General features: G+C 41.8%; 1 protein-coding gene across 3 annotated transcripts; it reads left to right on the top strand.

Moving 5' to 3' along the window:
- Positions 1–24,423: 24,423 nt before the first annotated feature.
- ANO1 (anoctamin 1) lies at positions 24,424–133,984 on the top strand. 3 transcript variants are annotated; one of them, XM_056851822.1, is made up of 27 exons: positions 24,424–24,598; positions 35,289–35,615; positions 50,332–50,430; positions 52,312–52,463; positions 54,688–54,742; positions 66,384–66,435; positions 72,784–72,849; positions 73,349–73,404; positions 75,185–75,226; positions 78,830–78,894; positions 82,848–82,982; positions 85,934–86,094; positions 97,332–97,414; positions 101,981–101,992; positions 102,835–102,906; positions 108,681–108,758; positions 111,000–111,074; positions 112,310–112,511; positions 117,481–117,592; positions 119,349–119,406; positions 119,530–119,630; positions 120,257–120,402; positions 121,803–121,955; positions 123,310–123,362; positions 126,722–126,906; positions 131,909–132,014; positions 133,623–133,984. In XM_056851822.1, the coding sequence occupies exons 1-27, from the start codon at positions 24,491–24,493 to the stop codon at positions 133,881–133,883; spliced, it is 3,015 nt and encodes a 1,004-aa protein (XP_056707800.1). In that variant the 5' UTR covers positions 24,424–24,490; the 3' UTR covers positions 133,884–133,984. The 3 variants fall into 3 exon arrangements, with proteins under 3 accessions (XP_056707800.1, XP_056707801.1, XP_056707802.1); XM_056851823.1 differs by lacking the exon at positions 72,784–72,849; XM_056851824.1 differs by lacking the exons at positions 72,784–72,849; positions 101,981–101,992; positions 108,681–108,758.
- The last annotated feature ends 10,195 nt before the right edge of the window (positions 133,985–144,179 follow it).

Below are 144,179 nucleotides of genomic sequence, written 5' to 3'. Positions count from 1 at the left end.
ACAAGGGGGGAGCCCACCATACTAGCAGGGGGATCCCTTCCCCCTGTTATCCTTCTTCTCCCTTCCTGTTGCAGCTCCTGGCCACCCCCACTACCATTTTTGCATCTGGGCCCACTGCAGTGTTCTTACACCCTTCACCATTGCTGCCGCTGCAGAATCTGTCGCAGCTCCCACCCTCCACCCTTGGGCTCACTGTGCCTTCCTTCCCTCCTTCCCATCACCACCGCTGCTGGGCCTGGCATGGCTCCCATCCTCTGCTGCCAGGCCCGCCATGGCTCTCAGCCAATCCACACCATTGCCACTGCAAGCCCAGCCCTGACCTCCACTGCCGGGCCTGCTATGGCTTCCTCCCTCCCCCATCATGCGCAGACAACGCTTTTGTTTTGTGGGTAATTTATACTCCCTCGTGTGATTTTTAATTATTTCAGACTTGTCTGCAAACCCAGGGGAGGGGGTTCCCCCCAAGTTTGCAGAACTATCCAGTTTATATCAGTGTTACCCCGATCTGTAAATTTAAGTATCTGCAGATTAGGTCACAATTGACTATTAGATACATGATTTATATCTGATGTATATATCTCATATAAGCCGTTATGAATGTGCAGATCTATATGTTAAGGATGATTCTAAAACTGGGAGAGTGCCCAGGTAGAGAAATATCGAAATCAGTAAGATTTTCAGGAAATATCCTTTCAAGAGAGCTTATACCGTGGAAATCTTGTTGGTCTCTAAGGTGCTGCTGGACTCGAATCTAAACTGTTCTGCTGCAGACCAGAACAGCTACCGTCTGATGCTAAAATATAGAAATATACATTGTGGGCATCTCTTGAGGCAGTAAGTAGAAATGATACAAGCATACCTTCGGAGATATTGCGGGGTTTTGGTTCCAGACCACCACAATAAAGCGAATATTGCAATAAAGCGAATTTTTTGGTTTCCCGGTGCACATAAAAGTTATGTTTACACTATACTGTCGTCTATTAAATGTGAAATAGCATTATGTCTAAAAAAATTACTGTAATAATAATGAAGGAGTTTGAAATACTGTGATAATTACCAAAATGCGACACAGAGACACGAAGTGAGCACGTGCTGTTGGGGAAATGGTGCCGATAGACTTACTCAAAAGTGCAATATGTGCAAAGTGCAATAAAAAAAGCTATGCCTGTATATTACTGGCTGGACCTGAACCTGTCACCAATGACTCAGTTACCGAATTAGCAAATTGATGCCCCCTTACAGAACAACCATATATCAATTCCTGCTGAATGACTTCATGCCTGAGGTTACGGTGAAGGTAGCAGAGTTTTTGGTGGAAGTGGTTAAGGTTAAGATTCAATCCTGAATATTAATTGATTGTAATTTTTATGAAACACCTGTTATCTCTGATCTCATGACCATAACTATCTATGCCAATAAAGGTTATATGTATGTATGAATATGTAACTCAGTTACCGTGCTGTAGCACTGCCCAGTCTAATCCTGAAATTATTTTCTCCGGGCAGTTTTTCTCCTGTATTTCCTAGTCTTGGCATCAAAATAAGTTTATCCAGACAGTTCTGGATTTGTTTGTAACATACAGACTTCACGTACATATTTACAAATATTAACACATGTATAATGTATATACACTTATATAATATTTGCATTACACATTATATTGGCTTCTAGCCCACCACTTCACTCAGCGTAGTGTGAAGCCTTTATTCAGCCTGTGGAGCTAGAAGAAGACTAGAGTAAGGCTTCAAATTTTGCTGAGAAGACTCACAGGATACAAGCTATTGGCATGGATCCATGGCTGCGAGGATCACAGATCTTTCCAGCATTCCCTTGCTCCCAGCAGTCCTTTCCGACCCTGGGAAAGTTGTGGGTCAGGGGCCTATGGCATGGAGGAGGAATGGGACAAAACTGACCTCTCCTCTTTCTTCCCTCAAAGCAGGAAGGGTGATATGCAGTGCAGACTTAAGCAGGCTAAGAAGGGTGTAACTATGCTTGGGATTGCACTGTCATGTCTCTTTTTCATTGACACTGCAGCCCTATAACCCAGGAATCAACTTTGAGTTGGAAAGGACTGCTGAGGTGGGGGACGGGGGACGGACATCAGCCCCTTCCACTGACATATTACTGGATCCAACCCATTATATTTTTATATGGCTAACAGAGGAGGGGCCGTGGCTCAGTGGTAGAGCATCTGCTTGGCATGCAGAAGGTCCCAGGTTCAATCCCCGGCTTCTCCAGTTAAAGGGACTAGGCAAGCAGGTGATGTGAAAGACCTCTGCCTGAGACCCTGGAGAGCCGCTGCTGGTCCGAGTAGACAATATTGACTTTGATGGACCACGGGTCTGATTCAGTATAAGGCAGCTTCATGTGTCATGTGTCCCAGAGCTTATGTATGTGGAAAGCTGGTGAATGAATCCTTGGCAGTGCTTCAAGCTGGCTGGTGGTAATAAAATTCTAGCCTTGCTATTAATTCCTGAACTTCTCAGAATGTTCCCCTTTTGTGCTGATCTATATGTCCATCCAAATCCAGATTAACACAATTACACAGTCAGATATTTTCCCTTATTTTTTTCTGCTTCTCATAAGAATAATATGTAATAATAATAATCCTGTGGAAGGAGAGAGGGGAGAACTCAGGTTCCCAATCCCCAAATTAGCGCTCTCATCAACAGAGGGAAAGTAGCAGGGAGTTGGTATGTGTGGTCAGAGATTTCCACATAGTTCTAGCAGGGCAAGTGTGGTGTGCTGATCACAGTGCTAGACTAGGAGTGAAGAGACCAAGCAGTGTGCTTTGCTAGGTTGATACCTGCACACATAGTATATGAGAGATATATACTAACCAGTATTACAACTAGAACCTATTATACCAGATGTTTGAGTAATTGGGAATAGATTTTACAACATATACACATTCCTGGTTGGGTTTGAACTGTTTGTATTTATTAATGTATTTCTGTAAATGTGTGCAGGCTTAACAAGGGTTTTAATTAACCACTGATGAAGGCCCCATAGGCCGAAATGTGTTTGGTATGTGGTTACAGTTATCAACCTCAGGAAATGCCATTGTGCTATTTTAATGCTTTTAAATAATTTTAACTTTTACATAGCGCTTCCAATAAATTATACTTTCAGTATTTATACATAGACTTATATATATTTTCTTTTCACTCAACCATGGGTACCCAGCTCAAAGCCCTACCCTGCCATGAAGCTCTCTGGGTCATATTGGGCTGGTCACTTTCACTCCAGTTCACAGGGTTGTTGTGAGGACAAGTGGAGGACAAATGGACTATGTATGCTGTCCTGCTCTCTTGGGAGAAATGGTATGACAAAAATTGAGGATATAGGGGCTTAAAGTCTCACACACATGATCTATCTCCCTTCTGACTGGTAAAGTAATAAGTGATCATCCTATGGAATGTATGTCATGCTTCCCAGGCAGCAGTTCTGAGAGTGCTTTAGGAAATGCACACACACACACACACATTTATATGGCTAGATTAAAGTCTAGTAGCACCTTAGAGACCAACAAAATCTTGTTGGTCTCTAAGGTGATACTGGATTTGGATCTAGCTGCATTTGGTAAGGTCTCTGACTTTGACTCTCGAAAATCTTGTTGGTCTGTAAGGTGCTACTGGACTTAAATCTAGCTGTTCTACTACAAACCAACACGGCTAACCTCTGCAACTATATTTATATGGGTAGCTCTTTTAGAGAAAGGCTGCCCACTCTAAAACACAGCTGAAAAGTTAAGGAGTAGTGCCTCTCCTCCCCCAATGAAGGAGAGTACTTGCTTCCTTCACACAGAAGATTTGCCCTTCCCCAGTGGATATGCCAAATGTAGCCTCCTATCACTCCATCCTGATTTCTTAAGCCAAATGTATCCCTACAAGTCATTATAACCCAGAAAGCAATTATATATGTAAAAAGAAAAAAAATTACTGCATATATAATTACACCAGTGACCCAGCAAGGAAGAAAGATGCCTCACCAGATGGAGGAATGCTAGCATTATTCAACCTCATTCATGTAGCATTTTCAACTTGTTAAAATTAAAACTATTGGTTTTCTGTCGGAACAACCTGGCCATACAGAGTAGTTCATGCTTTCCCCCCACCCCCACTCCTATTTCCACACAACGCCATCATCCACTCATTTCCTCAGAAAATTCGTCTTTATTTTATACCGGAGGGAAATGTTTCCCCCCCCCCCTTGAAATGGCATTTTCAGCATGATCTACTTCTTGTATATGAAAGGAAAGCTACCCTTTGGGCGAAAACGCATGGTTGCTTTAGCCTCCTTTATTCTCTGTTTCAGCCAGGATTCAGACAGGATCGAACGCACATTCGGTGAAACGCATGCGTTCGATCCTGGCTGGATCCTGGTTGAAACAGGGAATAAAAGAGGCTAAAGCGACCGTGCGTTTTTGCCCTTTGTGTTTGGATGAGAGTAAATGCCCCTTCTCCCTTCCTTTGCATATTGAACTGTGCGGTGTCCTTGCTGGCACCTCAATGAAACTGAATTTGTGTGTGTTTGTGTGTTTACGCAATGTTGTAGCACTGTTTCAATAGTGTGACAGAGCAATGCCTACTGTTTGTACCGTTTACAGCACTCTGGGAAGTGGGGTGGGTGCCCAGCCATCAGAGAAACTCCAGGACAAGGAGAAAGCCAGGAGCCACAGGCTTCCTTCAGGCTCCAGCTTCTGCTACTGGGTTGGACGAGGCAGCAACAGTGACAGATAGGATTGCCATGTCCCTCTTTGCCACTGGTGGGAGGTTTTTGGGGCAGAGCTTGAGGAGGGTGGGGTTTGGGGAGGGGAGGGACTTCAATACCATAGAGTCCAATTGCCAAAGCGGCCATTTTCTCCTGGTGAACTCATCTCTATTGGCTGGAGATCAGTTGTAATAGCAGGAGATCTCCAGCCAGTACCTGGAGGCTGGCAACCCTAGTGAAAAGGCAACAACAGCTACTGCTGAGCAACTCGTGCTGCTGCTGCTGAAGACTGTGGGCAGCCCAAGCAGACATTCCCCCTCCCCTCCCAGCCTCAAGAGGAACACTGAGTGGCAGTTCTGCCACATCAACATGCCCTGACAAGGGGAAGGAGCTCCTTGAATTTCACTTCTCTTACTCAACGGCAGTCTCAGGATGAGCAGCCGGTCAGATCAGCTCCTTGTACCACCTCAAGGAGGCTCCGGACAGCTGCCACCTCCTCCTCCTTAGGGGGTCTCACTGACACTCTTCCATTTTCACCTCACTCAAGGAAAGTGCAAAATCACATCTGAGGGAGGACATTTTAAAGGATGGCAGGCTGTTTTTCCACCAGGGGGACAGGAAGTTAGATTTTAGTCCTGCCTTCCCCGGATGGAACAAGGAAAACAACCCACTGCTCAAGACGCCCTTCGCCTCAGGAGAGAAGGAGCCTTCACGGTAAGTAATCCAGGCTCCGTTTTGTGCTATTTCTATACAGCACTATGCATGCGCCCCACTATTTTTAAAAATGGGTGGAAAACCCAGAAGGTGGCTTGTCGACTGCAGTGGAAGGGAGGAGAGAGAGAGAAAATGCAACTCTAGTGTGAAAGGAAAACAGTGGAGAGAAAACAGATTACCCTGTGCAGTCTGGAATCTCTGTTGCAACGGTGATTTGAACCATCACACTTACAACATAAGCAACATGGGGAAAACCTCTTGTGTGGTGCGAAACCCGAAACTGACATTGTAATCCTGAACAGAGTTAACACCCCTCTAAATCCATGGGTTTAGATAGGTATAACTTTGTCTAGGATTGCACTGTTAGCATATGATTAATCCCCCAGATCTAAAATCCATGTAGACTGGATGCACTAAAATCATTCCCTTTTCTTCGGCTGCTTTTAATATTTACTTGTTTTCAAATCTTGTATTTTTGCGTTCAGTTTATAGTATTCTGACTGTAAGCCGCCTTGAGCATTCTTTGTGTAGAAAGACAGGATGAAGTACGAAATAAGAAATGAAAGGTTTGGTCACTGTGTGACATGTTTGATAGTTTTAAGGGAACAAAGGGGACAGGGTTTTTTGTTCTTGGGATTACCTGATTTTCATGGAACAATTGATTTTGTGAGATTTTTCCAGTAAGACACGAAAATGTGTTTTCCCGAAAAAACCTCACAGAACCAACTCTCCAATGAAAGTTGCTTTCACCATACTCCATTTTCTGTCCTTGTCATAGCAGTTAGTAGCAGGGGAGTATTTAAAAAACCAAAAGAGCACTTCTCTATTGGTTCTCATGAATACATGCAGGTATACTGAGCTCTCTACTCACCGCAATTCCATTTATAACTACTTTTTTTTCTTTTTGTTAAATTCAAGGTTCAATTTAGCCTTTGGTACCCTGTTGCAGGAGCTTTGTAGTAGAAGATTGGTGGTCAAACTCAGTCCCATGTGGGATTTCAAAGGGTTTCCCCCCCAAATAACTTCCTCATTTTGTACAACCTCTGTTTTAATTCACAGTGGGTAGCCGTGTTAGTCTGTTTGTAGTAGTCAAAAAGGGCAAGAGTCCAGTAGCACCTTAAAGACTAACAAAAATATTTTCTGGTAGGGTATGAGCTTTCGTGAGTCACAGCTCACTTCTTCAGAACTTCTTCTGTTTTAATTGTAGTACTGAAACTTCCCATGCCTCCAGTTCACCAGACATTCTGTACAGTTAAGAGAGCAGAATAATTCTCCCTGGTTCTCTCCTCAGAATTTTTGAATCCCTCAAAATGACCAATGGGGCACTCAGTGAATTGGATTGGCAATCGTTTCAAAACAGACATGTTACATCCACAATTACAGGGACATGGAACAAGTTGGCTGAAACTAAGCAGTCCTATGTCTGGACAGGACACCACCTGAGAAACCTGTTAATGCTTCTTGAGTTCCAATGAAAGTAAATGAGCTAAAAAGATTTTTAAAAAAGAATATATCTCATGGACTTCATTATCAGAAGTGTTCGTGATGGTTCCTTTGCTTTCAGAAACAGTCTGTAGCTCTGATTGTAAGATGTCTGTGGACAAAAGTGCACCACAGTCTCCATCATACCTAGTGGTTAGAGTCCCTAGAAATAACTAGATACATAGGGGGAATGCTAAACCAGAATGGAGAACTAAAATTGTCTTGTGGTCTGATCCATCAAGGCAGTTCACACATTTTACTGAACAAATATTAAAAGTTATGTGAAATGGAACACATACCATATAACTTCTTAAAAACATCCAGCCTAATTGAAAGATCTGGAGAACTTTAAAGTTTGCACACTGTTTAGTGTTATTTTGGTTGTCTTAGTAAAAGGAGGGAAATTATTTATTATTTTGGATTTTGCTCTAAGAATAGTTTGCGTCATTGGTCCATGAGACCTTAAATGCAAAATCTTGAACAAGATTTAAATTGATCATTTACAAACTTAAGTGTTTGTATTGGATGCCTCTACGAATTCTTAAGCATTTTAGCCTTTTACACTGCTTCCTTAGTCATTATATGTGTGAAATTGGCTGCTGTACAGAGTTACCTGCGTATTTTAAGGGTAACTACTTCAGGCAAATGTCAGAATATAACTTTTGGATGAAACAGTCCTGTTTTTGTTTGCATTTGCCAGCCAATGTTTACTTTGTTCATTATGTAGAAGGAAGAAAAATCTGAAGGGCCTGGTTTTAGTCTAAGACTTTCCTCTTTTATAATCCAGGTAAACAAAAGACAATAATCTGGAGGGACTCAAAATTAGGAGGCGTAAAGAAGTGTTCTTTCTCTCAGCAAATAAATCAACTTCCTGCACGATGCATGGGTTATATACGAATATAAAAGGATGTGTATGCTAGGGATCAGCAGACCTATCAACAGAGGGAAATCACTGAAGGCCATAAGTATGTCCTATGTACAAGTGATGTCTCTTTGCAGACAAGTCTGTCAAATTTGTTCCCTAATAACTTTTGACAAGAGGCAGGCCTTATTGCAGCCTCCTTGGTAGTTTATCTTAAGGGAGATTGTTTAATTTTTTACTTTTTTATGGTTACTTTATCATTTTTTAAACAATGAAAATCTTGTTTTTGGGGGGGTTGTATTTGGATTACTCTGAGGAACATAGCTGGTTGTATCAGGGAAGTTAGCAAAGGACTAAGAGGACAGCTGGATTATGTCCATGTTGTTCAGTTCTCAGACCTTAGTGAGAGTTCCTGAAACTGCCTGGCATATGTGAATGACTCCCACTGGAAGAAATAGGAACACCATGCTCCATAACTGTAGGTTTTGATTCTATATACCGGTAATCAAATACATATTATATTTTTATGATGCATGCTTTGTTTCTTTCTTACTTGGTATGCTTTGGGGGGGTGACTCTTCTTTTGATTTGGCTGCATGGCTAGAAAAAGGGGAAACCACCTCAGAGGTCTTGAGGCCTCACTGCTATGCCACTGATTAAATTGGAGCAAAATTTAATTAACATCTGGATTAATTGTACTGATTATTTGATTAAAACTTTTGAAAAGGGTAGATGGGACATTTATTTTGAAGTTTATATTGAACTCATTCCTCCTCCATTGGACATATTTGTTTTGCCTAGGTCTGGTGAAGGTTGAATCCAGGAATAGGGCTCCACATGAGTAAGAACCAGCTTATGATGTTGTCAAACCAGCAAAGATTCCGGGATTCGAATAGATAGGAGAAAGAAGACCTCCTTTTCCCATGCATTCTACAAGGTCTGCTCCCACAAGAAGTTGCTTGGCTTCTTATCCTGCAAGTAACTAAGGGTGTGCAAGCAGTAGACTTGGTCAATGACGTGAGCATGGGCACTGACCAGGAAGTCTTCCTACACAGTATGATTTCATTGTGAACTTGCCATCTCCAGTGATCTGGGCAGTTAGGAAGCAAGTCTGGAGGCCTTTTGGTATGAAGTCTGGATTTGCATCAATAATGAATGATATCAAAGGCTCTGAAATGTCCTTTGAAGAGCCCAATGGGGTGGCACTCAGAGGTTCCTTTGCCAGGGGCTGTGGATCTAGAGGATCTCCATATAGATATTTGGGACTCAGGTACTGGGTAAGTCCTGGGAGATAATGGGGTCTCCTGAATCCCCCCCTCGCTCTTCTTCAGAGGAAGAGTCTGCTTTGGGATCCCCAAAGAATCAATTGTATATGAGAATGGAAATGGAATGGAAGAAATGAATGGAAACTTGAGTAATAGTTCATTATAATACTACCACATTCTTCCTAGGCTCTCAGCCTTTTTCTGGACTCTGTGTTTCATTTAGTTGGGGTTGTATTTAGAGGTGGGTTTTTTGCCAGAGGCTGTGGATCTAGGAGGTCCCTCTATAGATATTTGGGGGAGATTATGGGGTCCCTGATTCTCCCTTTCTGTTCTTTGGAGGATGAGTGTGTTCCAGGATCCTCTTCCCCTCTGGGATTCAGCACTGTGTGGGTGGCTGGGTCCTGCAATATTACTTAAAGCCAGAAATCTCTTCCAACTCCTTCCAAGATGCTTCACTCACATGGTGATCTTGCAGTTACATCCCACAGACTCAGTTTAGTGATAATGGAAAATTATAATGATTGGCACAGTTAATCCAGGGATGCTTTAGTTGCTAATGAAAGATGCCCCAATAAATGTGGCAAAACATTTAGGGTTTAGGAGCCTTGAAGGTTGCCTCTTTACAAGTTAGTTAGCCAAATCACAAGAAGAGTTGAGAAATTATTAAAACCACCAGGTATAAGCATACAAAGTAAGTAAATAAGAAAAGTATTAACCAGAATTTGTAATTGAATGAATCCATCAGGATGATAAGTATACCACGATAAAAATTACTAGGATAGAAAACATTAATAGTAAGAATTGTAAAGCCCTGGCCTGGATGGCTCAGGCTAGCCCAATCTTGTCAGATCTCAAAAGCTAAGCAGAGTTGGCCCTGCTTAGTACTTGGATGAGAGACCATTGAAAAAGTCCGGGGTCAGTATATAGAGGCAGACAATGGCAAACCACCTTTGTTCATCTCTTGTCTTAAAAATCCCTTGAGGGATCACCGGAAGTCAGCTACGACTCAAGGGCACTTTATACGCAAACACAAATTGTAAAAGAAAAAAGAGTGAAAATAACATGACAGATTGAAAAATGACATGATAAAAAACCCAGATTTTATTATCATAACCAGGATGAGGTGAAGGTAAAAACGAAATGCCACCAAGAATTCTCTTAAAGAATATAATCATGTTCCCATTAAAGTAAGAATTTTTGAAAGAAAAAGATCAGGATTAATATCAAGTTCATTCGTCACAATGACAATTAAAAAGATCAACTAGACATTGAATAGGACAGGCAATTAAAATTAAATAGATATGTAAATTAATAGACATCAGATATTTAAAAAATCAGCCCATCAAGAAAACTAATAGCAAAGGAAAGGAAAGCCGAAAAAAGTGACACCCCAAAGGAGTGGGCAAAGGGTTATGACAAAGGCCCTTTGACACAGCCCTTGACAGATTATGGAAATAGTCTCCACAAAAAGAAAGGCTTAATAACTGGAGTTGGGTATCTCTTCTCACTTGGTTTATCCAGATATTTAAGTTCAAGGAAAATTAATAATGTATATAGTTTGATTTAGTATTTATTATTTACTTAAAACATTTTTATCTCCCCTTTCTACATGATTAGAGCCCTCAAGGCAGCAAATAGTTAAAAACATTAAAAATATCTTTTAAAATGCATACATACTTACACATATACATAAAATATAAACATTAAAATTGTAAAGCAGAAGGAGAGTCAATAGCGGAATGCCAGAAAAATAAAAGGTAATGATTGATGGGGACAGATGAATATCCCTGGGGAGAGAATGGTTTTGGTGCGATTACAGAGAAGATCCTTTCTTGGATTGCTACATATCTAGCCTTAGTTGATGGAGGCACATTAAGCAAGGCCTCCAAAGATGACTGTAGTGGTCAGGTAGAATCATATGGGAGTAGGTAGTCCTTAAGGTGTGGTGGCCAAAGCTGTATAGGCTTTAAGGTCAATACCAGGTCCTTGAATAAGGCACTTTAGCAAATTGGAAGTCAGTGCAGACGGGAAAAAGACTGGGGTGATGTGATCCCTACAACCCACTCCAGTCAACATTCTGGCCACAGCAGTTCGTACAAATTTTAGCTTCTCAGTACTGTTCAAGGGCAGCCCCACATAGACCACATTGCAGAAATCTAATCTAGATGTTACCAGGGCATGTACTACAGTGCAAAGATCTTTCTTACCTAGGAAAGGCTACAACTGGCTCACCAGCTAAAGCTTGTGCAAGGTTAGGGTTGGCAGGTCCCCCCTGGCTGGGGATGGGGGGTCGGAGTTTCTGGCTACCGCTGCCAGATGTTTATAGGTGGTTCAGGTCCAGCAGCACCCCTAAACTGGGAACCTGTTCCTTTAGGGTTAGTGCAATCCCATTCAGAATCCTTGGCACCTGAATACCCAGGTATATCCTTTTACCCACAAGTAGCACCTCCATCTTGTCAGGATTAAGCTTCAGTTTACTAGCCCTCATCCATGCAAAAACTGCCTCCAGGCACCAGTTCAAGGTTTCCACAGTCTTCCTGGGATCTGTGAGATAGAGAAGTACATAATCTCCGGGTGACCTCACCCAGCGGTTTCATGTAGATGTTAAAAAGCAAAGGGGACAAGGTGGAACCTTTCAGGACTTCGTGGGTCATGGAGCCAAGCAGCACTCCCATAGCACCACCTTTTGAAATCTACCTTCCAGGTAGGACCAGAACCACTGCAAAATGGCTCCCTGCCCTGAAAGGTGGTTCAGAAGGATACCATGACTGATATTATTGAAAGCTGCCATGAGGTCCAAGAGAATCAACAGAATTCCATCTCCATACACAGGTCATCTATCAGGGTGACCAAGGCTGTTTTTGTCCCATAACCAGGAATCCTTGAAGCTGTCCAGTCACCACTCATTCAGTCATCTCTCTCAGGAATGATACATTAGAACTTTATTTTACAGAGACAGAGGAGATTTCATCTGCTTTGGTTTCTCAGGCTTAAGGAGTACACACTGTCTGCTGTTGAGAAGGGCTTTGTTCTTAAGAAGATGGAGTAGCTTCACTTGGTTTTTCCAAGTGTTTACACAAGGAGCAGTCATAATCTCTGGAGCTACCTGATAGAGAATTGGCATGGTTTTAATGTGATGAGGTAGGTACTAGGGGAAGAAACACAGGGAAAGTAAGCTGCAACTGATATTTGTTAATGAAATAGAACATAGATACTCATGGAACATGCTTAACTAGCTTCTGGGATGTCCTCTTAACATCTCCATATTATTCGAGATACTGTAGCAGTATCTCTGGTCCTTGTCACAACTCCCATTATGAGGCTTGCTTGCTCATTTTTCTATACATTTTCTTACACCAAAGATATTTAAAATATACAATAGTAGAATCTCTTGAGACAATAGTAGTAAGAGGATGGCCCCTGTTTAATGATGATTGAGAGAAGGATTGTACCAGACTGCTAAAAGGCCAGCAAAGCTTGGTTCTCCTTAGCTGCTACATGTCAGTTGCTACTGTAAACCCTCATCTCTCAGGCTGCACTGTAAAAAGCTGATCCCTAATTTGTTCAGACTCAGGCTGGTCATGATTCTTGGACTAGTGACTTGAGGGATATCAGACAGAAACACCACTCGGGAGGGAACTGTGTTGGCTTTGATGTAAGGATCTGCACTGTTTAGTAGAACATGAGAACCACAGATTTATTTTCATATGACCTTGCGAACTAAAGGCCAAACTACACATTGCATGAAGTTCCCTGATTCTTTTTTCCCCAGCTGATTTTTCTCCCCAAGGAAAACCACTGCAGGAGACTTGAATCTTGAGCAGAGGACCAAAAATAAAATTGTACACACATTTCCTGATGTTTTCTAAGCCTGTATGCAAGGAGAAAAGTGGTTTGACAGTACAAAAGGGCAAGCAAAAGCTTGGCAGGAAAGAGTTAAAATACCTTCCGTTCTCTCTCTCTCCACCTCCACTTCCACTGTCAGTCCTCCAAGAATCATGGATCTACACAGAACTTGTGATTTGGCCCAAAGGTACCCAAGAACCATTCAATGGATAATAAATGAAAACTGTATTGTTGACTTAAGCATATGCCATTGAATATTTATGGTGCTTTCCTTCCCTCTGCTTGTTACAATAATAGCATTTGGCTACTTAGACAATTCACCAGATCATTTATTGAGCCAGCACATGATATGCCATCCCATTTGTCTGGGATAATATAATAAATCAGCTATGTGCAATGTGCACAGGGAAAGGGGCCAAGCTGGTCATTAACATAGTCAGAAAGCTCACATTGTTTAAGAGACATTCTTTTGGTTGGGATAAACAATATGGCTGCATTGAAGAACACAACAAGCTGAGTTTTAATACAATGGCTCCCATTATTATTATTATTATTAACCTTTAAAGTCCTATATGGTTGTGGACCAACATATCCAAAGGACCACCTGCTCCTTGGTCCACTTGTCCAACCCAGTCATCTTAGGAGGCCCTGCTTTAGGTGTCCTTGCCATTTGAGGGTGACAACCTGAGAAAGAGCCTCCTCAGTCACACGACCAAAACTTTGCAACTCTTTCTCCAGGGACATTTGTCTGTCTCCTTCTATTGTTGTCTTCCTCAATAATGTTTTTTTGCTCTTTTCTCTAGTTTTTGGTGTTATGTGTGCTTTTATGTTTTTATTGAATTTGTATATATACTTTATTTTGCATGTTGTTTAAGAGATATGTTTTTAAATATATGTTTTGATGCTTTCTGCCTTGGGAGCACTATTTGCGTGGAAAGGCAGCATAGGAATGTTTTAAATAAATAAGCAATATGTAACTGATTAATTTAAAAAAAATAAAAATGTTTAATAATGGCATTGGTAAAATATCAAGATATTTATAAAACGACTGACTATTAACACATTTAGAATGGTTCTGTTTTGGAACCAGAGATGATAACTATTGTGTGTCGTGGTTAGAGCATGGTTCCCCAACCTTTCTAAGCTGTGCTGTGGTGGCAGCTGCTGCCAAAGCAGTGTTTTTAAAAACCTGTACAGTCAATCAAATATCCAGTGGCCAATCAGAAGCCATGCTGAGAACCTCCCCCCCACCTAGCCCCATGACTGGTGGGTGCCAAGGAAGATCTTGATGGGTACCCATGGTCGCCACATTGGAAACCCCAAGTTAGTTGTCATGAAACTCACTAGATGACCAGTCAGTCACAGACAGCAGTCAGATGTCTTGCTAAACTTGAATTAAACTCCAATTAGCTGCATGAACCTCTTGTTTATCGTGTCTGTGTCCTTCCCTCTCTCCTCCCTTCTCAAACTCCAATTAAAAATAAACTCCAGTTGCCTGTAATGTCCAAATATAGGTGCTACTGTGAACTATAGTTTGTCCCCAGCGAGGGATTCTAAATTAGAGACTCAGATATGCATCCCGAGCTACTTGATGGGAGGCTGGGATAGAAATGTAAATAGAATCCAGATTAACATAGCATTTTGAAGTACATCCTGTTTTTTTTTTTTTACAGTATGACAGTTCTGCAACATAAGGAAAGGAAGTGTGAAGTGAAATATAAATGCTAAAATGATAGATTCTGACAAAATGTATTCAGGAAATTTTGGTTCAACTCTTGGCTCTGTCACTGATTTCCTGTGTGGTTCTGGAAAGTCATTTAATCTCACTATTCTTCAGTTTACAGTTTGTGAACAAAAGCTTTATAACAAATACTTCCTTGCTTCCATTCTTTGTATGAATTGTCTGTTTAAGAATATAATCTCTAAAGACTGAGGTCTGCTGTATATTTTAAGAGTATATAGCTTTATAGGCATTACTGTAATCCATACAGCAATAACAATGATTTAGTTCATTATTAGACAAAACAAGCTACTTTATTCTTAATACAGTAGCAGCATTAATTGCAATATGTGGAAATCTCAGCAGCAGTAAATAATCTGACTGAGGAAACATATTTATGTGGTATACAAACTGGAGAGACTATTTTAGGCACTGGAAAAAATGTATTTACTCATTAATCTAACATTCTAATCTATCCTATTTCAGATGCTTATGAGTGGCTAAAAATACACAGCATCAAATAAAAGCTAATCTCCAATTAGTTTAACTGCAACTTCTGAAAATGAGCCCAAATGAAAAGATTTCAAAATACTTCCAAAAGGTGCTGTGACCGGGCCTTGGTCTGTCTTTAATGGAAGGGCATTCTACGTACTGGAGCAGCAACTGGAAAAGCTCTGTCACTGCCCTTGATCTGGCTTTGACATACAGATGGCACTGTTAAAAGGATGCTCTTGGACAACCGTGAAATCAAGTGCATAAGTATATCAAGCACATTAAAAAAATGTGCTGTCAAGTCACCACCAACTTATGGCTGCCCCATGAAGTTCCACCTCATGGGGTTTTCATGGCAAGAGATGAGCAGAGGTGGCTTGCCATTGCCTTCCTCTGTATAGCAACCCCAGTCTTCCTTGGTGGTCTTCAATCCAAGTACTAACTGTGGCCGACTCTGTTTAGCTTCTGAGCTCTGATGAAATCAGGCTAGGCTGGACTATTAGGGCTGCTATCAAGTATATACACTAGGTTTTACTGGAAGCGAGTCCCATTGATTTCAGCCAAACTTCACATGTGAAGCAGCCACCATACAATACTTAACAGAGTGGGGGGTTTTGCCATCAAGTCACAGCCGACTTATGGCAACCCCGTAGGGTTTTCAAGGCAGGAGATGAACAAAGGTGGTTTGCCATTGCCTGCTTCTGTGTAGTGACCCTGGACTTCCTTGGTGGTATCCCATCCAAATACTGACCAGGACCAACCCTGTTTAGCTTCTGAGATCTGATGAGATTGGACTATCCTGGGCTATTCAGGTCAGAGCAAGCCACCGGGCTTAGAATGGTGTAACTCTGTTTACGATTGTACTGACAGCTACTTAGGAAAATCTCCACTAATGTTCCTACCTATTTTCTGGATTGCACCACACTGCATCCTGTTACAATTCCTCTTTTTTCTTAAAATAAAAGGCAAGAATTGTACAAAGTCGCCTTTAACACATACACTCTTATGCACATAGCCCTCTCATCACATATTACTTATATACAAAGCTTTGAGTATGTTTAGCATGTCTTCCTGCATATGTAAACAAGATTGACAGTTGGGGGAGCACATGGACCAGCCCTTAACCTAAGGCACTTGAGGGATCTATTAAAATGATCCAATCTTGAAGCCAGATGTTTCTGGATTACTTTCTGAATGGCTCTAGAGGAATCTCCCATTGATGTGGCTGGTGCTTCTGTCGATGCTCTGGTCGACCTCCGGAATGAGGAAATGACCTGGGTGATTGACATGATCGCCTCCAGACGCCACCTCTCAAGTGTTAGAGCTCAGGTAGCCCCTTGGTTTAATGTGGGGCTGCAGGCAATAAAAAAAAGGGAAATGGCTAGAATGACAGTGCAGGAAGACTCAAGACAAATCTGATGAGATACGGGTGAAAGCTTGATTTAAAGTACACTCCATGGTGTTGATGGTGGCAAAGATACCACCATTGCTTCTGCACCATTTCTGCCACCATTGCTTCTGCACAGGGTAGGCCAGTGGAGCTGTTTTGGGTGGTCATAGGCCTGTTGGGATTGGACTGCTCAGTAGTCTGCTGTTATCATTTTGCTCAGCACTTTTCAGATAAAACCTTTAGCATCTATTGAGGCTTGGACCCTACATTAACAGTGACAGGGTCAGATGGTGCCAGTATGCTGTCTCTTCCCGTTGTTCGGGATACTATTCAGTTTGGACAGGATTTGAGTTGTAAAGCTATGAACCTGTGCCTAGAGGCATTTTTGGAGTGGACATAGGCTAATAAACTGAAGCTTAATCCCTACAAGAGGAAAGTGCCACTGGTGAGCAGAAGGTGGGACCCAGGATTTAAGGTGTCACCCATTCTGGATGGGGTGCACACCTCTTGGAGGACCAGGTTTGTAGTCTGGGTTTGTTTTTGTACCCAGGGCTACTGTTGGATAAGCAGGTGGCAGCCTTGGCCAGAAGTGCCTTTTACCAACTTTTACTGGTTAGCTAGCTGTGGCCTTTCCTGGGCAGAAAAGATCTGGCTAATGTGACGCATGCTGTAGTTACATCTCGATTAGATTACTGCAATGCATTCTGTGTGGGGCTGCCCTTGAAAAATGATCGGAAGCTTCAGTTGATGCAGAATGCTGCAGCCAGGATGTTGACTAGAGTGAGTTGTAGGGACCATATCACTCCAGTCTTGGCCCATCCCATTTGCCTTCTCATTAACACCAGAGTAAAAAATGATTGAGCACTGTAACTTTCCAAAATAGCTTCTGTGGCTTTTTGCATGTGCACAAATATTTAGGCACTTTTGACTGAAGTTGGAAAAAATGATGTTAGAACTGCCCATCTCTTTGTGGAGGATGAAAAGAAGGTATAAATTTCTTTGATAATGCCAAAACAGTTCACTGCATCAAGGCATCAGTCAACATTCGAACGGCCCACCAAATTTAAAGAATAACCAACGCAGGAAATAAATCTTGCAATTTTTTTTTTTTTTGCTGCATACAAATGCTAGTGTCCAGTTATTGGCTTAAAACAGTATTATTCTGAAATGGCAGTCAGAGGATTAAGGGCTGCTGGGTTGCTCTTCTTCCATCCCAGCAATAACACCAGAAAGGGAAGATCAGCATGGCCCAAACTAGATGCAGATGCCTTTTGCTGATGCACTGTTTCACTCTGGCATTGTCAAAGAGATCTCTCTCCTTTGCCTTTGCCTTCTCCTCCCACTCCCCTTCCTTGCTCGTCTTGTCTTTTAGTTTGTGAGCCTGAGACCAAGATCTCAGTGTATCTTATTTCTGTTGTGTATGACCACCACTAGAGATATTGTGCATGGAATTCTAATTGGAGTGAGCTTCTTTGGGAGATAGTGCCTGTCTGAAAAGCAGAATAAAAATATAATTATAATAAAGATCATCAAAGTGGAAAAGACACAGTCTGTCACAAGTGTGTCTGGGCGTGTTGCCATTGACCCATCTACATATATTTCAACCAGGATACTTTTAAAACAGCTGCTGCCACTGACACTGCTTACGTTTTCATTGGAGGGGGGGGGGAGATTTAGACCTCCCAGGTTCACTGTGTACTCAGTAACGGTGCCAATGTCACATTAGCTAAAAGTAGGAAATGAGTATGTAGATGAAAAATAACGTCTCCAAATCATTATTCATTTCCACCGGCAAATGGAATGGTGAGTTTTCTGCTGTTGGTTCCATAGCAACTTGACTTCAAAATGTATATAATTGAATCCATGCTCTGTTCAGATTACAGTAAAGTTGTCAGAAGAATTATAGGGCAGCGACTGCCAGATATGCAGACCTGTCACAGGCCAGTCTCTGGATAGTACAGATGTAAGTTGAGACCTACCTGCTGTCCATCTGCCTCCTACTCCAGAACATATACTTTGCTAATAGCCGAATGATTTTCAGACTACATTTTCAAAGCTATCCAAGCAATCAACAGGTAAAAACCCCTGGAGATTTAGACATCATATGGGTTGGAGCCAATGGACCACATCACTCTCAAATACAGCACAGATGGAAGTGGAATATTGTCCAGGAAGTCTAGCGTTTTCAAAAGTTAAAAAAAAAGAGAACATTGGTTAAAGTAAGGAAAGGGCAAGTGTACAGTTAGGATGGTCAAGCCCCTTCAGGGAGATAGTAAGCATCTAATAAAATGTGATTGTGATCATAAGCAAAGATTTAAGCTCATTTATGGAAGAAGTTGAATGATTCCCTCCCCCAGGGACATACAGTCATTTTTTTCCTCTTATATTAGCATGCATAATTTTATATTATATTTTATAATTTTATATTATTTATATTAGCATGCAGAAGCAAAGATTAAAGCTCATTTATGGAAGAACTTGAATGATTCCCTCCCCCAGGAACATACAGTCATTTTTTTTCTCTTACAGTATATTAGCATGCAGAATTTTAAATCCCTACGAATTCTGACATTTATAACGTATGTTTCTGTGCCCTAGACATAGTCATGTTGCTTTTTATTTAAATATTGTGCAAGTATTAGTAAGCTTTCCAGGTGAAACTCAGAGTGTTAGGAATAACTGAGTTTTCAGACATATCTCTTATTTTTATAATACTTTATGTAATATTTTAAATAGAATTCTTAAATTGAAAACAAATGCTGGAAAACAAATGGTGATTAGATAGAAGAAGCCCACTCCAGCTGTGGTCACAGTGTGAGAAAAAATTCACTCAATGATCTGCTCTAATTTGTTTACGTACATTAGACTGACATCATATGATTCATTTTATCTGTATGGAATACAAATGTCTGTGTGCTCAATCTGTTTACTTCCTTTCCTTTGAATTTAGTGTAAATGCCATGTGTGTGGATTAAAATGAAAACTGAGATCTGTTGCACTATGTTCTAAAGCATGTTTTGTATAAAGTCTCAAGTTTAATCCCTGACATGTGCAGCTATGACAGGTCGCAAACCTGAGAAAGAGCTGGAGATTTGCTGCCAGTCAGACAGTGCTAGGTAAGGTTAACCAGTGGTCTGAGTCAGCAGTTGCTGATATAATATATCAGTACAAGCCATGGTTTGAGAGGTACCTCACCCTTCCATCTCTGTCATCTGCAAGGCTAGGCTGTATGAAGTGAAGAAGGACATATTTGGATAAAAAAGATCACAGCAGCCTGGTTATGGGAACCCCCAGGCAAGGGAGGTATCTCAGGAACACATTGGAGACCGGGAGGGAAGAAGTAGCAGACTAGATGGAGACAAGAATAGGAAAAGAAAAAGATATTAAGCAGCCTGAAGGAACAAAAGAGAAGAAGAACAGTCAGTGATCACTATTGGGGAGACAGAAGAAGTTGAGAGTGCTAGGAAAAGAACGGTGACATCAATTATGGTTCTCAGTCATACGTAGGGTTGCCAAGTGCCAGGTGGTGGCGGGCAAACCCCCGCCAATCCACCTGGCTGCCCACCGACCAGCTGAGGGTCGGTGGGCAACGCATGCACACGCACCTGCCCTTAGCAACACGTCACTCCCGGTTCACACCCGGAAGCGCCGCATCGCAAGGGGCTGGTTACCGCTCAAACTCCCAGTGTAAACTACCGCTCAAACTTCTGGGTGTAAATACATTGCAATGTAAAGGCTCCTTGCAATGCAGCACTTCCAAATGTAAACTGGAAGTGCCGCGATCGCGGCCGCGCCACCCCCCCACCTCCACTCAAAAAACCTCCCGCCAAAGGAGACCTGGTACCTGGTATGCCTAGTCATATGGGAATGTGTGTATGGAAGCAAGTGTAGTACACTTGCTATAATGATGCACCCAAGCCTTCATCAAGTAACAACCTGTTTCAAATAGGTTCAAGGTTTTGAGTGAGAATACAATGCAGTCTTACTTTAGAGGCTGCTTTCCAGCATCTGCCACAAACCTTCCTCCGTTCATGACAGGGCCAAACTTCGCTTCTTGTGCTCAGAGGGTCTTCTCCATCCACCCCCGTCCTCTCCCCTTTACATGCAGAGTACATGCAAATGCATGTACATGCAAATGTAGAGTACATGCAAATGCATGGGCAAATTAGGGTTTGTTTCCTCCCCTCCGACCAGAAGTATATACCATGGTTTAGTCCTTGTTTATAATCTTGGTTTTCAAGAAGATACAAGCACAATTTAACCCCCCTGACTGGTTTGGGGCTTTGCTGTGATTATGCATAACTTTTTCGAATGTCAGAGGTTGCCTCGCTTTCTCCGCATGCTTCCGCATGTTTTGCCCATGATTTCTGGATGCTGGCTGAAACATAAAAGGTTTTGCGTAACAGACCTGTCTCATTTTAGCTCAATTTTTTAGAAACCATACTGTAGTGGGAACTGTGCACCAACTTTGAACTACCAGTTCTAATTCTTATACTACAGAGAGGATTACTGTTAGTTTATAAGTTAATTTAAAATATTTCTATCCTACATTCTTTACTAGTAAAGTACACTGAGATGGTGTAAGAATAATTTTTCAGAACAATGTATAAAATGTCACTAAAATTTCTCTAAACCCCCTCCCGTTTAAGTAACTAACTGATATTCCACAAAATGGCCCAAAACAGCCCATTCCTAAGATTTTGGATGGCATGGCCAAGGTACTGCCGCGACGCCTCCAAAACCATTTCCCAGCCGCCGAAATGTCGAAAGAACCTTTTAGAGGCTTTTTTTAAAATGGGGCTTTTTGCCCCATTGAAAACAGTGAGGCTGTGCCTGCTAAAAAGCTTGCTGTTCGTCCCGGTGGTGTACTTGGGGCGAAAGGGGACAGGAGGCTGCCTACAGGCAGCTTCGCCCCAGGACACTGGCACGCCCTCGGGAACGCTGGCCTGGCGATTTGCACCAGTGGGATGCCGGCGGAAGGCCTAGCTGGCATCCCTCAGCTGCAGCGCTGGGAGACCGAAGTCTGGGCCTCCCCGCCAGCATTGGGGCCACTCACGGCAGTGTGAGTAGCCCAGGTGCCAGTACTGGGGGGTTCCAACACCGGCGCAGCCCCTTCCTGGCCTCCTGAGGACTTTTGTCCTCAGAAGTGAGGAATGGGCTGTAAGAATATTAAAATGGCAGTCAAAACAAGAGAGAATAATGAAGAACATTAAAAGGGAGAACATAAAAGGCTTTTGACACTACCCCTGGCTGCATCAAAAAGCATAACAGAATTTATATAGGTGGATGCAGCAGTTGCATCAGGATGTTGATGAAAAGGAAAAGGTGTATATGTGAATATGCGCAATCCATGAAAAATAGATAGAAGGTTACCATTATGATATACCATTCCAGCCAGGCCAAATTTGTGTTAGTTTTTTCCTTCAATGGGTAAAATTCAAAAGATGGGACCAGTCATGAAGGCATACAGTTATTGTAGATTTTGATTATTTTTCTCTTTCTGCTTATCTCTGTTCTCACTGCTGTGCTGGCATGAAAGACAGCTTTTTGGAAAGCAAAACTATTTATTCACTGGAACTGGAATCCTTAATGGTGGTGCTTGCTAAAGAAACAAGAACCAGGAAATGCCCCTTCTTCTTTAATCATAGTGATACTAAGTTGTTAATAATTGGATTTGCCTGGCAGTCATCCATAACTTGTGTTTCATGGGAAAAAAGCATTTGAAAAACAAGCTATGCATGTCTAATCTGGACTGGATCTTCTCAAACACCACCCTTGTTAGAACTGTTGCTCAAGATTACTATAGCCATCTTATTCTTCATGCAGTGTCCAGGGTGAATTATTTTGGGCACTGTGTATTATTTTGGGCACTGAATGCTCAGCAGGGTTTAAAAGATAAACTTTCAATCTCAGTACCTAGTAAAAAGAACATTTAAGGAATACTGAAGGGAAGAAGAAACTTGACAACAGCAGTTTACAGTCTGTGTTACCTAATAATAACCTGGTGGAGCCTAGAAAAATATAAAAGTCAATGAGCCAGTGACAGTGCTCTGTGCTAATAACTCTGAGTGCATTATAGAGTAGGTCATGAAATATTATCAGTTATAAACCATTGAGCATGTATTTTTTAGATGTCCCCTCTAGAAGTCAGCCCGCTTCAATATTATTGACCTTTTGATTAGGAAAATGGGCTCTGGTGATGAAGGTGAATGGACCAAAAGGTTTCTGCTGGGAGATAGCTCACCAATCGTCACCCAGGTAGCAAAATACTGTGCAGTAGCAATGAAGCTATGTCGCCTTAATGTACTTCCTTAATCTGTGGAAATGTAAAATTGAGTGATTCCTACTTTTGTTGGCCTTGGTTGTAAACATCTACTCTGTATGGGCAGTTTCTGTTTTACCTGTTTTATCTGGCATATTAGCGGCAAATAAAATTTATTTATTTATCAATTATGATTCAGCACTGCAAATACATTAACATGGTAGCTAAATAGGTATACTATTTTTTCTCAGCTATAGATGTAATTCCCAAAGTGGTTCATGTTTAGTATATTTATAATGAAATGACAGTGAAAACTACCTATTTGATGCAAAGTACTGTTTGAATTTATAGTAGGTATTTCACTTAGGGTTGCCAGCCTCCAGGTACTAGCTGGAGATCTCCTGCTATTACAATTTATCTCCAGCCGATAGAGATCAGTTCACCTGGAGAAAATGGCTGTTTTGGCCATTGGACTCTATGGCATTGAAGTCCCTCCCCTCCCCAAACCCCACCTTCCTCAGGCTGTGCCCCAAAAACCTCCCGCTGGTGGTGAAAAGAGACCTGGCAACCCTAGTCTCACCAAAAACACGTAAATATTAAAATACTGATAAAACTCAGTTTAATAATTACTGCAGTCAAAAATTCAGCGGAAAAAGTATGCAGTGTGGAATAAGAATACTTCACAAGAATAAAACAGAATTACTTTCCATAATTTTCATGAGTATTTCAGTCTTCAGTATCTGATCAGCAACTATATAATCTATTAATTGCACAAATTTTAGAATTTTAATTACGTTAGCCTAGTGTTCATTGGAGTTATCCAAATATTAGAGTCATTGGAAATCAGACTGTTACTTTATACAGTATGAGTAGGTATTAGCATTTACTGCCTTTTCTTTGTTTCAGAACAAGTGTGTTTATTTTAAGGTTCCCTGCCTATTATACCGATACTGACACTATGGGCTCAGGTGTACACACTGGCAGATGGGGGATTGTTTGAAATTATACAATAGAACAAAGCTTTCTGAACAGAGTTTTAACCTGCTTGCTTTCATTTGAGCTGTATAAATGCAAATTAGAATTTTGGATGAGTGGGGATTTGAACTCAGGTCTCCTCTGTCCAAATCTGATTCCAGTCACTACACCATAGTGGCTTGGAAGGACATAGACGTTTCTGTTACATAATGAGTGTGAATTATTTTAAAGACTGTAATGCTTTCCTGGTGTTTATTCTGTGTGTCAGTTTCCCCCCATTCAGAGTTTGTTTTGATGTTTATGTTGTTACTATTTATTAGTGATAGTGAGCACAACAAATTTCCAGTGCTGTTTTGTTAAATCAGGTTAATTAAAATTAATTTCATTATTAATGGCAAATTCCTGCTTCAGTTACGTGTGTAGTTTGGCAGTGTCCCTCAGTATCTATATCCTGAGACACAAAGTGCTGGTAGCTAGTTAGTATCAATAAGGAACCTGGCATAAGCTCACACAAGTGCTCTGGGTAGAGCCCAGGGAAAATAAGGCAAAGCTACCAGGGGAGGTTCTTACAAAGGGGTGGAGAGAGAGACAAAAGATAGGGGCAGATGCAGACTGAATCGGGACATGTTCCAGCTGGAGGGTACTGAGAGAAACTGGAGATAAAAGGTTTTTAACCAACCTGTTTCTCTTTCCTTTAGACATTGACGGTGGATTTAATGGGGTGGAATTTCTGCCTGAAGATTTCAGAGAGGCTTCCAATGAAACAACAATGAGGATGAATGAAAAATACTCCTCTCTTCCTGCTGAGGAGAAGGGGATCCACATTATTAACATCAGAGCCATTGAAGATATAGGATATGTCCGCACAGAAAGCACGGTGAGTGGAGTGGAGGAATTGCTTTTTTGTTACGTTTTTCAGTATATCAAGCATTTAAAGTGTCCTTTTATCTGTGTTCTCAATTCTTTTGGCCTTGTAGCCCTAGATGGCTACAAGGCTGTAATTAATTGCACACTATTCATCAGACTGTTTCTCACAGCAGATGTTAGACAAATTTCTGTCTTTTCACTACTTTGTTAGGGACAGTATGAAAGGGTTCCATAACCAGTTTGATCAAAGGCAGTTTTCCCTATCGGTCTAGACAGAAAACCATGACAGCCTTTTATAACTATATGGGAAATGATCTAGAGATATTTTAAACATTTTGCATCTCAGAAAGAATTTTAGTTTGGAAAGCCTTTTTTGCCTTCGTTAAATATTTGTTCTATAAACATGCATGCACAAAGTGTTGCCACCTGGTTACGCGTTGCCACTTTTTTTAGGGGGGGGGGAGAATCTGTACCTTCAGCATCATCAGAGGGATTAGTTTTCTTTGACATAGGAATGTTGTGATGAGAAAATCTTCACATATTGATTTCTGCCCGCTATGCATACTCTGTCCATAAAAAGCAAAAGCCCCTATCTAATTGGGTGGCAAAGTCAGGGGTGCAGGTAGAAAATGCAAAAATGAAATTGTCTCTTGTTAGGAAATGTGCTGACAACAAAACATTATTTCTGTGTTGAAGGCAATTTTAAATAGAAGTTATCTTCCAATTTAGAAGATAGTTAATTGTTTTCCAGGTGTGGGTTTTAAAATTGAATGGGAAAAATCCAATCAAAATCTACTACTATATTTCTTAACAAGAATTATTATAATTATCTTTTTTCAGGCTTATTCAAATATTTTGAACTATGGGCAAAACTTCTTTTAAAAATGAATTGCTTATAAACCTTAACTCAGCAGATTATCTTGGTGGATCTGGCATTGAAATGACATAATAGCCATGGGATAGGCATGGAAAAATTACCTCATGTTGCAGTTTGAGGTTTTTTTACTCAGTACTCTCACATATCACTTCCCACGGTGGAAAACTGTGAAGTGGAAGGAATTCATTCATGTGTGTACTTGTGAACCAGACAGGGATGTCCCAGGAAACAGGGAGTGGCTCAGTATGCCGATGTCTGGTGAGAAGGCACACGTAAATGGCTTCCTAAGTAGAAACAAAAGTCTTTAAGGTGCCACAGAATTCTTGTATGTTTTTTTGCTATATAGCTACCCTTCTGGAATTATTACATTTCTACATATGTTCTTAACTTTATAAATTACTTGTGGGGCCACCCCAGTGAAAGAACATTATAATACAGAAAACACCTTAAAGAAAAGAGTGGCAGTCAGCAGGCACTGGTATATCAAGGAATGGAGCAACAATAGAAAATTTTCCTTCATTGTTGCATGAAATCAATGGCAATTCTTTGGGAACCCTTGCCATTGTTTTCAAAATGACACACTAATCACTTACCCTGGGGGGGAAAGCAACCACAACAATAAAAGTGCACCATTTTGAAGTGAATCTATATGTGGAGTCAAATCAGTTGTCAGATCTTTTGTGTGTTTATGGGCTGTGTAGATGCTGAATATATAAATATATGAAACTGGGGTCTGACATACTGTGATGACCTATTATCATCAATATTGTCTGCTCTGACTGGTGGTGTCTCTCTAGGGTTACGGGCAAAGTATATATGATACCAGTGAGCTTTGGAGGGACTCTCTCTTCCTAGGCAGAGGTGGAAGCAGGCTTCGTAGGAGAATCACATTGCATTTGCCTGTTTTCCTCATAAACCAGTGTTAGGGCGGGGATAGGGAGAAATACACCATTATGACATCAAAACCTCTGACTTTATGAAAGGAAGCCAAGAGAGGGGGTGAGGGCTGCCCTTTGCCTTTCATCTCGTAGTTTAGCCTTTGTGTAGTTCTCATGCTTCTATAATAGCTTGGCAGTGTCCGTAATAACTAAACTAATTACATCTCTCCAAACTATGAAAGTCCCTTCAACCAAGGTTGTGCATTATAATTTATTAAGAGCTCTTGAAGGAAACACTTCGCAGATCACGAGGTTGTGACTTCTTTGAGAAATGGCACGAAAAGAAGCATTAGATGGGTTTTTCTCCCCTCAAAAGGAAGCATCTGTTTTTATACTACGGTAAGATTTATATAAAAGTAGTCTCTGGAGAGAGACCACACATGCAAACTTGGAAGCCTTACAGACTTTTTTTTTTATTACTGCCTAACAAATAATAGTACTGTGTTCTTTGTTTAATTAAGAAAAAGTGAGTTTATTCTGAAAGATCCTGATCTGGAACATCAGTAACGATCTGAGCTATCCAGATTGGGCTTTTTGTATTCTGGTTTCTTGGCACTACTGTAAAGTGTCAGGTAATCCGATCTGCTCCATTGGAGAACTCCATTTGAAATACAGTTAGTACGTTCAGCTTGCACACCACTAACAGTGTTACACCCTTGTAACCCATTCACTTAAATGCAATTAGTATCTACGTACAGTGCAATCCTAAGAATATTTTCCTGGGAGTAAGCCCCATTAGACCTCATTAGGATTCTGAATAGATCTTCTTAGGACTACTCTCTTCGTGCCTTACAATTCAATCTTAAACAGAGTTATGCCCTTCTAAACGGTCTTTGAAGTGTGTAACTTTGCATAAGACTGCTCTGCTGGTGATGTGCAGGGTGTGTTCCTCTCAAAAGAAAGATGTGTGACCTGTTTTCTTATGGTTGTTTGAAGAGCTTAAACAATACTCATATATACTACAGGCTGCTGAGAAAGCATCCTAACTGCATTTACTTTAATATTTTACTCCTGGATTTGCCTCCAGATGTTCCACTCCTGCCATACGATTTACACTTGACCAGCACTGCTACAGTGCTGAACTACTATGAGATAGTGCAGATGGTTGGGGATTAGAATGCAGCTACTTCTGTACTCTTTGGCAGATATAAGGTGCCACTTAGTGATGCCAGAAATCCAAGGGAGAAATCTATGCTATGCTCCATTCAGAATGAGCAAATGAGCACTGCACGGAAGATATATTTCTCTTTCAAACTATTTGCTTATGCACACATGCGCACCAACACGTGGCACCAAATAGCTTGATTTTTTAAAAAAATATTACACAGTGCTCACTGGCAGCAGTCTGAATTGGGGGGGGGGGGACACACTGAAGAGGAACAGTGGGAATGCACTCACTCTTACCCCTCCCCTGCCATTCTGAGTGAAGAAATGAGCTCTGCATAGGAGAGTTCATTTTTTTCTAGATTATTTGCCTGTGTGCTTATCCGCATGAATGCTTAAAGCAAACAGTTTGAAAGAAAAATGACAGTCCTGTCTAGCACAGTGCTTATTTGCAGTCTGTCTGAATGTGGACAAAAAGGATACATTGCAGCTTCAAGAGTGGGGAGGGAATTCAGCTCAGATTATGTGCACCTGGCTGTGGATTTTCCCCTAGGATCCTTTAAATTATGAAGAGATGGTATACAGGGAATGACCCCCCCAAAGCTCAGATACTCCCCTGACCTAAAATATCCTTTAGCTGCCTCTTAATGGTTTAAAGAACCACAGCTAAACTGGGTGAACATCTAGATACACCCCCAAATGCAGCTTTGAACCAACATGTTTATCACATCACAGCTAAAGTCATTGCTCAGTAGCTGATTTCTTGTTGTTTTGACACAGTGGTGATGATTGGGGGGGGGGGGCTAGGGTACTGTATTCCTTTGGCAGTGGTAATGAAGAAGAAGAGTTGGTTTTTATACCTTGCTTTTCTCTACCTTAAGGAGTCTCAAAGCACTTTGTGAGGTAGGTGGGGCTGAAAGAGTTCCGAGAGAACTGTGACTGGCACAAGGTCACCCAGCAGGCTTCATGTGGAGGAGTGGGGAAACAAGTTTGGTTCGCCAGATTAGAGTCCGCCGCTCTTATCCACTACACCACACTGGCTCTCAGATGCTCTTTCACTGTACAGCATTGTTTGGATCCAGATCCAGATGTGCATCCTAGTATGCATTCTGTTGACAGGAATGTAGTCGGAATACACTGCATCTACTTTATAACCAACACAAACTTTGGAGAAGCTGTACTGCAGAATTTCCGCCTGGACTATAGTTTGAAGATACCAGGTGTTTGGGAAAATAGTACCTGATGAATTTCTACCACTTCACATCCCTTGAACCTAGTATCAGGCAGAAACACCCAGGCAAAATGTGGCTGCATGGAACCTAATTTGTAAGTGAGAATAGTATGTGAGACTGGACAATGTGTTTGTTTACTGCTTACGTGGCACCAAAGTTAAGACATGGCTTAATTTAGAATTTCTGTGTTTTGGGGGACATGGGTTTGTTTGCAAAGGGATTAACTGTTTTCCTAAATGGAAAGTCAGATGGTTAAATGGCCTGTTCTGCCAGAACACAGTAATTCTCATGTCAGTTTCTACAGAGCCATCAGCAAGCACACAGTTTAAACCACCTGTTGGTTTGGTTTGCTTGGTTTGCTTCTTTTAAACCACAATTAGGATTAAAAAGGAAATGAGATGCTAGGCTTGGTGGAAACTGTATTCCCACTCTAAATGGGTCAGCTGATGGTTCATAGAACTAAGAATGGATTATTTTTATTTTGTCCATACTCTGCCACCACAAACATTTAGACGTTGGCACATTGCAAATGTCTGACTAGGGAAAAGTGAGCACTTGCAGTTTTTGCATTATTGAGATAAATATTAAAATTCTGTTTTTAATCTAGTCTCCCATTCATCGATACTGTGCCCAAACAATAAGAAAATAAGCTAACGTGTGAATGTTTGAGCTGTGATGTGATAAATGTGTTGGTGCAATGCTGACTCAATTCCATTTTTGAAAACCATTAAATATCTTTCACAATTTGTAATATATAAGCATATTAAGTGTTTCCGTTAAGTTATTGCTGTGATAATATATGGACACTATTTGACAACGTCAATCTTTCTCCTATTTGAATTCCTTATCATCTCTCATCTGGTAGCAGTGAGAATGTAATTTGCATATGTATTGACATTTATAACATATACAACTCTAGGATCAGATGAGCGTACCTATTATATTAGGTGCTTTGGAACACAGGCAGGATAGTGCTGCTGCAGTTGTTTTGTTTGTGGGCTTCCTAGAGGCACCTGGTTGGCCACTGTGTGAACAGACTGCTGGACTTGATGGGTCTTGGTCTGACCCAGCATGGCCTTTCTTATGTTCTTTCGTTCTTGTAGTCCAATTGTACCTAATTGCCTGTGTGTGGGCCCAGTTTTGTCATTTACCAAAATTCAGACTGCTACCACTTCAGGAAACAGGTTGCTTGTTTAACCCCCCCCCCCATCTAAAAATATTCCATGAATATACAGAATTAGTATGACCAGGTGAATGGTTTAGACCAGCTTTCTTCTTGGCCTGCTGTTTTAACAATCAACACACTCTCTGACACCCTGAAATGTACAGGCTTTACCACTTCAATCCACTGAACATATATAGGGCTACATTGTTCTATGGTTTTCTGTAAAACTGCAGCGGGGGGCGGGACGGGACACTCAGCCAAGTACAACTGTGTAACTTGAATTTAAGAAGGGAAGAGTTTTTCTTCAGAAATTAGATGGGCTTTTATTGTGTGTATTATGAAAACAAATTTGTTGAAATAAAGAGAAAGCACACTTGAGACATCAAAGGAAGGGAGGTGTGACTAAGCCTTTCTAGAAGAAAGAGTTGTTTCTTTGAGTAGCAAAATGATACACTAGTTCAAATGAAAAAAAATGCCAGGTTTCAAATCCCATGTCAGTTCACTAGATTTGTCTGAGATTGTTGCTCCCGCTCAGTTTTCAGTTCCCCGTATATTAAATAGAAATAATTATGACATATCTCTGAGGATTATAATGCAAATGATAAAAGCATTATGCACCTTTAAATTTTAATGGGCCATAAAATATATTAATATACATATACATTTTATCCCACTTTTCTTCCAAGAAGCTCAAGGCAGCATTCACAGTTCTCCCGTTTTGGTCCTCACAACAACCCTGCAATGCAGGGTTAGACTGATGAGAGACTAACTGTCCCGAGATTATCCAGTGAGCTTCAGGGCACTTTGGGGATTTTTAGTCAAGTCTGGTTGAAGAAGAAGAAGAAGAGTTGGTTTTTATATGCCGACTTTCTCTACCACTAAAGGAAGAATCAAACCAGTTTACAATCACCTTCCCTTCCCCTCCCCACAACAGACACCCTGTGAGGTAGGTGGGGCTGAGAGAGCTCAAAGAGAGCTGTGACTAGCCCAAGGTCACCCAGCTGACTTCATGTGGAGGAGTGGGGAAACCAACCCGGTCCACCAGATTAGAGTCCGCTGCTCATGTGGAGGAGTGGGGAATCAAACCCGGTTCTCCAGATTAGAATCCACCACTCCTAACCACCACTCTTAACCACTATACCACGCTGGTCTGATACAGTAGCTACTACCCCATACAGGCTCATACCTAGAGGGAGTGGCACATTATTTCTTAAAATAATATATTCATTGCTGCACACTCATGCAACTAAAGAGGAAGGATATTTTAGAAGTGTACATTTCAGGTGACAAGTTTTTTTGGGGGGGGGGTTGCGTTATTTTTCTTTTCACGATTAAATTCTTTGCAATTTAATAGTATAATTGCAATTCCCACTTTTTGCCACCATCAAGTTGTTGGGGCAGGGGAAAAGATGTGTTTTGGTTTTTCATTTTCCATGAGAAAAAGTCATGAACGAAACAAAAACTGAACCTTGTTCCCTCCCTGGCTGTGGTCCACCGGCCTTTTTGGCTGAGCTATGTGACCAGCTGGCTCCTTTCAGTCTATGCTAAAACTGATCTCTTTCTCAGATGATGCTGGGAAGAGAGAAATGTTTGAACATAGCATGAACCTGTTAGTAGTGAAGCAGACTCCTTTGGTGGAGAAAGGCAAGGGATATTATTTTAATCACAAAGAGCAAGAGAACTCACACACTGGTAAAACAAAGATCTGATGGCAGAATTCTGGATAGATTTTTGATGTGGCAAAGTCCCAATGACTTTCAAACCTTAGATCTTACTGTGTGTGTGTGTGGGGGGGGGGGTGATCTTACAAGACGAGTTCACCTTTCGAAAACTGAGGAGCCAAGTCATTTTGTATTGACCTGTTATCACAAGAACGATTATGTGCATTGCCTCTGAGCCAAGATATCTATATGTATTTTGACCATTGGATCCTCAGAGGAACCTAGGATTAACTGGCACTGGATGCGCCACATGGAGGCTTTATTCCGGTTTGGCATCCAAACTTGAGTGAGTTTCTGGGAGTGTCCATATGATATCATCCCTTAACTGGCCACTTTCCAGGTTTTACCCTGTTTTTCAGCGATCTTTCCTAAACCTGGTTTGATATGATCTCTTGGGAAAGATTGCAGTCAAACCACTGTTACATGCTGGGTGTACTTTTTTATTATTCTGTCCACATAGGTGCCATTTTCCTTGCCTCATCCCCATGTGGCAGCCATTCCCCCACCCCACCCCCATCAATAGATGGTTTTTTCAAAGTATTTTTTTTAATTGGCAATTGCTGGGTCACTATAGCATAATAAAATTGTAACCACCTCTTGCCATGATTTACCAAATCCTCTCAAATCTCAGCTTTCATTTTTTAAAAGTAATACATTTCTTACCCTTTTTGTTGTGAGGATGTAATAGAAAAGTATATCTCCCCTTTTAAATAAAAGCTGGGAATTCACAGGGGCTAGTTGGTTTTATATGTTTATTTGGCTTATTTATAGCTTGCCTTTCTCATTGAGACTCAAGGAGGATAACAAAGTACAGATAGAGGAAATATATAACCATACAGTATAGGATGTTGAATGAATAATGTAATAGGACTGTGTGTGTGTGTGTGTGTTTTGCATTTTCATAGGGATTACGCAGGGTTTTCAAGGCAAGAGACATTCAGAGGTGGTTTGCCATTGCCTGCCTCCGTGTGACGCCCCTGGTATTTTGGGGAGGTCTTACATCCAAATATTTGCCAGGGTCAGGGCTGAGAGTGTGTGACTGGCCCAAGGTCACCCAGCAAGTTTCCATGGCAGAGTGGGAATCTGAACCTGGGTTTCCCAGATATGACATTTTAACCACTACACCATGCTGTCTCTCTGTAATAGGACTAGTAGTACAAAATTGAACAATGTGACCAACAATGTGATCATACAGTATAGGACAGTACAGTAAACAATGAACAGTACAATGAAAATGAACAATGGGCTAGGATTAGGAATACAAAAGTCAATGACAATGTGAACAGCAAACTGCTCAGGCAGGGCATAGTGTGGGGGATGCAGAACGTGGGATGGCCATCTGTCAGCAATGCTGATTCTATGAACTTAGGCAGTTCATGAGAGGGAGGGCATCTTGGCCATCTTCTGGGCACTGGGGGTTTGTGGGGGAGGTTGTTGTGAATTTCCTGCACTGTGCAGGGGGTTGGACTAGATGACCCTGGTGGTCCCTTCCAACTCCATGATTCTATGATTTCAGAGATACAGGGAATGCTGTTCTGTCCCACTGTAGATAAATTCCATTACAAGAACGCCCCACTGAACAGTTCTGTTTTATTTCTTTAGAATATTTCTATGCCACCTATTCAGAGTTTTGTAAATATTGTACTGATAGTACTGTGGGAACCTTCCCAGCTGCCTCAGCAGGCTGTTCCACAAAGTGGGAACCACCACAGAGAATGTTTATGAGCCAGTGGTTGCAGATCTTATCAGTTTTCATGGAAGAGCTTTAAAAGCTACCCCTTCTCTTTCTTTCTGCTCTCTACCCCAGTTCTCTTTCTCTCTCTTTCTGCCAACCTACCCGACTCTCTCTTTCTGTCTCCTTCTACCTTCCCACCCCAGCTCTCTCTTTCTGCCAACCTATCCCAGCTCTCTCTTTCTGCCCCCCTGCTCCAGCACTCCCTTTCTCCTTCTGCCCCCACCCAAGCATTCCCTTTCTGCCGCCCACCCCAGTACTCACTTTCTGCCCCCGTGCCCCAGCTCTCTCTTTCTCTGGCCATTTTTGCATGGTAATTAGCAGCGCGTTCCAGGCTGAATTGCCCCACAGATTTTTTTGAATTTTGCACGCTGAACCGTCATTCCGAAAGTGACTGCGAAGCTGGTGCATACCTGCTTCGCATTACAAAAAAGCCCACTTAACATGACCTTTTGTGTTTTCTCCTCCCCTGCTGCGAAGAATAACCAGAGGGAACCATGCAAAACAACAGCTGCACGTTAGCTATGCACATGCTAACGGATATGCAAATGAACGAAGGAGCAGCCGAGTGGGGGGTGGGTGGAATTTCTCCTTTTGCGTCGGGACCGTGAATAGGCATTTTTAAAGTCCCATTTTAAAAAAGAGCTTTGAGTGAGCATCAAAATTGACCATGCATAAATGACCTCTTTCTGCCCCTACCCCAGCTCTCTTTCTGTCTTCCCTCCTCCACAGCCCCTCTTTTGCCAGCTCTCCTGGAGCTGCTCTGGTCACGCTCACTGAGGCTTTATCCTCATACAGAGCCCTGCTCTTGCCAGCTGACTCAGAGACACTCCTGATGGGTGCAGTATGCCCCTCCCAGCCCCACTCTTGCTGGCTTGCTCGGAGCCACTCTGGGTGGGCACAGCGAGGTCTCCCCCCCCACACACACACACACACAGCCCCATTCTCACCGGCTCACTCGAAGCCGATCCTGGCAGGTGCAGCGAGGCCTCCCCCCCCCCCCAGCCCCGCTCTGTCACCACTGTGGCTGCTGCTGCTGCAGAGCCCATCATGCCTCCGGGCTGTGCCACCTAAGGTAAGTACATTCTCTGTGTTTGTGCAGAGAATGATTTTTCTTTGGGAGAGAATTCAAATTCCCCAATGTTTTTTACGACAGATTTTTTTGCAGACGTAGGTCTTCCAAGTCTGAAGAAACATCTGTTTGGGATAAGTGTGGCCCTGATCTGCGGATTTTGGTATCTGCACATGGGGGCCACACTTAGGAATTAGATATATAGATGCTTCTGTACTGCAGCACAATTTTAAAAAAACAATCTGAAAAAGCCTTCTGGTGAGGGGAAATGGCAGCCATATAGGGCCAAGACAAGAACATTGCAGGGAAAACTATCAGGTGGGTTCTCCATTACCCCTGCAAATACATTCAAGAGCTATATGAAGAATCATCACTGTGTGAAAGTTGCCAGTATTGTGTGGGTCTGTGATTATTTTAAAAGGTTGCCCCTCTCCCAATGCTACAGGAGTGTTTTTTCAAGGGAAAGAATGATGTGTCTGGGAAGAGCCATATAACCCTCTTCTGCCTCTAGTTTCCTGTTGAAAACTGCGACTCTCGAGTCACTTCTGTCATTGGTGATAGAGTACTTTCTGGGTGTTATATTTCAGTAGAAAAATCAACAGTGTGCAAAGGGTTAAACACTCCCTCTCTCCTTACATTGTTCTTCCCTGCAAAAAGCAGCTCCAATGGCTGCATTTGGAAAATAAATTTTTAAAAGATGATTATACATAACATGGTGTACTAGCCTAAGTTTGTGTACTGGGAACATTGGCCACAGTATACTTCTGCTGTCTCTGAAACAAATATTTAGTACCTAGTATTTAGTCTCTAAGTTAAAGAGACCATTAAAGACTCTTTTTTCTTTTCTTTTTGGCTGCAGATATTAAATTCATTTTCGCAAGATCCAGATGCCAATTGCAAGTATGGACTTTATTTTAGAGATGGAAAAAAGAAAGTGGATTACATCCTGGTTTACCACTACAAGAAGTCGTCTTTCAGCAGAACGCTCACCAGACGGATCCATTTTAATGACTTGGGGCCTCGCAGTGTCAAACAAGATCAGCCTCTTCCTGGAAAAGGAGGGGAGATGAACATGGATGAAAAGGAACCACACATGGACTACCATGAAGATGACAAGAGATTCCGCAGAGAAGAATATGAAACCAATCTTATGCAGGCGGGTCTTGAGTTGGAAAGAGATGAAGATGTAATTATTCACTTTATTTCTTTTATTACATGTGCTAAGTCTAACGGATGAGATTCTAAAAGGTTTATGAGCTATTGAAAACTTCAGGCGTTTCGGTATGAATCAAACATATTTTGCAGTCATTCCTCAGACAGTTCCTCACATCTCTATTGGTGGAAAGTGTCATCAAGTTGCAGCCAACTTATGGTGACCCTGTAGGGTTTTCAAGACAAGAGACAAACAGAGGTGGTATGCCATTGCCTGCCTCTGTGTAGCAACGGTGGATTTCCTTGGTGGCCTTTCCTCTAGGTACTAAACAGGACCAACCCTGCTTAGTTTTGAGAAGATTGAGTTAACCTGGCCATCCAGGTCAGGTAAGATCTCTAGCAGCCCCCTCAGAAGACCCTCAGGGTCTCAGAACATATTCTCATGAGGTCTGAGTGGGTTAAGCTATAGATTCTGTTTCAATTATTTTAGGCAGTTTTAATCCCACAATGTCTTCCTTCCTTTCTGCTTAGTTTTGAGAAGATTGAGTTAACCTGGCCATCCAGGTCAGGTAAGATCTCTAGCAGCCCCCTCAGAAGACCCTCAGGGTCTCAGAACATATTCTGAGGTCTGAGTGGGTTAAGCTATAGATTCTGTTTCAATTATTTTAGGGAGTTTTAATCCCACAATGCCTTCCTTCCTTCCTTCCTTCCTTCCTTCCTTCCTTCCTTCCTTCCTTCCTTCCTTCCTTCCTTCCTTCCTTCCTTCCTTCCTTCCTTCCTTCCTTCTGATTTTATGGCAAACATGAGGCTCCCTCAGGTTTATGGAAAACTCTCCCTGTCTGTCGCTTGTTCAGTTCAGTGGATTTTTGATCTACACTGTATGGCCTGGTTCAGAATTAACTCTATATTACTGTTCTCCAATATATGTCACGCAGCTAGAAATGTATGTTCCAGGAAAGTCGCATAGAGCCCCAGGCTTCATGTTACGTTATCACCACATATTTCTTGTGGTCAGTAGTACTGGTGTGGGGACTCTGCTTGTGATAAGCATTATTAACATATGGAATTGCTTGAAAATATTTTGCCCCTCCCTAGTGGAAGCGTTTCCAGCAATCTGGAATAAAGCAACTGCAGTGGAACAATCAAGTTAGAGCAATCCCAGGTTAATGGTAGTATACATCTCACCAACTCATAACCATACCAACTCAAGAGAAGCAATATTCATTGCTCACTGTACCAACTTTTTACTAGCCTTTCTGAGCTTGTAACAACATGACATGAAGAAATTCGTCATGGAGACAAGGCTTCAGCTATGCATGTCTGGCTGCGAGGCATAGGAGCAAAGCCAGTAAAAAGTGGTCAACCTAAAGAACACTAATTGTGGCAAACCTTACTCTCACAACTACTGGGCGTCCATCATTGTTTATCATGCTCAGTTGAGAAACAGGTAAGGGAACTGGTATTTATAAGATATGCCAGATTTTATTTGAATGATTCTCACTATACTTTTCTTACCAGTTGCGGAGACTGCAGCCCACAGGTTGCGGTAGCTCAGGTTGGAGCGAAATCATTGCTGTTTTTCTGTTTGGGGCAACGCTGTATTACAGTCAGTTATTCCATCTTCTTTTGCATGGGGGTAAACAAACGGCACCATGAAGACTTGACTATAGCTGACATGATATGAAGGCTTCCAAGAACAGAACCAGACGATTTGAGGTCTAAAGAGAAAGTGCTGGAAAGTTGCTAGGAAGTCGCTGTACATTTTTACCTCAGCCCTCTTCAAAGAAAAAGGAGCTATAACAAACTAGAACTTTGAGTTTCACCAAACTCCAAGAAAAAAGAGCAGCAGGCCAAAGACAACCAAAGACTCATATAGTGGTGTACATAAACGGTGTCCTATAGATCCTTGTTGGCTGAATCTGAGTCTGGGCCCATGCCAGAAGGGCAATTTAGTGGTAGTGACAGAGAAAACTTATGTGGTAGAATGCTGAGGTAATAGAATATACTGTACCATTTCACATTACATGTAGGGGGTAATACTCCCTCACATAACAAGAGTTCCTACAAACAAAACTAGCACACTAGGGAGAAAGCCCACTCTTTTCCCTGCTTATGCTTCTTTTCTGTTGGTAGGAAAGGATGTTTTGGGTTTGTTTTTGTTTTTACAAAAAGGAATAGCATAATGGAGGAGCAAACTGTCCTTGTATAGGCTTGTCTGCATTATCTGAAACCCCACATTTTCTTACCATTAAATGCATGCAGGAACAGAACAAAAAGTCCAGTGTAAGGTTAGAAGCAGGGCTTGCCATCCTGTCTGGGAGTGAGGAAATCCCCAGACTTACCAGGGACCTGCTATCAGGAGGAGAACAGTTTGCCACCCCTCCCCACAAAAGTTGATTGGGGCCATCCTGAGGCAGCTAATGGGAATTGGAGGTGAGGAGAGCCATGGCAACAGCCAGAGCTGCTTCCAGAGAGGCTGGAGAAGAAGAAGAGTTGGTTTTTATATGCCGACTTTCTCTACCAAACCGGCTTACAATCACCTTTCTTACAATCACCTTCCCTTCCCCTCCCCACAACAGACACCCTGTGAGGTAGGCGAGGCTGAGAGAGTTCTAACAGAGCTGTAACTTGCCCAAAGTCACCCAGCTGGCTTCAGGTGTAGGAGTGGGGGAACAAATCCAGTTCACCAGATTAGCCTCCGTCACTCATGTGGAGGAGTGGGGAATCAAACCCCGTTCTCCAGATCAGACTCCACCGCTCCAAACCACCGTTCTTAACCATTACACCATGCTGGTAGTCAGGAAGCATGCAAGTCTTGCTGCACTACCTTCAAAAGGGGCTGGGGGGAAGGCCAACAAGGAGGTCAATTGCCTTCTCTCCATAGGCAGAGAGAGCTGGCAAGAAGGGGAGGAGCAAGGTGACAGCAAACTCCCTCCCTTCTTGGCTCTGAGAACAGGTCACTGTATGTTCCCCAAGACCCAATGGTGGAATGGGTTATCCCCCCACCCCCGCAGTGATCCCTCTCCCCCACCCCCACACACATTCAGTGTGTACACTTAGGTCATGTGAAAAAGGCTTACCGTATATACCCATGTATAAGTCGACCCGCGTATAAGCCGAGGTGCCTAATTTCTCCCCCAAAATGGGGAGAAATTAGGCACCTGCGTATAAGCCAAGGGTCGGCTTATAACCCCTCCCCCCCCCGCAGGCTTACCTTGAGGCCCGGCGAAGGCTATGGTGGCGGCGGCGGGCCCCCCGCAGGAGGCTTCCCCCGGCCCTTCCAAAGCAGGAGGAGCCAGGCGTGCCCGGCGGCGGCGGCCGCGCGGCCTTCCTGGGGCCGCAACAGGCTTCCCCCGGCCCTTCCAGGGCGGGAGGAGCCGGGCACGCCCGGCAGCGGCGGCTGCACGGCTTCCCCCGGCCCTTCTAGGGCATGAGGAGCCGGGTGCGCCCGGCGGCAGTGGCCGCAGGAGGCCCTTACAGGGTGCTCCTGGCCGGGGGAAGCCGCATGGGCCGGGCAGCGGTGGCGATGGTGGCGGAGGTAAGTTGCCCCCTCCCTCCTCCCCCCTCCCCTCCCCTACCGTATTGACCCGCGAATAAGCCGAGGCCGGCTTGTTCAGCCCTTTTTTGGGGCTGAAAAACTCGGCTTATACGCGAGTATATACGGTAAGCTTTACATGAGTTTTGTCTCTGCGCCTACCAAGCACTCTGGCCATGCCACCAAAGCGAATGGGTCAACACATTACTGTATCATCCAATTTGTTTTCTGTAGACTTGATATATGTAATCCTACATTTTGTCCTATATTTAACATAGGATTTTAAGCATGCCTGTGTGCACCAAATGTCATGATATACCAATACGCGGGTGCCTGTTGGCACATCAAAGATGTGATCAGGATAGCAGCTGGGTGGAGAGATAAGATGGATGTTTGTATTTGCTAAAACTGCTTGACAATGCAAATTTGATATGGAAAAGAATCATCATTTTATCTTGTCTCTGAACTGAAATTTGCAGCCTAAACATTGCAGCTCTATCATAGGAACTGTTTTTCCAGGACTTTATCTCATGACGTGGATGTAATGCTTGGCCCGGTTAAAGGGGTCAGGTTTATGTGCATTTTCTAGGAAAGAGGGTGTGGGTTCTAAAAGAAAGAGCCATGCAATCAGCTCTGGCCACTTGATTGTGTGCTTTTAAACCTTACAGTCTGTATTAGTATTAACCCATATTAATATTTAATTAATTTATATATTCATTAATATTTGCAGAAATGTCTGTAAATGAATATGGGTGAATTAATGTATTACATAATATATAACTGGTACCAACCCATATTAGTTCATCACCCTTGTGTGAATGAGTAGTAAATTGTCAGGATTCTGTAGCAGAGTTTGAGAAGGTGCAGAAAAGAGCAACCAAAATGATCAGGGGACTAGACCAACTGCCCTATGAGGAATGGTTAAAACACTTAGGGCTGTTTAGCTTGGAAAGAAGGCGGTTAAGGGGAGACATGCTAGAGGTCTATAAAATTATGCATGGTATGGAGAGAGTGGACAGGAAGAAGGTTTTCTCCATAATACTAGAACGTGGGGTCATCTGCTGAAGCTGGAGGGTGAGAGATTCAAAACTGATAAAAGGAAGTATTTCTTCACTCAACACATAGTTAAATTGTGGAACTCCCTGCCCCAGGATGTGGTGAGGGCTGCCAACTTGGGAGGCTTTAAGAGGGGAGTGGACATGTTCACGGAGGAGAGGGCTATTCATGGCTACTAGTCATGATGCATACCTATTCTCTCCAGGATAGTCATGATGCATACCTATTCTCTCCAGTGCCTATTATATTAGGTGCTTTGGAACACAGGCAGGAGGCTGCTGCTGCAGTCGTCTTGCTTATGGGCTTCCTAGAGGCACCTAGTTGGCCACTGTGTGAACAGACTGCTGGACTTGATGGACCTTGGTCTGATCCAGCATGGCCTTTCTTATGTACTTATGTAGAACAGAGGAGACAAATAAGTAAAGAATATTTTTTTTTAATAAGGCATTGTTCCAAGACAAACCAGTGGAGAGATTCCCACGGAAGTATATATTGACTTTATCAGTATTGTCTCCCATAAGGATGTTTCTCTTTCTGCCAGCATCCTCAGTGTAGTGGAGCAAGGGTGAAAATTAGTGACAGTGAAGCGCTGATCATATTTACTGAAAGGCTAGCCTGATCTTGTCAGATCTCAGAAGCGCAGCAGGGTCAGCCCTGGTTAGTATTTGGATGGGAGACCACCAAGGAATACCAGGGTTGCTGTGCAGAGGAAGGCACTGGCAAACCACCTCTGTTAGTCTCTTGCCATGAAAACCCCAAAAAAGGGGTCACCATAAGTCGGTTGCGACTTCACAGCACTTTACACACACAAACAGTACCTAGGGTGTCATATAAAGGTCCCAGTTAACTTCTGTAATGTAGAGTTCTTTATAGACCCCCACATATTTGCAAGGTTTCCCTGTATTCCCTGAGGATACTTGTGCATACTTTTTCTAGTTTTTCTTTCTGAGCCCAACAATGTTTAAAGAGCCACAGTGCTTGCCCTCAGGTACATTTATTTTATTTACTTCATTTATACCCTTCTTTCTCTCCGATTTTGACCCAAAGTGGCTTACATTGTCCTCCTGTCCTCCTTTTTATCCTCACAACAATCCTAAGAGGTCAGCTTGGATGATGGTATGTGACTGAGCCAAAGTCACCCAGCAAGCTTCCATGGCAGAGTAGGGATTCAAACCTGTGTCCCCCAGTTCCTAATCCAACCGTCAGGTTAGTTCCAATTCCAGTTCAGTTTTTATTGTATATGGCCAATGGCCATGACAAGACATAATAAAAAAACAACAAACACTACAAAACCAGATGCCAACCATTAATAAAAGTTACATTTTAGTAACAAATTAAAAGCTTTAAGGGTACATTTCTCTAACCCTCTGGATCCTATTAAAATACAGCACATAAAACATTATTAAATGGTTAATCTTCAGAGGTATCTTGGCTTATCTAACATGAAATAAGCAACAAAACTACCCAAGCCAAAAATCGATTCTGTAAGATAAGGGAAACTCCGACACTCTAGCTGCTATGCTGGCTTTCATTTTTTTGCCCTTCCTATAATTTTTTTAATCCCTTGCATAAGTCTGCAGGTGTTTAACCAAAACTAGGCCAATTCACATTATCCAGCCTGCTCCAGGAATGTGAATTAACAAAGTATGGCATGTGACAATGTATTGTGTGATTTGTTTACTGTATACCTCAACTTGCAACTCAACCCTTCTTTAACATGCTGCTAATGGACGTTGAATGTCTCAATAAGTATGGGTGAAGTTGCCAGTCATTTTTAATAGCTGTGTGACAGGTCAAAATACCATGGTCATAGTGATTAGGACCTGCTGAACTTCATTCTGCAATTCCAGGACCATTTCCAGTATGAACTCTACAGGATTCCTTCAGCCCACACATTCAATATATTAGTTTAATTGTGCATGGGCCCTAAGGCTGGAAAGAATACGATCAAGTCTAACAAACAGTTAAACTGTATCTTTGAATTAAATGTAATATTTAACTCTCTATCTTTGAATTAACTAATATTTAAATAAATGAGTAAACATCCAGTGCTGAAGAATCGCATTTTTATGTTACTATTATGCGCCCCCCCATACACACACAGTCTTTAGATGATTTACAGTGCATTCCTGAGCCTGAAGGGCGAAAGCCCTTAGGAGGCCAGGAAGGCGCTGCGCCGGTGATCGGGCCCCCCACGCCGGCGTCCAGGCAACTTACACCGGTGTTACTGGCCCCAACACTGGTGGGAAGGCCCGGACGCTGGTCGCCAGGCGCTGCCATGGCAGCGCCGCCCCAGGACACCAACGGGGTCTTCCACTGGCGTCCTGCCAGTGTAAAGGCCCACGCCAGCATCCCAGGAGGCATTCTGGCATCCTGGAAGGCATTTCTGGGGCGGACTGGGGGGAGGAGCTGCCATTAGGCAGCTTCCTGTCCCCTTTTGCCCTTTGAACCCCAGCATGGAGAAGAGCGAGGCCGTACCTGCTTTTTAGCAGGCATGGCCTCACTTTTCTGTATGGGGCGAAAAGGCCCTGTTTCACCAAAAAAAAGCCTCTAAAAGGCTTTTGTGTGTGTGTTTCGACGTGTGGGGAACGGCTTTCGGAGGTGGCGCAGCAGCGCCTCCTCCCCGCCGTCCACGCATGCCGAATCTCAGGAATGTGCTGATGGAGATCTAATTTTAACCCAATTCCATGTTAAGAAGCAATGTGTATAATGTTGGGTAAGAAAATAGTTCTTGGAGAAGATCCATATCAAGCCTAGGTACACAGCAGAAACTCCAACATAAATGGTCTTCCACCAGGTTTAGAATACTTATCTGGCATGCCAGTACACATTGAATGGACCTTTGTTGTGAGATGAAAGTGTAAAAAGGTCCTTGCCAAAAAGTGGCTGGTGCTGTCAACAAAACATGCCAGTAAACCAGACGATATCGCCCTTTGCTCAGCCCTAGCTGAATGTGTAAATAAATAAAATAAGTGTGGGGCTATTTTTATATCCCATTCTGAATCCTTGGGTCACTTCCAGGAATGCAATCTGTGGGCAGAGCACTGGCCAATGTATTTAAAAGAGAAACCTGAATATGAATTAAAAATTAACGCTGAGGTTTTTCCCAACTAAACCCTGAAATAGTATTCAAAAGATGTACATATTCCTCATATTACTATTTCTAGCCCATACAGGAACTTGATCAGCTAAATTTCCAGTTCTCTTTATAAAAGATACGTTGACAATAGCAACTTCAGTTTGTTCATGGGGACCTTTTAGCAAATGACTAAATTAAATGTTGGGATCATAGATACAATGACACTGTGATTTACTTATTTAACTACTTATACCCCACCTCTCCTCATGGTTCAGGGCAGCTTAAAGTGGTACCATATATTTATTTTCACCTGAATAGCCAAAGCAAAATGCCTGTACATGTGAAATAATACATGGAGTAAATGCAAACTTATACCGACATGATTACCTTGGTCAAACTATTTTCAGTCTCAGTTAGCTGATGCAGTATGTCAGAGACTGCACATCAGGGTTGCCAGCATCAATATGGTACCAGAACATCTGCCCCTTCAGTGGTTTATAGAAAAGAAAATTTCCACAGTTCAGATCTTATTTTTTGCTTTATTAAAGACGCTGGAATCTTACTCTTTATTGAATCTAACTCACTTGCTAAAGAGGAAGATGTATGGTTACAACATTTGCATGGCTATTTTCAGGACTGGAAAATGGTTCTTTGTCTTCACTGCCTATATACATAAATCTCCACGTAATAATTTAATTTAAAAAATCAACTTTCTTCTCAAATGTGTTTGTCATTAAGATGTCACTAGGGCATTAGCATGTCACTAGGGCAGATTTCCTTCCTTTGTTCTTGTTGATCTAGTGAAGTATGAAATGCTTCTACCATCACATTTTTAGTAATTAAAAAACAAGTTGGCACATCTAATATACAGTAATATAAGAAGGATTTGTTCATTTTATACGACCTCTTTCTTCATTTACAGCGCATTGCTGACTGGAATGCCTGTGCCAGGCTTAGGAGGCAATGCAGTGGCACTGCCTCCGCCCGGCGCCAAAAATCCGTGCAACCCTATGAGGGTTGCATGTGAGATACACCACCTAAAAGGTGGCGTATCTCGGCCAAAATGGGGCGTTCCCGAGCCAAAACGGCATCCCCGCCCCCTGGCCAGCACCGTAATGCTCCGGGAACGCTCCAGCTGCATCCGGACCTGGTGCTGCCATGGCAGTGGCCGGAGACCGGCGTCCGGCCCTTCACACTGGCACTGGGGCTACAAACACCAGCGTGAGCCTCCTGGACGCCGGCGCTGTGGGCCCTTGCGCCGGCGTGGGTTGTCACCGGCCTCCAAAGGTGGAGTGCGGCCGCCAGCACAAGTCAGGAATGTGCTGTTTATAATCTTGAAAAGTAATCAAATACACTGTATCGATATTGAAAATTTGTTTAAAAGAATAATAAATGGGGCCTCATTTTTGCAAAAATCCTTCAATTTAACAATTTCACTTAGTGTGGACATTTGAGATACACAGAGGTCCATTTTTTTTATTCCTTATAACACCCTTATAAAGTTATAAAGTTAAGTAAACCAGAAGTTGGCGTATATTTTGCACACTGTAATCTAGAAAACAAGCAAAAAAAACCTTTTGTATCTAAAAGGCGAGCTAAAAGTTGTATTTCTTTTCCATTTTACTTTCTCAAGCCAGTACTACAGAATTGACTAACAATAGTCTGCACGTGTAGAAAACTGGTCAGGATGAATGACGTTTCCAACATTAAAACTGATTACTCCCATAAACCTTATTTGGCCTTTGTGGTCATGCTGCAGGTATTCAAGATCTTATACTGATTCATTCTCAAGTAACATAGAATTAGCAACATCTTTTAAGAATATTTGCTTCTGCATGGATACTGTAATGTTCAGCATCTTTTCACATATTATTTTTAAACTATTTCTAACAACTGCTCCTTCATCATAATATACTGGTAATATCTCGATTATACATTTTAATAACCGCAAGTAATTTTTAGACTATAGTTTAAAAGTTCCTTAAAATTCCATTTCCAGGTCTGCTGTTAACTCAGTCCTGTACAGTGCTAGCCAATAGATGTTTGTTCAGACATAAGTCCTACTTTGCTCAATGATAACTACTCCTATTTAAGAATGCATGGAATTGCAGGTTTAGTTGAAAACATCATTTTTAAATTTTTATCTGCTGTCTTACATTGTGCAACCTGAGCTACTGAGCATTTCCTGTTACATCCTTTAGCTTCAGTACTTTGTTACTGCCAAAAATAAGATGCGGTTCGACTATTATATTTGCAATCTCAAAAGAATGTTATATAAAAGTGTATTTATATATTTGCATAAAAATAGCATTTTATAAGTGCAGTATATAAATAGAATTCCTTCACCTATTATTCTAGATCATGATATAATGACATACTATTATTTTACCTCTGTTCTAATCTTTAATAGCAGCCTGAATAGCCCAGCTTAGCCTGAGCTCGTCAGGGCTTGGGTAGGAGACAACCGAGAAAGATGGGTTGCTATGCAGAGGAAGTAGGGTTGCCAGCTCTGGGTTGGGAAATACCTGGAGATTTTTGGGGGGGAGCCTGAGGAGGGAGGGGTTTGGGGAATGGAGGGACTTCAATGCCATAGAGTCCAATTGCCAAAGCGGCCATTTTCTCCAGGTGAACTGATCTCTGTCGCCTGGAGATCAGTTGTAACAGCGGGAGATCTCCAGCCATCACCTGGAGGTTGGCAACCATAAGAAGAATGCCGTGGCAAACCACCTGTGCTTTCCTCTTGCCCTGCTTGTCTCTTGCCTGGAATGTTCCATGGATGGGGTTGCCATGAGTCAGTTGCAACTTGGCGGCACCTTCTTCTTCTTATCCTCAATATGTGTCCACAATACATAAGGAAGAGCGATCCTGTGAAAAATATGGTAATATGTTTCTGGCAAGATATTATATGTATTTTACCTTTTTCACCTAATACACTTTTTTTTTCAAAAAGAAGAATTATTTCAAGGCATTTTAAAATACTTGATACATAGCAGGGCTGCCTCATATCAAAAAGTAAGCAAATGTATTAAAGCATGAACCACGGAGACCAGTATTCAGCCAGATAAAGGGCAAAGAGATGTCTTGCAGTTGTTTGGTTGGCCTCAAATGCTGTCACTGAGAGTTCCATGAAGTCTTACTACTTACCTTAATATTGGTTAAAAGACAAATCTTGTTTCAAGGAACGCTTATATTACATTGATTGAATTCTCCTCTGTGAGGTAAGCTCGTACATGTTTTTGAAACTGTGCCATATTGGAGATTGGCAGCTGTTTATGTCCCTTGGGTAATGTGTTTCTAGTAAGCAGGTGCACAGAATGGCTGGATGAAAACAGGCCGTATGCTTGTTTAGAGTAGTATGGCAGCAACAGCAATGAACCCAAACGACGAGAGGATAGAGCTTGTAGCTTTGAAGGTGGTGTTTGTGGAAATACTTGCTGAACTGTTTGGCAAGAAGAGATTTTAAAACTGCAGTCCAAAGCTTATTTCATCGCCTCTCCATAGTCTGAAATCATAAGTGAAGAGAACAGCACGGTAAAACATTATTTTGAACACTCAGATCTCTATTTGAGAACTAGTTACTTATTAAAACTACCATCTTTCAAGTCAGAACCAGGAACAGGACTGGATAAAAGGAGATGGCAGTCATTCTGACTTGAGCTAAATAAATTGAGGCTGCTTTTCCCAACCTATTTACCAGGCATTCAAACTTCATTCATTGGACTGCTAAGGAGTAAATAAGTTATGAACTGCAGTCATATGTTCCTGCTGATAAATATAAAATTAGATATAGACAATACCACATGTGTGACTGAGTTGCCAACTTTTGAAACAGTGGAACTCTGTAACAACAGTCAGAAAAGAAAATCCTATATAGGCTTGTGGATTCAGGGACGGGGAAACCTGAAGCTTATATATTTCTCCTGGACATTGCTAAATATAACAGCCTTTTAATTTTAACTGAAAGATAAAGGCACAGTTGCAGGCAGACACAGAATAAAAGGAGCCAGCACAATAAATTGGAAGAATAAAGGACCATAATTCACAATTACAACAAGAATATGCCCTGGGCAGAAGAACCAATCAACCGATTCTGAATTATAGCAATAATGTTGGTGATTTAAGCAACCCCTAGGCTCTTAGACAGGAGCCCCGTGGCGCAGAGTGTTAAGCTGAAGTACTGCAGTAAACAGCTCTGCTCTAGACCTGAGTTCGATCCCGACGGAAGTCGGTTTCAGGTAGCCGGCTCGAGGTTGACTCATCCTTCCATCCTTCCGAGGTCGGTGAAATGAGTACCCAGCTTGCTGGGGATAAAAGGAAGATGACTGGGGAAGGCACTGGCAAACCACCCCGCAAACAAAGTCTGCCTTGGAAACGTCGGGATGTGACGTCACCCCATGGTCCAGGAATGACCCGGTGCTTGCACAGGGGACCTTTACCTTACCTTAGGCTCTTAGACTGTTAGGGTAGTTAGGGATCCACCCTCAGGGTCCATGAGCCAATACAGCAACACATGTGGCACCTTTAAGGCAAAGCCTGCTGCTCCACAGCTTGATAGGGACTAGCCCTTTAACATAGGTTTACCAGGTGCCTGCTAATGGTGGGCAAACTCCCGGTAATTCTTCCAATGCCCACTGATGCTCATCTGGTCAGCAGGCAGAAGCAGGCCAGCAAAATGGGAGGGAGATGATGATCTTTGTCGCTGCATGATGATGTCCCTTCCATTGCAACCCAGAAGTGCAGGCATCACACTGGGGCAATGCACTAGCACTCGCCCAGAAACTATGGAACTCCCTGCCCCAGGATGTGGTGATGGCTGCCAGCTTGGAGGGCTTTAAGAGGAAAGGACATATTCATGGAAGAGAGGCTATTAGTTAAAATGGATACTAGTCATGCTGCATACCTATTCTCTCTAGTATCAGAGGAGCATGCCTATTATTTTGGGTGTGGTGGAATACAGGCAGGATGGTGCTGCTGCATTCGTCTTGTTTGTGGCTTCCTAGAGGCACCTGGTTGGCCACTGTGTGAACAGACTGTTGGACTTGATGGGCCTTGGTCTGATCCAGCACGCCCTTTCTTATGTTCTTATGGAGTTTGAGGATGAGTGCTAGAATGTCACCACGGTGTCATACTGGCACTTCCAGGTCGCACCAGAAGCGATGTCATCACATGTTGACAAAGATTGCCACTCCTCTTGCCATAAGTACCTGCCTCTCCCTATCTCCTGCTGGTTTCCAGGGCATGCCCGGCAACCCTACTTTTACTGCCTGATGAGCAGCTGGGATACAGCCCTCAGCCAGGGGTGCGGAAACAAGGAGATTAGTTTCAGCTGGGATGTGGGCAGCTGGGATGTGAGCTACAGATTCCCACAGGAATTGCTCAGACCCCATGGGAGTTTGAGAGTGGTGGAGCATCCAAAGGGCGAGACCGCAGATGAGCTGGGCCCTTCAAAAAGCAGAGGGAAATAGATCAGGGAGGACACACTGGCTCTGGATCCTAAGGTTGAGAGGAATAAATTTTATTTGCGGCTAGTATGCCAGATAAAACAGGTAAAATAGAAACTGACCATACAGAGTAGATGTTTACAACCAAGGCCAACAAAATTAGGAATCACCCAATTTTACAATTCCACAGATTAAGGATATACATTAAGGCGATGTAACTTCATTGCTGTGGCACAATATTTTGCAACCTGGGTGGTGATTGGTGAAATGTCTACCAGCAGAAACCTTTTGGTCCATTCCCCCTCATCACCAGAGCCCATTTCCCTAATTAAAGGGTCAATAATATTGAAGCGGGCTGACTTGTAGAGGGGACATCTAAAAAATACATGCTCAATGGTTTCCAGCTCCCCTGTGTTACATGGGCAAAGTCTCTCCACCCTGGGGATCAGAGGTTGAGAGGAGCAGATTCAGGAGAGAGGTGATGGAAACCTTGTATATTGACAGTGAGCTGATGTTGTTGTCTTGTCAGACTACAGGCGGGGGTACAGAGAGCAGTGCTTGTCTGGCCTGCCAATTAAAAGTCTCTTCCCAAGCTCAGCTCACCAGCAGAAGTGAAGCAAATGGCAACTAGAGACAGGTCTTTTTCAGTGGTAGTTCTCATCTTTGGAATGCCCTCCTCCTTGAAGCTTACCTGGTGCCTATCTTGCTGCCCTTTAGACACCAGGCCAAAACATTTCTTTTTAACCAGGCTCTGGGTTCCATCATTTGAAAGCTATTTTTATGGTCTGCTTCTAGCCTGAGGTCTGTTTTATAGAGATACCATAATATCTTGTGGCTGAATTTTATGCCCTTGTCTTGTTTTTATGGCTTGATAATGTTGATACTATTTTTATGAGCTATGTCAAGACTTCAGAAAAGCAGCATATACATTTTTTCCTAAATAAATAAGTAAATAAACTGGCTCTATTCTTGTCTGCCCACAAATCTTCTTTGAGGGATATTGGTTTATTGGATAAATTTGTGCCACTTCTTTGGTTGCCAAGAAGCAGCCTGGAGGGGGGGGGGAATGTCCTGTCCCTTTAATAGAGGCTTCATGTGTAGAAATGGGCAAGTGAAAGTTTTCATGATATGGAGGCAAATAACATCCCATCAACCCCTATTCAAAGGACAGGACATTTTCTTCTCCAGGCTACTTGCTGGCAACCCTAGCCAGTGCATCCCTTCTTCAGCTCTCCATTGCTTTCTCGATACTGCTAGTTTTCATCCTGTTATCAAATAAATTTATTTTTAAACATTCTTATTGAAGAATCTGAGAGCCAGCATGGTGTAGTGGTTAAGAGCGGTGGGCTCTTACCTGGAGAAATGACCTTGATTCCCCACTCTTCTCAAGGGTGACCTTGGGCCAGTCACAGTTATCTCAGAATTTTGTCAGCCCACGTGGAGGCAGGCAGTGGCAAACCACCTCCAAACCTTTCTTGCCTTGAAAACTCTACAAGTCACTATAAGTCAGCTGTGACTTGACTGCACTTTCCACCACATTGAAGAATAGTCCTTTAGGATTCATTTGCTATTGGGCAAGATGTGTGTTTTCATGTTTTTGTTCTAAAGCTTTTCTTTGTCTCCCCTCCTTTTTTTAAAGACTAAAATACATGGGCTTGGGTTTGTAAAAATTCATGCACCTTGGAGTGTTCTGTGCCGAGAAGCAGAATTTATGAAACTGAAGATGCCTACAAAAAAGGTTTGTTTAATTTTTTTTTAACTAGGATGTGTACAATAGTTATTTCTAGTTTATGCTTTTCAAAGGAATAGTACATCTACTGATTCACCTAGTGTTCTTGGGAACAATTCCCACCATATGTAAAAGAAGCAGGTCAATGAACTGTCTTAACCACTGGTCACAAAATGAATCTGTCTCAGAACCCAGAAACGAGTCTACTATGTCTGTTGCATTTATTTATTTCTCTGTTTTGTTTTGTTTTGTTTTGCTACCTAGTTTGCTGAATAAGTTGTAGTGTGATGTACATGCACGAGCTGTGAGGTGGACAGACATCATATTCTGGCACATAGAAATTTGCACCTTAGTGGGCACATGGAGATGGTTGCAGTTTGCAGTTGGACATTATCACTGTCATGTAGATGAGCTTGCCTGCCCAGTCCAGAACAAAATGTAGTTTTCTTGTACTCAGCCCATGTGGGTTGCAGGTCCTGCCCTGCCTGTAAATCACAAATATCCATATGATCAGCACGACAGAGAGGGTGATGGCAGGATAATAGATTCCAGATTCCATGATGTGTTCAGACAATCTATGGACATACAAGGAAATGTTCCCTTCCCAACAAAACAGCATTTTGCATATGCTTCAGGCACATCACACTTGGGGTGAGGGCCTTCTAAAAGTTCCAGTGATTACTTTTTAAAAGTAATGTTGAGCTTTGGCCCAAGATACTTGAGAAAATGCCTCTCACAGAGATCTGCTATAACTTCTTGGTGGTCGAATCTTTCATGAGGCTGGTGGCCACTTCGAGTGGGGCATTATCTGTGGTCTCTCTCAGATTTTAGCACCGGTTACCGCTTGCTAGGCTGAGGGAAGTTTTTGTAGCAGGAAGGGAGGCAGAAGGAGATAGGAAAATGGTGCCTGACTCTTTGTTGAGTAACATTTATGATATTATGTGAAGGTGCAGATATAAATTGGGATGGCCCATTCATGCTTCACTCTAGTACTATACATACACAAACACGCATTTCTTACACATGTGAATATTCCATGAATGTGTTCAAGATTAGTGGAGCATAGGAGAACTTTCAGGTTCCAGCCCTCAATTCCTGAGGAATATTGGAATAATCATGATAAAGGTAACATCAAGTTGTCACAACAGATCAAGATTATATGATAAATTTGAAGCTTCTGAAAGATGTATCTGTACCTGTCCAGGACACAGAAGTGAGAAATTGATAAATATTTAATGGCGTATTAAGTGCAGCACCCAGACTCTGCAGGGAAATGTCTCTAATGGAACAAGAGACAGCCTCAAAGTGCAAAGTAATTTATTGCAAGTACAACTAAAATTAAACTTTGGGTTTCAATTTTGTATTAGTGGCTGATCCATTTCCATTTATTATATTACTTATTTTAATTATGTTCCCAACTTCTTAAATAGCCAACCCATTATACTTAAGAATTTTGAATTAAGGGGCTGTATGTTTGGAAGGGATCTGATCATGTCCAGTGCCCTCCAAAGAAAGTGAATCCAGAATTACCAAAGGAACATTATTTTTTTACCATCAAATGGTAGTGTGGTTCAATGTATAAAGTCAGATGCTATAACCAGGGTATTATATATGGTGTGTGATTGTTAAAAATCCAAAAAATCTGCAGATATATACATTGTTAATGTATAGAATCTGTTTTTGCTGACAAATGTAAACCTGTCCTAGGTATTTTGATCAGTAAGTTGCTGAGCGATCCCCATCTGTTCTTTTAATACAGAATCCTACCAACCTGCTTTTGATTGTCTCCATTCTGATTTCTTGTGTCTTTAATGACTCTTGTTCTTGAAGCCTGAATACGTTTGTCAGCGATTTCAAGGATAAAGGATGGTTTGTCTTTTCTGTCCCCAGGTATACCAAATTCATCAGCCAAACGGCCTCTTGAAAAAAATTAATTCTGTAATTCAAAAAATTACAGAGCCCATCCAACCTAAAGTGGCAGAACACAAACAACAGACAGTGAAACGTCTCTCTTACCCCTTCTCTAGGGAGAAACAACACTTGTAAGTCAAGGTTCATCATTTGTATTTGTTATCCTTTTCAACAGAATGGCCTCTGGGAATACCACTTGAGGCTAAGTATGAGAATATTAATAGCAATATGTTAGGCCACAGTTTTGTTACAACTTTCATTAAATGATGGTCACTAATAAATAAAGTCTTGCCTGGCTAAAAGTAGAGTTATCCTACTGGACTTCCATATGTAAAATGAATTAAAAAGAAATGTTGGAATCTCCCTAAATTTAACAAAATTAACATAAAAGAGCCCACATTGTTTCATTCTTTCTCATCCCACAGTTGGGTAGGCTACTTGCTCATAATCCAAAAGTGGTTCAATAAAGATTGTGTCCAAGTGTGATTTCAGCCTATGGAGGAGTCTTCAAATGACTCCATAGGCAAACAACAGTCAAGAACTGGGTAAAAGCAATGTTCACCATTCATGTATAAAAGTCAGAGGGGAAAAATAGGTCTCTTACAGTGCAGTCCTGTTAAGGTCACAATGAAGATGAACTCATAGAGTGGAATCTCATTAGGCCATTAGGGGTCTCATTAAGCACTGTCAGTAAATACTGAAGCAAACACATCAGCTCTGAACTACTTGCTAGAAGGAGAATGACGTGACTATTTACCATGTGGTATCAACTTAAAACCTATCGCTCAGTGAATGTAGAGAGCCACTAACCAGAGGTAGTTTGCAGAATGGTGAACAGTAAAGCAAAGCACTTCCCTGACTGCACAGAAATCCTATCTGCATGGCTGAAGGCTACAGGGCCCAACTCAATGATACATTGATGGAGTCACAATTTTCAGCAGCTGTTACATGATAAATGTTCATTGGGATTAATTCCAAATCTTGGCTAAGTAATTGGTAAGGAAGAAATGTTTGCCTTTTCATGAAGTGTAATGTCACAGCTAGGAGCCCTGTGGTGCAGAGTGGTAAGCTGCAGTACTGCAGTCCAAGCTCTGCTCATGACCTGAGTTCGATCCCAACGGAAGTTGGTTTCAGGTAGCCGGCTCAAGGTTGACTCAGCCTTCCATCCTTCCGAGGTCGGCAAAATGAGTACCCAGCTTGCTGGGGGTAAAGGGAAGATGACTGGGGAAGGCACTGGCAAACCACCCCGTAAACAAAGTCTGCCTAGGAAACATCGGGATGTGACGTCACCCTATGGGTCAGGAATGACCTGGTGCTTGCACAGGGGACCTTTACCTTTTTAATGACACAGCTAGAGCACCATGGAAATACAGGACCCAAGTCTTCCTAGAATCTGTGTGTGAATCAGAATCAGATAACCTTTACTGGCGTAATATTGATGGTCACAAGGGCAGAGATAAACAGATAATACGTATCTAGATTAAAATTAGGTTTGAATCTTAACCTTAACAACTTCTGCAAAAAACTCCGCCACCTTCACCATAACATCAGTTGTAATGTCGTTCAGCAAGAATTGGCAAGTGGATGGATCTGTGTGTGACAATACTTATTTAGCTAGCATTGTAGAAGGTACTGATGTTCTCAGCAGAATAACAATTATTCCTTTTATCATACTGAAATATATTTGTAGTGTAGCGGTTGTGGTTCTATTACTTAATAAGATTTATAAAGAGGAGTACATGAAGTAAACAGTAAAAGGTAAAGGTAATCCCTTGTGCAAGCGCCGGGTCATTACTGTCCCATGAGATGACTTCACATCACAACGTTTACTAGGTAGATTGTGCTTACGGACGGGGTGGTTTGCCATTGCCTTCCTCAGTCGTCAACACTTTACCCCCAGCAAACTGGGTACTCATTTTACTGATCTCGGAAGGATGGAAGGCTGAGTCAGCCTTGAGCCGGCTACCTGAAACCGACTTCTGTCGGGATTGAACTCAGGTTGAGCTTTGACTGGAGTAATGCAGCTTATCACTGAGTGCCACAACAATATTGCAGAAACAGGCTACAAGTGCTACACACTGTGTAGGAAAGAGCAAAAGCACTTGATTCTCTTTCCTGTGAAACCACCTAGAGATTGGACATTAATTTCACTTACATAAGGCTTTGGTCCTTTGAATTATCTAAAGAGGAGTAGCTGCTGTCTGAAGATCATTGTTAAAACAAACAAGGAAAAGAGGAGATTATGAATTGATAGTCATTCTCTCTCCTAGGGAATCCTTGGCAACACCAAAAAATATGGCTAATTTATCTAAAATCCACACTTACACATTTTTTTCTTTTCTAATGTTCCAATAGATTTGATTTGTCTGACAGAGAGTCCTTTTTTGACAGCAAAACCCGAAGCACCATAGTAAGTATTAAAATATAATTTATTATAAAAATAATTTAAAAAGCAGTATGGTAAAGTTTATTTCCCCATGGTAATCTTATATTTCTCTTCAATAAATTTTATTCAGAGTTTCTGTTAGAGCACTTGACTAACAGAATCAGCAACTTGTAGAGAAATTATTTGAAAAACAAATGAAATTGTTCGTAGAAAACTGCAATAGTCAAATATTGATGCAAGTGGATCCATATACATGCAATAAATAAATAAATAAATATGTATTTATTTATATGTAAATGTATATCCTGTTAGTTGGATGTATGTGTTGGGAATGTGCATGTGTGGGCAGCCAGTGTGTGATTCAGCATGGTATAGGAACTGAGCACCATTCATGGAGTTCCAAAACCCAGAGAAGATTGTAAGTAACACTTAGGATTGGCATAAAAGTCAAAGCAGAAATCAGAAAAAGAGAGCAGGAATTGGAGATGTGCAAGAGGCTGTTTTGTTTGAATGAGAGCTGAGTATGAAAAATCTGGTTGGTCTGTTTGAATGGGAGCTGGTGTGAAGAAATATTTGGAGCTGCAGCTTAGTCTGTAGCCTTGATTATGTCAAAAGATACAATCTTATATCTAATGGTGAAGTGTAACCCAATCTGTGCATACTTAAATCCACAGATTGGGCCCACTTTGACACAAAGGAGACTTTTCTCCAAATATAAGGGACCCCCAGGTTTGCAGAAACATCTGAAAATTGGGGGGGGGGATGGAGAGAGGAGTGTTCTCTGTGCATGTGCACAGACAATGTGGTTCCATTGGAACAGCTGTATCATGGCAGAGGCAGAGACATTACAAGTGGGGAGGGAGAGCGCTGGGCAAGGTGGCCCGGACGTAGGCAAGCAGAAGGTTGGGAGGTGTGAGGGACGAGACAACAGCAGCCCCACTAGAAACCCACTACATGTTACTTAACAAGGTGGCGATGCAGACGACAACCAGACAGGAAGAGGGAGGCAGAGTGACCAGGATGAAAAACAGCTGGTTGAGGAGGCTCCTGTGCTGCCGCCTCAAACTCTCTCCCCAGTTCTCCCTTTGGCTGTTGAGAAGGCCAGGCAGAGCAGTGGGGTGGGGGGAAGGCCACTCTCGAATTTTCTCACTGTAAGCTGCTCACTGGTTTCGCTCACCCCCACTCTCTAATTTTCTCCCAGTGGTGGAGGGGAGTGCGGTATGGACTAGTGAGGGGGGGAGGCAGCTGCAGTGGAATGGAAATAGAGAAAGGAGAAAGACAGAGAGAAAGTAAGTGTGTGTGTGTGTATGTATGTGTGTGTGTGTGAGAGAGAGAGAGAGAGAGAGAGAAGGCATTTGAGAACGGAACGAGAAAGTTTGTGTGTGTCTGTGTGACAGAAGACATTGGAGGACCGAGAAAGAGAGATAGACAGTAATGGCAGGGATTGGGGGACAGAGAACGGGAGAAAGACTGACAGGCAGTGAGAGAAAGTGAGAGCAATGGTGGGGGAAACAGGGAAGAATCAAAACCAGAGAGAATGAGGTGGCCGCTCCTGCAAGTTTTTTGTGGGTCCCCGTTTGTATAATGTAATATCATTGTTCCCTGGGTGTTCTGGGTTAGATCTGCTTCACAGGAATCTTTTAAATGTTTTTCACACCTACCCATTTCCCTTGATGCACGCACATACATTGTCTCAGGGGGCTCAGATTCAACCATGCTGAGTGGCTAGTCCCAGCCTCACATTCCTTTTTACTGGCACCTCCATTTTTGCGTTGAGATTCTATAAAACGTGGCAGACCATTCCGGATCTAGCAGAGGCGGTCTGGCAAGGTACTAGCTAAAATGACCTGGAGTGATGTCAACAGAGTGGAGGCATATCAATCTTGGCAACAGGTGTGCCAAGGAATTTAAAGCCTTTATTTGGATTAATAAAGTGATAATTAATATTCAAATTCACATTCTAGGTTTATGGACTGAACTGATGGAGAAGAAACCGTTTGTGACCATAGAAAGGGGTTGGGAAAAATTACTTTAGTTAACACCTGTATATTCATTCAAATATTCAGCAGTCGGCCAGCCTTCACTTGTAATACACTCATTGTTTTCCTTCCTTAACGTTGACTTCCATCTTTCATATTTAAGTCCTACTACAAATATTGACCCATTCCACCTATTTAGTCACTCCCTAGAACTGTTTGACAAGTAATCAAGATCTTTCACTTATTATGTGACTATGGCTAGTGAAGAAGAGAAAACAGTTGTTTGGCCCTGAAACAATGGGCTAAATTCCTATTCCTGGTCATAATTTGTTCAGTTTGTCTTCTATGTCAGTTCCTCATTAAAAAATTGAGAATACCTCTTAAGCTCTCAGGATTGGAAAATGGTTGATTTTTTTTCTAACAAATTTGGGCATATAAGAATGGGCCCTTGTGTGTGCATGTATGTTTTAAATTTCACCGATACAGAAAATTCAGCTTCTAAATTCAGCTGCGAGACTATACTTTTGAGTGGCTGTTGGAGCAGTGTAGGATCCCTAGGGAACAGAACTTACTGTAGGTCACTGTTGACTTGTAACAGTGTAGAAGTGCCTCCTCCTGGATCAGCTGTTATAGACAAGAAAGGAAAGAGTTTTTTTCTTCAGACTCACAACCCATTCCTGATGTTGGGGGCTGACTGGGCATAGGAGGTGGTGTGACCCCTATGCCGCCTGCAGCATGCAAAGTCGCTCGGATGCCAACATAGGGGCACTTACACTGGCCCCTGTGGACTGCAGCGGTAGCGCAGCCCTCGGACGCCGTTGCAGCCTCCTGCCGGCATCCCAGGAGGCATTCTCGGGGCGTTCTGGAGGGTGGAGCTGCCATTAGGCAGCTTCCTAACCCCTTTCGACCTGGGAACACCCCCTAAACCTCCGGTGGTACTGTGCCACCTTTTTGGTGGTGCAGTATTGCTGTTCTCTACAGGACTCCCCACCCCCCATTTGGGGCTTTTACAAATAAACCCCTCTTTTTTCTCATGCGCCAGCCATAAAACCTCATTGGAAGCATCGCAGCGGCACTTCAACCACGCCATCCCCGGCCACTGCAGCTCTCAAGAACGGGTTGTCAGCCCTTCTGTCTGCCCTCTAACTTAAATCAGTTTTTTATGCTCCAGCAGCCCAAGTAATATCCATACATCCTGCACCTTTCTTACCTTTCTGTCTTGGGTGGTTGTTCTACTTCCCTAAGTTGCCTTCCCTATTTCAAAACTGACCTCCATTTTCCAATGATCTCAACCAGTTTGTTTCATACCACCTTTTCCTTCTGGCATCTGCAAGGAAGAGTTAAATGCATCTATACGTCTCTTTCAGTGTCTCTGTTTAAATTTTTAAAAACACATTACCATTCAAGTTCCACACACACACAATTTCTCCAAGGAGCACAGGGTGACACACATGGTTCTCTCCTATTTGTTTATTCTTACAGCAACACTGTGAGGTGAGTTAGGCTGAAAGAGAACTATTCCAAGGTTACAAAGTCAGCTTCATGGTAGACCACAGCAATTCACCAGTTTAGTCCCGCACACTAACAACTTCACCACATTACTTTTAAATTATTATTAATAACAGTTGTAAAGGGAGGATGGAACATATTGCTGCATGCTCTCCCCTTCTCCAAGGGCAGTGCTTACTGGGATTTGTTCCCTTTGAAAGAAAGAACACAGGAGACTTACAGCATTTTTGTAGTATTTATTAACAAATATTTGATTACAGCACAGTGGCCAAGCCCAAAGGATAGACTCATTCACGGTAACCAGACTCAAAGCTCACAACAAGTGTTACCTTGGGGGAAGTCTTAGTTATTCTTGGGCCCCAGGAAAAAGTCCAGGATCGCCCTTTCCCACCTACCCCCCTTTACTCTCACCCAATTCACTCTCAAAAAGAATAATATACCCAGTTTTCACCCAGTACATGTCCCTTCAAAAATATGCCACAGTTTGTGTTAGTTAGATTGATGATGTATGTATATTATTTTTCAAAAAACAATTTTAACAGACAAATAGCGCTAGCTAGCTAGATCATGTGTGGGAATCATTTTTAAGAAAAAACCTTCAAGCATAGATGGAATAGCTCATTTTCAAAGGGCAGGTAGTCATCTGGAACTAGTTATTAGAATTTTTTGCTATCAGAGAAAATTGAAATACAGGGGAACACTATCAGATTTTGTCATACTACACACTGAGTGATACAATTAATGGATTCTTTATTAGGTCATATATCACTCCCACCAGCTATTGGGGAGCCCCGAGTTGCAGGGCTCTGGTCAATTGCCCAGACTATTCCATAAGTAGGACTGTCACTGATGTTACCTTATAGTAAGTCCTGAAGTGTGTTGAAAACAGAACAAAGGCAACATCATTTCAAAATCGATCAATCTTTTTATTGATGCAAGAGACAAAGAATTGGTCCGGGAATCTGTCAACAGAAAGCACTTAAGGTTGCGGGTATTTCCTGCTTCCCCTCCCTCCAGCAGCCATTTCCACCCACAGGAAAGTTTATTCCTAGAGTTGCAAGATCCAAATGGAACAATAGGAAGAAAGCATGGGAGTGAGCTGCTGGCAAGGTGAGTGTTTTTTGCCTTTCTTAATCTTCTAGGGAGCATTAACTGAGGTTGCTGTGTGAGAGGTCAGTGTTTGTGGATGAGTGGGTGCTTGTAGCCTGCTAGAGAGTGGTTTTAGTTTTGTTCTGTTTGATTCTTTTGCCTAGTTTGTTGCTGACTGAGGAGGGTCTGTTTGCCTGGGGTTGATTCCTGGCTCTGCCCTCTGCTGTGAGCCTTTGAACGATAAGGCTCCTCTTCATCAGAGACACAAGCCTTTGGCGCAAGCCAAAGGGCAAGATCCAAAGGGCCTGTGGACCCTGTAAGAAGCTAAGAAATTTTTACATTCCTATATGTATTACTGCTTTTGGTTCAGTAAATGCTAGGTCAGGCCTGTAAGTTCCAGGTTACGTCAACACATGAAGGAAATTCTAGGGTGAAGGAATCCACTTGGAAGGTGACAATGAATGCTCAAGGCCCATTTCCAGTCACCTGCAGGAAGTGCACCATATTTGTTTTTCTCCCTGGGGACAAGACTGACTTGTCAAAACTGTAAGCCGATAGGGCTCTTAGAAGAGAAGGTTCGAAGCCTGGAGGAAAGAATTGCTACCTTTCGTGAAATCAAGGAAGGAAAGGATTTCATTAGCAGAAGCCATGAGGCCCTGCATAGGGATGAGGAGACTGGTCAAAGGGAGAACAGAATGGTTGTCTTCCCTAACGAGCCTCCTGCGAGTGCTACAGCCCGAACCCGAAAGTGTCAAGCAAGGCAGCACTCCTTGCCATTGGGGCTCTGGAATTGATTCTAGGTCCTTGTAGTGACAACAGAGACAGAAACACTGGCAGAGAACAACCACAAGTCTATGAAAGACAGAGTGAGGAGGGCATGGGGATACAAAGAAATGGCATTGGAAGGAAAGTGTTGGTAATTGGTAACTCTGCTGAGGGGTATGGAACATTGTCTGTCCAGGCCTGATCCCCTAGCCCAAGACGGTTTGCTGGCCAGGAACAAAGATTAAAGATATTTGTAGATCAGATGCCAAAACTGATCAAACCTACAGATCGTTATACATTTGTGATGGTCCACATGGGAATGAACGACATAGCAGTGAACACCATCAGACGCATTAATGCTGACTATTATGTTCTTGGGAGGCAGCTGAAGGGAATGGGGGCACAGGTGGTATTCTCTCTGGTCCTTCCCATCAGAGGGAGAGGAGTGTGATGGGGACAGAAGGTGAGCCACTGGCTGAGGTGAGCCACTGCCAGCAGGAGAGATTTGGACTGGACCACCAGCTAGGTTTTCTGTAAGATGGCCTACTAGCACATACTGGACTTCACCTATCAAGGTTGGGGAAGAATTGTTTGGCAGGAACCTGAGGAGATTAATCAGGAAGGCATTAAACTGACACCACAAGGGGAAGGAGACAACCAACACAGGGATTTCAATGAAGGAGTGTAAACAGCAGAGACCCAGCTGGGAAAGCCAGGTCAAATGGAGCCAAAGGTGCGAGGATTCAGATGCCTATGTCCCAATGCCCAAAGCTTGGGCAATAAGAAGGAAGAGCTTGTGCTTCTAATGCAGGCAGAGGGATATGATTTAGTAGACATTACAGAGACTTGGTGGGATGATTCCCATGACTGAAATGTAATAGTGGATGGATATGAGTTGTTCAAGAAAAAACGAAAAGGTCAAAGAGGAGATGGAGTGGCTCTGTATGTGAGGAGAAGGTTTGCATGTCAGGAAATACTGGAGGAGGCGGGTGACAGCCCAGTGGAAAGTACCTGGGTGAGGATAAGGGAAGCAAGGATGAACAGTATTGGGATTGGAGTCTGCTACAGGCTGCCTGATCAGGGTGAGGAGGTGGATGCTGCCCTCCTTGAGCAGCTTGACAGTGTATCCAAGCAACATGACCTTGTAGTTATGGGTGACTTCAAGTTCCCTGATTTGTGCTGGGAGACTAACTCTGCTAAGCATCCAGAGTCATGCAACTTCTTGACCTGCGTGGCCAACAACTGTTGTTGTTTTTTCAAAATGGTACAGGAATCTACAAGTCACTCTGCCATACTTGATTTAATATTAACCAACAGACGAGTTGGTAAATGGGGTGAAGGTGGTGGGGACCTTAAAGGGAAGTGACCAGGTCCTCCTAGAACTCCTTTTGCTGTGGGGGACCAAGGAAGTTTGCAGCCAAACATATATGTTAGATTTTAGTAGGGAGAATCATTCCATGAGCAAGAATGCTGAAAAGGAACAGAGCAAGTGAAGGGTGAGCTCTCCTAAAACAAGAGATCTTGCAAGTTCAAGCCATCACTGTTCCAACAAGATAAAAATGTGATAGGGGATCCAAGAAGCCAATGTGGATGAACGTAGAACTCCATGATGAGCTAAGGAAGCAAACGTAAATGTTCAAGAAATGGAGGGAAGGCGATACCTCTAAAGAAGAGTATCTGAGGGTTGCTAGGCACTGTAGGTCAGCCATCACATAGGTCACAGCTCAGAGCAAGCTGAGAATGGCCAGGGAGACTCACTACAACAACTAAAGCTTCTTCAGATATGTGAGGAGCAAACACAGGGTAAAAGAGTTGATAGAGCCACTGTTGGAGAAATGGAGAAACTCTGACAGAGGACAGAGAGAAAGCACCCAATAGGCTCTGTCCCAAGGAAGATATTGGAGCAGATTTTAAAGGGGTCAGTTTGTCAGCCTCTGAAGGACAACTTAGTGATCTGGGGAAGGCAGAATAGATTTGTCCTCAATTGGTCCTTGCAGACCAATGTTGTGACTGGCTTACTGGAGTTTAAGAACATTGTTGAGGTTGTTATCTAGATTCCAGTAAAGAATTTGACTCCATGATGTTCTGATGGGTAAACTAGAGTACTGCAGATTGGACTCTAGGATTATTAGGTGCATAGTTAGGTCATTAGGGAACTGGATGGAGAACCGCACCCAACGCCTAGTTGTCAGTGGCATTTCATCTGTTTGGAGGGAGGTGTCCAGTGGAGTGCCCCAGGGCTTGGTTCTGGGCCTGGTACTTTTCAGTGTTTTTATAAATGATGTGGATAAGGGAATGGAGGGATTACTCATTAAATTTGCAGATTGGGAGGAGTAGCAAACACACTTGAAGATAGAGATAGAATTCAGCGAGATCTGAACATACTGGAAAAGTGGGCGGATGTGAACAAGATGCAATTCAAAGAGGATAAGTGCAAAGTTTTACATTTGGGTAAAAAAAATGAGAAGCACTTATGCTGGATGAGGAATACACTTCTGGGTAGCAGTGTGTGTGAATAAGATCTTGGGGTACAGGTGGACTGTGAGCTAATTATGAGCAGCTAGTGTGATGCAGTGACCAAAAAAGCTAATGCAGTCTTGTAGAGTATCAACAGGTGCTTAACATCCAAATCGCAAGATGTCATAGTCCCTCTGTACTCTGCATTAGTGAGGTCACACCTAGAGTACTAGGTGTAGTTCTGGAGGCCATATTTCAAAAAGGATGTAGACAGAATGGAGCAGGTGTGGAGGAGAGTGACGAGGATGATCAGGGGCATGGAGACCAAGCCCTACAAGGAAAGACTGAGGGGCTTGGGAATGTTCAGTCTGGAGAAGAGGAGGTTGAGGAAGTATTTGAAAGGCTGTCCCTTAGAGGAGGGCAGAGGGGTGTTCCTGTTGGCAGCAGAAGATAGGATTCAAAATAATGGGTTTAAATTACAGGCAGAAAAGTACCAGCTAGGGGTGTGTATTCAACTAAACCAAACAAACAAAAAAACCCAAATACCTTTTTGGTATTTTTCGGGAAGGGGAGTTTACCAGTAAAAAAAATGGCGGCAATAAAAGAGAGCTGAAAAAGTGGATCCCAAATAATGCTGATTTTTTCACCATTTTCCTCCCTCCCTCCCCCCTACTTGCCTGCTGGCTGACTCAGATCCTCACCGCCCGCCTTCTCTGAAGGCAGATCTCCTCTGCAAGCTGTCTCCCACCTCCACAGGGAGGTGGGAACCAGCATCAAACAGAGATCTGAAGGCCCCAGGCGTGCAGTTCTGAATGCTGGTCTCACCAGAGCCCAGTGTTCGGCTCTGCAGGGCATATTTTTCAGGTTTGAGTTTAATAAACCCGAATTTTTTTTATTTTTTTCGGAAAGCAGAATCCATTGTATTTAGCTTTCTGGGTTTATCAAAAAATTCTGGGTTTATTAAACCCAAAAAATACCAGTGGAAAAAAAGGTGCACAGCCCTAGTAGTGGTTGGATATTAGGAAAAGATTTTTTTATAGTACAAGTAGTTCAGCATTGGAACCAGCCTCCAAGGAAGGAGGTGAGCCTCCCCCTCACTGGCAGTCTTCAAGCAGCAGCTGAATGAACACTTGTCAGGGATGCTTTAGGCTGATCCTGCATTGGGCGGGGGGTTAGACTAGATGGCCTTTATGACCCTTTCTAATAGCCCATAGGTCCTCCTCCATTAACAGAAAAAGAGAAGGGAGCATAGCAAAATGGAAAGAGAGAGTGGAATGGTTTTGTGAAGGGGACTAAATTGTCATTAAAGAAGAAAACTAAATAGGGAACATGAACAATTAAAACTAAAGATGTCAGTGTCTGGGTATAGTTTAACTCCCTTTTCTATCCAATGCATTCAAGGACATAAAATAAATAAGTAAATAATTCCACTTTCTTGTTAACCAGAGTTACTTCTAAACTCTGTGCCTTAATTGAGCCAGGTTTTTAATAGAAATAATAATTTTTGAAGGCCCCCATTTTTCTCTTTTCAACTAGCTATGTCTAGTTTTCTTTAAGAATGATCTGTAATCTTCTGGTGAGAATGCTACTCTAAATTAATTACCCATATACGATTTTTACTAAATATGTAAATTATATTTCTCTGAAGTCCAGAGAAGGCAGATGGAGGGTTTCTTTTGCCAAATAGAAAGGTAAGAGACGATAGCAAGTATTGCTGTTCATTGTTTGTTTCCATGTTTGAAAATACAACCATAATATACTATACAACTTCTATTTTTGGATAAAATCTTTCATTTGAAAAACAAATATAGACACAATGCTGAATTGTACATGTTAAAACCAAACAGAAATGTTAAGCAAAATTAGAGGCAGGCTGCCATCTGATTCTAAATGTTTGGTGGTAATAACATGGAGGTAATAAAGTTGTCTCTTTGGGGCTCATTAGAGATGAAAGAAAACATATGGGCTTTGGAATTTTTTAATTGGCTTGACCTTTCACTTCATAAGACAAGGAACCAGATATTTATGGATGAATCATACTTCTCATGGGGCACACAGTGGGGCACAATATGGTATTCTTTTATGCCATTTATACTGCCGGTGTTTGTTACAGGCAGATACTTATAGCAGGCACAGCTAACTATTTGCCTCTTAGGTTTTTTGCAAAATGGGCTTACACAAATACATGCAAGATTTGATGTCTCTGTAATATAAAATCATGGGAGAACGTTCCCATTCCACTGTTCTTCTTAAATGTTGGCTTGTAGAGTGTTACCTTAGAACAGTGGTTCTCAAACTGTAGATCGGGGACAAAAAATTGGGTCACCAGTCTCAAGATAAGTTGGAAAGTCAGGAAGGGAGAGGAACAAGGTGAACTGTAAAAGGGGGCTCTGTGAAGTTAAATGACAAATTTGGAGTTGCCTCTGCATAATGTGTGAAATGACCAAGAAAATATATCCTGTTTAGGATGTGAGGGCGATCTGGCGATATATCCTGTTTATCAGTAATGCTATATATTTATAAGTATGAAACATAAACAATAAATATATAAACTTATTCAGTATTAACAGATATAAGGTTCCCGTTTCTTATACTGGGGAGAGGAATATGCAGTTCCTTTACAAGTAGGTCTTGAAAACTAGAGTAAGTTTAGAAGTGGATTTTGAAAAGTAGAGTAATTTTGGCAAGGGTTTCTCTGTTCAAAGAGTTTGAGAACCGCTGGATTGTAATATATTGTGCCCACACTAGAGTATCATCAGGTTTGTTTGTGTTTTCATTAACATCAATCCTAATAAGAGTGATTGCACACCGCCTAGTTCTTAATACTGATCTTCATAATGGATGGAAGAAATGGGCATTCACTGGATGGTCTACAGTACTGGGGGATGTTTTGGCACATGAAGAGGCATGGGGGGGGGGCAATAGCACCTGATCCCGCCATGCTACGGGCTCTATCGGCATTTTTGAATCTACAGGACTAGGCTTTAAAACGGCAGCGTCCCCAGGTTGGACCCAGTGACGCCATCACAACTAGTTCTGCCCTCAATATAATAGGCCTGAATCAGTCTCTTGCTGGAGAGAATTCCACAACTCATGACACTTCTTGCTACCAACCAATCTCATTTTGGATAATGACAGCAGCAAAGTAATGACCCAGTAATCTTAATTCCTGAGATGGAGTGTTTGTATTGTGAAAGGTATTCCTGAAAATACGGCATTGGCCTCAGAAAAAAGTAGCTGAGCATTGGTACTGTAGTACTAGACATAGTCAACAAAGCAATTAATTCCCTTTTCTTGAAAATATTGAATATTCGTAATGTTTTACACTGGCTTGGTTCAGATGTTTCATTCCAGTCCCCAAAATGAGGAAGTAAGAGAAAAAAGAAAATATTACACAGGAATTTCTCCAGTGTTCCCACAAATTTTCACTTTTTTTCATTGGAAAATTAAAAAGAAAGGGAAATTTGGGGAAAAGCGGGGACCTGGACTTTCCTCAGTTATTTCCTCCCCCTCCCCCGGGCCCTCAAATCTCTAGCCCTGGGCAAGTTTCCAGTCACTCTTTGGAGAATTACAAATTGGAGGTCTGTTCCAGGTAGGCATTTGTGAATCAGTCTTGCAGTCTTGTGTAAGCTCAGTTTCTAGTGTTGAATTGGCAATAGGTAGTTCACACAGACTTCACAGTCTGTAGTGTTCACTTGGTTACCAGTTATTGTCTTTTATTCCTGAACACTGACTTTCATAGGGAATGGTGGTGATGTAATAGTAGCACTCAAAAGCTTAAATGTACTGATGCTTTTGTTTGTATTACACACAGTGCAAATGTTATTCTTCATTAGAAGCGCTTAAGAAACTTTTTTTTTCTACAGGTTTACGAAATACTGAAACGAACTACCTGCACCAAAGCCAAATACAGCATGGGTAAGGATATTTATTTAGGTTTTGGATCAACATCATATCTCTGATTCTGAATCTGGCTCCCATGCCAATCAAAAAACACAGAGAATGGGGCCAGGTACAGATAGGGGATATTTTTGTACAGAATGCTATGCATGTGCAAATATTGGCACAAAGACTGGTTAGCCATCCTACAAATAATGATAGGGGAATTGAGCTATGCGACATTACTTCCAGGAAAAAGCCAGAAGTGACATCAGTTCTCTCTAGGAATTGCTGGAGACTCTGGATTGGATTCTGAGGTTTTCTGCAATATGCAGGCTTCTTCCATGGAATGCTAAGGAAAAAATTGTTGCAGGAAAAAAATCAGAAGCACATGATCTAAAATACATGATAAATGGCACCTTGCATACCTGTCAATACTGTGTAAAACTCTATGAATTACATAGTAATAATTTTGGAAAACCAAAATTTCGAGAAATCAAGATCCAGGATATTATTCTCTCTACAGGATTTATATTATTTCAGAATGTATTTCTGATTCAGGATTGGGTTAAATTTGAGGGGCGGTAGCATCCTTAATTAAGTGCTTCCTGGTTTTCTTAAGGGAGGCGCCTTTTCACTGTTGTTATTCTTAGGAAATCTGGAAGGGACCGTAGTTTCTCATACAGTGCCAAGTTGCACAACTGAGATGACTGGATCATCCTGGCAATTGCTAAATCTGTTTTCAAGGTGTGGCTTTGTTGTTGTAACCTTTTAAAGGTTACCAGAATGCTTAATGAGTTAATTGCTATTTTTAAGTGGTTTGCATAGTATTTATAATGTATACTGTTGTCATGCTATTTCTTTCTGTATAGGATGGTCCATCCTGACCTGGATGGCCAAGCTAGCCTGACCTTGTCAGATCTTGGCAAGTATTTGGATGGGAGACCACCAAGGAATACCAGGGTTGTGACACAGAGGCAGGCAATGGCAAACCACCTCTGAACCCTCTCTTGCCTTGAAAAGCCCATAGGGGCTCCATAACTCTGCTGTGACTTGACAGCAAAAGAAAAAAGAAAGGATGGTCTAGTCGCTTAAGGCAGTGGTCGTCAAACTGCGGCTCCCGAGCCGCATGCGGCTGTTTGGCCCCTTGAGTGCGGCTCTAGAAAGCGCCCTCCTCCTCCTCCCTCCTTTCCCTCCCCTCACAGCGCGGCCGGGTTTTGCTCGCGGCGCTCGAGGGCCGGCAGCGCCAAGGCGGGCGGCGGCAGCCAATCAGCGGGCGGGATTTTTCCCGCTGGTTTTGGGTGGCGGAGGAGGCCGAGGTGTTGAGGAGGAGGAGAAGGAGGCGGCGGCGGGCAGGGCCGAGCCGGGGTGGCGGACATGGCGGGCGGCGAGGAGAATTATGGCAAGAACGGTGAGCCCCGGAACTGCCGGGCCGAGCGCAGGAGGGCAGCGCCGGTGGGGACACGCCAGGGCACACAGCCACTGGCCGGGCTGGAGGGGGCGCCGGCCAGGCCCCTCGGCGGCGCCCCCCATCTAAATTTAGCCAAGCAGCGCAGGAAGTCGGGGCTGGGCGGCGCTGGAGCAGTGCCGAGAGCCCCGGGGGGCAGGGGGGGTCCAGCGGCGTCCCGGCCATGCGCCCAGCCCGGCTCCAAGTTTCAGCGGAGTTCGCGCGGCGGCCAGCCGGCCTGGGTAGTGCTCCGGCCGGGCGCGTTTGGCCAGGCGGCAGGAGGCACCGGCTTCAACCCCCAGCTGTTCCAGTTAAAGGGACTGGGCAAGAAGGTGATGGGAAAGACCTTCCCCCGAGACCCTGGAGGGCCATGGGGAGGGGCCGTGGCTCAGCAGCAGAGCCTCTGCTTGGCGTGCAGAAGATCCCAAGTTCAACCCCTTGGCATCTCCGGTTAAAGGGACCAGGCAGGTAGGTGAGGCGAAAGACCATTTATGAATGGGAGGTTTTGCCTTGGATTTGCCACTCAGATGCACATTTTCCCCATCCAGATTCTCAAAACTCTGCATGGGGTTATTGGCCATTTATGAATGGGAGGTTTTGCCTTGGATTTGCCACTCAGATGTACATTTTCCCCATCCAGAATCTCAAAACTCAACAATAAGCCCCCCTGCAGAGTTTTGAGAATGCAGATGGGGAAAATTTGCATCTAGAGAGCGGCAAATCCAAGGCAAAACCTCCCGTACAAGAATGGTTGTTAAAAGGCGTTTTGGCTCTCAAAAGAAATCTCAATCGTTGTACTGTTGATATTTGGCTCTGTTGACTAATGAGTTTGCCGACCCCTGGCTTAAGGCATCGACAATTTATAGTAGCTCCATATATGATACATGGCATTTTATAGCTGGAGGCCTTTATTGTTCATCTAGGCCCATACCCAGTACCCAGTTTTCTGGGGGTAAAGGGAAGATGACTGGGGAAGGCAAACCACCCCGTAAACAAAGTCTGCCTAGTAAATGTCGGGATGTGACGTCACCCCATGGGTCAGGAATGACCCGGTGCTTGGTCAGGGGACCTTTACCTTTAGGCCCATATAAGATAATAGTGTGCCAGCAACATTGAAAAGAAACTGTTTTTCTAATGGCCAAGTACTGACTTATACCATCTTCAACCCTAGCACCTTAACTTCCTCATGTATATTAATGCTCTTCATGGCATACACTTTGTAGTATGGTAACAGTTCAATAAATTCACTGCAAAATTTGTTGAACATTCACTGATTGGAAAGCAAGTTCTATCCTTGGATCTTCCAAGTAAATATTTTTAGGTTTAGTGACTTAAGGTGCAATGTTCTGGGAGTAAGTCCTGGTAAGATGGTAGTTATTTCTCAGAAGACCTTTTTTGATGGCTTAGTTTCCCAATTTTCTGAGGGCTTATTTCTAGAGACAAGCTTTTCTGTTGAGTATGAATGTTTAGAATGCCTTGGGGAAGCTTCAGCACAAATATACTGTGGGATTGTCTCCCAGTGTGTGTGTTGCCACAGTAAGAGGCAGCAAATAACTAGTATTGTCTGTGGTTGAGGATAATCTACATCCAATATAAATAATATAAAGTGGGGGCCTGCAAGGAGTTGTGGGGGACATCTCATTTCACCTCCTCCACTTTTCCTGTTTTTCTTTTCTAAAATCCCCCAAATCTTTCCCCTTTTCCTCCTTCCTTCTCTCCTTCCCACCCACCAGCCAACCTACTTTTATCTGCCCTCCCTGTCTTCAGCTTTATCACTCCACCTGGCAGCCTTTATCTAGAAAAATTATGATTGAGTTCTACAGTACTGGCTACTGTACCCAGTTGCATAGTGAAGAACCTGCAAGGACTTGCAGGGGTTACCTCACTTTCCCCTGTATTGTCCTCCCCACACTGTTTCCTTTTTTCCTCCTCCAGACAGCCCCTACATCCTCACCTTTACCTTCTTCCTTCCCTCCTCCCCATACACCAAACAACTTCTATCTGCCCTGCTTTTTAAGCTGTATTTATTATTTATTTACTTCATTAATATCTTGGCTTTCTCCACATACAACTACCCTGAGGGGTAGATTAGTCTGAGAATGCGTAATTGGTCCAGAGTTACCCAGTCAGCTGCCATGGCAGAGGGGAGTTTTGAATCTGGATCTCACAGATCCTAGTCTGAAAATCTAACCCAGGGGTCCCCAGTGTGATGCCCAGGGGTGCCATGGCACCCTCCAGCCCCTTTCCTGGCACATTCCAATTGTTTTTAGAAAGCGGGCAGGGCCATGTGGGGCTTTTGCCCAGCAAGGCTTCTGATTGGCTATTGGAGAGTTGATTGGCTGTGCAGATTTTTAAAAATATTACTATGGCAGCATATGCCACCACAGCAAAGGGACTATGCAACTGAAGATAAGGTGCAGCAGCCATTTTGTGCCTGTGCCTCCCACACTGTCAGAATTCCAAAGGTTCTAGTAGGCTCAAAAAGGTTGAGGACCCTGCTCTAACCCCTACACCACAGTAGCTTTCACAGGGTAGCTGCTGTTGAACAATAGCCATATATCGACTGGTACCCAACCAATAGGGAATTATTTTCAAAACTCACAATAATGTATTGATAAATGTATTTGTATATACATGAATATCAATTCAATAGTATAGTTGCAAAAATTTAGGTTAACTTCCTCAGAACACTTTTAACTATAAAAAAATCACAGGAAATAGATCAAACGTTTTTATGTCTCCAAATTTTTCAAAACAATATATAAATCTAAATGATTATTACAGTATTGTATTTTGAATTGGATCTTAACGGGACATATTAGCATAAGCAAGTTTCCTCAGATCCTAATATAATACTTCTATCTATAAATGTAACAATTAAGACATTTCAAGTCAACCTTTAAATGCTTCCAAAATATTACATTTCATTAAAAAAAAAACACCAGCATTTTAAATTAACTTTACCTTAGGCTATGCTGCATTGTTCTCTGTGTGAGTTACCAGTGCATAATCACTTTCCTTAGCTCTTTGATTAAAACTCCAAACAGAGTATCGTTTGCAAAAAAAAAAAAAAAAAGATACAGATTGTTTTAAGACTTGTATATCAGAACACATCTCCAGAATTAGGAACCAGATTAGTGATGCCCCCTTAGTAGAACATTTCATAGACCATAAACATACTGAGAAAGATATAACATTTCAAATTATGTATAAATTGGAAAACAGTAAAAGTAAAGAAGCCCAAAAACGTTTATTACAACTGGAGACTAGGTTTAATTTTAAATGGCAGAGTTTACACCCCAGAGGTTTGAATACGACTTTGGATTTATCTAGAGAACTAGAAAACCACACCTGAATGTCATTACAGTAGAATAAACATTCCTTCTAATTGATTTGCAAATGAACCCCATCTGAGAATTATTTAGGTATATTTGAATACTCTGTTTGGAGTTTTAATCAAAGAGCTATGCACTGGTAACTCACACAGAGAACAATGCAGATCCAAGTCTTAACTACTACATCACAGTGGCTCTTGTGAGGTGGCTGCTGTTGAACTGGAAAGCCAAGCCTGGGTAAGTCACACAAGTTGCATGGTACCAAGTTACCTGATAGTTGCTGCTGGCCCTAGCCCCCTGGCCCTCTGAAAGGCTAAAACAGCCCTAGAAAGGACCTTGCCCCCTCCCACTGTCCTTTACTGACAGAAACCAAGGCTTGGAGGCTGGCAATACAGTTGTGGTAGCCTAGTAATAGCTACAGAAGGCATTTTGTTTTTTAAAGCTACAGATGCTGCTTCTGTCATTTTGGGGTTTTTAACACACACGTATCACTTTTTAAGATTTCAGATTTTTTTCTGCAAACCTGGGGCATTTCTCAGGTTTTGAGAAACATCTGTCTTGTCTGTCCTTGGCTCCAGTCTCTTGAATCAAGTATCCACAGACAAGTGGAGACCCACGAGACTCACGGTGGGGGGATCTCATCCTCTCTCTCGTTTGCTTACTGAGTAAGCCACTTGCTGGGTGGTCCACTCATCTGCACCACTGCCGCTGCCGCTGCTCCTTCCCTTCACCAATCTCCCTCCCCCCCAACCAGGCTCACCCACTCACCAGCTCCAGTAGTAGGGGGGACTTTAGCAGCTCCTCCCTCCCTGGCCACATTGCCACCCCTCAGGTTCAGACCCCCCCCCCCATTCAATTGTAACAGATCTTGGGCCAGTCACTTTCTCTCAGCCTAAACTACCATGTATGGCCGTTAGAAGGATTAAATGGAGGAGCAGAGAAAACTATACACCACCTTGAGCTCCCAGAAGGGATGTTGGAATAAAAATGTGATAGAAAGATAATTTGTAGGGGAAATTGGGGTTCTGTATTTTGATGAGCTTATCAGGTAAGTTGAAACATTTTTTCCCACTGCAATGCACACCATAACATAACTCAAAGCTTGCTTTGTTACACTCATCCAATACTGTTATTATGCAGCTATCCCCATTAGTTTTTCATTTATATATTTTTCAATATTGATTTTATTTACCAGTTCCAAGCCAGCTTTAAAGACAGGGTATCAGAATCATTGAAAGAGTCATGTTACCTAGGAACACATGTCCAAATTCCATCAGATGCTCCATATTTGGAAGCCACTATATTAATGCAAGCATCTGTAATGCAGAACACATCTAGAAATTAAATACTACATCCTCCAAGAGTTTGCAACTAAGCAGTCACTGGAATTCTATGGCGAGCTGAGATTTCTGAGTGCGTTATTCACTCACTGCAAAATCCCAGCTACACTTACAACATCTCCTATTACGCGCCAACTCATTCTACTCCAAAATTAAACCTTATTTTTCAGAAAAAGATATATACACTGCCTCAGAGTCCCTGTTGCTTAAGCATTGTAACTTCTTCAGGCTCAATCGTATAACTAATAGACAAATGTATAAACAGGGCAAGGAGAGGGAAGAAAGAAGGAAACTACCCTTTTAAATAAAAGACGAAAATGTGATAAGTATGGTAAGTATTATGCCAAGGATTTTACCAAAGGCTTTCAAGATAGCTTCTCTAATCAAACTTAAATCTGATTTTAAAAATCTGGGAATGTGTGTGTGTACGTGTGTGTGTGTGTATTCTCCCGCCCCATCAGGTCCAGCTGAACTCTTTTCTTCTTACTACCTTGTCTTTTGCTATATTTCCAAATCCGTGAGCTTGCTTTGAAAATCCAGTTTGAACCTTCCAGGGTGTGTAATTTATTATAACTAATTTCCAGCCATTGGATTCCAGCTCTTGACTCTGAAATATATGACTTCCTCTGATTCTCCACAGCTTTCCATTTCTTAAAATGAACCATGTTTAATAATCTTTTCAGTCAAACAGCATGGAGGCAAATGAAGTAGTAACCGATTCATTATCTAACAAAATTGCTGATGTTTTGAGGGGGACATCTCCAGAATTTGCAAAGTTGCAGGAATTCAAACTTGGAAGCAAAAATAGATACCCTCTCTTCTTGTTCCAGGGATCACCAGTCTGCTTGCCAACGGTGTTTACAGTGCTGCATACCCGTTGCATGATGTAAGTGTTTTAGAATATATTTTTATGGCTCTGCATGCTGATCCCAAGAACTCTTAATGTGTGAGGTATCAATGGCACAGTCTTAAATGTCTTTGGTTGTCCACGAGCCCAGTTTCCTGCTCCGTTTTTACATTGCTTTTTAGCAGTTTCTTTAAGAATACGTATGCAAATGCTTAACCGGTGTCCTAACACACAAAATAACTTCCTTTAGTTTTATATAAAACAAAGTTATAAAAATGACTCAGCAAATTATTGTGCTTTCGACCTTCTGTTATTAAGGACAGTGAGGATACATATTTAGTTCTCTGGCACCATGTAGTGAGCTTCCTGATTTAAATCCCCTTGACATCCTCCTAACTAATATAATGCATATCACTGTGGTCCGTTTCTGTCAGAGAAGTGGATTCGTTATGTGTTCTAATTATGTATATTCTGAAATGTAGGGTACATATTTAATCATATTAATGTTTATGCAAGGATGGCCAGCTTGTTCAGCACATACATAATGAATTGCCCAAAGGCTATAGATAATTTTTTATTTGGGAACCTAATACATTACTGTATCTTCGAGCGGAAAAAAATATGTAATATTTTTCCCCTATTTGTGATGTTTTATTCAGTGATATATTGAATCAGTACATCATCGTTGTATTTAGAGATGTTACTAAACAGCATGGAAGATACTTCCACAACATTCCAATAACATATGAATGGGATCTAAGTTTCAAAAAGTAAAAGTAGATGCTCTTAAATAGGTGAACCTGCTTGCAAGTAAATGTGTTTATTTGCCCTGTTATAGAGCTGGGCATGCACTGAATACTGCATGTGTAGTCCCAGTTTCCCCCAACCCAGTTCATGGCCAAACATATGTAATGTTGCCCACATCTGACCACTAGTTTAGATTACCCCCCGTTGTATTCAATACATCTTACATTGTTAGGTATTAATTTTTTTGGATTAATGTGGAAATATTGCCTTTTAATGTACCAGCCATCGCCTGTCAGCTCTTTTGTGCTTTTGCAAACCAAGCCCAATAGATTTGGATCACCTTAAAAACTAAAGAAATTATTGCAGCAGCAGCTTTCATAAGCAGAAACCTACTTCCCCAGGTATATGAACTGATGAAATACTTGTTGCCTACAAACACCAAGCAGCTGATCTCCACTACTGCGGTCTTGTGTCTGTCATTAGCTCACACTATTAAGAAGAAGAGTCAGGAGTGAATTGACCCGAAGAGTATCTATTCTTCAGTACCTCTTGGATCTTTTAGTCATTACTAGCATTCTGTGGGTAAACTAACTGTGCGATCCTTAGCAGAATTACATCTTTCTGGGTTCATTGACTTCAAAGGACTTCTTAAAGGATCTTCAAAGTCCATTGTCTTCAAGGTGTGCTTAGATTTCAACTGCATAAATCTATCATTTGGTCATTTACACAATGAGCCTTACTGCCCTGACAGCAGAATGGAAGTATAGCCATTTATGTGCAATTCTATTTCTGCAGACACCTTCCTGTCCTGCTGTCTTTCCATTGCAACATGTAGGGGAAATCATGGTTCTTCCCATAATTACTATCCCATCTGGAGAGCTAGGTTCTTCCTTTCTTGAACATCTGGGATGTTGGTTGTTCCTTTAGAATTAGAACACTTTCTGGCCTTAAGACACTGACTTATATGTAACATTCTGGCCTTAAGACACTGACTTATATGTAACATAAAGAATGCATGACAGCTTTGGTGGTGACGTGTTGAAATGACTCCAGTGTTCCTTTTTTTTTTAAGGGTGACTATGAAGGTGAACATGTTGAGGCTAATGACAGAAAAGTAAGTTGATACGGGGGCTCAGCACATTCTCAAGAGCGTCAGCTTCAAGAGTCACTTGCTGGGAGGTGGTCTCTTGTCAAGACTTTTAACTGACGTATCGTGGAGAGGCAGTCAGTGCCATTTAGAAATGTTGTTTTTAAAGGTATTCTATCTAGCAGAAAATGCATTACTGGTGCCTTCCATTTGTCAAGAAAGCTCAACTAACATTTGTTAAGGGCGGCAAGTTGGGCAGGCAGCATTTTGGGAGCACATTTTGGCAACTCTGAATTAGGAGGGAGGCTTGTACCAACAGCATTAGCTAAGTCCTTAGGGCAAGTTCCTTCTGTGCATGAAGGAAGTATCACAGGAACACAAGGCACTTTTTAGCAGGCTGTAAGGGCCAAACTAGACATTATGGCATCCATGGTACTGACTGTGGATGCCGATGCCCTTTTAGAGAAGAATTTGGCCATTTCAAAATGCTACATAGCCACAGTGAGGCGGGGCAAGGCGATCTTGTTTCCTTCCCCCTGGCGCCTTTTCAAGTGTCAAAAGAGCCCCCACTGGCTGTTTCAGCACTTGTAAAGGCATGCAGGGGAAAAACAAGATGACCTGGTCCCACTGTGAAATGGTTCAGATCAGGATTGGACCCTCATGTCATTTTTAAATGGCTGAATTCTTCTCTGAAATGACTTTGGCATCCACAGGTCAGACCTGTGGATGTTATAATGCCTAGTTTGGCCCTTAGTAGGCAGTTTTTATACTGGTTTCAGAGCAGTGATTCCATCCATAAATTGATGAGTAGCACTAGAGGCATTCTAGATCCTTCCGTTACTCCGCAAGTCCTTGAAAAATCCCCCAGATTTTCAGAAAAATGTGAAATCTTAAAAAAAAATGTTGGGAGGTTTAAAAAAAACCAAAATGATAAAAGGAGCATCTGTAGCTTTAAGAAATGGATTCCCTCAGTGGCTGTTGCTAGGCAACCACAGCATTCCAGGTTGGGGTTTCTGTGACTGAAAGGCAGGGGGAGAGGCTGCATCCTTTCCAGGGCTACTTTGGCCTTTGAAGGAGGACTCATTGAGTTCAGGCCTGGCACCAACCACTGGGTGACTTGATACCACCCAAGTTGCATGACTCACCTAGGCCTGGCTGCTTGCTACTGTTCAACTGCAGCCACCCTATGAAAACCAGTGTCGTATAGCAAATAGAGCTTCAGAGTAGGGTCTGGGAAGCCCCGGTTCAAATCACCAAGGCTCAAGTCTACCATGGAAGCTCACTAGGTGATGCTGGGCTAGTCACATACTTTCAGCCTAACCTACCTCAAAGGGTTGTTGTGAGGATAAAAAGTAGGAGAGGAGAATGAAGTAAGCTGCTTTGGTCCCCACTATGCAGAAAGGTGGAGTAAAAAATGAAGTAAATAAATAATAAATATAGCTGAAGGTAGGAGGCAGATAAAAGGTAGGTTTGTGAATGACTGAGAATGAGAGAATAAGACAGAGAAAGGGGAGAGGACATGAGGGTTATCAGGAGGCGAGAGAGGGAAAATAATGTGGGGGGGATACAGGGGAAAGTCATGTGCCCCCACACAAGTCCTTGAGGGTTCCCTATGATGCAAATGGGCCTGGCATGCAGCAGGCATCATACAACCGTGCTATAGTTTCCTAGGTAAAGGCTGCTGGGGTCCAAGGGGAAGCTGAAGAGAGGGGCACATGAAAAGTAGGTTGGCTGTTGGCTGGGAAGGAGAGTAGGAAGCAGGAAAAGGGGAGAGGCTGTGGGAACTTTCAGGGAAGGGAAAGAAGAAATACTTTGGCAGGGAGAAATGACATCTCTTCCCCCACCTTCCGCAAGTCCTTGTGGGTTCCCACTTGTGATTTTGTATTTCCACAATGAATAACTGAGAGCTTAATTGTGTGTGGCATCCAGTGATAGGGGCAGATGCATTTATTTATTAACAACATCTCTTTGTTATTGTCCTCCCCTGAGACACTTTGCACATTGCCTAAGGCAAAGGAATTATATCTGATTTTAGCAGCAATGGTGTAAATCCAGGAGAGCTTTGTGACCTTAAAAATCTATTTTGGAGGTCATGCTCAGGGCACTGATTTAAGAGTAGAAAGCTAAAATGTGCCATTACTCTAATCCCCAAAGTAAAGACAGGAAAACATCCTGCTGCATCCAAGAGAACATTTCTATTTCCAAGGAATAAACCTGAATTGGGTCTTTTTTATCTGTGATGCCACAGTATTATCTGTCATGTGGGAATTGGACATAAAAGGCAGTGGTTCATTCATTCACAGTCCACTTGTGCAGATATGGAGGATATTCACAAAACAGAACTGGTGGAAAATCTTTTACATCCATTAAGATTTCCCATATACTAACTTGAGCAAGAATAATTGAACATTACATGGTGCAAATTGCAAAACAAGGCCATAAATTATAAAATACAAAGTAGTCAGATGTTCCTAAAGACCTACATTTAAGCAAGATTCTGGGTCAGAAGGGGGAAAAAGTCACGATTCAGTGTTAAAATTCAGATTATGTTAAGATTCAGCATTATACTTCATGTATTGTACTCAGTAATTAATGGTGCATTATTTGATTTGATAAATGTAATAGTGAGAATGCAGGAATCTTAGATTCCTCTGCAACAAAGAATACAACCAGTATAAACCTGATCTACAAATTTTACATCCATGTAGATACACACTAAGGACTTTTGAGTGTACTGCAGATACATTGACTGAATGGTCGGTGGCAAGATCACATGATGCTGCCTTATACTGAATCAGATTGTTGGTCCATCAAACTCAGTATTGTCTACTCAGACAGACAGTGACTGTCCAAGGTCTCAGGCTGAGATCTTTCACATCTTCAACTATCTGGTCCTTTTAACTAGAGATGCTAGAGATAGAACCTGGGACCAGAAGCTCTACCGCTGAGTCTTATCTCTTTAAAGATGTATGACCTTATGCAATAGTTCACAGTGATATTATCCTTCGTTTTAAAAATGGGGATAAAGATCTGAAGATACTGGGGTTGGGGGTGGGGGAGAACTATATATCAGCAAAAGGACATTGTGCATGTTTATAGCAACAGCACAAAAGGTTTTATTCTCCTACATCCTGGGGCAAGAAATCTAAAAAGTATAATTGGTCATTTTACCACCTGAATTTACTCTTATTTTTAGGAGAAACTGGTTTTTGTTTTATTTAGCTAACATCATAGTCCAAAAAATAATTTTAACAGATAAAAAAATTTTCAAGGACTCCAAACCAGTTTCTTCTGGCTCACCCTATTCTAATAACTCAGTGAATGACTGTCTTTCAAATCTATTAAGTGCTGTCTTGATTTATATATTGTGGTAAATCATAGCATCGGGGCCTCTCTCTCCTCCTTTTTTCTCTTTATTAATCCTCTCATAAGATTAATACAAAGAGGTGTCAGTGCACCAAACCATCAAGTGTGCTCAGTACTTAATGCAAATGTAATGGTGGATTAAAGAACATAAAAGATAATGATATCAAGATAATGACATCAGAGCACAGAGTGAACTCTATGGTTGAGGGAAAGAAGGAACTGCTTCCATGCAGCTTTCTATTTCATTTTAACTTTGTTTTACAGCTCCTGTGTGAAGAATGGGCGAGCTATGGAGTTTTTTACAAGTACCAGCCAATTGACCTAGTGAGGTAAGAAGGATCTGAAATTAAGTTCATATCTCCGTCATTAAACCCATGACACTACCCTGCCTTTATCCGCTGTTCGCATTTAGGTTTTGATATAAATGTGTGTTGCCATCGCAGGGCTTCAATTATTTTGGTTCTTGTAGTTTTCTCTGTGTGTCCGGATGAAAAGTGGAATTCTTGATCAGTATGCTAGTTTTCCTGGTAATTTTGCAAGTTGGATCTCGTTTTAGTTTTTTGTATGTGGCAGGGTCCAGAATTCCACTTTTTATCCGGACACACACAGAAAACTATATAAGACAGAAGCACAACCACCACGATTATATGGACTACCTAAAATTCATAAGGATTCCGTCCCACTACGACACATCGTGAGCGCCATTGGTTCCCCAACATATGAATTAGCTAGATATTTGACCACCCTCCTACAGGACCACATTGGAAAAACCACTTCTTACATCAAAGATTCAACTCATTTCATCAACAAAATCAGTCCGTTGAGACTCAATCCACAGGATATATTAGTCAGTTTTGATGTTGTATCCCTCTTTACCAAGGTTCCAGTAAAAGACACAATCTCATTGATTAACCAGATTTTTCCAGAAGATATAACAGCTTTATTTCACCATTGTATGACAACAAGTTATTTCCTATGGGATAAAGAATTTTATGAACAGATTGATGGAGTAGCTATGGGAAGTCCACTCAGTCCAGTAATAGCAAACTTTTACATGGAATATTTTGAAAAGACAGCATTAGAATTGGCACCTTACAAACCTACAGTCTGGTTCAGGTTCGTAGATGATACATTTACTATTTGGAGCCATGGTGAAGAAAAATTAATGGACTTTCTAAACCATCTTAATAATATCCATCCAAACATTCAGTTTACCATGGAAAAGGAAATTGAGGGTAAACTCCCATTTCTTGATACCCTTGTCATCCGTAAAACAAACTTTCAGTTAGGTCACAAGGTCTACCGGAAACCAACTCACACAGATCGCTACTTACACAAAAACTCCAACCACCACCCCCAACAGAAAAGAGGAATAATCAAAACATTAATGGACCATGCAAGACGGATCTGTGAACCACAGTTTCTCAAGGAAGAAATCTAAATCACGCACTGCTAGCAAACGGCTATTCCAGAAATGAAATCAGAAGGGCCATTAAACCAAACAAAAATCAGAAAACTCAGGAAAAACAGTCTCCCATAGGAAAGGTATTCTTGCCATTTATTAAAGGATTCACTGATAGGATGGACAAACATTTGAAAAAACATAACCTACAAACAGTGTTTAAACCCACCAAGAAAATACAACAGATGCTACGATCAGCAAAAGACAAAAGAGACCCCCTCACCTCTGCAGGAGTATATCGTATACCTTGCAGTTGTGGACAAGTTTACATCGGGACCACAAAACGCAGCATAGAAACAAGGATAAAAGAACATGAAAGATACTGCAGACTTGGCCAACCTGAGAAATCAGCAGTGGCTGAACATGGACTGACACAAACAGGACACAGGGTCTTATTCCAAGACACTGAAAGACTGGACAATTCTACCAACTATTTTGTCAGATTGCACAGAGAAGCAATTGAAATTCAAAAACATCAGCACAACTTTAACAGAAAAGAAGAGAGTTTAAGAATGAATAAGGCTTGGCTTCCTGTCCTGAAAACCTCCATACTAACAAAGACTACAGTCCACAATAGCCATGCAGATTAGCTTTGGATTTCACCCATTAACAGATCACTTCAGGATACAATGGTTCCATATTAACATACCACACCCTCATTAGCACATTATCTGGATACTTACAGGACAATGATTAGCACATTACCTTTGATACTTTTTGCAGGACAATGATTCAGCTCAAACCCAACCCCTTTCTGACTATATATTACTCTTCCTACACACTTGACACTGAGAGACACTGTCCTTCAGTGTTACTGCTCTGAAGATGCCTTCCACAACTGCTGGCGAAACGTCAGGAAAGAAAATACCAAGACCACGGTCACACAGCCCGGATAACCTACAAGAACCAATGAACTCTGACTGTGAAAGCCTTTGACAATATTGCAATTATTTTATTTATTTTTAAAAATATTTCTATGCTGTTTTTCTCTCAAGGCAGTGAACATCAAAACATTTCAACGTTAAACTTTTGAGGCATTGAAAGAGCATTTAAAATAAAGTATGTATAAAATATATAAACAAATTAAATAAAACATATAAATACACAAACACATATAAGAACACAACCAAGGACAAGGGCCAATAACAGTTGGTGGGGGAATGCCAAACAAACAAAAAAGTTTTCACCTACTGGCAGAAGACAACAATAGAGGGAGACAGATAAATCTCCTTGGGAAGGGGGTTCCAAAGTTTTGGCATCTTGACCGAAAAGACCCTTTCTCAGGTTGCCACTCATGTAGCCTCAAATGATGGAGGCACCTGAAGGAGGGCCTCTAGAGAAGCCTGGAGTGGGTGGGTTCATATGAGAGCAGGTGGTTCTTCAGATATGCTGGTCCCAAGCCAGGCCTTAAAGGTGAAGAGCAGCACCTTGGATTGAGCCCAGAAGCAAATTGGGAACCAGTGTGATAGAACAAGATTGGAGGGATGTGGTACCTATGACCCACTCCAGTCAGCATTCCGGCCACAGCATTCTGTAACAACAGTAGCTTCCAAACAGTCTTTGAGAGCAGCCCTGTGTAGAGCACATTACAGAACGTGCGCCACAGTGGCAAGAACTTTCGTGCCCAGGAAAGACTGCAGCTGGCTCACCAGCTGGTGAAAGACTCCTCTGACCACTGCTGTTTACCTGTATAAGCATCAGGGGGATCAGAGTTCCTTTGTGCTGACCCGGGGGTCACCTGGCATCTTTTTTTCCTTTTGATGGGGGGTGGTTGCTGGCACATAGCTAGGTTAGCCCTGTTTTTCTTACACTCGTGGAAAGTGAAGCAGCCATTTTTTCGCATGCCCATTCCCCCTTCCCCATTTTTTTCCATTACATGCTTCTCTTCATAACGAAGAGACTTCTTAGAACTGATCCATGGTTTAAATAGGGTGGTCAACAGGACAGATCAAGGGTGCAAAATGGGAGGGAAAAAAACCATAGCTGCTTTCTCTGCCTTTTCACAATTGGTTTCAGATGTGAAGAGCAAATCTCTAGGTTGCAGCCAGGCAACCTTAGCTTCGTCTCCAGCTTGAGATAACTGGTCTAGGAGCAGCCACTGTTTTACAAATACACTCTGTCTTTTTCAGTGGCTCCTGAAGAGCTGTAGGTTTCTTTAAGTTTCTGTGTTCCCTGCTCCTTCTTCCTCCCACAATTTGATTTAACATTGGAAAAAGTCCAAAATTGGTTATTGCTGCTGGAATATATTAGCAGTTCACTTATCGAAAGCTTCACTGAACAAAATCAGTGATGGTATTCCCCCCCCCCCTAAACTCCCACTTTATTCTTTCTGTGGCTGCCAGACATTCCCAATCTACTGCAAAGTTCTATATATCACATTCATTTTTTGCAAAGTAAAGCAAGGCTTTGGCCCTTTGCTTAGCATCTGGTTCATTTATTGCTCTTGCAAGCAAATGAGATCTTGCAGGGTCAGTGCACTAATAGGAAAACATGTGAGTAAGCATATGAGGAAGCATAGGAAGACAAGCGAGTAAGCATATGAGGAGATCTTCAGTTGGGAGTCCTATAGTTATCAAGCGAGCTATCGAGACAGAAAGCTGCTTGGTAAGCAGGGATGGATGGCTGACATGTGCTTCCAGTCCTGGATCAGTTCCAAGGAGCATGCAAAGCAGAATCCTCTAAGGGGAAATGCATTCCAGCTTATCAACAGGACTTATTTTCCCCTTCAAAGTCAACCCTTCTGTGATTCATAGGTTTAGCCATGATGTACTTTAAGAAATAGTAAACATTTCAATGTTTTCCCTCTGCCATGTATTTCAGGAAGTACTTTGGTGAGAAGATTGGATTGTATTTTGCCTGGCTGGGAGTTTATACACAAATGCTCATTCCAGCTTCCATCGTAGGGATTATCGTGTTCCTGTATGGTTGCGCAACAGTGGATGAGAATATACCAAGGTAAACATACACATACATGGGCCTCCATGCGCCATGTGTTTCAAAGTTTTGATCTGGGCTGTGAGAAAGGATTAATCACACTAGATTTACAACCCTCAAGGTTAAGACTGCAGCCCCATCTTAGTACAAACTATGCCACACACTTCATTTCAAATGTTATATGATCTCAGGTGTCACATGAAGTTCTTGCTATTGAGGTTTCCTTTATGTTCTAGCTATCACAGATGCATATTGAAGAGCCCCGTGGCGCAGAGTGTTAAGCTGCAGTACTGCAGTCAAAAGCTCTGCTCACGACCTGAGTTCGATCCTGACAGAAGTCGGTTTCAGGTTGCCGGCTCAAGGTTGACTCAGCCTTTATCCTTCCGAGGTTGGTAAAATGAGTACCCAGCTTGCTGGGGGTAAAGGGAAGATGACTGGGGAAGGCACTGGCAAACCACCCCACAAACAAAGTCTGCCTTGGACATGTCGGGATGTGACGTGACCCCATGGGTCAGGAATGACCTGGTGCTTGCACAGGGGACCTTTACCTTTTATCACAGATGCATACCCAGACCCAGAAAACCTCTTCCACATTAGCAGAGCAGCTGTGTACAAGGGGGGGCAACAGTTTCATGTCAGGTAGCCTACGTAAAATAAGATCTACTGTGTGCAAAAAAAAAAAAAAACACCCTATAATTTGCCTTCTGTAATTTGATATAACAGAACTGAAATATAACCTATCCACAGTAAAGCAGATCTATTCATCATCATCCTATGAGTGCATAAGGAAGACCCCAGAATTTAGGCTGACCTAAATATCAGTTTACCTATTTTGTACCTCTGAAGAGTCACTGTTCAGTGTGGCTGGGTTTCAAACTTTCAGGTGGTTAATTGAAAACAGATCAATACAGGCTATGGATAGTAGAATGAAGTTAATAATAAATATATTAGCCAAGTGCTGCACTATTTTATTTTATGGTAGATGTTTGATTTTATTCAGCATTGTTGCTTCCTTTTAACATTTGGCCTAACCTACCTCACAGAGTTGCTATGTGTATAAAAAGGAGCAGAGGAGAATAATGTAAGCTGCTTTGGTCCCCATTGTGGAAAAGATGAGGTATAAATGAAATAAATAATAAATATAGCTGAAGATGGGAGGCAGGTAAAAGGTAGGTTGGTGAATGGCTAAGAAATAGAATGAAGCAGGGGAAGGGGAGAGGATGTGGGAGTTGTCAGGAGGAGAGAAAGAGGAGGTAGTGTGGGGAGGGGATGCAAGGGAAATTGAGGTGCCCCCCACAAGTCCCTTGAAGGTTCCCTACCATGCTAGTGGGGTTGGCCGAGTGGTCGGCACCACAAAACTGGGTTAGATTTCCTAGGTAGAGATTGCAAGAGGGAAGGAAAGCTTAAAACAGAGGGGCAGGTAAATGTAGGTTGGCTGTTGGGTGGAAAGGAGTTAGGGTTGCCAACTCCAGGTCAGGAAATTCCTGAAGATTTGGGGCAGAACCAGGGGAGGTTGGGATTTGAGGAGGGGAGGGACCTCAGTTGGGTATAACACCATAGTTTCCACTCTCTAAAGCAGCCATTTCCTCCATGGGAACTTGGGTTGTCAACTTCCAGATGAGGGCTGAAGATCACCCCGAATTACAACTGATGTCCAGGTGACAGTGATCAGTTCTCCTGGAGAAAATGGCTGCTTTGGAGAATGGATTCTATAGCATTATACCCTGCTGAGGTTGCTTCCCTCACCAAACCTCGCCTCCCAAGGCTCCACTCCCAAATCTCCAGGTATTTCCCGACTTGGAGCTGACAACCCTAAGGAGAGAAGGAAGCGGTAATAGGGGATCACCTATGAGGGCTTTCAGGAAAAGGAAAGAGGAAATGGTGGAGGAGCAGGAAATGGAGATGCCTCCCGCAAGTCCTTGCTGGTTTTCACTTGTATATATCTGAATGCACATCTCTTGTCTGAAGTGGTAAAGTTCAGGATTTTATCACCCTCCTTATTCTCCTTAATATGTACATCAGTTGTCCATCTGTAATCAATGTTTACTTGTCATTTGTCACCCATCAGACTGCACTGTGTTCTTAACATATCTCTAACATGACCCACTAGTATAAACTGTCAGCAGAGTTGTGTCGAAAATCCCTTTTTGCCAAGATATATTTTTTTTAAAAAATGCATAGAAAACACACTATTCGTTCAGTTTATGTCAGATCACAATTTAAGTGTTTTCTTGAGACTCACTCCTAGAATCTTAACAGATAAAACAATCAAAAGTACCTGACTGATAATAGACACAATAAAAACAGATATTTTAGTTTACTTGTAGTTGAAATGTTTATTACTGAGCATCACAGTTCAAGAAGGGTGTTGACAGCTTGGAAAGAGTTCAGGAGAGATCAGCAAGGATGATAAAGGTTTACAAGGCAAACCACATTTAAAAGGCTGAGCCTAGATAAAAGGTTTAGGAGAATGTTTACAACCTGGAAGAAGAAAGTGAGGAAGGAAGAACATTTGAGGATAAGAAAAAGAGAAATAGTCTGAAACCATTAATTAGAACCAGCATGGCATAATAGTTAGAGATTTGGACTAGAAGTGGGAAGACCCATTCTGCTCTGAAGTTCACTAGCAGTGCAATCCTAAGCAGAATCCTACTCAGATCTACTCAATGTGGCTCTTTCTAGTAAAGTGTTCTTACGACTGTTCATCACAAATAGTCAGGGACAGGGTGTTAACATCTGTGAAAAAAGGAACTCATGATTCTTCTCTTACCTTGTATGTTTTGTACAATAAAATGTTGCGAAGGTTAGCACTGTAATTTGGAATCTGGCATTGAAACAATTGCTGGACTGAAAGGAAGATAGGAATAGATTAGGCGAATGAACATGCATTTCAGGGAGGAGGGCACACAAAGATAAAAACCCTAGTTTGACAACTGAATGTATTCTTTTTACTCTTTTTCGTTTACCTTCAGCATGGAGATGTGTGACCAGAGAATCAATATCACCATGTGCCCTTTATGCGACAGAACATGCAGCTACTGGAGAATGAGCTCTGCTTGCGCCACAGCCCGGGCAAGCCATCTGTTTGATAACCCAGCAACTGTCTTCTTCTCTGTCTTCATGGCTCTGTGGGGTAAGAAGTCCGTGCAACTTGTATCTGGGTTTGTTTGGTAGGGCTTTTAAATTTGCTTACACGCAGAAGGAAACAAGCAAAGGATAAATCAATATTTTTATGGTTCAACAGTTAATTATCTGTAGTCCCTTTTTTCCTTTCCCATAAAACTGTCAGCCTTGTATTTATGTTCTGAACTGAAGGTTAAAATACAGAAAGCTGCTCGAATGAATATAAAACGAAGCATTTGTCATAAAAACTGCCGTGTGGCACATATAGATAGTATTAATGGGACTGCATAGCTTGCCAACAAAATCTATTTCTAGACTTGGTCTCCAAATTAGACCACTGCAAGGAAGATTTATTGGGGGGGGGGGTTCTTCGAGAAATAGTATCAGAATAAAACAAGGTTGAATCATGACTACGTTTCTAAGTGAATTAGCGTTATCAGTATTGCTGTTCCTGCTTCTCAAGGTGTTGTTTAATTTTTGAGGCATATCCAACATGTGTAAAGACTGTTCTCAGAGCAGCATCCCCTGTAGTGCCACAAAATTCCTCTGGAAAATAAATAATCTGAAGTCCAAGTGTTCTCAGACCGACTACATTTTCTTGTTTTGAGAAAGAAACAGTATGAACACAACTAACCTACTCCCACCCCCCACTCTTCCAACCACTGATACAAAAGGCCCGGTAATTGAGCATTCACTGTCCAAAAACACAGTATAGGGAGAGGAAACTGCCTTCACATACTTCTGACACTTTTATCACATGAGAACATTTTCTCTCATCTAAAGATGAGATAACAGAAGATACAAATATAAGCAATCCAAGAATTCTAATTATTTTCAAGCAAAAGCCAACTGACTCCAAAGGTGATTCCTAGGGCCTGATTCACACAATTGACTCTGCGGTGGCAAAAGCAGATGTGATAGGCGTCCCACCACATTTTCATAATTAGTGATTTCTTCTATGTGGAAATCTCAAAGTTTTCCTCATGTGGACTGTTCTACAGAAATGATTCTCCAGAAGACATCATAAGTCATTGTACTCAGCTGTTGCAACCTCAGCTTCAATTGTGTCAGTCAGATCTGAGACCTACTTCATATATGCCTTATTTTAAACATAGGTAAATGCTAGTGTGTGGTGTAGTTGTTAAGGTGTCAGGCTAGGGTTTCCCAGATCCAAGTTCCCACTTTTGCCATGGAAGCTTGCAGAGTGACCTTGGGCTAGTCACACACTCAGCCCTGACCCTAGCTAGTATATGAATGGGAGACATCCAAGGAATACCAGGGTCGTGACGCAGAGGCAGACAATGCCAAACCACCTCCAGACATCTCTTGCCTTGAAAACCCTACAGTGTCACCATAAGTCAGAAGTGACTTGACCTGGGGGGGGGGAGGATGTGAGGGGGACATTGTACAATCCACTGTTTTGCCACATGTACTGGTTTGGAAACCACCATACACTACGGCTCCCTACAATTTGCCTTTCTCCCAGAATTATGATATATATAATATATAGTCATGGCAAATGAGAAAGCTATAATTTCAGTACAGGAGACTGCCATGCAATTTGTTCCAGGCTGACTCATACCTACTCCTGTATCCCTGAGGAGGAAACCATATGTTCAGATTAGCACTCAGCTGGGTGTGGAACCAGAGACAGGCTAAGCCTTTTCCTTGAATAGTCAGAAGGAAAGTCTATCCCAACTCCAGCAAATTAGCACTTCACTTTGAAAAATGTACAAAGACATGCTTTTCTGGGGGGTGCTGTAGTTTTCACATATATGTAGACTCAGATAAATAAGTACCTGTCTGTTTTTCATGTAAGACAGTGTATACAGGTGCCTGTCTTTCCCCTCTACACCTGTTTGTGTGAAGCAGCCCTCTCTTCTCATTCATGGTCTTCTATCTCATGTGTCTGAATATGCTTTCAGTCCTAATTATGTCTCTCAGATGTATTCATAACTTCAAAGACCAATGTGAGCACCACCCCATAGTTGTTTCTCACTAATACCTCCAGGATACATTACAAGTATTTTTTGTATTTTAGATTACATGGGCCATCTATAAACTAAACATTGTGGCTTAGCTCCTCCCTGGAGTGGATGTGAATGCTAAGAAACCATACATGGTACAGTTCCAGAACTGTGTTTGTCCGATGCACCAAAAACAAACGCATGTCTTGTGACAACTTCAAGACAAGAAAAAGCTATTCAAGCAGAAACTTTTGTAGACTATTTGGCTCCTCCGTTGGCAGCTGGACAGTGTTGCATAGTATGGTGCCTGTTTAACATTACACAGTATTTCTTTCCATACTGCACTTGGATATTGAGTTGCATGTTCCAATTTCGCAGCAGTTCCTCAGTTATAGATTTGTGATCAGGTTTCAGATAGGCATTATAACGATTTATGTGCTTTTAGCGATGACTTTGAAGAAGCGGGGAGAAAAGAAAATTAATATGTCAGGGAGCTCCAAAGCTGCAGGTGCATTTGGGCCAAATCTGGTATGAGGGTAATAGGCTAATTGCAGATACTGCCAATAACTTGAGGGGGTAGATAGTATTGTAGTTCTAAGCCTTGGGTGGCCCATTCCAGAGGGAAGGGGCTGCACTGGTGGCTGGAGGAAGCGTTACTGCACTGCCTCCAAAGGAGTATTCAGCCCCCCCCCTCCCACCAATGAAGCCAAAATCCTGCCTTTACCTTTGAGCTCTGTGGAACCACTTCATTGGGTTCCACAGGGATCTCAAGGTAAGGGCAAAGGAGGCGTTCCCAGACCGAAAGGGCTTAGGAGGCCACCTAAAGGCAGCTTCTCCCCTGGACTGCACCCTCTGGGAGAACGGTGCATGGAAGTTCATTGTCAGGACGCCAGCGCGAGGCTGTACCAGCGGCCCTGGGCAGTGCTGCCGCATCAGCGCCAGAAGGATGGAATGCGTGCCCCAATGCCACTGTCCATGCCACTCTGGGTGGTGTAAGTGGCACAGGCGCCAGCGCAGGGGGCCTGGATGCCAGTGTAGGCCCTTCCTCGCCTCCTATAGACTTTTCACTCTTTCAGCTCAGGAATGGGCTGTAAAAGACTTAATTACCTCACCATTGTTTAACAGCTGTGTGAGTGAAATGATACCAAATTCGGCCCATGTCAGCCATATGAAAGATTTGCCTGCAATTTTAATATTAGGGTTGCCTCACTGTGTCAGTTGTACATGTGTAAGTGGGTCGAACTTCTGTGCTGTCCCAATTTCTTTCTAGATTATTCTTGTAGTCTGAATTGTGGTGCAGTGTGCATTTTGGTCACATAGATGGTGTGAGCCCAGTGTGTCCCAGTCAGAGATAGAATGAAATAAAGCTTTTCCTATTTGAAAAGTATATATATCAAGTAAACAGAGTTTGGACATGGCTCTTGCCAGTTATTTTGCTGCTGCTACTTAAAGGCCATATAATAGACCTTTAAATGTGTCCAGTGGTATGTTGTCTATTAACATAGGATTCATTTCATGTATCTGAGGAAGTGGGCTCTAGTCCTTGAATATTTAAGCTAGTTTTTAAGGAGCCACAAGACTTGTATTGTTTATACTCTTAGTTTTTAAGGAGCCACAAGACTTGTGTTGTTTATACTGTTCAGTTAGGTTTTTAGTTTAGACAAAGTGTTGCCATTGTAAATATATATCAGAGTATTACTTTGCATGAAAACATAATGAAATACAATATGTTATCCAGCTTGCTCGGTGAACTGTGAGAATTCACATTTCTGGTGATATAGAATAAATGAATAAGAAATATTTGTGGAGAGAAAAGTGGTTTGTACTTTAAACAATTATTCTTACCAGTCCCAACCCCACTTCATAATTGTATAGGTTATTAGATATTATCCAGTTTGATAATATGTGAAACTCTGTTACAGTATTAAGATAAGTGTCTACTGGAGCTACTGGAGCTCCAGGTGCCAGAGCAAACTTCAGGTTGCCATGGTGACCTGGTGCCCAGAATTGTTGACGTCTGGTGCAGTTACTCGACCAATAATTCCCCATTCTTTGTGGAGAGCTGCATTAGAACTCTAACTTCAATTTCTGTTTGGGACTCTGATCCCAAGGGCATCTTGACGGTTTGGCCAGAAGGAGCAGTGGTCAGAGTAGCTGGTGGTCATCTAGAAATTTAGTTGAAATATTTATACACCTGCCATTTCCCCAGACAACCAGGGCCCAGGGCAAGTAACAAGATTTTTCAAATCCAAACCTAATAAATAAAAATAATACAACATTAAAGCAACTGTCAAAGAGCAGGTAGGAAAAATATAATGAATAACACCCACGTGGCAAATTCAGATGTATGAAGGGCAGATGTGTCAACCAGGTATCTGGAGCTACTCAGACATCAACTTCTCTACGATCTCCCCATGCCCAACTAAATTAGAAACAAGCATATAATTGGCCAGGCAGCTAATGAAGACTTTTAAACAGTATTCTAATCACTGCCTTCTTCATGTGGATCAGCTGCCAAGAAAATCAGGAGTAAGTTGAGTATGTGGAAAGGCCCCAAGTGTGAACAGATCAGGGACGTTATATTGACAAAGGAGTATTCAAGAACATGTCACCTAAAAGCCAAATACCTTTTCGTGATTGCCTTTTAGGAGTCAATTACCTAAACATGGTAACCAGTTGACCTGGATGCAATTTATCAGATGCAATGGTGGCAGAGAAGTATACATTCTTCGTTGGTTTCACCACCACCTCATAGGTCTCCAAATAGACTCTGTAGCATGTTGTGTCAGATACAACATGAGAATTCAACCAGCGAGGCTCTAGATGTCTCCCCAGCCTCTTTAGCTTCCTCAAGCCTGATAAGAACTACGAGGATGTAACCCACCTAGAGGTGGGAAGAGGACATTGTGGAGCAACTGTATCAAATACCTGTTGGAGCCATTCATTTTAGGCTCTTACCCAGGTCTCAATAGAATTACTTCTAAGGTTCTTAAAACCCTTCTGTGCACTGTGGTTGTGCTTCCTGTTTCCCTCACTTGCATCATGCCAATATTTGGAAGGATACATCATCTCTTCCCCACAAACATCTTCCAGTTTTCCATCAGACTCTGATCCTGTGTTTTACAACTTTTCTCTGAAACCAAGAGTGCTAAAAATATTTCCTCGTGTTGTTTTTTGTTTCTTTAACGAAAGCCAAGATTCTCAAGATTAGGCATTTCCCACATTTTATATCTTTTCTCCAGAATCGTGTGCTAAAAATATTGCCTCATATTGTTTTTTGTTTCTTTAATGAAAGTTGAGATTCTCAGGATTAAGCATTTGCTACCAGATTTTGTGTGTTGACATAAATATACTTAGACATTTTGACCTCTTTCCTCCTCCCTTGCCCTCCTCATCCCAGTGACAGCAAAGACCATTCTCTCAAAGCTCTGCATGTTTGGTTTTCACTTTATATTGTTTTGGGGTTTGTTTTTGGGTGAAGGACATTTCAGACTTTTTTTTAATTAATGCACTAACTGTGTTTGTGCTAGTCAAGGTCTGTATTTCCCTGCTTTCCCTAAACAAGTCCATGGGTCAATTCACATATGCATAGGGCTAAGTGAATTATTTCTATCTTGCAAAAAAGGGGAGCAAAATACCTCTCTAGTCATGTCATTTACAAGCATTTTAACTGTGGTGGTTCAACTGCATAGCAGACATTGACTTGGATCCTTGCAGCAAATCTCCACTGATGTAAGGGATTTCTGCCAGCAGGATGGGGTTTCCTCATAGAATCATAGAGTTGGAAGGGACCACCAGGGTCATCTAGTTCAACCCTCTGCCCAATACAGGAAATTAACAACTACCTCCCCCCACATCCCCAGTGACCCCAACCCTCCCCCCACCATGCAGGATCCCACAATCAAAGCACTCCCGACAGATGGCCATCCACCTCTGCTTAAAGACCTCCAAAGACGGGGACTCCACCACCCTCCGAGGCAGTGCATTCCACCATCGAGCAGCCCTCACTGTCAGGAAGTTCTTCCTAATGTTTAGGTGGAATCGCTTTTCTCTTAGTTTAAATCCATTACTCCGTGTCCTAGTCTCTGAAGCAACAGAGAACAAGCAAGTTCCCTCATCAACATGACATCCCTTCAAGTATTTAAACATGGCTATCATGTCTCCCCTCAGCCTTCTCTTCTCCAAACTAAACAAACCCAACTCCCTAAGTCTCTCCTCATAGGGCATGGATTCCAGACCTTTGACCATTCTGGTCGCCCTTCTCTGGACACGCTCCAATTTGTCAACATCCTTCTTAAATAGTGGAGCCCAAAACTGGACACAGTATTCCAAGTGAGGTCTGACCAATGCAGAATACAGTGGTAGTATTACTTCCCTTGATCTAGACACAATACTCCTATTGAGGCAGCCCAGAATTGCATTGGCCTTCTTAGCCGCCATATCACACTGTTGACTCATGCTCAGTTTGTGGTCCACTAAGACTCCCAGATCTCTTTCACATGTACTGTTGTCAAGCCAACTCTCTCCCACCCTGTACCTGTGCCTCATGTTGTTTCTGCCTAGGTGAAGTACCTTACACTTCTCCCTATTGAAATCCATTTTATTACTTATGGCCCAGCTTTCCAGTCTATCAAGGTCATTCTGAACTCTGACCCTATCCTCCAGGGTATTAACTACCCCTCCTAAATTGGTGTCATCTGCAAATTTGATTAGCATGCTCTCTATCCCATCATCCAAGTCATTTATAAAAATATTAAATAGTACCGGTCCCAGGACAGACCCCTGTGGCACCCCACTGTTCACTCCTCTCCAGGATGAAGTTGTGCCATTAATGAGCACCCTTTGGGTTCGGTTGGTCAACCAATTACCAATCCACCTAACAGTAGCAGTGTCCAGCCCCCATTTTACTAGCTTTGTTTCAAGAAGATCATGGGGGACTTTATCAAAGTCTTTACTGAAATCAAGGCACACTACATCTACAGCCTTCCCTTCATCTACCATACTTGTCACTCTTTCAAAAAAAGATATGAGATTAGTTTGGCATGACCTGTTTTTGCTGCAGCGTGAAATGATGCCCAAAATCCTGCTCGTGGGGGACATGGAGGGAGTAGCAGCGTGCAGCAGAAAAGGAAATCTGTGAAAATCGGCCCCTTCTATGAGCAGAAAAAATTGTGCACGATTTAAGCCAGTTTAAGCTTGAACAAAGAGAAAGTAGATTTCAGGTTACACACCACTAAAATGCCAGTCCCAGCAGCCCAACTAACTAAACTACATTTTGTATTCTAAGCATTAAAATCCTAGTCCTCATTACCACCACACATTTCCTCTTCCTAATCCTTTGAATTTGTTTCTCATATTGCATGGTGGCAAATTCACATTCCTAGAAATAAAGATACCTCTTCATACACATGTTACTCTAGACTGGCCTGTGCTGGAAAAAAAAATTGTTTTATATTTCTACTTTGAAAAAACATGCTTCACAGGATTGCTGTGAAAATCAAAATGTACTCCACGCTTGCTCCTTGGGAAAATAGCCTTCTAAAGATTCAAAGTGTCTTGGTGAGGAGGCCTTGGAGAGCATATGTGCATCCTCCCAGGCAAATTCCCCACAAACAAACCCCATTCCAACAGCAGAAAAAAAAATGTTTCTTTTATTTTCCGCAGTTCTCACACTTAACATTTGCTCTACATTCAACCTGGCCCCAGCCTGGGGGAACACTCTGCAGGACTTAACCCAGTTCTACAGGGCTTGTAAGACAGAGATGTTCTGCAAGGCATATGGTTGAGGACAGCAATGGCAAAATAGATCAGCTGGTCTCCTTTCCCTTCCTTCCCTTTCCCCCCATCCTTGCTCCTTCCGTACTTTCCCTTTTCCTCCCCTCTGTTCCCTCCCTTGTTCCTTTCTCCCCTCCCTCTTGTTTCCTTTATTCCACCTGGCTCTACCCTCTGAGGGACCTGGGAGATTTTGGGTCACCATTGGTCTCCAGATCCATGTTAGACCACCCTCACCACCGAGAAGTTTCTTCTCTTTATTTTATGATACGTAGAAAGGATGCCATCTTATTAGGTTAAACTGGAAATAATGGTTTTAAATTTAATGTTTTAATTTGATATTTATATTGTAATGTATCGTAAATTATTGTTGGAAGCCACCCTGAGCCCGGCCTAGCTGGGGGAGGGTGGGATATAAATGGAATAATATAAATAAAATAAACAAGTGTGCAGAGCGCCAAACAAGTTCTCAGAGCACCAGACAGAATGTGAAGAGAGCTATATCAAGGATAATTATGTTACATATAATTATGATGTCAATTTACAAGACCTGTTTCAGGTTTACTACACAGGAGATATAAAACAGATTAGTAGAACTGAATAGAACATATATAGAAACAGTTTGTGCTAAAAACAGTTAGCAAACTCCCACTGTTGCTTCATAATTTAGATATGCAGATGCCTTGCCTGGTTCTTCCCATTTTCCCTGTCTCCAGAGGTTTGGTGAAGATCACAGTACAGCTTGTTGATCACATCTGTTAACAGTCACTTCAGAACAATTCTCACGGGGTTACACTTTCTCAGTAAGCTTACATCTTTCCCAGTTACTTATTTACTGTAGTGTGCTGGGCTGTTCCCAGTATTCAAATGCATGTCCGGCCTCAGTGCATGGTAAATTGACGTACACAAGCTGTACTTGTTGCAAGGTGAGAGTTGTCATTCTCCTCTTCCTCTCATACAATTTCCACACTGAAAATGGAATTGTGATTGATAATCTCTGTCTGGATTCTTTTCCAACTACCAATATAAACCTCTTTGACTCTAACTTTTTTTGTAACTTTTTTTGTCCCACTAAGCCTGGATTCCAGGTTGTTTTATTGAATTCAGAGCAGGCTGATATTAAAATGCCATTAGAATGTCGTGTTAACATGGTGTATTATAAAAATATTTCATGGTGTCAATGTTTAAGTTTTGGGGTGCTAATATGTGTGGGGTTGAAGTTAGAGATTACAACAAATGGAAACATTGGCTTTGATCCCAAGGAAGATTTCAATGGACAGAGGAGGGAGCAATTTTCTCTGATGCCCCACTCCCACCAGAGTCCTCCAGTCCCTCATGTCGTTACTGGGGGGAGGGGTCTCTTTACCCCAGGAGCACCATTTTAGAGGGTATTTTGGTCTGCAAAAGAGGTGGGAGGCAGAAAATCCCATTCTGCAGGTGAAAATCCTTTCTATCCTCAAAAAGGTGGATCCAAGGCATTATTGTGACATTCCCAACAGCTTTATTATTAAAATAGGCAAAGCCTCCGTCAAACCCACTGTTGATGTTCATCCTAAAAGCTTCAAAATATTTTTCTTTGCAAGAGCAATTCTAATTTTGCCTTCCTTTGAAACTCATTTTAAAATCTCTTTTGTACCAATCTCATTCTTCCACCTTATCGTAATGGTTTTTTTAATCCATTCACTGCATATTATTTCTTGCTGTGAGGTCACATTGTACACCAAGATCCAATTAAAGTGCAGGGCAATGAGTGAGGTGCCTTTAGGCCTTTTCCCCGTGGATGCACTTCACCAGCTGGATGTCTTTCAGGATGATGGTTACCCTCTTGGCATAAACAGCCCCAGCAGGTAGAAGATGAAGAAGAAGAATTGGTTTTTATATGCCAACTTTCTCTACCACTTAAGGGAGACTCAAACTGGCTTACAATCACTTTCCCTCCCCACAACAGACACCCTGTGAGGTAGGTGGGGCTGAGAGAGCTCTAAGAGAACTGTGACTTGCTCAAGGTCATCCAGCTGGCTTCGTGTGTAGGAGTGGGGAATCGAACCTGGTCTCCAGATCAGATTCCGCTGCTCCATTCTGTCCCAAGAGGTAGGCTTCACTTGCCTCCTGTGGCGCCACCATGGCCATGCTCTGGAAGCACAATTCGGTCCTGAAGTCCTGCACAATCTCATTTGTGAATCAGCAGCTCCATCAGTTTCTGGTATTGGCAAATTTCCCTCAGGGTCACGGACCCCACACAGTAGAGATTCAGGCTTCTTGATACCTCCATTGATAGGAGTGCTCTTCGAGACGGCTTTAGTGGCCACTTGTTTGCAGGACACCTCCCCATCAGTAAGCTTGCAGGCCACTTGTTTCATTCAGACCATCTTCCTACACTTGGTACATGCCACTGACCAAGGATTATAATTATTTGCAATGCCTTTATGCAGGCCTTGAAGTTGTTGCACATATGCACTGGAACATGGGCTTTAGAGTTTTTAGCATGAGTACAAATGTGGAATAGCTTCAAAATCTGCATGGAAATACTACTAAAATGGACTAGGCTGTCCTAAAAAAAAAAATGTATGTCCTGATTTTGAGAAAATGAAAATCTTTGAAGAAAAAGAGATAAACCATTCCGAAATGCTAATAGCATGCTATTTTGATTTCATTTCCATTCTGTCCCAAGAGCTCAGACCCCTTTATTAAACTCTTTGTATTCACAGCAATCCTGCGAGGTGGGTTAGGCAGAGAAGCTATGATATGTGAAAGTGCACCCAGTGAGTACCATTGTTAGATTTGTATCCTGTGGAGTGACACCCAAGGAATGGGAGCAACCTTATAAAGAAGTATTTACCACATTGTATGTAGGGTTGGTGGCCCCACGTCTTGAATTGAGCAGTTGTTGGCATCCAGTTCTCAAGAGGAAATTAAACAACTTATATCAGTAATGAAGGAGGGGAAAGCACCAGGACCTGACTATGTCCCTGTGGGACTTCTTAAATCACATTCAGAATATTGGGCAAGAGTTTTTGCTCGTACGTTTATGAGAATAAACAAAACAGGTCAGTTCCCAGCAATATGAGGCAAGTCCATAATTGTTCCTCCTCAGACTCCTTCCCAAAAACCTCCCGCCAGTGGCGAAGAGGGACCTGGCAACCCTAGTAACATGCATTATCAAATCCATTACTATTGTTTAATAAGTATTTAACATCAACTGTGTTGCTGTAGGCCATGGATATTCTTGCATTTGAGGCTTGCTCTTTCACATTTACGGTATACTTTTGCATGGTTAAAAGTTGTGTGGTATATGAATGAAGCTAAATAAGGGAAGATGACTGGGGAAGGCACTGGCAAACCACCCCATAAACAACATTTGCCTTGTAAACGTCGGGATGTGACGTCACCCCATGGGTCAGGAATGATCCGGTGCTTGCACAGGGGACCTTTACCTTTTCAAGTAAGATCATCACAAAACATAACTGGTAGAATTAGCCTGTTGTGCTCTTCTTTTTTAACTACCCAGCTGCTACATTCATGGAACATTGGAAGAGAAAACAGATGCGACTGAATTACAAATGGGATTTGACTGGGTTTGAAGAAGAGGAAGTAAGTTTTTTCATATACTATTTCATTGTTTATTGTGTAAGCTACCTTATGAATGGAGTTTTATTTTGTTATTAACCCACTGGAAAGGAAAATCCTGCACATATATGGTTTCAGTGTTTGGAAAGGGTGTGTTCATAGGATATCTTGTTACCATGGAAGCATAATGTCAGAGCTGCAAATGAAGGCCACACCTAGTAGCGCTGGCATTAAAACATATTTAGCTGGGAAAGGATTCCCTTGATGTGGGAAACATATGAAGTGAGAAAACATGAAAATGGAGGGGGGAACACTGTAAAAACTGCCTTGTGGTTAATTCTTCCATGTGTGCAATGTTGGCAGGCCTCAAGATTGTACTTGTGGCCTCTCTCCAAACTCTGCCGTATAGCTTATATCCAGCATATTTTAGGACAGTGGCTAAAGGTAAAAGAGTTCAAGCCATGGAAACATGCAAAAATTTGATATATTTGAGACTTCCCAAGAAATAGCTTATCATTTAAGGCCTGCCTCTCTTAGCAGTATCCATACAGCAAAAGGTCACTCCCCCCCACAAAATAGGCCCAGACTAGGGGTGTGCAAAAAATAAATTTGGTAAATTTTGGATTCAGGTCTAATGAACCTGAAATTTTTTGGAAAACCCGGATATTCCTGATTCTGCTTTTTTTTTTTTTTTTTTTGGAAACCCAGATATTCCTGAACTCCCATATCAGGAATATCCAGATTCCCAAAAAAATTCAGGTCCATTTGACCGGAATTCAAATTTTTCTCCCCTATCTCTGAATTTTACTCCCCTGTCTCCCCCTCTTCCCCCTCCCCTCACTGTGGAGGCTGCCACCAAATCCCATGTGGAGGCAGCGGTGGCTGGCACAGAGCTGCCTCTGAGCCCCATGTGAAGCCCGGAGGCGGTGGCAGCCAGCGGCACAGAGCTGCACTTTGGGCCCAGATGAGATGAGCCAACTTGCAGCTCTGGACGGCCCACTGCCTCTGGACCCCCCACGTGGAGCATGGAGGCAGAGGTGGAGTTCTGGCCTGGCCACCAGGTAAGTGACGGGGAGAGGGAGGGAAAGGGGAGGGGTTTTTTTTTAATTAAATGGCTGCGGGGCCAAAGCGGCTCAAAAAATGCTGGAAAAAAATCAGCATTACTCGGGATCCCTTTTTGGCTCCCTTTAAATCATCACCATTAAGGTATTTGGGGGGGGGGGGTTGTGTGGTTTTTGGCTTTGCCAAATGCACACCCCAGCCCAGACCTCTGCACTGCACTCTGGTTGCGAAGTTCCGTTTGGGAAATTCCTGGAGATTTGGGGTGGTGCTTAGGGAAGGTGGATTTTGAAGAGTGTAGGGAGCTCAGCCCTGACCTGGATGGCCCAGGCTAGCCTGATCTTGTCAGATCTCAGAAGCTAAGCAGGGTCAGCCCTGGTTAGTATTTGGATGGGAGACCACCAAGGAATACCAGGGTTGCTGTGCAGAGGAAGGCACTGGCAAACCACCTCTGTTAGTCTCTTGCCATGAAAACCTCAAAAGGGGTCGCCATAAGTCGGCTGTGACTTAAAGGCAATTTACACACACACAGGGAGCTCAGCAGAAATGTCATGCCATAGAATCCACCCTCCTAAGCTGCTATTTCCTTCAGGAGAACTGATACCTCTACTCTGTGGACCAGTTGAAATTCTGGGAGAACTCCAGGTAGGGTTGTCTAGACCCAGCCATTTTTTTCTTTCACTGGTCACTGGAGTGTCCACTGGGAGCAATAGATCTCCCATCCCCAGCGGGCATATAGTAATCCTAACTCCAGGCCCTATCTTACATATGACAACCCTAGCATTGGCCTACCTGAATAGGTGCGTTCTCTTGCTGCATTCCAGAATGCGTGTACAACAGTTTTATTTATTAACAGTTTTATTTGGCAGAGGGTAAACTGTTTGGTCATATTTTCAATCTGTATTCTATTTGTTCTTTGTTAATGGACTGTTGTGATGTTTTTGTATCCAGGTAACTTTTTATTGCCTTATTAACTGCCTTGAGTCTAAGCAGATAAGGCAAATGTAAATATTTTAAATAAGTAAAAAACAATCTGAACACATTTGATATGTCTAGCACTGCTTTAAAAGTTTGATGAGGATGGTATCAAGTGGCTGTTTAGTTTTGGTTATGAACTTCCAGTAACAAAATCATTTACTGGCTTACCTTTAGTACAGGGGTCCCCAACCTTTTTGAGCTGGGGGACCTTTGGAACTGTGTCACAGGGTGGTGGGGTCCAAGTATGAAATGTCTGCAGGAGGCAGAGCCAACCACAAAATGTCCAAGAGTGAGGTCATGCATAACTAATAGTAATTATTCAGCATTTCAGTCAGAAGCTCTGTTTCGCAGGATCTATTTTAAAATGAACATATTATTTAAAAATATTTTCTTGCATACACAGCTTATGTTTATTCACGCTGTGAAGATGCTTGTGCTGAGGGGGCAGCTGCTGCTGAAGCAACTTTTTAAAAATCTGCCAATCAGAAGCCTTGCTGGGCAAAAGCCCCCCGGCCTCACCCACTTTCTAAAAACACATGGTAGGTGCCAAGGTAGCAGCGGGCACCATAGCGCCCATGAGCACCATGTAAGGAACCCCTGCTTTAGTGAGCTATTAATTTATTTACAATATTTCTATGCTGCCTTTTGATACGGCTTACAAAATATCACTAAAATAAAATAAATCAATAAAACCATCAATAATACAAATTATGACAACAACTTTAAAAACAATCAACTAAGGAGCAGCAGAAAAAAGCCGATCTATGGGGATTGCCGCACTTGTATTCCCAGCGATGTATTAAGAGTTTGAAAATGTTATAAAAAATACTGTTCGCACTTTCTATGTATTCCCACCGATGTATTAAGAGTTTGAAAATGTTATAAAAATACTGTTCGCACTTCGTTTGGCCCCTTTAGCTGTGAAGACGTCTTCCAACCATTTATAAGCCGCGGTATCCAAAAACCCTTTTAAAGCGATGTTTTTTATAACATTTTCAAACTCTTAATACATCACTGGGAATACAAAGTGCGGTAACCCCCATTATCTATTGCCAAAAGCCATGGAAAATGCAAGCACCTTGACTTGGTTCCTAGTCAGAAGAAGGCACAAGTTTAAAAGAATTAGATGGAGACTTCCATAGGTGTTGTGCCACAACAGAGAATGCCCTTCCCTCCTATTAATCTAACTTCAGAAGATGAGAAACCTAAGCAGCACCTTTGTGAAAGATCTGGGGAGTCAGGCAGGCACAGTCCTTAAAGTACTCCAGTCTGAGATCATTGACAGCTTTAAAAGTAAGAACCAGCACTTTGAACAGTGGCTGGAAACGTATTGCCCGCCGGTACATTTGGAAATATGCATATAATTAAAATGAATTTAAATATTACACATTGAGCTAACAGTGCAATCCTAAGAACCCTTTCCTGGGAGTAAGCCCCATTGAAAAGACCTGAGTAGACCTGCTTATGAGTGCTCTCTGTGTTACCTGCTGAAAAGACAAATCAAGACAATAAGGCAAAGATGGTAAAACACAAGACAGTTACTCGGAGTTGCGGAGTATCCTCCCACGAACAGCTGTCAGAGCAAAGCACAGCACCAGATTCAAAAGTTGGATGAAGTGATTAAACAAATCTTGTAGATACCCCAGTGACTGTTTATTAAAGCCAGGAAACGTTTATTGTCCTAGTATGAACTTAAGGGAGCATTATGGATTTGCCATAACTAATTCTTAATATAAATTCATTTTTGGAAAGTTTTTAATGGATGGGTTTTTGCTTCTACTCTGTCATCTGGAAAAGCCTTCAGGAGCATCTGGTTTCTAAGGCCCTGATCCTGTTGGGTGCTCATAGACATGCCACTGTGCTAATATAAACTGCATACCTGGTACTGAGGTCTCACTTACTAGATAACAATCGGATACCCTAAGACAACTGTTCTTTTATTTTTGGCACCTTGTTGTTAGCTTACATGAAAGTGAAGAGGATTAACTGTATCCTTCTAGTGACAAATACCTTAGAGGGTTTTGTCAAGTGCAGTAGCCTGTGTCCTGAGATAACTGCAGTTAATGGAACGTATTTTATATTTCATCTAACATGCTCCACTCCAGTTAATTTGGTCCACTGAGTTAAGCGCTTAAGCATGCACTTAAATCCTGCTGACCATTGGAAGTAGGTAAATGGCACGGCTCAAAATCCCAAGGAATTGCTGCAGTACAAGTCACATTGAAATGAGGGATGTATGTGCCAAAACATAACCACAGGCTTTCTCATGCAGCTCTTGTATATATCCAAGAGTTCTACCACAGGGACTCGCATCCCATGTGCCTCATAAATTCATCAGGGCTGTGGAACTCCACACTGCTTAAATATTTAAAATCATGTTTTTCCCTGTGATGAGATGTTTTATTACATCCTCAGTATAAATACAAAGGGAGACAGTTTCCTCAAAGAGACAGCTGGGCATGAATAAAATAGTTGTATCCTTTGCACAATTTTGCAATAGTAAAGTAACCTTAATTTTTTGTGTTTTTTTGTGTTTTTTATGGTTTCCTGAAGGAGGCAGTCAAGGTTTGGAATTTTTTTTTGTAAATTCTTTACCTTTTTATCTATCTAATGGTGAAAGATACCTTTTGATCTCACCTCATTCCTTTTTTCCCAGCATCTGGTTTCCTTTAGAGCTTCCACTGCAATGATTGTTTCTTCCTTTATAAATCCCAGTGATGGGACTTTTTCATATCCATTCCCACCTCCATCTAATGCATTTTTGAAGGTACTTTCTGAATCTTTGGCTGTCTTGTTCCTTCAACTTCTTACTGTTTTCCACATCTTTTTTTGAGTGTATTTGGATAATCTGAAATACGGTCTTTTGGCAAAACAGATCAGGGTAATTGATAGGAGGAATATCTTAGGTATCAACAAATTTGATATTTCAGCAGATGTCAATTTATTGGGTCCCCAAGAATTGTGCCGGGTATTTGCTGTTTTAATGTCAGCTAACATGAAAAGCTTTACAAATGAGCGGCCTCAAAACAAAACATTTGAAGTTGCAGGGTTGCACCTACTCTGTTTTGATGGTAGTGGCCACAATTCGCCTTCTCCCTACACAGTGTGGTGCACCGTGGTGCTCTGTTATGCTGGAGTCTGAAGCAGCAACCCTGAGACAGTGATGCTTACAGCAGCTAATGAATTAGCAGCAGACCTGGGGTCTCACCGTTGGTGCAAGGGCATCAGATGATAGCTTTAGCCATTTAGTTGCATTAGGGTAGACTGGCGCTTGAAACACATTTTAATGACTTAATGCAAGAACATTAAATTAAATCAGAGCACCCAGTTGATTTATTTTAATTCTTCGACCTTTGTACTGAAAGACAATAAGTTTCACAGCTCATTTGAATATATGATATTTGCAGGATCACCCAAGGGCTGAGTATGAAGCGAAAGTATTAGAAAAGTCACTAAGAAAAGAATACAGAAATAAAGAGGTAAGGTAACAATTTTTTTATTTATAGTTAAGGGATTTCTGTTTATAATAATGTCATACAGTAACACACACGTCTTCCTTAATGGGATGTACACCAGAGTGAAAGATAGACATACAAGGGACAGTTAGAAATAGGAGAGGAGAGGCGGGGAGCTACAATAAAGGATGCTTAATTGGGGACAAATGAGTTCCCTTTGTTATCGTACCCTTGTGGGTTTTGTCGACATAGTGAGTGTGTTCACTGCTGCAGGTTTCCAGTAATTTCTTACATGTTTACTCAAAAGGAAGTACCACTGAGTTCAGGAGGGCTTACTTCCAAGTAAGTGCATAATATAGGAGTTTCCAGAACAACAACACGGGTAATTTATTCAAAACCTGTAAAATTGTGGAAAGCCGTATAGAAATGGCATCAATGTATCCGTATAGAAACAGTTTAATAGAAACTTAGACCAATAGCCACAGCTGTCACAAGGTTTGTTTCCCAAACCTTGTGATAGCTGTGGCTATTGTTTTCTGAATTATTGTAGGAAACACACTTTAGTCTTACTTCCAAATTAGTAAGAATGGTCTGTCGCCTGTTTTTCTGCATGATTGGAGGAACAGTAACATAAGCAAAGACTCACTAGGAAGCCTTTTGTGTTTGGTAGATATTTGGGACAATTTATTTTCACCGTTTTCTCATGGCATACATGTGTGCACTGGCACACAGCTTGGAAGTCACTGTACTGATCGTTCTGAGATATTAGTCATAACCATGTCCTGTAGTAGTGAACTCCATAAATTGCTTGTGCTGTGTGTTCTAGCTCATGTCTGCATTTAAGAGTGGTTCCCTAAATGCGAGTTTTTATTGGTCAGACCCTCTGTAGTAATGTGTTCTTCTCTTGCTTTCACACATTAGTGAGTGCATTATTTCTTTGTTCATTTCAGATGCTATAAAATTCCAGTGTGGATTTTACTGTCATATGTAAGGATTAACATGATACCCATATGTAGACAGATTATCATGTGCTCACATTTATCTGCGTATAGTTTCATTAATCATAATGTACACTGGAACTGCATGTGAATTAGTGTCACAGAAGTGCATTTCCTCTCTGAATTTAGTATGGTGAACACGTCCAAGTTTTCTGGTAGGCAGAATCTGTGGGATAACTAAGAGATTAAGTATGATGCTAAGGGAGACCCATGCTTGCCCTTGCAATTGTACTACTGTTTGTCCTGCAGTAGAACAGTCCAGGTACCGTTTCTCGTCAGGACTAACAGTAGTGTGTGTGTTTCCATTAGAAAACTATTGCATTATACTCCCTCCCCTTCTCTCATTGCTGCTCCAATCAAGTTGGCAATTGTAATAAAATTTAAGTTTGGCTATCGATAGTAGATCCTCAAATACCAGTTGGATCTGCTGCTCATGTACACTATGCTTTGAATCACTAGCTATGAAAGAGACAGTTATAGATAAAGAAAGAGGGAGAGAGAACATAAATTTGTTAGTGTTTGTGTTTCCAGGGATCTTTGTACATTTTTACAAAATACCCTGGGTGTCAGTAGATCATGGGTTAAACAGAAGAATCTTTTGAGATTCTCTTCCTTTGGTACATTCCATGCTCTTGTTTTTCCACATGCTAGAGGGGCCAGAAATGGAGTAATAAAGAAAGGATAGGTCAGGAGTCAGATACAGAACTGGAACATAATGAATCAAGTCCATAATGAAACAGATACAGAACTGGAACATAATGAATCAAGTCCATTTCAATAAATAATGTAGATCTCATTTGGTAGAGCTGAAGTCAAACAAAAATAGGATTGGTCAGGAAGCAAAGATTTCCAGCAAGCTAGAATCTGGAAGGACAGGTAGAGCCGGGTAGAAGAGATTCAGAGCCAGAGCCCTGCATCTTGACAAGACAATGCAGCCTCTGTTCATAGCCCCCAAACCAAACCATCACTGGCACAGTTTGTGTTTATATATATAGATTTTGGATCACAAAAAATTGATACGGCAAACTTAAGTAGAGAGGCTGCAGATAACACAGGAGTAAGCGTATTGAAAAATGGACCCTGCCAGACCTGGATATTACCCCACTCCTTTTGTCAGTTCAATAGATTTTCCTGTTAACTCACCCCCGAGTATTCTCAGAGCCAGTTCACACATTATACATTAGGCATACACTAAAAATGTGAATGCAGCGAATTAGTATCATAGAAGAATACTTATCAGGGAGCTGTGGTTTAGTGCAGTGATTGTCTGCATAATGTGTGAAATGGCCCATGCTGTCATGGGGAGGCTACATTTGTACAGCTACCTTGTGGGTCTGTATTCTAGCTGATAAGTCTTTGTCCCCCTCTTCCAGGGTCCAGTCCAAGGAAGCCTGTTGGATACATACCAGTCTTGCCCTGGTCTAGTCTGGCTTTAGCTTCACTTGCTTCATTCTCTGTTCGTTTGCTTCATTTTCCAGGTTAAAGTTAGCATGAGTTACCATTTTCCGTGGATTTGTATATGTTGATCAGGTTTTGTGGATGGTTTTTCATATGTCTGAATTGCAAATCAAGATTCATGTGTGTGTGTTTTTCTGGGGATTGTCTGAACATTTTATGTTATCAGCAAGTAAACACCCAGAAAGGGACAGGTGCTGTCATAACATTTTGGTGCATTGCATTGAGCTGGTGTCACCATCTGTCCTATGAAACCACTCTACTGCAACAGCTAGGATCAGCATTGGATCTATACTGTGCTGGAAACAGCTACTACCACATATATAGATTTCAATCTATATACCAAGCTGTTACATGGCACTGAAATAGTTCCTGGAGTCAAAGCCTGTTGGGGATTAGAATTGGAGATTATTCTCTTAAACAGAAGACTTTTCTGTTATCACGGAGCCATTGGTGCAAGCTCACTATTAATTGTTTTGGTAGCTAGACTTAGAATGGATATAGCTGTGGGTCATTTGTCATACATAAAATGTCACTATTGTGGGTACTGTGCACAACTATTAACAGTTTATCACTTCAGGGTCAGTGAGCAGGCATGCAATTCAACAGGAGACTTTTACATGGAAAATTCTCCCCTTTTCAGCCACCCAACTAGTGCAGGTTTTTTTTTCCTATTTCCACGTTACGTTGTCTTGCATTCATGCTCAAATAAAGAACAGCCCGTTCTTTTGGCTAGAAAACTGACTTTATTTTAAACCCGTAAAAAAACAGTGTTTCCCCAGCTAGATAGCAGGATGCTATCAACAAGAGCAGCTTTCTGTGTGTGTGAAAGGGAAATTATACCTTGTGTTTGATTGAAAGAAAACAACCCCATCACTTGCTTTCCTTCTTTTGCATTTTATTGGTGAACTGCTCTATAACTACTGGGACATTTCTCTACCCATACTCTACCTGGCTACTTCAAATGTTTTTGGAAAAAGCAAAAGGACTCAGGAACAGTGCAATTGCAGGAGTTCTGTGAATTACAATTTATTTCTTTGTAGCTGTTGCAGGAATTAGCATAACAGAAGAGAATCACTCACATCTTAGCCTGCCTTTTAAATTGGGAGGGTATCTATGAAAATATGTGGAGACATTTTTTAAAAGGTTGTTGTATTGTGGCACTCCTATATAGCAATCTCCAGCTCCCCAAAATGGGTGGGGGACAACAGGGTGGACAGAGAATTCTGATGGTTGTGTGAGAGCATGTGGGGGGGGGGGGTCAATGTGCATCAGGTTTGAAAGGAATACCACAGCTAACAATTGAGAATAAATCAGATTACTCTGCGTTTCCTGCATTGTGCAAGGGGTTAGACTAAATGAACCTCGAGGCCCCTTCCAGCTCTATGTTTCTACTCTCTGCTATCTGAATCTGCCTTGCAAGCATAATTTCAGACAGAATTGTACCAGCAACTTGACCACCATGATACCCTGGAATGGAAGAAGTCCAGTTGTCAATATCGGTCTATATTTACTGGCTTAAACCTGGTTTAAATCTAGAAACCCACCCTACTGATGAACAGATTGACCTGCTTTTTGTTCAAGTCCTGGATTTTATATGGAAATAAACCACATGTCTAATTCCTTGTCCTGATATATCTAGATGCACTTTTGAAACTCCCCCATTGTCACTACAATCATCTTCATTACAAACAATATACTGATATTTGTTGCTTTTTCTTCTGTGTGATACATAAATATGCTATGAATAAATGTTCTCTCATATCTCGAAACATAAAGCATAAACATATTGATCTGGCAAGTATATTGATCTCTAATTTAAAAAAAAACAGCTTTGTGAAAGTCTGAGAAAACATTATGGCTTGGCTCTTACCCTGTTTTTCTGCTTGTGGGACGCTCTTCCTCTTGTTGAAGAGGGGGAGGGAGATTTTCTGTAACTATATCTCCCCACATTGCAGTCCTCCCGTTTGCCCTCCACACTGTTCAGTGTGCACAGTTTTGGGGGGCAAAACAAAAAGTGTGGGGGAGCAGGAAAGTTCCCTTTCATCTAGTGCAGCTCTTCTCATGCTAGATAAGATATGAACAATTCTTGCCAAGCACCATTTTTGTCATTATAGACCTCATTCAGTTCAATAACATTTGACCCAGCAGAATATTGTGTAGATTGGCACAGCAAAGGGATTCACTTTCAAATAAACATAATGTCTGTCATGGTAACCTGCTAATTTTTAGCATACCATTGCTCATAGTTATTTCTAATGGCTAACACAGAGCCTTTGTTTATACTACAAAATATAAGAACATAAACAGAGTCCTGCAGGAGCCAACCAAGGTCTCTCTAGACCACTGTTGTGTTTCCAATAATGACCGGCTCAATACCTCGAGGAAATCCAGAAGCAAGGCATGAAGGCAAGAACCCTCTCCTGTTGAGTTGGTGCCTACGATGCTGTTCTGTCTGGTGGCTGCTGGTCCTAGCCCCAATGAATTGGCCCTCAAGGCCAAAACAGCCCTGGAAATGGCCATGTTCCCTCTCCTGCCTTTGATTGTCAGAAACCAAGGCTTGAACACTGGCAATACTGTTGTGGTTGCCTAGCAATGGCCACTGGGGCACTTTTATCATTGGCAGGGTTACCCCACAATTTGTATTTTATTTTATTTAGATTTTGGATTTTTCTGCAAACCTGACACTTTTTTCAGGTTTATAGATAGATCCACCTTGTCTGTCCATGGCCCCAATCTCTGGATTTAAGTATTCACAGATGGGGCCACATTGAGAATTATATATATATATATATATATATATATATATATATATATATATATATATATATATATATATATATATATATATATATATATATATATATATATATATATATATATATATTGTGTGTGTGTGTGTGTAATAAAGGTACACACAATATGGAAAATAATTCCTGATTCCAGATCAGTTTAAATTAGTTAAAGAACACCAGTTCCATAACAGATCTTAGGGAATTCCACTGTTTCCGTCCCTCCATTAAATAGGAGATCAGACGTCTTTGCAAATTGCAGAAGTTATAAAAGTCAGAATCTTAACTTTGTATGCAGTGCCCTTCAGAATTATTTTAACCAGATAATAGTGGTAGTCTTCTTGTGGCTTTATTTTATATTTTCTTCCTTATGTTAATTAACTTCATAAATTGCATTTGCCCATAACATGTAATAGACAGCTTCTGTTTGTTTGTTTTAAGCTGAAAAATGTCCATTTTCTGCAGAAGGTATTGATTTATTTGCCAAAACAAGTCAATGCTTTGTAACAACCATATTGCATGACCATTTTTTGTTTCCTTTGAATGCCATCAGAAGGGCCTGCAATTGCCGGAAGAGGCAGCAAACAAATGGCGACAAAGAGTTAAGAAAGTCATGGCTGGGGTGAAATTGGTACATTTCATTCAAATGTTCGGAAACTATGAGTGACTATAGAAACCAACATTAATTTCTTTTCTAAACTTTGTGTCTTGGTTGTCTAATATTCACATATACTTCTTTTCCCCTTTCCCCCCAGCTCCTTTTGTCGGCACCCTTACTGAGACTGTTTGGAATGGCACTGCATGGTTATTCCTTATGTATTGACCGGTGTGGCACTTTTGCAATGGTGCACGTGCCGTGTGCTTGAAAGAATTGCCTGCTGTTGTTTTTTCAGACAACATGCATGTTATGTGCATGTAACATTGAGTGTCTGGTGTTCTTATATTGGGCTCCTGTAATCATATAGGATGCTATCATATACATTTGCTATCATATGTGTTAGTAATGAATCGTGTCCTGACTTTGGGTCCTGCAAATAAAATTATCTCAGTGACAGTATATAGAAATAAAAAGGCCATTGCCCAATGAATTAAAAGGCTAAACAAGCAAGTTTAATCAGCAGATCCATTCCTCTAACAGCACGGCTTTCCTCTGGTACAGCGACCCTTCTGCCAATGCAAAAGCCGGTTGCACCTGACTAAGGCTCTTTGCACTAGAGGAATGCACTGCTGTTAGGAAACGATATCTGCAAGATTCAGTTCTGTGTCTCAACCCAGAGATGTAGACAATCTCTTTAAGAGTTCCCAGGACTTCAGTAGAGGGTGCAAATGCTGCATTTCCTGTTCAGTTTGTCCACATTAGTCTTTTTTCACCCTTCTTCCTGGCCTGCTGTAGGGGAACACTGGAGACCTGCCTACTACAGCAGACAAGGGAAGAAGGTAGAAGGAATCAGAACAGGGGGAAAGCTGTCTCATCCTGTCCTTTTGATTAACAAGTGGAACTTTAAGAAACAAGCAGCATCTTTTGGCAACTGCAGGAAATGTAGGCAGACCTCGACAGAGATACGGAGACACTGCGCTAAAGTGTATTTGAGATTCCTTATCACTGTTCATGTTTTCTTCTCTGCTGGCATTAACAAATGCAGAGCCATATGCAGGTCCTCATGCGAGCCAGACTACCATTTTTGTAACTTTTACTAAAACTGGGAAAGCCATTGCTGTTCCCTTGTCTTGGAAAGAAGTCGAGAGAACCATGCTAGGAGCACAGTGGGCCCATTAGGATAGTGAAACAAATTTATTTACTCTCACTGACATTCATCCATCCTTGTGAGTGGCTGCACAGCATGTACAAACCAATATATTCAGGTGTGCCACTGGTAACATTGAAAAATTGAACTTGGTTGCCAAATGATATGTTACCTCAAACACCTGGCTGCTACTCATCCACAGCTCCTCCTGACATACTGTTTCCTTAAAGCAGATGAATGATGTCATTGAGTTCAGAGTTTCCTCACTCTGGGAAGGGGGCAGCCAGTGAAGTGGAGCCGGGGTGGCAAAAGTGGCATAATAGGTCACAGTGATATGATGGGCCTGTTTTAACTAAGGTTGCTGGGAGACATGGGTCAGTAGCAAGTTGACAGCCATGCAATTAGGGTTGCCTCCAGGTACTAGCTGGAGATTTCCTGCTAATACAACTGATCTCCAGCCGATAGAGATCAGTTCCACTGGAGAAAATGGCCGCTTTGGCAATTGGATTCTATGGCATTGAAGTCCCTCCCCCCCCAACCCCGCCCTCCTCAGGCTCCCCCCAAAAAACCTCCTGGCGGCGGCAAAGAGGGACCTGGCAACCCTACATGCAGTTATAATAATATGCTGTTGGCCTTTAGGTATAGAATGCTTACAGTAAATGTGATCTTTCCAGAATGAGGCTATCAGAAACTATCCAAATAGTATTGTATTATAAATGCCTAAGAGTTTTGAAAAAATAATGAAAATAGTTCCAAGGAGGGAAAGACTGTGCCATTTTAACCTAAACATAAATAAATATTATTTTACAGTTCCTCTGAAGACCTGTTTTATAAAAAGTTGCTTGAGGGCTAAGATGGATGCTGAAATTATTTCCACTTGGAAACAAATTTTGCCCTCTTTTGCCCTCTTTATATGGTTCTAGTTCCATTGAAGTCACTGAATTGACTTCACCCTGTCCCAATTACCTTTTATTCCAAAATGTTACTTCTGTTACTTTGTCTCTGTACTTCAATAAAGTTCTGTGTTTGATTGCTTTGCCACGCAACGGAGCTTGAATGCCAAGCACAATTGTTCAGCTGCTACTATACTAAATAGTAGGTTGTTGTGTTTTTCTTTCATGCTTTAGACTGAAAAAGAAAAACTGACATGGAAAGATCGTTTTCCAGCATACTTTACAAATTTCGTGAGCATTATTTTCATGGTAAGTATAACTTAATAAATACTTCAAATTCTTTGCAATGCCAGATTTTTGGAAGCCTGAGTTTTTAAAAGTTTAACTTTTGTATGTACTTTAGTTGGTCCAGGATTTAGAACAATATTGAAAAAATTAGGTGTTGGCCGAAAATATTGTTCGCCAATTATGGATATTTATCCCTCTTATTCTTATTTAAGCCCTTGGAGGGAGTTAGTTGAATCAAGACTCTCCCTATTAGGTTATCAGCCTACGGATCTAACAGCTTTAGAGCTGACTTCTGCCAATACTATAATTTCCAAACAATTTTTTAATTAGATCAATCTAGCTCAAGTATGTGAGCTTGAAGGGTGTGTTCCCCTATTTACTTGGGCCTTTTGTACCCCAAAGCCCCTCCTGCTTACATATACTTTTTATCTGTGCCACGCTATAGAGGAGTTTTCATGCTATCTCAGCTAAATGCAATTCCATCTCAGTTGTTAAAAGACTGTTATAGTAATAGGCCTTACTCTGATAGGACGTGCCTTTGCACATCAGGGCAGATAGACACATTGGAGCACTGTCTTTTAGAATGTAGCCTATTCACGCACATAAGGAAGAAATTTATTTCTCCCTATTTGCAAAGAGTTACTGATGCACTCATAGGCAATAAATTGAAATTTTTGCTCGCTGGGTCAGATCCTAGTATAACCTTATCACTTGCAAAATTCTTCTCTAGGGTAATGATAGATAGAAAATGAATTATTAATTTTATCTCAGGGGATTTTTATTGTCATTTAGCTCATGGTCTCTAGGCTGATAGAACTGTACCATTAAAGTAAAGTAAAGTAAAGTAATGCATTGAAAGCAACCTGCGTTTTATTGATTGATTATTTGATATGTCTCCAGCTTTTGGCCCTCTCAGCCTCCGCAGTGGCTTACTGATACATAAAAAAATCCAATAACAACCAGTAAAAGTCAGTTACAACACACAATTGGAAATGTTATGCAAAACAAATAAACCACAGCAAGTACAAAATACTGCCAACACCGCTGTCCTCTTAATTGGGCAAATCATGACAGCTACATAATCGCTCCCCACACAGACCAAAAGGTACCATATTGAAGCAGGACATATGCAAGGACTGAAACATTGACTAGTACAGTGTGATGTTCTGGACTTCCTTATCATGTAGATGTAACAACCCTTTTTAAAGTATCTAGAGCTTTTTTACAACATGTAATATACTCCTTTTAATTTCCAGATTGGGCTGACATTTGCAATTGTTTTTGGGGTTATCATATACCGAATCTCCACTGCAGCAGCTTTAGCCATCAGTTCATCTCCAGCTGGCCGGTCTAATATTAGAGTAACTGTGACTGCAACTGCAGTGATTATTAATCTAGTGGTGATAATAATCTTGGATGAAGTATATGGCTGCATAGCCAGATGGCTGACCCAGATTGGTAGGTATGAACTATGTCACTTGATTTAAAACTGTAGTTTCAATAAATGGTCTGTCCAGAGAGACATGAAGCCTGCTGGGTGTCCTTGGTCCAGTCGCAGTTCTCTCAGCCCATGTGGAGGCAGGCAATGGCAACCCACCTCCAAACGTCTCATGCCTCAAAAATCCTACAGGATCAACATAAATCACCACCACCACCAGAGAGCATAATGCCAAGCAAAATTACACATGCAATACCTCTGGGCAATAATGTAAATATATATTAAAAGATTACTTGGCATCATCTCTTGAACACATTTCAACAACTTAAGAGTCAATGTACATGTTATGTGGAGTTTTTGTGGTTGAATCTTCAAATGTGTGCTTTAATGGACACCCATATCGTATCTTTCTTTTTTCACCACTGGGTTTATTGAGACAATGGCATGTGAAGAACCAATTCACACACACATCCAGCATGGCAGCTCCAATCCTGGAGGCGCCCAAGGTTGCTTTTTAAGAATGAAGCTCATGCCAGAAGATCCAGTTATGAATCCCCAGTATAACATGTAGTTTAGTCCTAACACTGGATATAAATAGGGAAATTGGAGACAAATCAACACCCTCCTCACTTACTTTGGAGTACAAAGCATTTTTGAAAGTTCATCTCCAGCTGGTGAGATGTTTCCCTCAGTTGATTTACAGCCAAAGTCTAAAGATCAGCTTCAGCTAACATAGCATAAATTTTCATTCCCAGTCATTGTTTACTTCTTGGGGGAAAATAAGAACAGATGCATATAGCTTTTGCTGAAACTGTGATATCACCCACAGCGAAAAGATTTTGCTTGAAATCTTTTGTTTGTGATCTGTCCAGAGGCATGTTGCATACCCATTGCAGGGCAGGCAACCATAGCCATGTCATTGCAGATTTTCTTTGAGAGTTTAAGTTTTTCTGTCCCCACCTTCAGATGAGATCATCCCTATCATTCAGTACAGTGCATATAAAGCAAGAGGCATGGCAACACGTTGCAAAGAAAGGTATACATTTCCTGAAATGTACACAGATTACTCAAGCAAGCGTGCTGTGTCCAGTAACTGGTCTACCCTGCTGTTGAGATTCTTCCCTCATTTGATTTACAGCCCATTCATAAAGACCACCTTCAGCTAACATAACATAAATTACCATAACACCGTAAAAGTAGCTTCCAGATTTTTCAGTGAAAATGGCATTCCATTCAAGGCAGGCAGAGCAGAGTAAGCCAACTTTGCACTCTGTGCGAGAATTTTCTGTCTGCTACCTCCCTACAAGAAAGCACTTTTGTATATAGGATGGCAGAGCTATCTAGATCCACATTGCTCATGCAATGTGTCCCATGCCTTTCATATAATGCCCCTGAATGGCAATGACAGCAGAAAGCTATGGATGCAGTAAAACTGGTGGACGTTGTTGTTCTAGCACTGGAACTAGCATCGATACACTTTGGGGTCTGCATCTGAGAGCATCATCTTTAGGCAGTTGCTGTGGCCTTGGAAGGATTCAACACAGGCCTGCTGCAGTGCATCAGTAGTTGTTGCAGCCTTCCTGTTTTGCTGGGTAGCAGCAGCGTCTGTGATACTGGACCTTCTGAAGGGATTGGTACTTCCCGCCTAGGCAATACAACATCATGGGGCTTTTCCCATTCCTTCTTTTCTTCTGCCAAGGAGAGCATGGACAGCCAACCTGGTGAGCATGCACATTAATAGTGGCAAGAAGCAACTGGTGCGCTGCTGCAACTATTCTCTGCTTTCTGGCAATTAGGAAACCAGCAGCCAGTGACATTCAAATTGGCACCCATGTGTACAAAGAGCGGTGGTAGCTAGAAGCTGTGCCCACCATCCAGAGCGATGGGGTAGATGTGCAAATGACAGCTGCTCTTAGCTCAGGGATGGAGCATGGGCCCACAATGTGATGAGGCTTGCAGCAGGCAGCTTCCCATGGGACTTTCTGAATCCAGGAGCTAGCAGCAGTTCATAGGATCCCAGCTATGTACATATGCATATTTTGAACAGATTTATAAGCACTCAGTTTCCCTAACCAACTTTGTCTTATTATTTAAAACTGTTGTAGTTTTACCACTAAATACACATGAACTTCTCCCATAGAGATTACCATAGAAGTCAGTATGCGTGTTATACATGAGGGCTGGTTCACCGTTGTTAATTGGGTTAACTGATTTAAATGGAATCAAGATATGATTTAAACAGAATGAATATAAGGAAATGAAATGGGATTAAACAAGTATGTATATATTGTGTATTGTGATTTTTCAGTTGATTTTGTATTTTATCCCTTTTTATCTTGAAAATACATGTTCTCGCTCTGAGGAGGCAGTGATTTCCACTGCCGGTTCAGGGAGGCAGGACTAATCTTATCACTTCCTGTCTCCCAGGTGGGAATCTCCTGAGCCCAGTTTACTTCCTGCCTTGCACAGGGAGAGCAGCTGAGAAGTAGCTCTCTGCAGCAGCTACCACCTTTCTCTTTCAAAATTTTCTCTACCTTAACAAACTTCTACTTTCATCTTGTTTAGAGAACGAGATTTCAGTCTCCTCAATCTCCCTCACATGCCTGGCTGAGAACTGCCTGTTAGCCAAGGGTTTGGCCCATTCTGCCCTCACTAGTCTTTCAAGTACTCAGGAAAACGAAATCTATCCAATGATGGCAGCCTTGACAAAAACTCTTTGGTACCCTTAGGTCTGTATCTTCTCTCTTTTGTTTCCTCTCCTGGATTGGGTTCTCTTTTGTTTCCTCTCCTGGATTGGGTTCCTCGGAGAGATCCAAAGCCAAAATGGCTTTTGTTAGCAGGGACTGATAGTCTTTCCCATTGAATAACCTAGTTTGCTGTTCTTCCACTGTAGGCTCATCATCAGATGAGAACTCTCCTCCCTCCCTTTTATTATCTTATATGGAAGAAGGAGAAACACTTTCTGGGGAATGGCTAGGGCAGTTGCCTGAGAATGTTGCCTTCCTAGCTGCTTTAGTGGGCCATTGTCTAGAGGTCCCCCTGCAGAAGACGGCCTGTCCCTTCCCAAGCCTGTACCGAGTTAATGGGAACGTAGGGGGAGCTTTTGGGGAGCAATGCAATTCCCTGGATGAGGGGGGAGAAGAGAGCATCTGAAGGTGCTGCAACTGTTCTCTTAGGGCCCTCCTGACTGCCTCCATTATCTCAATGGGGCAGGATGGTTGCCTTCCCATAACCTCAGAAGAGGGTGTTGGTGGTGGTACGTTGCCCCTTGAAATCTGGACGCAGGAGAGGAGGTTGAACTTCAATGTCTTGGAACTCAGGGCTATCAAGATGGCACTTATAGAATTCCAGTCAGCAATCAAGGGACAGCATGTCCTCATCAAGATGGACAACATATCTGCCAAAGCCCATATCAATAAACTGGATCCTTCTCCCTGGATCGGAAAGCCAAAAGCATTCTGTCATGTGTGGAAATACGCTTGCAATCAATAACCGCCAAGCACATTCAGGGGTCACTCAAAACGCAAGCCAATTGGTTAAGCAGACAGACCATAGACGAAAACAAGTGATCACTCAAGAGAGAGCTTTCAACTAATCATGGACAGATTCAGTGCCCCGAGAGTGGACCTCTTCGTGCCATGATTCTTCTCCAGATACCACCATCCACAGCAGAACAAGTGGATGCTCTACTCTCTCCATGGCCCCAAGGGCTTCTGTATGCCTTTCCACCACTACCAGTTATTCCAAAGGCATTGAGGAACTTGCGTCAAGTGCAGACGTTAGTCATCTTTATGGCTCCAGAGTGGCCTTGCAGACCATGGTTCCCGTCTGATAGAATTCATACAAGAGCCTTGCCATATTCCTGTGAGCCAAGACATGCCACAACAAGGTCCGGTATGTCACCCAGACCAGGAGTGATTCCTGTCTGACCATGTGGTTCTTAAAAGGAACGTGTTGCTAGACTTAGGTTATGCTCCAGAGGTTCCCAAAACCATCATGACCTCCAGAAAGTTATCCACTAGGCATACGTACAACTCCTTATGGAAAGCCTTTGCAAGATGGTGCCAGCATAAGTATGTTGACTGACTAGAACCAGATTTCAGCCAACTATTAGTCTTCCTACAGACAAAGTCCATCAGAAACTCAAGGCATCTACCCTGCATCGTCAAGTACGGCCTTAGTGACCACAGTACCTCAGCGGGCATTCCCCTGTCCAAACATCCACACATCAGCCCTCCAACTATTCATAGATTTCCAACCTGGAAATTGCAAATACTGTTATCGGCTTTTACACAGCTCCCTTCAAACCATTAAGAGAGGTTTCACTTAAGTGGCTGTGCGTGAAGATTTTATTCCTAAAAGCAGTGACTTCAGCTTGCAGGGTCTCTGAATTGCGAGCACTATTGGCCAGGAAAGGACTCTATATTTTTCATAAAGATGAAGTGATTCTGTGATCGGACCCCACCTTTATTCCCAAAGTTAACGCTCTTTTCCACAAAATACAAGAGATTAACCTACCGCCTTCTCCCCATGGCCGAAATATGCCAAACAGAAAGCATGGCACATTTTAGACCTCCGTAGGGCGCTTCAGTTATATATCAGGCATATAGAGACCATCAGAAAAAAAGCAGATTCCTTATTCGTCTCATTGACTGTTCCTTGTATTCCTTCCTGTCTTTCTTCTTATTACCTCGGAAAGTATTTAAACTGAGCTCAGGAGATTCCCGCCTGGGAGACAGGAAGTAATAAGATTAGTCCTGCCTCCCTGAACAGCTGGTGGGAATCACCTACGTTTCAAGATGCCCTCCTTACCTCAGAGCAGAAGGAACCCTCACAGTAAGTATCCAAGGTTCCATTTTTTTCTTTAAAAAAGACAACTAAACACTTCATAGGAGAAGTCTTTCAAAGCTGATATTACAAAAATTGTAAAAAGTAATGTTTGAATGTATTCCTTTTAAGCGTCACTTACATTGTTCTCATTTATACCAGAGGTTCCAAAAACCGACAAGAGTTTTGAAGAACGTTTGATTTTCAAGGCCTTCCTTCTGAAATTTGTCAATGCCTACACTCCTATTTTTTATGTTGCTTTCTTCAAGGGGCGGTAAGTTGCACACCTTAATTCAATGCTTATCAGTCCCTTCATGGTTACTTTGACTCCTTTTTATGTAATTATTCAACAACAACTGCTACTTTAGGCCATGGTGTTAGCAGATGATGCAAAAAATATTGTATTCGTTATGCTTGAGCTAGGAGCTCTTTTCTTGCAGTGTGAAAAAACCTGCCATATAATAGTGTAGTACATGCTTCCCTGTGTATGCCATGCAAAAGGGAGGCACCCAGGTAAAGAAACCAAACACTCTTTCATGGATTAACTCAGTGTATGTTTGTTCTGATTAGAACATCCATCACATTACTATGATTACTCACTTTCTTATTTCCAGCCCTTTAGTATTTTTCTGTAACACTTTTTAAATGTCTTTGTGTGTGTGTAAAGTGCCGTCAAGTCGCAGCCGACTTATGGCAACCCCTTTTTGGGGTTTTCATGGCAAGAGACTAACAGAGGTGGTTTGCCAGTGCCTTCCTCTGCACAGCAACCCTGGTATTCCTTGGTGGTCTCCCATCCAAATACTAACCAGGGCTGACCCTGCTTAGCTTCCAAGATCTGACAAGATCAGGCTAGCCTGGGCCACCCAGTAGAAAAACTGGGAAGTGTTTTTCCCCCTTTTTTTCTTCTTTTCCCCTTTTTTGAAGCTTGGATTGCCAGGATTCTGCTGTGGCCTGCTTGGACAGTACTTCTGTGGCCTAATGTTCATAGACTGTATTACCTCCAACAGATTGATATTCTTAGAAGCAATCACTTAGGAACGTTTGAAAAGATGTTTCTATGGGTTGTCACTGAAGATGCCATGTGGGTAATATATGCTCCTGTTAATTGCCACCTAGTGGTTGAACAGCTGGTGCTTTTTGTTGAGCAGTCAAACTAGGCATTCTCCCGAGGAAGGTGCGGTTAGTTGAGGCTTGATTCCAGGATGGATGTCTGGCTGAGGCTTTGTGTGCTGCAGTTCAAATAAAGCAGATTTATACCCTTGACCTGTTGGTGTGACTCCAAATTTTGTACACAAACAGTGTAAAGAGCTTTCATGAGTGCTTTAGGTATCTCATACCTTAGTATCTTATTCTCCTTACTGCACGGACACTTCCTTAAAAGTTAGTAGCCCTGGATGGCACCACCAGTAGAGTACATTCAGCTCCTTTCAGAGCAGGAAATTAGGGAAGCCAAAGGGCTCAGAATCTCTTGGTTATACGCACAAAGTTCATTGTATCCATAGTATTTAATGTTAATATGTGTGTGTGTGTTAAGTGCCATCACGTCGCCTCCGACTCATGGCGACCCTATGAAAGTCCTCCAAAATGTCCTATCCTTGACAGCCTTGCTCAGATCCTGCAAATCGAAGGCCATGGCTTCCTTTATTGAGTCAATCCATCTCTTGTTGGGTCTTCCTCTTTTCCTGCTGCCCTCAACTTTTCCTAGCATGACTGTCTTTTCTAGTGACTCTTGTTGTCTCATGATGTGAGCAAATGTTAATATACCCCTCTCAAATAGGCGTTACTTATTTAAACAATATATCTGATAATGGTTGTTGTTGTTGTTTTTTAAAAAAATCCAACTGTGGTACCAAGATCTACTTTCTGTTTTTCTGCTATAGTGGAAAATTATTTATTGACTGAAAAAATATGCATCTGTGTAGATTTTGAGTAAGTGGGAAAAGTTGCACAAACACTATGAAAAACTGCCCCACCTTTCACTTACAGACAGAAAGGATGCAACTCTAACTGTTGTTTTCAAATTGTCTTAGATTTGTTGGACGCCCCGGGGACTACGTCTACATTTTTCATTCTTTCAGAATGGAAGAGGTAATCACGCAGGGTTAGGGGGGGAGCTGCATATTTATTCCGCATAAAGAAAACAACTCTGAAAATTCAAAAAAGTTACCTGAAAGAAATGCTGATCTGATGTCTACATTTTCTCCCTTTTAGTGTGCTCCTGGTGGTTGCTTAATGGAGTTGTGCATACAACTCAGCATTATTATGTTGGGCAAACAACTGATTCAGAATAATCTTTTTGAGATTGGCATCCCGTAAGTAACCAAGGAATTCGAATAAATCGATAACTTCTGCAAAATAAGCTCTTAATGATACAAATGTCATTTACTTTTGTTATAAACAAGGTATACAAGAAAAGATCCGAAAACCACTCTGTCATACATGTTCTAAAATTACATGCCTTTTCTCTGTTAAACATTTAAAATATTTGATCATGATGAACAGCAAAGGAGAAATTATATATAAAGAGAGATCTTGCCAATATTTAGGCCAGGTTCTACAGATTACTATATTCACAAGTTCCCTCTTCTAATATTCACTATATTCATTCTATATTTTGAAGTATCATCTTCTAATATTCTATACAGTACCTCCCATACAATCTCTGAAGAAATTTCAGATGATGCTTACCTGAAGACATAATACACTGGTGGGCATAAGGGAGAGTTTTGAAGTTTTTTTTAGATCTCAACCACTATTCCAGTATAACCAGCTTTGCTAAGTTCTTGCATATATAGGTCAATGTGTTTTTTTGTCTTTATGGTATTATCCCTTACAAATCCTGGTATAACATAATGAAAGTACATCTTTTCAAGCCATCAAATGTTGTTATGAAATCAGCGAATGGTCTAAAATTGAGGGGGGGGGTGTTTCTTCCCAGAAAAATGAAAAAATTGATAAGGTACTTGAAGCTGAAACGACGACGGCCTGTAGACCACGAGGAGCATTTGAAGAAAAAACAACGCTATGAAGTAGACTATAACCTGGAGCCTTTTGCAGGCCTGACACCAGAATACATGGAAATGAGTGAGTGACATTTCAAAGGTTTAATTAAGACTCCAAATTCTAATTGCCGTAATCACTGATTAATTCGTGGAGCCCCAGTTTTAATTGGTGATGGTAAATTTTGGCCAGTGGAGCCAAGAAATGAGGCCGTGCTTTTTAAATTTTTTATATTGTTTAGTTTATGATGCATGCCTTCTAAAACTAGGGCTGGGGGATAAATACAGGTTATCTCAGACTTCCTCCCTTCTCTCAAAAGGACACCTTTACTGAGGTTGTGGTAATATGCAAAATTAGCTAAACTAATTTGATTAATAAGCAAAAGGGATAAAGAACAGGTGATAATTAATTTGATTAATAAATTGTTTAAAAGACAAACTATTAATCAACTACAGTTCTTTAATCTGTTAGCAGCTCTTCTTCATATTATAAAAATGTATTCAGAAGGAAAGGATGCTGTTTCCCCTTGACTGAAATGGTATATATTAAACTATGAGTTGCTTTCTCCTGAATAGCTCATTTCACTGGACAGCTAGCTAAACTATGGAATAAATGGCAACTCTGCATATCCCCCATATTGACTAGCCTAATGAAGACGGTTGTCCTACAGAACAATCCACTGTGCATACATTTCTTAACATAGTGGAAAATGATACTGCAGTGTACTTCATAACAGTACTGGGCTCCCAGAAGTAGGGTTGCCCAAGAAATGCATATATCCCACCTTCTAATGGGGCTGTCATGGCCACATAATCCATGTGGAATAGAAGAATTTTGGATTTGCCTAAACGCGGAACCAAGGGTCCATCTAGTCAAACACTCTGTATCTAGCAATAACCATCTGGTTCTGGGAGGTTTCCAAGCAAGCCATAATGGAAATATTATTTGGAGACGTTTGCAAAAGTTAAGTGTGTGCCATCGGTATGGCAGTTGGCACCAACATAAAAAGGATGGATGGACAGAGGGAGATGCAAAGTTAAATCTCAGATTCAGGAAATCATTTGGACACCCTCCCCTTCTGTACTGATCAGCTGGGGATGTTTTGCAATTCTGAGGTACATGTTAAAAAAAACCTTTGCCAAGAGAATAGCTCTGAAGTTCTTTCTCCATGCAAGATCATTGATAGTATTGATTAAATCACACTATCAGCAAGTTAGTGCCTTGAGGAGCTTACAGACAAAGAAGATAACAAGGGAGTAGAGAGAAAAATTGATATTTGGCATTGAAAGGAAAGACTTTTTGCCTACCTCACAGTTCCTATTATGTCAGGTCCCGGCACAGCTTAACGAATCAACTAAGTTTTAGAAGATATTATGGCTTCAGGACTTTGGGGAGGGGGTACTTTTTTTGGATGGGTCCCATACAGAAATATATTTTAAAAGTGTATTGTAACACTGGTTGTTGTTGTTGTTGTTGTTTTCCAGTCATTCAGTTTGGATTTGTAACCCTGTTTGTGGCATCCTTCCCGCTGGCTCCTTTGTTTGCACTGCTGAACAACATCATTGAAATACGTCTGGATGCAAAGAAGTTTGTTACTGAGCTTAGGAGGCCAGTTGCGGTTAGAGCCAAAGACATAGGTAAGTACTAATAGCACCGTAACTGATACACATTATTTCTTACTTCCACCAAGGTGCCCTGAATGAGAGGGGAAACCCCTCATACTACATAGCAAAAAAGTAGGATAGAATGTAGCTGCTGTAATTTTTTTAAAAAAACTTACGTCAGATTTATTTTTCAATTATTCAGAACAGCACTATAACCTGGGAATGTTAAGAAACATAACTGATTTAGAATATCAGTATCTAATAAAATGGGAAACTACATGGCAGGTATCTTCGTATTGTTCATCAGAGTTATATCCTTAATAAGTTCTACCTTGTATTACAACTCACTTAATGTTCTGTATCAGCTGGTTTCTTCAATATGTACAGAAGGCTGGGCAGTGGCATCTTGAAATCCAAACTGTGCAGAAGCTTCTGAATGGCTTAATGAATGGTTGTGGCAAGCCATTCATGGGTGGATGCTAACCCTGTGGGTTCCTCCGTTTTTCAGCAGGTCACCGTGAACAGGGAAAGGAAGTTTAGGTGACATGTTACAATCAGCTGGGCTTTGTGGTAGGCCTCTAAACTTAAAGAGCTTGCCAGATAGAGCAGCCTCTACCCAGTTGGTATTTAAAGAAAGGAGAGAAGATTAGGGCAGAAAAAGATGGAAGAGAGAAGACAGCAAAAGCTGTGCTGCAGGGGCTGATTGCTGAACACACCCTTAAGGGACTTAGTTAGAAAAGCCACCAAAGGGTCCATAATTGCTAATCTAATTGATTGACTGTGGGGCCATTGAGGATGCACCAGCTAGACCAGGGGTGTTGAACTCGATTGTTATGAGAGCCGGATATGACATAAATGTCACTTGGTCGGGCTGGGCCATGCCTCGCCAGCCCAGATCGAGAAGGGAGGGGGCTGGCTTGGCTGGCTTGCGGGTCGGATAAAAACTCTCAGGGGGGCTGGATTCAGCCCTTGGGCCTTATGTTTGACACCCCTGAGCTAGACTGTTCAGCTCAGATAAAGGAAACTATGTTCCAGTGTCTCCTCAACCATGAAACTCCCAGTGTGCCCTTTTGTAAGCCACCATCTCTAACCCGGCTACATTCGGGCAATGCAAACATGTACCCCCTTGTTCATGACAATCACAAATCCAGCTATTATGTGTTGAAATAGCCTCTGCAAACATAGATAAGAGAGGCTCTGAGTCTTGTTGTGAACACCAATACTCATTCCAATACCTGGGTAATTCTAAAACGAGAATAGGCATAATCTACGTTTTCACTAAAATATTGGGATCTGGTTTGCGGGATCAGTAACATGCAAATCTATTTATAGATATCAATAATTATTGTAGCATTCAAAAAATCTTTAATTTCCTGTCTTCCCCTAGGAATATGGTATAATATCCTCAGAGGTGTAGGAAAACTTGCTGTGATAATAAATGTAAGTAATTCTTTGCAAATGATCATGACCACAGTGTTTCATATTTTCAAGTTTGAATATTTCACTGAAGACAGCTTTTGTGGTGAAAATAAGTTGTTTAATAAAGATGTGGATGTTCTGTGTGAAGGCTTGGGCAAATCAATAGCTCTGAGGCCCACCCCCACCCCCCGACAGGGTTGCTGTGAAGCTAAAACCCACTCTGAGCAAGTTGGAAGAAAGGCAGGACAAAAAGGAATAAACAAACAAATTATAAAGTCCAAATATAAATGGCATTTATTGCCATTTTAAAAATAGTCAAAATACTCATAAATAAAGGTTGATTTGTCAGTAAGGTATGATGAATTATTTCCTTACTGAGTTGTTAGATTTAGAGGATGGACATTTAGACAGATACAAGTGAACCCCAAGCTTTTCATGAAACAGATGTTCTTTAAATAAAATGGGCAGCTGCTACAAGAAGTGTGAGCTGCTTCACAACACTCAGTACAGTTTTTGTGTGCTTCATTGCAGAGCACTGACTTCTGTCCTCCCAAATAGTCTAATTCAGGGCAGACGTTTCCTTTCTCTCTGTTTTCTTTCACTCCATTTTTTTCCCTTATGTTGCATTTCCTGTTCTCCAGTATTGCTCCCAGTAGTCCCGTTAACTGTGGCAACTATTGGGTTTGTTCTTTTGGGTCACCCTATCTTCCTTTTTCTTACATGGAAAAAAATGGAAAGATCAAGGTAGGCTTTACCATGTCGTTTAGAGAATGAAACACTATAGCTGTTCTAATATTTTTCATGATCGATATCTAGGTTGAGCAGACATTTTAGAGGCATAGATGCGATCACAATGGCAAGCAGTGCTAGTCGTAAATCAGCATCAGCCCCCTTAAATCCAAATCAGATCTGCTTTTTCCTGTAAGCCACCTTGTCAAATAAGGCATTTTGGTCCAACCTTGTCAAGTGGGTATCATTCCCATTCCTGATACTGATATCAGCCAAGGAGTATTCATTGCCCCCGTTAATGATCAGAGCACAAGAAGTCTAGGGGGAGAGCTGGCACATTTCGTCGCTTCACTCAATACAGTGACATGACTCACAACAGTATATTTATCCTATCACCTCCTTTCTTAGATGCATGGGCAAATGAAAAGAGCAAAAGTTGTTGAAAATGCAGCTGGCCGGGGTTATTTTTCTGTATTGAGTCATGTTTATTTGCCAGTCCTTTCAGTAAAGCTGACTTAAATCCTTTTTAAATAAATTTGCTCTGTATTACACAAAACTTAAGGCTGTTAAGATAGGATGGCTATTTCATGGCTATTTAAAGAGCTGATTTGCCTTCAGTTATTTGCAGCACGAAAACGTGTGTCCAAAGAGTCTGTCAGGTTTCATACAATAAATTTTGGATGTGCTGCTGTTGGGAAGCAAAATGAGTTTTTGCTACCTCCCCATCCCACCCTGTCGCATACTAGTAATTTTTTCATAAGCCCATGCTTACCATAAACACAAAATAGAACAGCACCATAAAATGGAAGTGATCACCAAGCAATAATTTCACAACTTTCTAGTGACATGCCTGCCAATTTGTGGGAATATGTATAGAAAGGTAGCCATAAAGATGAGCTGGTCAGCAAGTGGCAGTCTCAGTTTCCCTTCTCTTTCTACCTTAGTCCCATCCCCTTCTGCTCTCTGTTCCATGGGACACTGTTTATCACTTCCTTTCTACCCTTACCTCAGATCCTTGCACCCTTCCCTTTTTCTCTTCAGTTTTAATCTGATGTAGTGATCACCAAGCAATAATTTCTCTGAGACTATGCTAACAACACCAATCGGTAACAATGAAAAATGTTTCAGTGTTTCCCCAAGTCCGTACTGTTACTCAGAGCCAAACCAAAGTAATTGGTCTGTACTGCCTACCCTTCAACCAGACTTCCAATCTCTGAAAACTGCCAAACGGCACCAGCCATCTCATTAAATAACTCAGCATAATAATTTTTTGTTTTTTGACGTCAAGTCACAGCTTACTTATGGCAACCCTGCAGGGTTTTCAAGGCAAAAGACATTCTGAGGTGGTTTGCCATTGCCTACCTCTGTGTCACACCCCTGGTATTCCTTGGAGGTATCCCATCCAAATGCTTCCCATGGTCAAGGCTGAGAGGGCGTGATTGGCCCAAGGTCACCCAGCAAGTTTCCATGGCAGAGTGGGGGTTCGAACCTGGGCTTCCCAGATCCTAGTCCAATACCTTAACCACACTCTGATTTCTCTTCAGATCGTATATTATGTAGACTGAATAAATAATGCGTTTTGAACATATTGCTATTTTTCAAATGTTGTCATTAATAAGTTAGCAGCTTTTTGTCGTAATGTATTTTCTCAGTCATTGGATACTAATAGTACTACTATCATGTGGGGGCCTGTGAATTTTTTAAACAATAAAATAGGGTCATCATGCTCAAAATCACTGGGAATCACTGATTTAAATCATAAGTTCTTCCTTAAGTCAAAATGCCTCTCTAAAACTACTCAGATTCAGGAGTCCAAAATGTCCCTGAGCTGTGTTTATGGACAGAAGCTATGCTGTTTGTTGCCCTTGTCTCTATTCACATTCATTCTTGATCTTTTACTTTCTGACCTGTTATGCATGGCATACTTTGCCTCTTTTCTTACTGTCATGTATGTTAGTTATTGGGCATGCAAATAAGCCTGAAATGATGGAGAGAATTGTTACAGTGGTTGCCGATGTTACAAAAGCACTGTTGGTCCCGATAACAGAAGAAAATAGAGTCAAATTTGTCGGGGGCAGGGGGGGCTATTTCCCAGGGGAGTGATCAGAGCTTACCCAAACACAGCTCCTCTTCCGTTCATATATTTTTTTAAAATTAGGAATTATTATATTTGCAATATTTGGAGCCTCTTCCAGAAATGGAATCTTTGAAAACAATAGGTAAGAAGTGGCTCAAAATTCCCACTGAGAAACACAATAATAAAAGGTGTGTGTGTGTGGCAGGGGGGGAGTTGCATTCAATTCCCCTGAGTGCTTTCGTTTATAGTTTGTCAAAACTGTAAGTGGACCCAGACCCAGAATGAAAGAATGAGCAACATACCAAACGTTGCAATTCTACTGAAAGCAAATCAATTCAATACTGTGATTACAAAAATCATGACTTTCTGTATTTATTTGTGTACACGGTATGATTTCAGTCGCTCATTCCCAATATGCTGCAGTTCTGGAGTTTAAATATAAAATCTCTGTGGTGTAAGGAGCAGTTCTAGTGGTATGGCCCAAACCAGCTTGAGCACGACTGGGGAAAAGATACAGTTGAATCTGTCATGCAGTGCCTGAATATTGCGCTCATTCTTTACTCTTATGGCTTAGGCATTTGTGATCTCATTCACATCTGACTTCATTCCACGCCTCGTGTACCTGTATATGTACAGTGAAAATGGCACCATGCATGGCTTCGTGAACCATACGCTATCCTATTTTAATGTCAGCGATTTTCAAGAAGGAACAGCTCCTAATGACCCTATGGAGCTTGGCTACCCAGTCCAAATTTGCAGGTACATAATGTTATTTCTCTAAAGTAGTTTTTTTCTAAACGCTGTTCACTAGGATTTCCTTCATACCTCTCACAGGGACTCATTCTTAAATTTCCATATACCTTTCTATGGCAGACCTGGTTGTATGCATTTTATATTTGCTACTACCTCTCTTCAATCTGTACATGAACTTTCATTGTCCCAAGTCCAATCCTGTGCATGCACGCTCTCCTCTCAGCCGCCACAGTCTCACCCACAGCAAAGGTATCTCAACCAGTGGGTGCCTCTAGATTTAGAGAGGGTACTTCTTTCCCTTACCTCCTTTCTCAAATCTTGGATGTTTGATCCAGCTAGGATTTTAAACTACAGCTTGGATTCAACAGAGCATTTTCATGGGTGGAAGGATTTCTGCCAACCAGACATGATTTTCTCACCTCCCCCCTACCACTGCTTCCCTAAAAGCCCCTGAAATGCTGTTTGGGGGTGGGGGGTTGTCTGCAGAAACACTCCATTGGATCTAGGCCCACATCAGGTTTTCTACAGTGGTTACTTGTAGAACTGACCTCAGAGCTCACAGGAAGTGCAGCAATCACAGGGTGGAGGAAGGAAAAGTTGGGGCAAGTGTCCACTGTTTGGCCTTGTCTAGCTTGGCAAGGGGGTAATGGACATAAAGCCATTCAGGTGTGTAAATAATAGAAGAGGACATCGCATATTCCCCAGTATAGTTCAGCCTTAAACTATTGCATTACATTTAGGGATGTTTTGCATTATCACCTTTCATGTTCATGCAGTTTCATGTTCCCTTAGAAGCCATTTGTACTTGCCTTTGTTTAGTATTCTCCCATGGTCTCTGTGCACACATAGCACTTTTAAAAAGTGTCTCAGCAGCTGCATCCAGGCTCGTGTTTGCCACAACATCCAGGTGAAGCTCTGCAGTGTGGGTATTCCAGTGTAAAGCTGCTGTTGCATTAAGAAACTCCCAATGTTTTTTTGTGAAAGTATCAGTGGGAATCAGCACATGAACTACATGCTGGCCCTCCTTCACAGAGAAGGTAGAATGGATGCTGGCTGAAAAAGAAATGAGTTGACAGCAAGCGTGACAGCTTTGCACTGTGGAGTATGTTGATGTACTGTGCTTTGTGCCTCAAAAACCCACCCCAAAGTATGGTTGTAAACTATACAAAGTTCATATCAGTATACAGTTGTAACAATAAGTGAACCAGGTTCTGTGAATTCGCAGCTTTCATTCATAAAAAAAAGTAGGCCTCTATCCCTTTGTATTGCAGAGATATGTGTAGTGGTCAAGAGCGGTGGTTTGGAGTGGTAGAGTCTGATCCGGTGAACCGGGTTGATTTTCCCCACTCCTACACATGAAGCCAGCTGGGTGACCTTGGGCAAGTTACAGCTCTGTTAGAGCTCTCTCAGCCCCACCTACCTCACTGAGTGTCTGTTGTGGGGAGGGGAAGGTGATTGTAAGCCGGTTTGAGTCTCCCTTAAGTGGTAGAGAAAGTCAGCATATAAAAACCAACTCTTCTTCTTCTTCTATTATATCTCCTTTATGAAATGGGCTAGAGATTTACTTTTTTTTTTTACAAATGAAAGCTGTGAATTCACGGGACTTGGTAAATGCATTATTATAACAATATATTTATATAACAATATAAAAATGACATTTTTTTTAAAAAAAAAGCCCCCTGGTGGGTGAGGGGAGGAAATGGCCATCACAGGGGCAAGGGCAGGGGAAATGGCTGCCATGTGGGTGGGAAAATCCAAACTTTCCCACCCATGTGGCAGCCATTTTGGCTTTATTGCAATCTTTCCCAAAGCAAAGCAGGTTTGAGAAAGATTGGAAAAAAGTTAGGGAATTCCTTGGAGGTGCATGAATGTAACATGATGCTGTGGGGAAGCAGGAAAAAAAACCACTTCTCAACAGCATTAAACCTGGGACAGATAACCCATGTGGAAGTCTCCCATGTCATTTCCGTTAATACACTGTAGGAAAAAATATATTTCTGTCATGCCTGTAGATTTTAAAAAAATGAACTCATTTGTTTCCTGGTAAGTATCTGGCCAGTCCAGATTGTGGTATAAATACATAAAGTTTTACTCTCAATAAAAGAGTCCATAAACCACAGTGGCTTGCTGGACTTACTCAGGCTGGGCTCGCTACAAATGTTCAGTAACCTACAATACATGTATATACACAATTCAGAATCAAAAGGTTCACGTAATACAAGGATGAAACTAGTAAATTTTACTAGTTGGCTAAAACAGCAATGTGTCTACTACTGTATAAGAATTAGTCCTCAGAACCCAGTCAGCCAAGATAGCTTCAGGACTTGGTCACAGTGTTTTAGTGCCCATGAGTTGAGTATTGGTACTGTTTCTGTAGTCCTGTTATCAGTCTATGAAAGGAGATTTATCAGATGGTAATCCACAGAGCTGCCTGGGAAAGTAGCCATAAGCAGAGCTGATGTATTAGCTCCTCACTCAGTATACATCTTACAGGAAAACAAAAAAAATGTGTAATAGATTCAACAAATGTGTAATAGATTCAACAACAAGGGGAACAACCTCTGCTTGCATGGGATTCCCCTAGATCAGTGGTTCCCAAAGTGGGCAGGACCACCCCCTGGGGGGCGATGGGATCACCTAGGGGGGCACTAAAAGACAAGGGGGCAGCAGGGGGGCACTAGAGGTGGGGCCCCTTCAACTGTGTTGTTTACTAATTTACAATAGATCCAGCTATGGTGCCTTGCTGGCAAATTTGGTGGAAACTATCAGAATTTTTTTCCAGACTTTGAAGAGTTGGTACCGCTGGATCAAGTTCTGTTGAGTAAATTTCAGCTAAAAAGTTTTCATTTGATTTTGAATAGATTATTATTTTCTTAAGTGCGTCATGCAAACCCGTTTTGAATAATGCTTTTTATAGGATAGGGTAGGGGGCGCTGGGGTTGTGGAATCAAGGGGGCGGTGGCCTGAACAGTTTGGGAACCACTGCCCTAGATCTACCAGTTAGCTCTGCTAAATGGAGCACATTAAATCGAGCTAAGGAACAGCCTTTGATTCATAGGGTCGCCATGAGTCGGAAGCGACTTGATGGCACTTAACACACACACACAAGGAACAGCCTACAATATGCAGGGACAATGAGACAGTATAAATATTTATTGTAAGAAAAGGGAAATAAAAGCACAAAACCAAGCTACAGTGGCAAGCAGCCTCCCTTAACATAAGCTGCAAGCATATGCCAGTCTAGCTCTTCAGGCCTTTCTAACACTGCTACATAGACTTTGTTTAACCCTAACACCAATAAATATGTCATGGAGAAACCCAGTTTGGCAATTTTCTTGTATATCTTCTGGCTTCAAGAACTGGAATTGGAGTCAGATTGAAGCCAGCTCACCATAATTGGGAGGGAGTCAGATAGGGTGAGAGACAGCCTAAACTTGATTGCTGCAGATCAAACTATAGTTGAAATTTGCTTCATACCTGCCTCTAGTCACATAGCTGATGAGGCTATGGACCTAGGTGCTCCAAAAGAGCACACAGGGAAGTAGTTTGGTTGCATTCAGTAGAAGATTTAAAAGCTCGAATCCACATTGGGGCTTCATTTGAAATGTGGTGTTGAAGGAGAGTTTTATGGATACCATGGACTGTCAAAAAGACAGTTAGAAGCTAAAATGACTAAACTGAAACTATCATTCTTTGGTCACATTATGAGAAGTCAAGAGACCCTGGAAGAGGCAATAATGCAAAGGAAAGTGGAAGGCAGAAGGAAAATAGGAAGGCCCAAAATGAGATGGATTGAATCAATCGAGGAAGCCACAGCCCTCAGTTTGCAAGACCTGAGTAAGGCTGTTAACGATAGGATGTTTTGGAGGACATCAATTCATAGGGTCACCATAGGTTGGAAGCTACTTGACAACACTGAAAACACACACACATGTAGTAGAAAAGCTACAGACAATCCTCAATGGTATGTTGTCAGCGGGTTGTGGTATGCATCAGCTGATCATGGCATTTCCAGAGATTCAATGTTTTTACCCACGGGGGGGGGGGGGTAGATATTTCAGGGGGTAGGTGAGAAAGCTGGACTCCCCACACAGAAATTGTTCTGTTGATGGAAATGCTTCTGTGGATCTAAGCCAACGTCTCCAGTACAAAAATGTTAGGTTTTATTTTTTAGTTTTTTTATTGGGTCCCACCAAAATGGGGCAATGTAGAATCAAGCACCATGCTGTAGGATGCAAGTAACCAGTACAATGCAAGTCATAAAGGTTCCGAGGCCTACCATTAAGTTTCACAAGAGACAGGTCTAAAGGAAATCCTCTTCAGATCCCATGCATTCACCCAGCATTTCCTTCTCCTTGAAACAAGAGGCACAGCTGCAGCAGAGGGGAGACCCAAATGTCTACTTGTTGTCTGCTTCCAACAAGGTAAAAACACTTAAAATCAAAAGTATTTTTACAGTGCAACCCTATACAGCCTTAATTCCGCAAAGCATTGCACTGTTAATTTGGAGGAAGATTCAAATACTGTTTAAAGGGATTTGATAGAGATGCTTCCTTTTAACATATAATTGAGATGTTTACATAGAAACCTGATTTTAAAGATATTGATCTGTATTTTGTGCCTTGACTCCATGACTGCTCTGAATTAGATCTTGTGCTCTGCACAAGGCCATGCTTTTATATTAAAGAGCAGACTGTGCTCACAAACACCATCTTTCTATTTCTGAGAGGTTTACAGTTGAAATATAAGCAGAGACAACAAGTGGATATTATAGGGGCACAAGAAAAGAAGACTATACTAGTCAGCCTGTTGTCAATTAATTCAACTCACCAGCTGCCTAGCTATTGTCAGACCCTTTGTTTTCTCTTGAACAGAAAGGGAAATGGTTTTAAGACCGCTTTTCAAATTTCACCAAAGCCATAGTTCTTTCAGGTGTGCTGTTGATTTAGCTTTGAGTCGTGAATTCCAGCTGGAACCTACTGAATCTCAGTTTTGTCTTGTTTTTTAGATACAAAGATTACCGAGAGCCCCCATGGTCTGAAAATAAATATGAAATTGCAAAGGATTTCTGGGCGGTTCTAGCAGCAAGATTAGCATTTGTAATAGTGTTCCAGGTAAAGTATGACTGAAACCCAATAAGTGAGAATAGCCACAAATTCAATGAGATTCAGAGAAACTGAATGGCATATTAAGAATTACTGTACCAGAGTGGCTAACGGAATAAACTGTGAAAAGGGAAACCCCTTGTTCATTTCTCAAATGCGTTAAGTGCCCATAGGCTACAGCACGATAATATGAGAGATGTGCCCCTGCCGTCACTCATATCTCTTTCTTCCATCTTCCTGACAGCATTTAATGTAACACAAAACATGGTACGATATATGTTTCTGTACCCCATCACCAGTAGCCAGTGGTTCAGACATAATATGAAACGGATTTAACCAAACTAATTATACTTAGTATGAGTATCTGAATGTAGCTAGGGGTTAGGATCTGAATTCATGTTAACCACAATTAATCTTAACTATGGTTTGGCGTGACGTCCTGATGCGTACATCCTGGCTGAATTCTGGCTTACTCCCTAACACGGCTCTTGTGCTTTCCTTGGCTACAGAATGAAGGCGACGAACCAGCATTTGGCAAGCCCGGATTTGCAAACTGAATCCTGGTTTCATAATAACGATAGTTAAAATAAGCCAGCAGGGGTAGCCAAATGCAAGTGCAATGATATCATATGTTGTTTTGTACTAGATGTTACCAGGAAGAAGAAACAAAGAGCCATAAAGCAGCTGCAGCATATATATTCCATCCTTTACAAAGCTACTGTTTCTCAGATTCAAACAGCCATCTAAAAATGGTGAAAACTATATTGGCCTTCATTACGCAATGGTGTGCATTACTGAGATACTGCATGGTGTGAAGTGCTTTCATGCGCGGTATTGTTTGCTTATATGTCATTGTAAATGGGAATTTTTTTCCCTTTAGCACTGGAGATTGGACTCCCTTTCAAACCCATATTATCAGTTTGAGCCTTTACAAATTAAGGGAAAAATTCAGTGAGAGCATATTTGGACCCATTTACACCAAAGACATTTTTCTTTTTAGAGATTATGTTCTCTGCAGGAAATGATATGTAAATAGTGACATGAATTTTCTACCACAGGTGAAAGAATCAGGCAGCTGCTTCTTGTATCAGTTTTCCATGTGGTGGATCCAGGCTGAAAAAAATGTCATTCTTCACATATTACTGTTTACTTTTTGATTTTACTTTTTCTGGATTACGAAAAAGTACATATAAAGCAGAGACCAATCCAAAGTGCTTCTTTTTTTGGTCATCATCTGTGTTTTGTGCAAGTATCAGTGACCTGTATCCAAGAATAACTAGTTTTGTGACACACCCCTTGAAAAACTGTAGTCATGAACATTATGCAAAGATGTAGCTATGATAGATGGTTCTGAAAATCTTTTTCTTAGATATCAGCCCTAATCTTGGCATTATTCCCCACTGATTTCAGTGGAGTTTACTTCCAAGCAAATATATTTACAAACACAAACTTGGGACACAATCTAGCCCAAGGTAAGCACTTTTTAAGTACTATTGACTTAAATGGGAGAACTAATGAAGTGCAATGGATTTTCACATTTTCTTAAGGCTGCATTGTTTCTTTAGATTTGACTTTGCTAACGTTTTCTCATTACTGTTTCCATCTCACTTTTCTCAGAACTTGGTCATGTTTATGAGCGACTTCGTGGACTGGATTATTCCAGACATTCCCAAAGACATTAGTCAGCAGATTCATAAAGAGAAAGTTCTTATGGTGGAGGTCTTCATGAAGGAAGAACAAGGAAAGCTGCAGTTGATAGAAACCTGGAGAGATAAAGACAAAAAGAAAGGTGAAAACTGTAACAACCACAGTCCCAGGCCATCAATGAGCCATAGAGGGAGTGTGTCTTCCTGTCATTCATGCCATGTGGAAGTGTAAATAGAGGGAGCTGTTTTACATTGGGGCATTCCATTAATAAACAAGCCATGACTTAAAGGATAGAACTTGATCTTAAACAACCTGGTGCATGTTTAAGCATATGCAACCATTTTGCTTATATCTGTGAGAAATAACGTTCTTAACACAGACGGAGGACCATATTCTGTTTTTGACAAGATTTTTTTGCACAACAAATAATGCAGGGATTTTTTTTACATACTATATAAATATATATATTTCATGGTTAGCTTCTAACTATCACTGTTTTCATTTTATTTTTTAAAAAGCAGGTAGGTTTCATTAGGCTGTTCTCTTGAGGATTTTATTTTAGCTTATTTATTGAGAAATGACTGAAGGGAAACATCAAATTGCAAGTATTGTAAAAATTAGCTCCCTATTCCTGAGAAGTTGTTTGGGAGCCTTACAATCAATACAAATAAACATGTAATTGGGCATGTTTCCTTACGAGACTGGGGGGGAAAAAAAACCTCTGGACTTGAATCTGAAGACTTTGTGAGAGGAGAAGTCCTGTTGAATTTCCTGGGCTCTATATGCTGAATACTCTGATATTTTTTTCCTAAGTAGAAGCAGTGGCAGCATGGTTTTATTTCTTACTTTATTGGCATCTCCAATTATTGGTATAATTCCTTACCTCAGCTGCACTTCATTCATAATTACAAAAAGAAAAAAAAAGATCAGAGCAGGATTAGGATGACTTTGTTCCTGCTGCTTAGTGCAGTTCACTTAATAGCTTTCATTTCTTCTTACATAAGAGATGAAGAATTTGTGGAAGGGCATTTAGTTGAGTAATGCAGAGCGTCTAGTGCACATTCCAGAGGGGGTCCAGAGGACAAGATGAAATATTAGCAACAGCACAACTTCCCCAAGCACTGAAGGGCCTTTTTTAAAAAGTGCCCTGAACTAAAGAGCACACATAGAGCTACTTGCAACTTGCACTGCCCACCACAAACAAGAATACCTTGTTACTGAAGAATAACCTTATTCCCTACGCATGTAAGCTCAGATGTCATTCCTGGTCAGTACAGCAAGGCATCTTTTATTTTAGGACATCCTGTGCTTTCAAATTCCATAATACTCATGCAGTTTCAATCACTAGATACTGAGATCTTTCTTTTTAGCAGTTATGATCCAAAAACCCTCTTGCATGTTAACACCACTTTAATGTTGTTCCTTGCTTCTTTATAACCTCTCTGCCCCTTCCCTGCCTCAGTCATTTCTCTAGTCCTCTTCCACACCAAAATGATCAAAGCATTGGAGCACCTTCCTAATGAGCATTTGGGTTTTTTTTTAACAAAAAAACTTTGTAAAGGAATATTGACATAAGTTTAGAAATTATTAATGGTATGCAAGGGAGTGGAGAGGTACTGTGTTCCCTTTCTCATACTACTAGATTAGGTCAGCCAGTGAAATTGATCAGCATTAGAACAGGAAAAGAGGAGGTATTATTTCACAGAATGATTGATTAGCTTAAAGGAAGAGGCAGATAAGTGGATTAAGTAAGGAGAGTGCATAGCAGGAGGGCATGGCATAAGGAGACTACAGCAAAGGATGTGGAGTAGTGAGTGGTGTCCTTTAGTAGATACTCAAAGATTCTTGTATAGAAGGTCCTTGGAGAGACTTGAATTTGTACGTGGGGGGCTTTACCAGTAGTAATATTAAAGATCATTCACAAAGTTTTGGGTAGGGAGGGGAGTACCAAGTACTAAATTACTTTGAGTTCTATATTTCCCCTGACAATGACTGTGAGGAGATATTTCTTTTGTCTTGAATTTTCTAGTTCATTGTGTTTTTGGCAGAGTCATCACCACCCCCATCACGCCATTCCTTTAGCTTTCTTTAGATTTTCTATTCAGGGATAACCGTATTCCACAGATTCTGTTTTTTGGTATCTGATGTGCTCGTTATGTTTTACGTTCGGTTTTATCGCCAAACGTTTCAGATCCTCCATCTTGTCGTGAGGGCTTTTAGCAATAGTAATGTTCCGCTCAGTGCTTTCCTAAGCGCAGTTATACCCTACCAAGCCCATTGACTTCAGTGAACTTACAAGGCTATAACTTTGCTTAATATTGTACTGTGAATGCTTTTTTCATGTGCAGTGATACCCTTGGGATATCATGCAAATTTAAGTAATAATATCAGTCTACCCTAAAACTTACTGCAGCAGCACATAATTACTTAGCTGTGGCACCATCAGTGTTCAAGCAACCAGGAACCAACCTCTATCAAGGAAAACCTACATTGATCTCAGGGCCAATTTTTACTTTACATATAATACTTGGTATGGATAGCCTAATGCAAAATACTTAATGCCTTCAGGTACAAAGGGCATGTACATGTAAAATTTGGTGCATGCCTCTTTAGAATGTTTGGAAGCAGCCACTGGTAAAAGATGGGGGCCTTACTTCTGAGAATGTTTAAAGCACCCGCATAGAATTTTATACATATGTGCCCCTTAGATGTAGTGGTAGTAGTAATAGTAGTAGTGGTAGTAGTAATAATAATAGTAGTAGTACTAAGCATTTATATGGTACTTTCTGGCGTTCAAAGCTTTTCATATATATTATGTTTCTGAAAGTATTTGTATATGTACCCAGGTACAAAACATAAAGGGATAACTGACCCTCAAGTGAAGGAACTGGGGAGATCAGCTTAGACTACACCCTCTCCCTTGCTATTTCCATGCACTTGGCAGCAGTAATTTCCAGGTAGCCAAGGAAAATGGTAACATTCCTTCCAGTAATAGCACTAGGAAAGTAACTCAGATATTGATTTCAAGTCCTAGTCTTAGAACATTTCTGCCAAGATCCCAGACATTTCTAGTGTCAGGGGCGTCATGATAGGAGTTACTAATTGCTGTGCAAATGTGGCATGACAAATAGATAACTGTAGTGATGCAGGCGGACACCTAGAATCAATGTGGCAGGCCCAAATAAATAACCTTCTTTGCAAATATATATATAATCCAGAACATATCTGGGTCCAGTCAATCAAAACCAGTCATATTTGTACCCTGAGTAAACCTCCCACTTCGGCCTCCACTGATGCTGTTTTTGTGTCCTTGCAGCTATTGCTGTTTTGTTAGCCACCTTAAGTCTGAGAGGTTAAGGAGGCATATATACGTTGAATAAATCGATACACACAGTCAAAAGCCTTCTAAAACCACTTGAGGCAGGTGTGTGTTCCTGGCAGTTCACTACCTCCATCTTCCTACCCTCCTCTATGCAGCCGCAACCTGGGCAAAAGCCCATTACTGCAGTTAAATGCAAATATATATGGTCTATTTTTAGTTTAGGGTCTGCCTAGTATCATAAACTGAATTTTCAATTTGTTATATAAGTTGCAAATGCAGGTTCATTTTGACAGGAAGCAAAACTAAACTTTGTTCACAATCTGCCACATCTGGCAATATATTGCAAGTTAACCTACTGTAAGGTTTGTTACCAAACCCAATGTCCAGGACTGTTATATTTGAAAGCCTGTGGTTCCTTTCTGTGCAAAATAATTTAAAATGAAACCAAAATCATGGCATAGTTGTATATTTATTAATTTCCGTACAAAGTTTCTGTTGAATTCAATTTTACTATGATTTCTCCAAAAATCTCTTTATGTGGATGTTAATTATGTTAACCAAATATTGTCTACTGGTACATGTTTAAAATCTAACCAAAGATTGTTCTTAATAAAGGGCTTATTTTTATTTATAACTGCTTTTTATATTTTGAGTTGCAAGAATGTCACTTAAAAAAACTACTTAGAAGTCTTTCACTGTAATTATAGTCAGCCTTTGTCTGCCTTTCCAGACATGGGATTCACAGAAACTTATAAAGACTTATTCTTATCTGACTCGTTCCAGCAATTGCCTCGGGCAGTGACAGGAGTCTTGCACATGGGGAGCAGCATGTGCATGTACACTGACAAGGGATCCCATTACCAAGCTAAACGCAAGCTATGGGGTATAAATACACAGGGGCTGGATGCAGGTGTATTCTGCCTAAGAAGAATGTAGAGTGTGGACCAACGTTCATATTCCCACTGCATCCCCATACAGATAGGAATGGGTGTCCATATGCTATCTGGGAGATTGCGTGAAGTATTTCGTTACACACAACACCTGAATTGGAGTCAAAGTGTTTTGGATTGGGCTATGAGCCCCGTGGCGCATAGTGGTAAGCTGCAGTACTGCAGTCCAAGCTCTACTCACAACCTCAGTTCGATCCCGACGGAAGTTGGTTTCAGGTAGCCGGCTCAAGGTTGACTCAGCCTTCCATCCTTCCGAGGTTGAGTACCCAGCTTGCTGGGGGTAAAGTGTAGACAACTGGGGAAGGCACTGGTAAGCCACACCATAAACAAAGTCTGCCTAGAAAACGTCAAGATGTGACGTCACCCCATGGGTCAGTAATGACCTGGGGCTTGCACAGGGGACCTTTACTTACTTTTACTTATGCAATCTGTGCAGTCACCAGAGTTGTTCTGTCGTTGGCCTGTAAAATGCAATAAGCTTTTGATGTAAATAAGACCTCACCTAAATTCTCACCCAGGTTCCATACCACGCAGGTTATGCCAGACGCTACATTCCCAATCCAAAATCCTTACATAGCGCAGTGGACACAGCCGGCCAGCACTTTCAGCTTTGATGGTGTTCATCATCACCTGTTGAGTTAGGAAGTGGTGTGTAGGTAACAATTCTAGCAGTCCCCGACAAGTGATCAGCATTTTAAGAATTGACAGCACTTGCTGACCATCTGCTTGGTGATTCATTCACTGGAGCTAGAGCTGGCTGCGTTGGATTGGGAGGGAGAATTAAGAGTTGGGGAGAGGGAAGTGAGAAGATGACAACTTTTTATTTTCAGAAGCCGAAGCTAATCCCTTTGTGAACTGCATCTTTTTTTTTTTCTAGGTACTTTACGTTAATGAAAAAAATGTATCCTAAAATATACATTAATTATATCAATTAAAAAGCAAGATGAATGTCATACCCATACAAAATATATAGGACACACTTTTTTTTAACTTGCAGTTTTAAAATGGGGCAAATTACTTGCTTTATTTATATGCTCTAAAAAATAATAGGGCATAAATAAATTGTAAAGAATTATCTAAAAACATTGTTGGCCAAAAACATTCCTGTAAGTATTAAGACTGTATACTATGTTCATTATTTGCTGAGATCATTAAATAGAAAGAAATGCTTATACTTGTTTTATAGTTTCTTCTGTACTACATTTTCTGAAAAAGGATTTTGTACATAATACTGTATTACTATCTAGAAAATAATATAATGCTCCTTTTCATGGAATCTTTCTTTTTTTAAAAAGTAAATGCATTAAAATATGCTTTAGTTCTTTGTTGTTGTTGTTCAATGCTCATTCAAATAACTAATAGCCATTCATTCACCCCTTTTGGACAAATACCACTCCATGCCCCAACTCTGTGAAGAAAAATATCTGTCGAACTTGAGACAGGAAATAAGTCAATTGAAACACAATTTTTACATTTTAAGTTTGGCTGTGCAGCAGGAATAATGCTACATGAAGCTCCTACTACATTGTGTGATGTCTCTTGTTTTTATGTGGTATGGGCTCTGTTATCAGTAGAGAGGAGTAGGATAATTTCTGTCATTGCACAGTGGAGGATCTGAACAAAATTCCCCTGAAAAGTACAAAATAATCTGGGCCAATGTAACATATTTCATTCATTTCTGCTTTGCTTGGTTTGTTCTACTACTAATGTTTTCAGGCCCCTGAACAGACAAAGCTTCCAAAATGAGATGCTTAGGATGGACATACATCACCAAATAATGTCTCACAAGGCAGATTGGCCATTTGCGCTGTGTCACTATTGTTCTCATATATCCAGCACCTTGTACGTGTGAAAATGGACCTGAAGACTGTATGAACCAGCACAAGTTTCCTGAGGCATTGAGATATTTCTCTTCACTATCATTTCTGACAATACCAGCTTCTCAGTATCTAACCAGGCCTTAACAGATACTGATGCTCTCTTGAGTCATCTGTGTGTCTCTGTGCGTGTCTAAAGTGCCATGAAGTCGCAGCGGACTTCTGGCAACCCCAGCAAAGAGCTTTCAAGGCAAGTGAGAAGTAGTGGTGGTTTGAAGGTCATCTGTACCACCCAGTTTATTTCAACCCCTTATCAGGCAAGCACACCTGAGGGCCCAATTATTAGCAGCCCTGGCAGCTTGAAGGTACCCACACTGTCAGCCCATATCAACTGACAGTCCCAGATTAGTCTTTATCGGGTCCCAGTAAATGCTACAGTACTTGACAAAGCTTCTTTCATGTATAGAAAGAACTGCATCTGAACAACCGGCTTAAATTAAAACACGGTGGTTTTAACTGTAAGCTGCTTTGGAAGGCAATGTGGCTTGAAAAGTGGTGTGTGTGTGTGTGTGTGTGTGTGTGTGTGTGTATGTATGTATACACACACACACTTGTTCATCATAACAGTTATTTCATTAACAGCACACCCTGGGTTTACATGTCTTCAAGAAAGAGCAATGAATCACAACAGGTTGCCACATGCACAGCACCTCCACCATGTACAGAAAAGAACCTCTAGATTAAGGCCGTTCGTATTTGGCCTGCTAAAGTCTTAAATTTTAGAAGTTCCTAGGCCATCAAAGCTTCTTTATACAAAATTGGTACTAAGAAGTACACCACAAGCTAGCCAACACCTTTGTACCATGTTATGGTATCACCAAGAGGAGCAGCTCATTGTGGACATGTTTTCATAGAATCAGATAAAGCTCTGACTCGCTGGTGGTTGTGTCGATCCAGCTGCTATAAGGAGACTGATGACAAAGCAGTAGAAAATGTTCTTCTGATACGAGGTCAGTTAATAGTCCTCTTGCAAGTGGAGGCATGTTGTGTCATCGTGCTTCCAAGTGTCGTCGTGCTTCCAAGTTGTATAAGATTAGCCAATAAAATAAACAGAGACCAATTCAGCTTTTAAAAACAAATCAACAGTGATACATGAACACACATGAAGCTGCCTTATACTGAATCAGACCCTTGGTCCATCGAAGTCAGTATTGTCTACTCAGACCGGCAGCAGCTCTCCAGGGTCTCAGGCAGAGGTCTTTCACATCACCTATCTGCCTAGTCCCTTTAACTGGAGATGCAGGGGACTGAACCTGGGACCTTCTGCATGCCAAGCAGTAAAGAAAGGGTAAGATTAGAAGCTTTAACTAGCACAGTAGTTAAAAGTTATAATACGGCCTGGAGCCTAGATCCAGTGTATTGTTCAATGCAGTCCTTGGTTAAACAGGCCGGACTTCGAGGTAAGGGTCTTAGACAGTAGCATTTATGGTATTTGCTTCCTTAATAGATATATATTTTAAATACTTAAATTTAAGGAGGTCTGCCTGAAGAGTTATTCCAGTGCAAAAACCAGATAGCTGGAGTGCCAACTAAGTACTGAATGTATAAAATGGAAAGGATTAGGGAATTATTTTGGAAGAACAGTCACACCAAGCAGAACTGGAAAATGAGGCACTGGATGGAAATATCTAACCAGAACCTTTGACTTAGCACATATTTTATGTCTTTTGCTAAGCTAGCCAGCATTGTGGGAAAGGCGCTGAAGTCAGCTTGTATGTTAGACACAGAAATAATTCACACCCTATTCTGTTAGCACTTGCTTTACTAACCCTATTTGATTTCCATACCACTGTGTTTCCAAGATACGGCACTACAAATAGTTGACAGTCTGAAATGGTTACAAGGTAAGTCTCATGTCAACATCAAGCTATGCTTCCATTTTTAATCCTCCTGTCCATTACAGTATATTATTTGTTTGATTGATGAAAAATTTACCCCCCAGAATTGGTCAGCAGACGGATCTTTCTCAAAGGTGTACTATCTAAAAAAAGAAAATACATAATACAAAACATTTTAGAACAGTTTTAAATTGCACTTATCTTACAAGCTATTTCATGTTACTGTTCCTAACGTCATTGGAATATATGCCAATTTTAAAAAAAAACATAATTGAAGCCTATCAACTGGAATTTACACTGGAGGAAAGAATCTTACACAACTTTTTAAAAATACTTAGAGATCTGGACTATTTTTTTTTTTACAGCATTCAGTATATTCTGGCATACCTATTGGAACATCTAACAGGCCTATTTTGTCAGAAAAGTGGGTGCTGAAGAACCAGTTACCCGACAAAAGGGAGCTGGTGTGCCAGACTGGGAAGGGGAGATTGTTACAGGCAGATTTTTATGACTAATACAGATTAGAATCTGGCTGCTCTGGGAGGCCATATTTCTGACTGTCAGAGGTTGCCGTGCTCTTCCCCCTGCGTTTCCCCGCATTTTGCCTGCGTTTTCAGAGACCTGTTTTATCTCAAATTTGAAAACGCAGGGAAACGCAGGAGATCGAGGAGACCTCTGACGGTCGGAAACAGCATGCATAATCAAAACAGAAAAACAAAGTCATTGGAGAGGTGACAGCGAGTGAAACAGCCATGCATAAAAGTCCTAGGTCTCTTACCCTAATCTACTGGACAGGTGGGACATTGGTAAATTATCAGCTAGGGAACCAATAACCCATACGTTCATCTGAAAGGTTCACTCTGGAGCAATCATATTTCCAAATGTCTTAACAAGGGATTGAAACTGTTCAGCATCGGTCAGCTTGATAAGGATGATGGGCACCATTTTCAGCACTGAGATTTCTGTGCAATGTTGTGTTTAGCACACAGAGGCTGAATGCACAATTCAACCCTGCAACACATGGAACACGAGCCTTGATGTTCATCTCTGCTTGATATAATGGTCCTGTTTCCCGTCAATATGAATATATACTGTACATAATAAAATGGTACCTATATGATTATATCCACCATGCTTCTTTCACATATCACTACATTCCCCTAGACCAGAGGTTCCCAAACTGTGCTCCGTGAAACATCTAGTGCTTCATGAAGAGATTGGAAAGAAAAATACTACTGTCATTCAGTTTAGTATATAGGTGCTAGGTGAAAATTAGTGCTCCGTGGCAAATTTCTCTCCTGGAAAGTGTTCCATGACTCAAAACGTTTGGGAACCTGTGCCCTAGACAATACATAAACTTAACATTACAAGCATGAATACTTGTACTGAAGTATTAGTATGGGAACAGGTACATTTTTAGCTGCCTGGAATACAGGCTTCATGCTTCATTCCAGAGAGTTTTAACATGTATTTTGGGACTGCTTGGAAAACAGGACATTGTTTCACTTTTAAAAAAAGGAAATGTATTAAAAATGATTTGCTGTCTTACTCAATCCTTGTTAGTATGAGTAACCAACCTAGTAGTCATATCCTGCACCCGTTTGTTGACTGAAAGATTACACTCCTATGTTTGAAAAGGCGAGGGCAACTCCTTTTGTAACAGACATTTGACAAACACTTGAACCTTGGAAAGGTGAGATAGTGACTCAAGGCAAAAGAGGAAAGTCACAAATTAGGAGATTTATCTCCTGTACCATGTAAAATGCATGTCACAACAAATACACAGACAGGCTCGTTTCCTGATTCAGCAACCTCTTTGCCTCTGGAGAGGCAGGACTGCTATTGGCACTATGGGAGATGGGCAAGGTGCTTCCAGACTGAAAAGGTGTAGGAGCACCCTCGCTGATTGACAGGTGTGGGCACCCCTGGAGCCACCTCCTGTGAGGAGCTCAAGGCAGACATGCTGTGTCAGGGGGGGGCGGTAGGATAGGGTTGTCAGGCCCCTCTTCGCAACTGGCAGGAGGTTTGGGGGGCAGAGTCTGAAGAGGGCGGGGTTTGGGAAGGGGAGGCACTTCAATGCCATAGAGTCCAATTGTCAAAGCGGCCATTTTCTCCAGGTGAACTGATCTCTATCGGCTGGAGATCAGTTTTAATAGCAGGAGATCTCCAGCTAATATCTGGAGGTTGGCAACCCTAGGGTAGGAAAAGATGCCTGAAGAAGAAGAAGAAGAAGTTGAGATGGCGGTACCTTGGGGTGCACCTCCATGTCATCCTCTTTCACCATCTTTGGCCTCCCCTCCTGTCTTTCTTCAGAAAGCCTGCTGGACTTGGGAGGAACCGGAGAAGGGGCTGGGGCGCCCAGTCTCTCCTCTAGCTCCTCCAGCAGCCTTTGGGTCCCTGGGGTGAGCTCCAGAGCTGCAATACTCTCATCCCCCAAGTTCACCCCAAAACACAGCTCAGACTCCTCCTCCTCCTGCTGCTGAGTCTCAACAACAGCTGGAGGAGGGGCAGCCTGCGCAGCACACCCCTGCCCAGTGCCA

The sequence above is a fragment of the Euleptes europaea genome, chromosome 6 (assembly GCF_029931775.1).
Source record: "Euleptes europaea isolate rEulEur1 chromosome 6, rEulEur1.hap1, whole genome shotgun sequence".
Classification (NCBI taxonomy): Eukaryota; Metazoa; Chordata; class Lepidosauria; order Squamata; family Sphaerodactylidae; genus Euleptes; species Euleptes europaea.
The sequence above is the reverse complement of the archived record's forward strand: the minus strand, read 5'-3'. Positions and strand labels throughout refer to the sequence as shown.

Bases quoted from the DNA above. Each gene is read 5' to 3' on its own strand.
- ANO1 (XM_056851822.1), top strand. From the start codon at position 24,491: ATGAGGATGAATGAAAAATACTCCTCTCTTCCTGCTGAGGAGAAGGGG. The intron at 119,631-120,256 runs GTAAGTAACCAA...GTTTCTTCCCAG, and splicing joins CTTTTTGAGATTGGCATCCC to AAAAATGAAAAAATTGATAA. The intron at 120,403-121,802 runs GTGAGTGACATT...GTTGTTTTCCAG, and splicing joins ACCAGAATACATGGAAATGA to TCATTCAGTTTGGATTTGTA.